The sequence below is a fragment of the Balaenoptera borealis genome (genome assembly GCF_965194805.1).
Source record: "Balaenoptera borealis genome assembly, chromosome: 8".
Classification (NCBI taxonomy): Eukaryota; Metazoa; Chordata; class Mammalia; order Artiodactyla; family Balaenopteridae; genus Balaenoptera; species Balaenoptera borealis.
In genome coordinates, this window is record NC_138865.1 from 119,342,828 (window position 1) to 119,483,488 (window position 140,661).

Here is a 140,661-nt window from a genome sequence, read left to right on the forward strand (position 1 = left end):
AACACGGGAGGCCACCTCTGACCATGGCAATCAGGGTGTCTTGTGGGAAAAATGGGGTCTAGGCTTGGCTTTGTGGGGTGTGAGGCAGAATGAGGGGTCCAGATGCAGTGACGGCACCTGGAAGGGCGGAGAAGAAGGGTGGGCGACAAAATCAGAAGAGGCAGGACTGATGAGCTCCTGCTTCGCGGGCTGACTGTGGAGTCCTTGAATGGCAGCCCAAGCACGTGGCCTTCGTCCCCAGGCCACGGGAGCCATGGAAGGCTTTAGAGCAGCAGAGGGACGTGGTCCAGGCTGTGCGTTAGCAGGCCAAACACTGCCGCCATGAAGAGGAGTTACTGAAGGAGGGCACAGAGACCGGCGAGGGGCTGCTGCAGCCGCCCAGGGAGAGAGAGGGGCGTGGACCAAGGCTGGAGGTGGCAGGACCTGCCAGGTGGGTGGGGCCTCAGCAGGGATGCGCTGTGATGGGGGCGTGGCAGGGTGTGGCCTGGCAGGGCGCAGCAGGGGGTGTGGGCTTGGCAGGGTGTGATGGGGCGTGGTGTGGGCGTGGTTTGTTGGAGGCGAGGCCTGGTGTGGGGCGGGGCGGGGCGGGGCGGGGCGGGGCGGGGCGGGGCGGGGCGGGGCGGGGCGGGGCAGGGCAGAGTTGGCAGTGGGCTCACTGGCTGGGCTCTCCTTTCCCTGGCGGCAGCATCTCAGCTGTCCTCCGTAACCTGCCTGAGAAAGGCAGAGGGGCCCTGGTGGGCGGACAAGAGCCGGGCCCGGGAGCAGCTGGGCTGGGGGTGGAGCCCCTTGACTTACACAGAGGACGGAGCTCTGCAGCCACTTGACCAGGAAAGTGGTCCCAGCAGTGGAGGCGGCAGTTGTAGCTCTTTAGCTGGAGACGGTGAAGAAGATTAAATCAAGGCCTTATTGACGAGTAGTGCTCAGGGTCTGCGAGTGGGTTGACAAGTGTAGGCGGTCCCTCCTGTGCCCCAAGAAAGCACGTCCTTACAGGGAAAGTGGCGAGTAAGGGCTCACGTCAGGGCGGGGGTCGCATGCACTCCAGGAGGCCTGTGCTGTGTGCAGCTCAGGGGAAGTTAGGCCCGGGCTCAAGGAAGGTTCCGGAGGAGGGAACCGTGGATGGTCTCTGAGGATGAGGAGGGGTTTTCCAGGAGGGCGTGTAAGGCGGAGGCAGGATGAACACCCGCTTTGGGGAATGGGCCCACAGATGGGTGGGGCTGTGGGGTTGCAGAAGGGGGACTCACGGGTGATACAGAGTCTCGGGGGTCCCAGGCAGGGCATCAGGGCCTTGAGTCGGGCTCTGGCAGCTGCATGGGCTGTGGAGCAGGAGGGGCGGGAAGCATGACCCCTGGGAGATAGCTCAGGGGCCCTGGCACTGCCCACATCCCGCTGGGCCTGGCTGCGAGCCGCTGGGCCTCGCTCACCCTCTCACCCACCTCCACTGCTGCCCACTGCTCCTCAAGCCTCTCAGGTCTCCAGAATGTTGGCCACCACTGCTTCTGCAGTTGGGGTCTGTGTGGGGTGGTCCCTTCCTGCGCCAAGACTGCGGTCCTTGGACCCACTTCAGGAGAGCTTGGCTGGTGTTGACATTGGCATAAAAGATGACAGAGCTTCTTCCATGAAGAAGGGACTCCTGACACACTGACAGCAGAATCAATCCCAGGGCATGGCACATAGTTGGAATTAATGCTACTTTTTTTTCTTTTTAAAGTGATAGTACCTAATAAAAGGCGATTCGTTTGGGAAGTCACATTCCTTGAATCAAAACCTATGTGTCATGATAACAAGATTCAAGGGCAGCTTGGCCTCCCACCTGGTTTGATCAGGACATCAGGCTTGGAGACAGGCCGGCAGGGAGCGTCAGGGCATCTGATTGGGCCCCCGGAGTCTGGAGTGGGCTGGCTTTCCCGGGATAGTGGGTGGGCTGGACGGAGGCAAGCTCCCATCCCCCCAACCCCCAGGCCCCTGCATTTCTCACCAAGTTTTCACCTTTTAAGAGAAGGGGCTATTTTTAACCAGCCTGTCAACACCCCTGTAATTATTTATTTTTCACATTGAAAACTGACAAAGATGCTACATCTGAGGCAGCATAAAGTCTCCTTAACAGCACAGAAGTGGGGGGCATGGAATTCGTGGGATGCAGGCGGAAGAGGACACATTTTGAAAGGAGACCCTCCAAGGTGGGCTCTGGAAGACGCAGGGAGGCGCTCGGAGAAGGGATTGAGCTCTGTCCTGTTGCTTTGACGTCTGGAGGGATGCACAGGACTGATGTCCCACGAGGGAGGTGATGCCCTCCCAGGGGCTGTTTAGGGTCCAGGGGCAGGCGAGGGGGTGATGGCTGCCCCAGCTCTGGACTCTGGATGGGGGAGACGGCAGGGGTGCACTGAGTCTCCGAGACACGAGACACGTGACACGTTTCTTCAAGAACAGAGGTGAGGAGTCACCCTGGCCCTGAGAGCACGTACCTGGGAGTGTCTTCAAGGCCAAATTCCTTCCCTGATTCCTGCCGGGGGCCCAGAAAGCCCCTGATGCCAGCCCCAGAGGTGCAGCTTGCCCTTGTGTAGATTGCACTCTGGTCAGGGCACCCACTGACCACCTGATGCCTGGAGATCGATCCCCCTGTGGGACGTGCCACTGAGCACTCCAGGTACCCAAAGTGGCCCAGGCTGCCTCGGGATGAGGTCAGCAGCTGTCTCCAGAGATGCTTGGAGAGCCGGCGTTGGCCTTCCTGGAAGTACGGTGCAGAGAATCTGAGCATCATAGGGGATGGCGGGTTGGTGGGGAGGATGGGGGAGGGGTTTGACTGGAGTGCCCTCAAGGTCCTTCCCAGCCGTGGGTTCATGATGGGCCCAGAATTTTGGAAACCCTGAAAAGATGAGAAAAAATGACTAATCGAAGCCTGAACTCAGACTCCCCTCCCCCTTCCCTTCCCTCCCCCACTCCAAGTGTTCTCGCATCTTTCAGCCTGGTCTTCGAACAACTTCAGGATTCAAGGGCACCGAGTGCTGTGCATGCAGCAGGCTGTTCATAGATGCTTGCTGAAAGACTTCCCACTGTTGACAAAAGCTTGGTGAGTTTTCTATTTAGATAAACCTGACCTGTGCCTCCCCTACAAGCCAGTGCATCTGCATCAGGATGATGTACCCAGACCGTGATTGTGACCCGGTGGCTCTGCTCATTCCACGGACGCCTTCAGGGGAAGATGTGACAGAAAATAACCAGCCGGCCAGACAGGGAGCGGGGACTTCTTGCCTCCGACCTCAGCTGGTCCCGTGACCCCAGTGGCTCCATCTGCGTCACCGAACCGACCTAGAGCTCCCACAGCTCACCCTGAAATTCAAGAGCTTCTAGAACAGCCCCACCAAGGACGATGCTGGAGCCTGGAGTACAGGACCGAGCAGGTGCTTATCGGGGCTCTGCCGCTGGCTAGCTGGAGATGACCTTCTTTCCTCCGAATCTAGTACCTCGTTTCTGAGATGAGGCAGTCAGAGTGGTTCTGCGGTTTCTCCAAGACTGCAAGCGCCAAAGGCAAGACCCCCGTCTTCTTCTTTGCCCTGCAGTCCCCACCCAGCAAGCAGTAGGGCCCCGTGCGGGCGTTCTTCTGGGCTGCATCGGCTGCAGTGACCGGGGAACTGTATCCTCGGTGCTTGCACCCACACTGGCTCCTTTTCCACAGAGACGGCTCTGGGGCCAGGCCACTCTCCAGAGCAGCCGTTCTCCATGCCGTAACCCAGCCCGGGGCCTGCATGCCTCCCAAGGTGGGGAAGAGAGAGATGGAAGGGAACCACCTCCACCTGGAACGACTGCTTGCATCTCATTGGCCAGAACTGGCCACATGACCCCACATCCCACATCCCGTCTGGTCTTCCACCTCCCAGACCCCAGAAGGAGAACCATGAAACGGGATCTGCTGAGCATGAAGGACTGTCTCTGCCTCTTACGTTTCTCTTAAATGAGCAAATAAATGAAAGCTTGTCCGAGGCCTGGTGGGTGGCCGTTGGTGGGGTGAGGCCACGGCCAAGAAGGCAGAGTGATTGTTTAAATGTTGCTTAATTCCAGGAGGGCTTTGTCCTTTAAACACATATGAGATGCCTTATTACAGTTCAATTAAATCCTCATTTAGAACAGCATTTTAAAGGCATTTCCGAGTGAGTGAGCGAGCACTGGGCTTTGGGTGTCTGGTTGGCCCTGGCCTCAGAGAGAGATGCTGTCTCATGATCCTGCAGCCCACGGGGTGATGGATTGCTCTGAGAGAGCGCGGCTGACCCTGGGCAGGGGGCAAGGAATGAGGTTGTAATGATGGATGACCCAAGGAGGCTGGTTTAATTTCCCACCATTACTTGCCACTCTGCGGCCGGCGCCTGCGTCATTTCCCAAGCTCTGTCCATTCATCAGGCAAACATGAGGCCAAAGGTGCTCCTCATTTCTTTGTTGGAGGACCTGGTGCTGGGGGGAGGGAAGGGGGGAGGGAGGGTGGGGGGAACGTATGCCCTTCTCAGAGGCAGGATGGGAGTTTAGCAAAACCAGAAGAACCGATTAGAAACCCCTGGTCTGGGCTGGTTAATGTTTCAGGAAGAGTGGGGTTTTGTGTGCTGATTTCCGACTTGGGGTGTGGACCGCTCATGCAGACCCTCCCCGTTGCTGGACACACAGCTCAACGAGGACACTGTCTGGAATTGCCTGCTGGTCGATTGCACCATGGGGCAGAACCTTCCCTCCAGACGGGGCTGTATTCCTCCCTCCTATTGTCATTCCAAAAAGGGGCACCGTTTTGTCTCCCCACCCACCCGAACCCTCCCTGGTGGAGGTGTTGCGTTTGTGTGTGTGTTTTGAAGTGTGGGTAGAGAGCAGCCAGGGAGAGCAGAGGGGTGTCCCGTATGTTAGTGACAAAGCTGTCTCATCACTGGCAGCGGCTGGCGCCTCCTCCCTCCTGCCCTCACCCCTCTGCCCTGGGCCCCTCCTCCGAGCACTTGGTCTATCCGGGCAGGGACATCCCTGGCCTGTAAGGTCATGTGGGGTGCCAGCAAGTTTGGTGCCCCGGATGCTTCCCCCCGGCCTGCCACACTCCCCTTCTCTGAGGTGTCAGCTGCCTGCCTTTAAAAATAGCTCTATTGTTTTCTTCTGATTATAACACAAAGCTATCGTCATTGCAAAAAAAAGTTCAGAAAATTCAGAAAGTTGAAGGAGATTGTCACCACCCCCGCAACTAGCGACCACCCTGCGACTCCATCGTTATTGCAAGAACAGTTCAGAAAATTCAGAAAGTTGAAGAAGAAAACGGTGACCAACCCCCAACCCCCGCTAGTGAGCACCCAGTTTCTGAGCAGAAAGATGTGCATGTGTGCACAAGCCCGGGCTGTGCACTTACTGTGTTATAACCAGCTATTTCCCACTTCTGAGTTCTGTGACATCGTCCACGTCCACAGATGCTGAGCCTTGGGTCACTTTCTTGGTTATACCGAGTCACCGCTAAGAACCCAGTTTCCAGTCGGGCTGGGTGTGACCTTGGGTGCAGCAGGGAACGCTCCCGGAACAGCCCCCGCCTCTGACCACGGCTCCAGGCTTCAGGGAGACGATGCTCACTTGTGCACAGGGTTTGGCCCGGACCTCAGGCCGCCGGCCTCCTCCGCGCCCCGACTCCTGCGAGCCCCCTGCTGAGATCCCCTGCACGAAGTGCAGATCAGTGCACCCCGTTCTGCTGAAGGCTGACGAACTGTTTTGAGGTTTCCTCCCGTAAACATCACAGCAGTGGCTGTCCTTGATGTTGGGTCTTTGCTTGCTTGGCTGATTTAGCTCTAAGATAATTGCCTGCAAGAGGAGCTTCTCCGTCCCTGGGTCCCTCTTTGTACGATTTTGAATGTGTTTAGGAAATAGATCGGAGAGGCTCTGATGTTGCTTTTAGAAACATCACCCGGTGCCCGAGTTTGCACACAGGCCGCGAGGCACAGGGTGGAAGGGGCTGGTCAGAGGGAGCTTGGCCATCGGAAGCCCCCGGCCCTTCCTAAGCTGCAAGGCTGCTTCCAGATTCCCGGAAACCGGAGTCCAGCTTAGCCCATTTTCTAGGCTCAGGCAGAGAGGTTGCTCAGTGGAGGAGCCGAGGGGGCACATAGGGCCGGGGTGGATGGAGCTCTGGAGCTCCGACCTCACTTTCTCCTGCGGCCCCACCCACCTACCTGGCCCCTCCCAGGGCAAGCGCATGGCTGACTCTGAGGGGCTGCGTCTGGAGACTGAATGGCCGATGCGGGGAACGTGGCGGTTATCGCGGGGTCCTTGCTGCTCCCTGGGGATTTTACTTGCTGCGCGTTTAGTCCCAGCCAACTAATTATGATGAAAGAAAACCTCTGGGCTGTAGCCTGGAGAAACGGCACCCGCTTTGGGATTTGCCGGTGCTCCCCACTCATCAGGCTGTCTGTGCCTCTTCATGGTCGTTAACCCATTAGGCCCCGGCCCGGGCACCTCCCTGAGTCATGGGGAACGCTGACCAGTGCCACCAGCTTCCCATCTTGAGCGGAGCCCGTAGCCCACCTGGTGCCTGTGGGCTGCCCCTCCTTCCACTCTGGGTGTGGGTCCTGCCAGCCCTGCGTGACGGCGGCGCCCCAGGGGCAGGCACTTGGCCTTGCTCATCCCTATTCCCTCTCAGGCCTGGACTCTAGCAGAGTTAAGGGGAGACCAGCTACTGACCGTCAGTGTTCAGCTGCCCATCAACCCTGCTGCGCCAGCCCTGGTGTCCCTGGAACCTTCTACCCAGCGGCCGTAAGGGTGGCTGTGACTGCGCTTCCCCGGCTGTCTGTCCTCCGCCCAGCGTGGAGTAGGGTCCTCGCAATCACGTGCTGCGGGGGTCAGTGTACAGATGAGGTCTACACGTGTGATACAGGTGTTCCTTCTGCACGCCACCGGGACCCACCCAGGCTCTCCCTGGGCCGCCACGGAGGACGCGCCTCGGAGCCCTCGGACACCAGGGAAGGCGGGGTCAGCCCACCTCGGCCTCACAAACCCTGTAGCTGGAGCAAGTCCATCTGGTAGCCCTTGGCCAGCCCTTCTCGCACCTCACCCTCTGACACGCCCACCGCGCCAGCCAAGTGCTGCCCAGTCCCCAGGCTGCCCTCACTTGCCCGACGAGCTCTCCCTCTGGCCGGACTCTGGCAGTTAAGTCGTGCCCTGGAATGGCCCAAGCATCACCCTGCTTGTGTTGCCAAGGATCGTGCTGTTGTGCCTGGCATTCGCTTTCATAACTAGATAATAGTCAGGGCTGTTACTTATCATGTGCTCGTTAACGGGCTACGCGCTCTCTGAATCCCAGTCTTGAACCCTGAGGAGAAGCCTGCAGGGAGGTTATCCTTCATTCCATTTTAGAAATGACATCCAGAGGGCGGTCCCCCACCCCCACCCCCACAATCCCGCATCTGGAAGGGAGGCTCGGGATCCCGGTCTGTGCCCAGCTCTCTCTGCTCTCTGAGGGAGAGGCTGGCATGGTGACCTTAAGCCTGGCCTGTGCCCTTCGCAGATCCAGGCTGAGGCACACAGCTGTGGGGCTTCCGGGGTGGCAGGTCAGTATGAAGCCATGGGGAGTGGAGACCAAGGGGCAGGTGTGTCTCCAGCCAAGGGGCTGCACTGCCCAGAGCCAGCTGTGCCCACCACTACTCACTGCAAGGTTAGGGAGGGGAGGCGTGGCCCTAAGACCCGTCTTCAGGCAGTGATCCTGGACCCTGGCCGACCCTTCTTCCCGGACAGGAAGGCTTGGTCCTTAGGGAGACCGTCCTTCCGGCAGGACTCAAGTGGATCTGACCCAGACAGCACAACCCCAGCTGCACTCTGGAACCTTCTCTCCCAGCAGAACTTAAGAACGATGTTCCCAAGTCATCCCCCGTGTTGTGTTGGGGGTTGTACTGCCCGCAGCTCTGTGGGTTCCAGACTCGTTAGCACCGCGTCGTCCCGGGAAGCCCAGCCTCGGAAGCCAGAGCTGGAGACCCGCAGGTGATCTTCAGCCCTGGGCCAGCTGCTTCTCACCCGCTCCGCCCCCAGCACCGTCAGCTGCCAGATGGCCGGGAGCCAGGCTGTCCAAGGACACGGTCACTCCCCTCCAAGGAATAAGGACATTGGTGGGGGGACAGGTGAGAACGTTTCACTGAGTCCCGGGGACCCTGAGGCTGCTTATGGGCCAGGCCAGGTGTAGTGATGGGGAAAGCTGGGGAGAGCAGCAGTGGGGAGCCCCCCGCTGAGGGCAGCGTCCCTCCCTCCTTGTGCAGAACAGTGTCAGGACGTTTTTTTTTGTGGAGAAAATCACAGCATCCTTCCCCCGGCTGGGCTTGCATGGGCAGCGGTCACCACGCACACCAGGCACCATGCGGGCTCTGGACATGCTTCCTCCCCTGTAGCCCCCATGACCACGTGAGACGTCTTTCGTGGATGCGGAAATGGAGGTTCGGAGAGGTGGGAACTTGCCCAAGGGCACGTGGGTCGGCGGCGGGATTCCAGGTGGAGGAAGGGCCACACCACCGCTCAGCGTGCTTGGTAGGCCCAGAGTCAGGGCCACAGGGGCTCTCGATGGGCTAGACAGGACCAAGCACCTGTCATCACTCGACCTGCCGTAGTGCCCCGCTCTGCTCCTCGGGCACCGACGCCCAGCAGACAGGAAACCGAGGCGCTCCTGCAGGACCTCATGGTTGGGGCAGAAAACTCAGAGCGGTCAGGCCACCGTCCTCTCATTGGGGCACGAGCAAAGGCACGGATCAGGAGCCAAGAAGTGTCCGACCGAGGAGCGGCTGAGCACATGTGACATGTGATTTGGGGCTCTATTAGGCTGTGGTTTCCCCATAGCGCCAGGCACGGGGCAGGGGCCGTGTGCTGATGCCCGGACCTGCTTTGTCAGGAAGCACCACTGTGGCTCCTCTGGCTCTGGTTATGCAGCCCCCGATGGCCTGGACTACTCACCGAGCCCTGCCCCATCCCCGGGATGGAGGAGGCTGAGAGGGACGTCGCGAGTCGGGGGTGGAGGGAGGGTCTCTGTCCCCTGGGGCTTCCGGCCCACCTGGAGGCGCCAGGCACACAGGTGAGTCAGCAGCACGTGGTGATCTATAAACCAGTGCCCAGCACTCGGGACACGCTGGGGACAGGTCGTGCACGTCCCTGAGCTGTGACATTCCTGTGATCACATGGCGTCCTGAGGACAAAAGTTGTTCCCGGTCAGAGCTCTGGGACCAGAAGTCTGCTGATGGATCACTTATGCTTTGGTAGTCTTCCAGAAAGGGGAATGACAACGGCTGTCCTTCACTTGTCCAGAACCGAAGAGGGCAGCTGGTCTTCCAGAAAGATAGAAAAAGACAGAGAGAGACAGACAGACACAGAGAGACAGAGAAAGAGAGAGAGAAGGAGAGCGGGAGATAGACACAGAGAGATGGGGAGGGGGGCGAATATTCATCTTACTGGCCAGGGATGGCAGTGAGGGGCCCAGGGTCTCTTGGACACTGGACAGCTGAGCTGGGGCCAGGCCTCCAGGCTCCCACGTCCACCTGGACATACCCTACGACAGGCCAACCACACTGGGGTGGGTCCCTGCTTTCCCAGATCTCACTCTTTAGTGGAGACACATACTAAACAACTACCTTACAAATAGCTTTCACTGAAATGATCATTTAAAAAAAATCTTTTAATTTTTATATAATTGTACAGTTACAGAGAAATTGCACAAACAGTACAAGGTACTCTCGTATACTATTGTGTTTTGTCTCTCCCTCTGTCTCTACACACACACACACACACACACACGCAGACATGACTATACCATTTTCCGAACTATTTGAGAGTAAGTTGGAACCACGTGGCTGGCCCTTTGCCCTCAAGGTCAGCACTGAGCAAGGACAGCTCTCATATAATCACAGTGCAATGATCAAAACCAGGAGATCATAGTCTTCACATGGCACAGTCCATATTCAAGTTTGTCCAGTTGGGCTGTGCATTCTCAGGAGGTCCGCCCAGAAGTGAGGTTGTATCTTTCTCAGTGCATCATCCCAGGAGGCGGATATTGTCTTTTCAAGAAATTAAGAAAAGAAAAAAATATCTCCTTGCTGGTAGCCTCCATATTTACCACACCCAGTGGTCTTCTCTCCCCACTGCAGATGGGAACATCCATCTAGAATCAATTCCTTCATCCCAAAGAACCTTCTTTAACATTTCTTATAGTGCAGGTGATGAATTCTCTCAGTTTGTGTTTATCTGCAAGTATCTTTTTCCGCCTTCATTTTTGGAGGATATTGTCACTGATATGTCCTCAATCCCATACTTTCTGTTCCTCATTGCTTCTGGTAAGAAACCAGACATCATCTATATCTTTATTCCCTTGCAGGCAATGAGTCTGCTTTGAAGAGCTTTTTCTTAATCTTTGGTTTTCAGTGATTTGATTATGATGTGTTTAGGAGTCGTTTTCTTTGTATTTCTTCTACTTGCATTTGGCTGATACTCTTGAATCTGTAAGTTTTCGGTTCTTCACAAAATTTGGGGAATTTTTGATCATTAGTCCTTCAAGTCTTTTGTTTCTGGCCCATTCTCTCTCATAAAGAGATGTATGTTGTATCTCTTGATATTGTCCCCCTGGTTGTGGAGGCTCTGTTCATTTTCTTCAATATTTTTTCTGTCTCTCCTTCCGAGAGGAGATTTTCTACTGCTCTATCTTTCAGTTCGCTGGCCCTTTCTCCTGCCATTTTCAGTCTGTTGTTAACTCCATCCAGCAAGTGTCACAATTTCACATGTTGAGCTCTTTAGTCCTAGAATTTTCTTTTTATTCCCTTTTATAATTTCCATTTGTTTATTGAGATTTCCCCTATTCATTTTTGATGAAATAATTTTCTTCGAGTACTCAAATATATTTATATTAGCTGCTTTAACTCTTTGTCTGCTATTTCTAACATCTGGGTCTTTTCAAAGTCAGTCTCTATGAACTGCTTTTTTCCCCCTGTTTATAGGTCACACTTCCTAATTCACATGTCTAGTCATCTTTGTTGTATGCTTGGCATTGTGGATAGGATAGTGTTGAGAGTCTGGATATTGTTGTCTTTCTAGGGAGGGTGTTGAGTTGTGTTCTGACAAGCAGCTCATTTACTGGCAGATCAGATGATTCTCAGGCTTGGGTTTGAGTTTTATTAGATATGTTTACAGAGATTCTTTCTCTAGGACTAGATTAGTCCTGCTCCTAAGGCATAGCCTTTCTGGGGTGTCAGTTGAATGCCTGGGAATTTCAACAGGGTTTCTCTGTTCCTGCTGGTCATGAAGATTATCTCCCTAAACGTGCAGCCAAGTATTCAAAAGATATCATGGGACCCCGTGTGGATTTTGGAGGCTCCTACTTGTGCAGTTTCTACCTCTCCTGTACTCTGCCCCCAACTGCAGCTACCTCACCAGCCCCAAACTCCAATCCCTGCCTCCCCAGCTCAGAAAAGCCACATTCTCTGCCTGAGCAGTCACCACACATCATCGAAGAAAGGAGAACTCCATGAACAGAGTCTGGGAGGGACCACATGGGGGTCCAGAAAGTGCCCCAGACAGGAAGCCAGCGACTGTGGGACTCACGTTGTACACTCCTCCCCTCTCAGGATTCGAGTCCCGCTGCTGTCCAGGCTGAGAAACTTTGTCCCCATTTTGTCCAATGTTGTAGGTGTCTGCAGCAGTAGGGCTAATCTGGCACCATCATGGCCAGAAGTGGAAGTCCTCCACAGTGAGTTTTAAGTTACAGTTTTGGTCAGTGCTGTGAGGGAGAGAAAGCAGGGTGCTTTGTGAGGCGCAAACAAGTTGGAGGGTCAGGAAGTGTTCCCTAAAGATCTGAAGAGTCCGAGCTGAAATCTGAAGGGGCGTGTGTATGTGCGTGTGTTCTGCACACACGTGTACTTGTACGCACATGCGATGAGCAGAACCACGTTCTCAGTAGGGGAACAGCATCTGTGAAATTTCCTGTGTTGGGAAATTGGTTGATGTGTCCCCGAAGCTGAAAAAAGGTCAGTGTGAGCGGCTCCAGTGCCTCCCAAGTGCCACACCCAGCGTGGGTGGGAGACGGGGTATAGAGCCCCCTCACCTGTCCCCCACCACCTGCCCCCCCAGCCTCGTCCATTTATTCCTCGTCCATTTATTCCAGTGTGCCTATTATCATTTCCTCTGTGCGTGTGACATGGAAGAGGAGGTTGGGGACCCTGGGAAAATGCGCAGGTGGAGGGAAGGAGCCTGGATGGTAAGACGGCAGGCATCCGAGAGCACATGGGAGCCACGGAAGCTGTAGAGCAAGGAGGAGCTGAAGCAGGCGTGTGCTTCTGAAGGCCACTGGCTGAAGTATCCCTGGTGGCCCCACAAAAGACTCAGGTGCATTTGGGTCAGGAAGCTGGTCTCCCACTTTGTGCCCTTCCCCAGGGAGCTCCTGGCGGCTCCCTCCAGGCACTCACCTGAGCTTCATGGCCCCAGGGTGGACGGTGCCATGAGTAATAATTTTTCAGACAAAGAAACCCAAGGCCCTGGGAGGTGAACGGTTCATGGGCACTGTCTCCAGGCCTCAGAGGCACTTCATCATCCGTGACCAAGGTGCCCCAGCTCCACCAGTGCACGCGGCCCCTCCCCTCCCAGCGGGATCCCTGATACTACAGACCCTGGTGCTCGGCAAGGAGTGATGGGTATTCTAGCACCAGTTCTGTGCTGCTCCCTGTGCTGGTGTCGGGGCAGAAGGGCCCAGGTCACAGGCTCCTCAGGGCCTTACAGACCTTCGCGGGTCGGTCTAGACGAGGGAGCCTGCCCTGGCCAGCTGGCCCCTGAGACCTCCTCCCATGGGCTGTCTGGGGTCTGCCCCACCTCTGCTGGACTTGGGAATGAGTGTGGCCACACACACCTGGGGTCAAGGGGTGGAGGAGGCCATGCTCACAGTGGGAGCATTAGACGGTAACTCGTGGGTCCTTCTGGGACTTGCATGGGGCCTCAGGCCCACTTCTGAACCTCCCTCCTTCACACGGCCTGAAAACAGGCTTAGAGGAGGGTCTCTCTGAGGCCAGGGGAGACCTGGCTTAGATGACCCCTGCGCATGGGGCAGTTATGGGGGTTTCTGCTGAGCTGGAAGCTGCCGTTGGCAGTGCCTCAACACCTCCAAGCTGAGAGCTCCCGGGCTCTGGCCGCTGGGAGTGAGGAGGAGGCCGTGTCCTGCCCCGGGCACAGATGGGCACCAAGCCATGGGCACAGGAGAGCCTGTGGCTGCTGACACTCAGTGCGGTCCCAGTGGAAAGCCCGTGAGTGGCTGCTGTGAAAAACATAGGCATTGCCCAGGGCATGAATGATAACAAACCTTCAAAAGAAAGTGTGAAAAAGCAGCTGTGGTCTCCACCTGGCTGGGACAAGCCCCCAGGTGAGCCCAGACACTGACTGTACCAACTGGGGATGAGATCATTATCTAGGGTGAGGTCATGGCATTCAGAGCCCTGGTGGGAAGCATGTTGCCCACTCTGTTCTTGTTGAAAGACTTACATCAGCTTATTACGGGCTCCAGGGCTGTGTGGACAGGAGCCTCCCTTGATCCTGGATCCTGGAAACCAGTGCCCAGGTCAGGGGCTCCTTGAAAGGGTAGAAGGCAGGGCGGGTGGGCCTTGATGGGCACTCAGGATGGAAAAGTCCATGCTATGTTCCATTAGGTGGGGAACAGGCGGGAGGGAGGGAGGGCACCTCGTTCCCTGGTTGCTCTCTTGCGCTCAGGCTCTTGGGAGACAGCAGGTGAGAGGTCCCTGACCTTCAATGCCAGCACCCTGGATAGGCAGGACTGAGGGCATCTTCCCAGGTAGAGCTGGACACGCCCACATGTCCACGTTTCTGCTCAAGACGTCTTCCCGCCCGGGTGATGTTCCCATCCGAGGTGCCGCTCAGATGCCCTGTGCTCTGTCCAGGCCTCCAGGTGCTGGCCTTCCTGGACACAGCTTCTTCGCAATTCTGTGCCCCCATAACCTGGCTGCTATGCCCAGGTCATACATGGACACCATGACCTGTAGTCAGTGTACCCCACGGGTGCCTCCCCCAGGGTTAGGAGCTCCGTGAGGGGCAGCCAACTGGGAAACCCCGAGAACCTGGACCAAGAGGGATGCTTCTTAGTTCAAGATGGGCTCCCTCTCAGGTCCACCCCGCATGTGCTCCTGGCTCCCCAGGGCTTTGGGCCTCTGCTGATGTCGCCACTGCCCAGGTCCCTTGGTCACTCCCCACCTGTCATGTTCCCTGAAAGCTGGTATTTCAAGTGCTCAAGAAATTCACATATCCATGTGCCATGGGTTGTGTTGTGTCCCCCAAAGAGATGTTGAAGTCCTAAGCCCTGTACCAGTGAATGTGGCCTTATTTGGAAACAGGGTCCTGGCAGGAATAATTAAGATGTAAGTTGAAGTAGTCAGGCTGGAGAAGGGTGGGCCCTTCATCCAATGTGTCTGGTGTCCTTTTGTTTGGACACCAATGTGTTTGGTGTCTCTGCAGAGCAGAGACACAGAGACAGACACACAGAACAAAGAACGCCCTTGAAGGCACAGACACAGAGAAGGAAAGGAGCAGAGATTGGAGCCACATGGCTACAAGCCAAGAAACCCAAGGCTCGCCAATGACCAGCAGGAGTTGGAGGGGCCTGGAAGATTCTCCCTCAGAAGGAGCCAGACCTGCCAACCGAGATTTCAGACTTCCAGCCTCCAGACCTGTGAGAGAACGCATTTCTCCTGTCTAAGCCCCCCCGGTTGCGGTCCTTTGTTATGGCGGCCCCAGGAGACCGTTACACGTGTACCCGGAGACCTGGCTGCCACCCCATCCTTGAGGACAGCCTGTGAGAAAGCAGCCACAGTTCCACGGATGTGTTTTATTTTCACCTCTTTGGATGATCAGAGACAAATCTGCTTTCCACCCTCACTCCCTCCCAGCTCCCGCCCTCCTTAGGGAACTGGTGTTCCCTCCTTAGGGAACGCAGTGCTTTTAAGGGAACTGGTTTACGTGATTAGAAGAGGGAGAAGGCCGCTAGATGCCTGGCTTGAGCTGGGAAAGGAGATGAGAGAGAGAAAATGAGGCCGCGGAAGCGGGCAAATCGACCTGGCCTGAGCCTCCGTGCCTGCCGAGGCGGGGCTCCTGGGGGCCTCACAGCAGGGTCCTGGGGTCCTGGCCGGGAGGGGCAGTGTGCACGTGCAGGCGCCTGCCCCACCTACGTTTGTACCCTCCAGCCCAGGAGCACCCGGCATTCCCAGGGCTGCTGTGACGACGGAGACTGCATCTGGGGAGGGATGAATCACAGGATTCAGACCCCAGCTCTGCAGCCTTGAGTCCTGGGGCCTCGGGCGAGCTCCCTGACCCCTGAGACTCATTCCTCATCTGCAAATGGAATAATTAATAATAACAGCAGAAATAATCTGAGTAATCGTAATGTGCATGATGCATGATGGATAACTCTGTGTCCATGTGATGGGGCCACAGGACCCAGAGGCCTGGTTCAACAGTGCCCTGGGCGTGTCTGCGAGGGTGTTTCTGGAAGAGACTAGCATTAGATTTGAGGGACTGAGTGAAGAGGGGGTCCTCCCCAATGTGGGTGACCTCATCCAACCCACTGAAGACCGCTGCCCCACCCAGAACACAAAAGGGAGGAAAGGCAAACTGCTCTCTGCCTGGCTCCTCCAGCTGGGACATCCACCTTCGCCTGCCTTTGGATTTGGATCTGAACTGACACCATGGGTGCCCCTGGTCTCCAGCTGCTGACCACAAATCTTGGGACTTCTCAGCCTCCGTAATCGTGTGAGCCAGTTCCTTATAACAAATCTCTTTATCTATATACATCTCCTGTCAGTCCTGTTTCCCTGACTTAGACAGGAGCTGGGGTGGCACTAAAAGGAGGTGGTGGAGGCCACCTGGGCAGAGGGTGGGGCAGGTGAGCCTGCTCCTGAAGGAGTGGCGGCCGCCCTGACTCTGGCGGGTCCTTTCCATCACTGGTTGCCTAGCAACAAGATGGGCATCACAGACACCCCCAGGGATGTTCTGAAGACTAAACCACAAAGTCCAGGGACCAGCAAACCCACAAGCTAAAGCCGGCCTGTTTGTGGAAATGAAGTTTTACTGGCGAGGACCATGCCCATTTGTTTACCTATCCCAGCTCTCTGCTCCGATGGCAGAGCTGAGTACTTACCACGGAGGGCGTACGTCCTGCACAGCCTCAACATCTACTATCCGGCCTTTTCCAGAACGAGTTTACCGCCCCCCCCCAGTGATGTCATAGCCACGTGAGGGGTCTCCACGGGCTGTGCCCTGTAGGCAGGAGTTGGCTTGCTCTCTGGCCCCGCATGGACGCCGGGTTTCCCAGTTCGAAGGGCCTCCCCCAGGCTCACAAAGGGATTTCCACGGCCAGCGGGGCCCAGGCCCAGCGTTGTCCTCTATTGGTGCCCCTCATGCCTCCTTCCGGAGGCCTTGCCGTCCTGTACCATCGCTGCTCCCTGCGGCTGACACACGGCCCGACAGAGGTGTTAACCGTTAATGAAGGTGTTTGCTGATAATGAAGGTGATTGCTGATCATGAACGTGCCAGCTGACCATTAGGAGCCGGCTACTGAGGGCCGTCGCAAGATAGGAACTTTCTAAATGGGTTGGAAAGGCAGGAAACCCTTCAGAATCCCAGCGCAGGCACAGAGGGGACGGACTCACAGGCAGCGGGCTATGTCCAGGATGCAGGCAGCCGCTCACAGGGGGGCAGAGACCCGAGGCCCTCATGGAACCAACTCGTACACGAGTCACTTGAGAAAGCGGCCCTCGGGGTTCAGAAACGTCCGCTGGGCAGAAAGAGGCCTGTGTCTCCACCAGCAAAGGCGGCGGGGAGGGTGTGTGTGTAGTGAGTCGAGCCTGCAGTGTCTGACCTGGAGAAGCTGGGGCGGGGGTGGGGCAGGCAGGAGCGGACAGCTGGGGCCCCTCTCCTCCACTGGAGGCCGTGTTGCTGGTCCAAGCTCCACGGAGGGTTTGTGGCAAGTCTGGGGGCCTGGGAGCTCCCCACACCTTGCCCCTCCCCCTTCTCAGGTTAACTCCCATCAAAAGAGACCCACCTGTTCTCAGTGGCCAGCGTGCCCAGATGAAGTTGAGAACTCACAGCCAGGGAAGCTTTAAGAACCTCAGGGAGGAGAGGGAAGGTGGATGTGAGGGGGAGGATGGGGGGCTTCCTGGAAGAGGGGGTTGAGCCTGCCTGGGAAGGACAGGCAGGATTTGGGTAAGTGAAGAAGAGAGGGCAAGGCAGGCCAGGCCAAGGGGAGCAGGTGATGGAGAGCTGGGGCCTTCAGGTAGAGAGGGAGGGAGGGCGTGTGTGCCAGGAGCAAGGACCAAATTTCTCGTGGATTTCACCTGGCGCCTCATGGGCTCTGGAGTGAGGAGTGGGGAGCAGGGCCACACCGAGGGAGGGGGCGAGGAGAGAACAGGAGGGGAGATGCTCCCTGGGGCCCCTGCTGCGCAAAGGCCGTTTGCAAAAACCAAAGTCCTGGGAATGAGCCCCCTTAGCTCAGGGCGTTGCCTGACATGTGCCCAGTGAACCCAGGGCAGCCCTCCTTCAGGGGCAACGACCTGCAGAGTCTGGGCGGGCCAGGCTGCCTGGGCCTGCCCGCTGCACTTCCTCTCCCTCCCGCAGGGGCACGTCCAGGGAGCAGGCATCCCGTTTAGAGCCGGGGCCGAGCCTACAGCCCTGGGTGATGCACCCAGCAGACAGTGCGCCCATCCCCCATCAGAGGCCGGGCGTCCCGCAGGGCCCCGTGTGACCACTGTGTTTGTGGACACGCTGCAGGACAGCCTTGTGTGGCGAGCAGGGTTGGGCCGGCCGGGTCTCATGCCCTGTGGACTGGCTGATTCGAATAATCTCTGGGGTCTGGGGCACGGGGGCCGCCCCCAGTGGTCTGGTGCCTGGCCCCGGGGCAATCCGGTGGAGGTATAGTGGTCCCAGATAAGGGGGTGTTGGGAGTGGACGTAGTCCGCTGCCAGGATCTCAAATCGGGGTCAAGACAGCATTTCAAAAACTCCCAAAAGACACCAGGGTGGATCTCTTCCTGCAGACTCTGTGTTCCAGGGACACGGGTTCTCACATGCTGGCCGGGCAGTTACAGATGCGGCCTAAGTCCCTCCCACCCCAGGACACCGTCCTCCTGTCCCTCGTACACGCCATGCTCGCTTCCCCGCCCCCCAAGGGGGGCCCTTCCTCCATCCCCACACCCCCGGCCTCTTCCCTCCCTGTGGGTTTCAGCTCCACTGTCCCTCTGGGAAGGCTGATGGCAGAAGTGCCCATGGCCTCAACCACCCTCTCAGCCCAGGAGCCCTGGCCTGTCTCCTCCGTCGCCCTTCTCAGCATCTGCAGTCGAGCCCTGGAGGCTTCCTGTGGCTGTGTCTCGTCCATCCCCTGCGTGCTGTCCGTTCCAGGAGGATGGGGCTGTGTCTTGCTCTGTTGCTTGGTGCCTGGCATGCGGTTGGTACCTGCAAGTCGCTGATGGAGTGCAAGTGAACCCCGGAGGCCAGAGTCCTTGGAGGAGGGGCTGTCTGGCGGCAGAATCTCCCAGCCCACCTCCAGGACCGGAGGATGCTTCTGTAAGGTAAGACCTCAGGTGTGAGGGGACCAGCTTCTACGGGCCGAGGTCTTCTCCCACTCCCTGGAAAATCGGCTCTCCCGATGGAAATACACCTGATGGTTACTGAAACGCCGTGCATTCAGGACTGTTGGAATTTTGATAAAAATAGTAAATCCCTAAATGTTTTATTTTCCCATGGCTGCACTTGGGCACGAGCATCAGGGTTCTTCTCGAGGTGGAGAATGTCAGGAGCTGATGGATCGAAATGAAAAATGGCACAAGAAGAAGCCCCTGATTGAGAAATGCTCCTGATAAGCATTTCAATGCTTCCCCAAATTGATTTTAGATACCAAGATCCCTGATAAAGTGGAAATTTACAGTCTTGCCGCTAAATTCCTTCTCCACTCTATCATCGACTCAACCGGTGGTGTTTCTTCAGGCTACCTTTAATGGCCCCAGAAATTAAATTAGTGAAAAATGGAGAACTCCCATAATATTAAAAGTCATCCGTGGCTTCAGGAATCTGGGGAATTTCCATCCACAGAGGCAATCCTCTTTGAAAAGGGGTGGAAAATGAGTTTCTGCTGTAAAATGAAAATGCAGATCTGTCCCCCACTTGACTCTTCGGGCCAAACCCAGGGGCTGGGGCTGCGGCTGGGGCCCCTGCCTCCTCCCTCAATCCAGAGGGGCTGGCGTGTTCCTGGCCGTGAAGATAAAATGCTGGATCGGCGAGGGGTGACCCAGTACCCCCAGCAGGCGTGGTGTCACGCACACCTGTCTGGAGTAGAGGAGAGAGGCGTCACCCTCTCTGCAGCCACACTGTGTGCCAGGCACGCAGACACAGTAGGTGCTCACCCAGGGGCACACAGGTATCCCCAGTGTGAGTTGAGGGATCGGGGCTCAGGTGCCCCCAGTTCACAGGCTGGGAGGGATACACCGAGACCCGAGTCTGTGTCTCTGGGATCCCAGGCACCTTCCTCTGTCCAGGGATGAGCCCCTCAGGTCCAGGGCCTCTTCTGACCAGAGGCCAGCGCCATCCTCCGGCAAGGGGGGTGGCCAGTGGTTCCCGGCCTCTTTCCCCACCATTCTCACATCAGCCGCGGAAACCTCAGAAGGCTCCCTGATGCCACCATCAATTCTCCCGACCGTCCGGTCCCACCGTCTCGCTAAGCCATCTGCCGCTTTGTGAAACCATCCCCGCGAACTTTTTCAGGGACCAAGATGACCTGGACCATGGCAGGTCTTATAACCACAGACCCCACACCCCAAATTGCCCTCGAGTGAATAGTCTCAGGAGTGTTGGGTGAAAGCCGATTCCGGTTCCTGGAAGAGTTAGGATGTGCCCTTGAGGTGTGGCTGGTCCAGCCCCAGATAGCCACTGGCACTGTGTCGGAGGTTCAGTCTGAAATCCGTGAGAATGAAGCGTGTGTCCTGTTTTTCCTCCACAGATGGACTTCTATTCATCACATTTGCATGCCTATTCACCCAGCGAGTTGTGATTTCCTACTGGCTCCTGATTGGGATCTTAACTAATTCATCTTTAAAACTGGGCCAAGAGACACCCCCCCGACACACCCACCTCCGCAGGGGCCTGCTTCTTGCCTGATAAACCTGGGTCCACAGTCACTCACACAGGGTGAGGATATACGAGGTGACACAAGGTACAATTTGCCAAACGCAGGGGTCCCCGCTGACAGTGCCCTTGAGAAGGTGAAGCTTTCTTCCTCTGCCTTTGATGAGAGACGAAGCCCCCAGGCCCCCCTCCAAGCAGACACCTGGCAGCTCACACTCTTGGCCCTGGGGAGGGGCTGACATCCACTCTGTTTCCCCACCAGCCTCCCCTTGACCTTGTTGGTGTCAGCAGGGAACCCCAGTTCTGTTGCACACCTGCTGCTGGGCGGGGCCGGGCGGCAGCGAGTCCCAAGGGATCTGCGTGCATGGGAGGGGGCCTGCCCGGAGCAGCGGGGACCCTGTCTGAGTCCAAGGACTAGGAAAGCCGGTTCCTGGCTCCCCCCAGCTTCAAAGCAGGGTTTCCAGCCACAGAAGTGGGGTTTCTGGGGTCACAGCCACCCAGCAATTTCACAGTATCTGAGACTTAAGAAGAGGTTCAGGGAAATTGAACGAGGAACAGGGTATTTCTTGAACTTCCCCCAGATCATTTCTAAATACTGCCTGTTTCTTCCAAGGGTTCCTTCCACCGGGCAGCACTGAGGAGCCACACAGCTGCACACCAAGAGCTTTCTTCATCCACCTCCCCCTACACTCCGTGTTGGAAATCAGCTCCATTCCCCCAAACGGACTGCTTTTGTGCATATCTGTGGGAAAGATGGAGACAGGTACGTTTCTCAGCCGGGCCACGCAGTCCCATTCCTGCCCCATCAGTGGAAGGTGCCGGTGACCTAGTTCCACGATGTGCACACACCACACAGATGCTCCCTCCACCTCAGCCACGTGATCTGGTGATTGGGGGTCCAGGCGATTTCTGGGTAGCAGTGGGAGCCTTGTTCTCCACTGGTCTCCTTCCCGAGTTTCCCTGCTGAGAAGCCGGGGAACCGCCCAGCCCATGATCACCGTCAGCCCCTCATCTGCCTCCCCTCCCCAAGGACGGCTCTGGTGCCCAAACCCAAGACGGAACAGTGTGCGTGTCAGAGTCGGAAGGTTGGCTCCAAGAAGACCTGCATCCAAATTCTGGCTCCTCCGTGATCACTGGCACGCTGCTTAGATTCCCTAAGCCTCAGTTCTCTCATCTGTAAAATGGGAAACCAAATAGCTCCCAGGTCATAAGACCGTTGTCCAGATGAATGGGTTTATTTCATCTTCTAACTGAGGCTCCGGGAGGCTTCTGGGTCCCAGGCACAGTGCGTTGGGGCCTTGCTTCTCTGTGTTTCTCTTGGCTATGCCTTCTCCATGTGTTGGCTCTGTCCTTGGGCTGACTGCCCTCATGGTCACAGCATAGTTGCCAGGAGCCACCCCTTGTCCTTATGTCCCTCTTCTCACCTCAGAAGAGTGAGAGCACATCACTTTCTACAATGGTCAAACATGAGTTCTGAGGTTCACTGTGATGGGGCCAGCTCTGTATCAAGGGGCTGTGCCCACTCACGCCTCTGGGCCCACCCCAGTCCTTCAGTGGGGTCAGCGTGCTGTCTGGTGGGGGAGGGGGAGGAACAGATATTGAGACCCTTGGTGTTTAGCCCTTAGCTTGTTGGCTCTCGACAGCACTCCTGCCATAGCTCTTGATGACATCAGCCTCATAATCCCAGCTACACCCCACTCCCTGCCGCTTGCTGGTCTGCACCCGACGAGGTGAACCCGCGACCTCGGCCCGAGTGGGAAGCGGCAGCCTCAGATCTGACGGAGAGCTGTAGTCTTAGAGTAACAGGCTATTTTTCTCCTTCTTCGCAAATAAAACCACTGATTTCCAAATCGACGAGAACATTCTTGTTCCTTTTTTTCTTGTCCACGGCTGATCAGAGAGAGCCTCACGTCCACGGCTCACCTTTCCCTTTGCTCCAAACTCAGGCTTCCTGGGTCACTGTTACACGTGTAAACAGTGAGAGTAGGACTTCCCTGGTGGCCCAGTGGTTGGGACTCTGCGCTCCCAGTGCAGGGGGCCCGGGTTCGACCCCTGGTCAGGGAACTAGATCCCACATGCATGCTGCAACTAAGAGTTCGTATGCCACGACTAAGCAGCTGGCGAGCCGCAACTAAGACCTGGTGCAACCAAATAAAGATAAATTAAAATAAATAAAATTAAAAAAAAAACAAAACAGTGAGAGTAGAGCCTACATTTCTCCCACTTCTGATTGGCACCAAGATGTGAAATAATTAATAACACTTCGAGTAACGAGACTGGGGGAGCGCAGAGCCTCCTGATTCCTCCCCAGGGTTCTGCTCCCTGCGTCTGACAGCCCCCAGGAACTGCAGGCTTTGTGGGGCAACGTCCATCAGGCACCGGGGCGGGGTTGCTTGGCAGAACTTCGCCAACCCTGCTCTGTTCCTGCAGGAGAGAAACTGATGGGAACTCCACTGGTGACTCCAGTTCCACCGTTTCTTTGTTTTTTAAGACTCACTTTCTCCTACACACCATTCTCCTGGGCTGACTTAGGACCCACACTTTTGTTAAGCTGGGCAAAGTTCTCCCACTGGCTCGGGCTGGGGCAGGAGGTAGGACTCAGAGATGCTGTGACTCACCGTGGGGCAACCCTCCCCACCCCGGCCCAGATGTCCCCTTGCTCCTCTGTCAGCTGATGGAGAGGCTCAGCCACTGGGGGTGCCCGGTGGACCCCGATCACTCAGGGGTCCTGGCCAGTTCTGTGGGGACTGGAGAAGGATGGGGTCATTACCTGGCCCACGGATTGCACAGCGTGGGCTCCTGGCAGGCGATGTCTGTCTTGACGTGGACCCCTCTTCCCGTTGGCCACACCCCTCCCCAAGTGTGAGCCCCCAGCAGGCAGCCAGTTCACCCCGGGTCCTGTGTGGAAAGAATGAGGGGCCGAATGAGCCAACATCTCAGCCGTCTCTTGGCTTCACGCAGAGGCTGGCTGACTCATCGACCAGGGACACCTTCTAGAAAGTATGAGAATTTCCAAAGACGTGGGTTTTGCTAAAAATACCCACCACCCTCAGGCCTCGGCGCCTGAATTCCCCCTCGTGTGTTTCTAAGGCATCGAGGTATGAGTCTCGATTCCGATGCTGCAGTTTCTGGGGTCCCTGTGGACCCCGGGCTGCCAGGGGCTGCAAGCGGCTCTTTGGCTGCTCAGCGGAGGGCGGGGGCACCTCCGCTGCTCCTGTCCACCCCCAGCTCGTGAAGATCTTCAGAGTTCCTGCAGCAAAGGCCGCTCCAGGCCCAGTAGTGGGCTCCCGGGAAGCGCTGAGTGCCTCCCCACTTCATCAGGAAGGGTGTGTTGTGACATTCCCGCTGGCCCACTGACAGCCACGTGAAAACGCTAGTTAGCATGTTAGAGGGGGTTGAGCTTGCCGAAGCCATGAATCCTTGAACTACATCACCCGCCCACGCAGGCCGGCAGGATTCAAGCGATGGTGGCCCTGTGGGAACATCGGACTGGGTGCAGGGGCTCGGGGTCTGTCTACCCCCCTCACACCCCATGGTCAGGGCTTAGGGGGCTTTTCTGAGGACACCCCTGCTGGGCTGGTCTTGCTGGGGTGGGGTGGGGAGATGAAAGTGATGGAGGCGCTCCCAGGCCAGCAGAGGGGGAAAGACCGTCACGCGCTGGCCGGTTGACCGTGTGAATCCCTTGGTGGGGATTTGAAAGCCACCTGGCAAGACGTGAGAGCAGTGGGCTGAGGGTTACCGAAGGTCAGGGCCATCACCACCTGAGAATCTGCGGACTGGAGTCCAGTCCCGCCTCACCGCAGGTGATTTCCCAGCGGTGTGCACGCAGATCCCTGGGGCGTGTTAGACGTGGTCCTGCTGGGTCACGGGCTGCGCACCAAGAAGCAAGGACTGAGGGTGTCAGCTCAGGCCTCAGTGTGCTCACCTGGAAAATGGCAGTGATCATACCTATTGCATCCATGTCTGTGAGGATTCGACGAGAAGGTACGTCCAAGGCCTGGTCTACCTACGACAATGGTAGTATTAAGAGAAGGTCCTGGCTGGGGTCGGGCTGGTGGAGGATAGGGTGGCTGGGGGACTCAGACGAGCCCCTGTCGGAGGAGATGCACATCGCTCTGGGTGCTCCTCTGGCCCAGCACTGACCAGGCACTTGGCGCAGCTTCTCAGATGCTCCGCCCAGCAAGAGGGCGTCATCCCACCTTCGGGCCGAACAGACTGAGGCTCAGGGGCCTTCCTGGGGCCGGGATGGGGGAGGGGGTGTGCCAACTGTGATCCGACGCTGCCATCCTCCCAGCCCCCCAGGGCTTCCCCACCCTGGAAGGGCCTCGGCTCCCGGGAAGGTGGACATTCATTTGGGAACATCAAGTGTCCAGAGTGGTCCATCAGGGTCACGTGAGGTTGGGGGGGCTACATCTGGAAAAGTGGGTTCAAGCCAGAGCGCGAGAGGCCTTGGGAGCCCCCAAGGGACACGACATCAGACTGTCCCGGCATGAGGGGGGGCGCTTCTGAGCAGGAGCCCCTATCAAGTCAGCCCCGTGATCACTTCCATTCACTCACTCATTCATTCATTCACTCATTCATCCAGCACACCTCCTCCCTGTATCCCCAGCAGGAGTTTGGGGTCAGCTGAGAGAAGACTGATGAGGTTCCTTCTCCCGTGTCCCCTGGGAAAGAGAGAGACTGTCACCAAGAAACCCGCGAAATGCAGGTGCCTCGGGGACAAGGCAGGAGGAGTGGTCAGGCACGGCCTCTCCAAGCTGTGCAAAATCTGGCAGGACAGGCTGTGGGCAGAGGGACGGCACGTGCAAAGACCCTAAGGTAGAGGCCAGAAAGGTGGGTTTGAGGACAGAAAAGAAGGGCGGAGTGTTTGGGAGACGCACAGGGCAGGATTCTGGCCGATGGGATGGGCTTCCTGGGAGGGTGCAGAGCAGCCCAGGGCTGGCCTTTGTGAGGAGATGCTGTTCGATGACTTTCCCTGGTTGCTGGGCCGCCTTGCTCGCTCTCAGGCCCGCCCCCAGTCCAGGGCCTGGGACACAGCGGCGGCCAAAGGAATCCCGTGGAGATTAGCAGGTTAGCAACTTTCTCCAGGCTGGGGGGCAGGGCAGGGTGGACACTGGATATGACCGACCCTCCTGTCTGTGCCGGAGCTCAGAAGGCAAGATGGATGCCCCAGCTGCGTCCAGCCTCCGGGTCAGAACCCGGAGAAAGGGCTGGAGCTAGGAGGGCACCGATAGTCCATGTGGCTCAGGTTCTACGGATGCAGCGGCTGGCTGGGGGGTCCTCCTCCCCTCCTGCTGCCAGATTCTGCCGAGCAATCAGTGAGCACGTCTCAGGACCCCAGCGTTTGCCTCTGGCTCCAGCCTCCCCCTGCGGGCTGGCTCCGGGGCCGCACTCGGGCCAGGCGAGGGCGGTGGGCGGGGGGTGGTGCAGCGGCTGGCTGGGGGGTGAGGGACGACACTCCCGAGGACGGAGGGAGACACGCGAGGCCTCTTAGGGCCTGTGGTCGGCCCTGGCTGGCTGTCACTTGGGCCAAGTGTACCATGATGCCCAGGGGAAAGGGCTCCTCCCACAGAGCCTGGGACGGCCAGGAGGGCAGATTTGCAGACCCCTGATCTGCTCCAGCACCACCTCTGTCTGGCATCCCATCGTGTTCTGATTCTTAACTCCAGGGCCGTGCAGCTCAGTGGCTGAGCCTCGTGAGCAGAACGGGTGTCCTCAGCCCCCCCGCCCCTCAGCTGCTGCCTCCCTGACTTCCCACCCACCTGCATCCACCCCACCCCGGGGTCCTTCCAGTCCCCGTTCCCACAGGCATGTGGAGCCCAGAGAGGAGGGTAGCCCAGACCCAGGTGCAGAGTCGGGCAAGGAAGCTTCTGAGACGTAGCCAGACAAATGGGAGGCTCGGGCCCCTCCTCCTCCCTCCTTCGCCCCCAAACAAATGAGCTGCCTGTCAGCGGCCCGGGGGAGATCCGTCTCCCTCCCCGCCAGGCAGGCCGCTGAGCTCTCAACACACGTATCCATCTCCATCTAGGTGCACGGACGCATCTCCACTGCCTCCTAAATTTATAGACGGCTGCGGCACATCCCTCCCGGAGAAAAGCCGTTAGCAACCATAAATACGGGCTCCCGCCTCCGTAACAAATGCCCTGGGTGTGAAATTCAAAGCCAAGGCTGTGGAGTTGCAGGCAGACCTAGAAAGACGGCAGAACATAACACGTCCAAGCCCACCGGGTTTTGCCCGGCTCCCCGAGCCCCATCTGTGGTTACTTAGCAACGATGCTGGACTGACCACCCAGCCCAGACCTCAGAGGCTCTGGTGGAGCCAGGTGAAGGAGGTCGAGGTGGTCCATGGGAGGAGGTGGCCTGCGCCTCAGGTCCTCCGCTCTCTGGCCAGGAGCCTGGGTCTGAGAAAGATAAAGGACCCCCTTGGCCCCCTGCCCAGAGATGGCTGCTGCTCTCCCCATGGCCGGACGCAGCCTTGCGCCGCCAAAGCAGTGCGGGAAGTCAGCCCACGGGGGCTCCGTGGAGGAGGCCCGGCTCTGAGCTCCGTCTGGGAGATGCCCTCTGCCCCTTCCTGCCCCGTTAGGTTGCTCACCGGCCCCGAGTGCCTTGGGGGCTGAGTCACAGATCTGTGAACCCTCTGTTCCCTCCTTGTTCTTTGCAGACCTTCTGGAGGGGCCCGGGCTCTGTGCAGCCCTGGGGGATGCCAGCCCAGATCCCACAGGGAGGCCCTGACACAGAGGAGAAGAGCAGCTGTGCCCAGGCCACCCTGACCTGGGAGCCGGCCAGAGCCCTGGCCAGATTCCCACGCAGCCCGGTGGGCTCCCCCCACCCTGGCCTCGCTGCCCCACGCTGCCCCTGAGCCACTTCCTACGCCCCACTGAGCACTCCATGAGCACTCACCTCTTCCCAGCACACCCACAGCAGTGGGGCGTCCAGAAGTCACCACATCAGCCGCAGACTGGGTTCCGTCCACCTCCGCCTCGCCCGTCCCACTCCAGCCAAGCCCGGTGTCTGCACCTTCTAGCCGTCCTTCTCTCACCGGCCTCAAGACCCCATCTGACGTAAGCGTGGAGGATGTTAGCATCACCTCAGTTCGCTGACGTGATCCTGACTTGGAGGGGTGGGCCCGCCCGAGGTGTGAGCGGGGAGTCAGCGCCAGGACGTGCACGCAGGACCACTCTGCCCCCTTCCTGCCCACCACGCCCAGAGACCCACCGCTCCCGTCCCGGCTGCTGCAGCATCAGTGCTGGCCTTGGACGGGGCTCTTCTCAGGGCCCTCCAGGCAGCACACTGAAACGATCACCAGGACAGTCTGCTGGTAAGGCGAGCAGTACACGGGCCGTCAACCCAGGCTCAGGGTGCCAGGGGACGCCGCCAGCACCGCCGCCTCTCGCTATGGAACTCAGTGGCTCAGGTTCCTGGGGAGTTCCGTCCCTTCGCTGGAGTTGGCTCTTGTCTGTTGGCGTCTAGCGGGTCTCCGTGCACCATCGCGGTGATGGGTGCGCTTCTCAGCTGGAGAGACCGCAGCCCTTCATCACCGGGGTGTAAGGACAAGCTCCTTGCAGACATCTGGCTGCCCCAAGGACATCGGGAGAAAGTTACCATGAGCCTGGACCACTTCCCCAGTCCCAAGGGTGGGCGGTCCTAGGGGATGCCTCCTCCGCCCTCCTCTTGAAGACCCAGGGCCCAAAGCTCTCGGAGGAGCTCTGTCCACGGGCAGGATACGACCGGCCTACGGGCCGGAGTCCTTCTGTCCCAAGACTCTGCTCTCCTCGGAGGAATGAACAGCCGGTGCTGGTGTTTCCAGAGCCCGGGGAGGCTCCACCCCCTCCTGGCTGCATATGGCGGCGTGCCTGCTACCCCCGACTCATCCCGAGACACCCCCACCTGCTTCCTAGATGCCTCCGTGCACCTGCAGCCCGGTGCCGGGAAGAGCTGGTTAACCTCCAGCTTCCCCGCCACGTCCCTACTTTCCACGCAGATGTGTCTCAGACCCCCGACATACGGCCCAGCTCAGGCGCACTCTCCTCTCGAGGGGGGACCGTTCCCCCAGAGGACATGCTGCCTTCACGCGCCAGCCTGGGTTTCAGCGTCAGAAGCATTGGCTGTGCACGCTTCCCTGCAGGCTTGGCGTGCGGCTCTCACATGGCCTTGGAGGCCAGCAAACCAGCCTGCCCCAGGCTCCGGCCCCAGCTGACCTCTTCTGCCCCACCTGCACTGCCCTGCCCTTCAAGCTGGGCTCCAGATGCACCAGAACACTGTTGGGTGAATCACATTTCTAATGAAGTTGTGAGGTGTGTGTGTGTGTGTGTGTGTGTGTGTGTGTGTGTGTGTGTGTGAAAGAACCTGGCTGGTTTGATTTCTCTCTTTTTTTTTTTTGCATTTTCCAATTACCACCTTGGAACTAAAAAAACAAAACAAAACACCAAAAATCTGCTGTAAGCCTATAACAGCAAGACAGACATGAGCTCAGACTTTGCACCAGCTGTGAGTTCTTGGTTGGCATCCTGGCTCTGCTGCCCATCAGCTCTGCAGCCTTGAGCTGGAGCTTGTGCTTCCTGAGCCTCAACCTCCTGATCTGTGAAATGGGGAAGCAGTAATAGTGACTTTAGGGTAGTTGTGACGATTACATGGAATAAAGAGTGGGAGGCGTTTGGCACGGCCCTGGCACAGATTTGTGCTTGGGAAGCGGTAGTTACTCGTGTTATTTTCATGAGGCATCTTGTTAGACAAATAGAGAAAGAAAGAAGAGAGGGAAGGAGGGAGGGAGGGAGGGAAGGAAGGAAGGAGGGAGGGAGGGATGGAGGGAGGAAGGAGGGAGGAGGAAGGTAAAATGTCTCTAACTTAGGGCAGAGCCAACCCGCCCCCCCCCCCCCATCTCAAATCCTAGAATGGGCTTTAATCAGGCTTTGAGCTCTAATCCTCACAAAGAGCCATTTCTAGAGGTCTGCGGCCCTGAAGGTGGGAGCCAAGATCAGACCCCGCGGAAGCATCTATCACTTGCTCCTTGAGCCTTCAGGCGACTCTTTGCATTGCTGCTACCCCAGGAGGCAAAGTTCGAGCTCTGTCCGGGGTCTGGGGAGCTGTGGTAGCTGCCCCAGACCTCACACTTGGTGACCGCCAGGCTGCAAGACGGGGTCAGGGGGGCGAGGGGTCGGGGGAAGATGTTGATTGTCCAATGAGCACCGCTGGGACCCGAGACGCACACATCTCACTTTTCTTAGGGCCCCTGCCCAACTCTTTTGAAGCCAGTTTTCCCTCCTGCCAGACAGCTGGTGGCACTCCCAAACTGGTCATTTTCAAGGAATAAGGAGAGCGATATTTTTCCCAGACAGGCAGGGAAGACCCCATTCAGGGAGGGTGTGGGAGATGCACGGTCTCTGGAGGGACCCATGGCCCTGGGGTCTTGGCAGTAGTGACTTAGCCAACAAAGAAAGAAGCACCGGTCATGATGTGAGCACGATGATGCAGCCACACCCACCAAGTGCTACGTGCAAGCTCTCTATCCAGGGCCTTCGTGCATGACCCTGTCACTGGGGGCGTGTTCAGAGAGGACCAGGACCTCCTACTGCAGCTAACAAGGGAAGAAGCTTCCCAGGAGTCGGGGTTCCTTAACAGCTGAACAACGCGTGCGCCGTGCTCTGAACTACTTCACCAGGATTAAATGCCTCTCCCTCAGCCTTCTGGCCCGTATTCCATCCTGTCTCGTGAGGGTGGAGGCACCCCCAGTGGACAGCGCTGCAGCTTGTCTCCTCGAAATCCCCCCTCCCCTCCCTCCTTAGAAACCGTTTGTTTGTTTGGCACAGCAACATGCTTAGCTGTGGTTATTCCCAACCACACATCCCAGAAGCTAGGGTGGCCCCTGAGACCCGGTTCTGGTGGAGACGCATGTAAACTCAAGCCTGGCAGGTGGGACTCCTGGAAATGCCACCATTTTCTTGACCATAGGAGGCTGATTCAGGTGCTTATACCTTTTGCCCTTCACCCTTCTCCCTTCCTCCAGCATAAAGTGTGAATGATGTCTGGGGTTGCTGCAGCCATTTTGTGACCAAGAGGCTGAGAGTGGGTCCCTGATGTCACTGTGGGGTATGGATGGCAGACCTCTGGATTTATGTTATGTTATGTGGGGGAGAAAAAGAATCTGAATTTGGATAAGTTACCACAGTCAGGCTTCTGTGACATAGGTCAACTCTACCCCACCTGGTCCCCGACCTCACTGAACCTTTACTGAAGGGATCTATGTAAGCAAACTTTCTTGGTCTGTGCATGAAATGAGAGTTAAGACTGAAATGTTCCTCCTGCCAGTTACCTGGGCTGGTTCTTTTTGTAGATGGAAGGATGAGACCGCCAGTTTAGTGATGAAGTTCAGTATGGCCTGCAAGGGAACCGGTCCCCGTCACAGAAACAGCAGACTCGATGTTTGGCCTGGAAATTCAAGAGAAATCGTGATCTGTTCAACTGGGAACTACCTGCAACAGGATCACCTGGGGAGGCTGATGGGATTCCTGGGCCCGGCCAGACTCTCCCGATTAGAACCCCCGGGGGTTGGAGGGTGTTATCTGCATTTAGAACAAGCCCCACACCCTCCCGAGCCGAGTCCTCGCCGCTCTGCAGTGTCAGAGTCCCTGACCTGGTCCCATCTCTTTTCTCATTTGGGAAAAGCAGCTCCGGAGTCCCTCTAAGCCTCCCCTCCATGGGCAGCACAGTATAGGCTGCCTCCCAGCTCAGGGCGTCTCCTGTCTTGAGATTTCTCTGACCATCCAGGGAAGGGGCCGCTTACCTGCCCCTCTTCCCTCTTGAAAGTACACAGCTCAGCCCGGAAAAAACTGACATTAATGACATTAAAGTGCTGCCCCTGCAGTTCCTGGCAACGCGCGGCCATCCATCTTCCCTCCCCCATCAGCCACCGGCCCACAGAGCCGTCCACCACTGCCGGGCCCTTGACCTCGCTCTTCTCCCTGTACCCTTCTCTCTGTGAGTGTGTGCGTGTGTGCAAACGCGTGTCTGTGTGAGACAGCGCACTGGCCCTTCCCCGGGCTCTCCGCACGTGCATGTGCACACGTGAGTGTGTGTGTGTGCACGCATGTGTAAGAGACTGCATTAGGCTTCCCTGGGCCCTCCACACCTAAGCAGGATGCTGAATGTGAAATCGATTCAGGACATACTTTCTTAGGCAGTTAGCAAAGTCATCTGCGTGAACAATCGCTGCATCTCTTCCAGGTGTTTAGCTGGGAGCTGGAAATGTCACCTCCCTCGTCTCATAGGAGCCACTCAACAGCCCCATGAGGCAGGGCCTCGCTGTCCCCAACTTACAGAGGCGGAGAAGAGGCTCAGGCTGGTGATGAGACTTGCCTGCCTCCCAGCTGGTGGGCGGAGGGGCCGGGATTTGAACCCAGGACGTCCTCCCTTTTCTACAGCGGGGGTGCTGGCTGTGGACCAGGGACTCTCCAGCAAGCCCGGCCCGAGGCCCCCATGGTCAGACATGATGCCACCAACCCGCACACACCCCAGGGATCACTTTCATCAGCCCCTTTCACTAAGAAGGAAACAGGCTCAGAGGGCGCTGAGCTGCCCGGGGCACACGGCTGGGCGCTGCAGAGCCCAGGGAGGCCTGGGTTTCTCCGGCTGCATTTTACAGAATAGTTGCCCACTGACAGCCATCCGTGCTGCACCTCCCGCGTGGAGCCTGGACCCACAGCCAGGCTGTGTTTGGGCCACTATGTTACTCGGCTCCCAAGGCCAGTTTCTCTAAGCCAGCAAGAGGAGCAGGGGATGGATGTCAGGACAGGATGAACAGGAGGGCTGGCACCTGGGGACAGCAGTGAGGACTTGGGAAGGTGGCCATCAGGCCCCGCTGCAGAAGTGGGGGTACACCTGCCCCGCCTTCACCCCATCAGCAATCTCAGAGATGTCCCCCACGTCTTTCCTTGGCTCTGACACGGAGGAAGAGGAGGGAGCAGGGAGAAGAGGAAGGCGTGGAGGCCGGCAGGAGCCCACCGCCAGCTCCTCGAGGGACTGGTGTGAATTATCCAGGAGGGGGTTCTGCTCCAAGGGGAGCCTCGGCCCTGAGTGTGTCACCCGGGTGGTGTCAGAGTGGGTGAGATCACACTTCAAGGGCTGCTCCCCAAAACCCAGATGGAGAGCTTCCCTGGGACCGGGCCTTCAAAGCACCTGAAGCATCTTCTTTTCATATGTGGACTGATTTATTAATTGAACAAACACTGAGCACCTGGGCCCGGCACTCGGGGTTGGGGGGGGTCCCTGCCCTTAGGGCGTCACAGCCCCAAGGCTGCAGTCCTGGGGGTGGGCACAGGTGGTTGTGGGGACATTTCTGCTGCGGTGTCATTACCACAGTTCCCCAGGTGTCTCCCTCTCCACTCCACTCACCTCCGAGAGCACTTCCTGGGTCCCTGTGGGTGGTCAGGCCACGTGACAGCTTCTGACCAATGAGCTCTGAGCAGAAGGGGGTGTGGCACTTCCAGGCTGAGCATTTAATCGCCAGGACAGGACCCTCCAGAGCGCTAGTTCCCTCTGCTTCTAGGGGCTGCTTGGCCCACCTGCCTCGTGAGTGGCCAGAGCCTGAGGCTGACCCCATGGCCATGCCCATACCTGGGCCCTAAACCCTCCTTGTATTAAGAGACAGAGATTCTGTCAGGCTGCCCTGGCTGATTCAGGCGCTGAGACCCTAACCTGTGATTCCACACGAGATTGTGGTTCGGGATGTAGGCTTTCCCTCGGAAGTCTCTGAGAATGGGTTTGGGAATCCAAAACCTGTCACCTGTGGTAGAGGGAGAGGGGGTTGAAGGTAGGGTCTGGGGGGGTTCCCCCTACCTTCCCTACTTGCTCCCGGACGTGTGCTGATACGAGGTGACCCGAGATGGAGGGTTCTCAGTGACACCATTGTCCTTCTTAACGCCCCTCCCAGGGCTGCCCCGGACCCCCAGCGCCCGCCCCCACTGGCAGGCTGTGCTCAGCACCCCGTCAGAGGCCAGGTGGGCAGGGGAACCCAGGAGAAGCAAGGCCAGCCCAGCCAGACCAGGCGGCTGTCACACGGCCAGAGGGCCAGCTGGCGTGGGGCCCCCGGGAAGCAGAGAGGGAGGTCGGGCACGCCCTGATTCATGGCCCTGTCTGTCCCAGGCTCCTGGCAGGCCCGCGGGCACATCTGGCCTGGAGGGCAGCATGCACCGTCTCCTCTCATCAACAGAGCTGGCTTCTCTTTCTCCCTGACGGAGGGAGAGGTGAAGGTGTCTGTTCCCCATTAATCTTTGTGAGAAAGCACCACGGGCTGATGTAATTAAGCCCGTGCCTCTGGTTGCCATAGCGTTTCTGCCAGCGCCAGTGCCCATCAGCCGGCAGAAGTGGGTCACACGTTCACCTCCTTCTCGTTTGTGAACTTCTGTAAAATGATGAATCAGATCCATCCCCGTCTGCTGCTGTGAACTCACCCCCTGGCTGCTTCCCGCGCTGCCTTAATGAGCTGCCAGCCTGACGAGGGGGCTCCGCCTGCCCGCGCGTCACCTCTGGGTGCCAATTTGTCTCTGTTCCGGGGCCTGCTTGCAATTTCTGCAGCGGAGGCCCAGGCATCAGCCACATACAGTCCTGAAGGTCCTCCGGTGAGTCTGACGGTCCTGCCTCCCGAGATGTCTGTGGGGCCACCCTGTGATGGACGGACGCTGCGGCGGGGGAGCCTCGTCCAGACTGTAAACGTCTCCACGCTGGATTTTTACCAGCCTGGGCGGGGGGCCTAGAAGGGACTCCTGCTCTGCCCTCATGCCCCACCTGGGATGGCCCGGAGCAAAGTGCCAGCGTTTACAGAGTGCCCACCTGCGCCAGACCCAGAGGATGTAGAAACGAATGGACGGGCTGCTGCTCTGGCCACGAGGAGGGCAGAGTCAAGCTTTTGCAGGTGCAGAGGTCCTAGGAAATGGGAAGGAAAATAAGCACATTGTAGTAGGTCAAGTGGTGGCCCCCAAAAGCTGTGCCCACCCCGAGTCTGCATCTGTGACCTTGCTTGCAAAGAGCATTTGCACATGTAATTAAATGAAGGATCTCCAGATGAGGTCATCCTCGATCAAGTGGGACCAAAACCCAGTGACAAGTGTCGTTAGAAGAGAAGGCGTGGAGACAGAGGAGGCCATGTGAGGACGGAGCCACCAGCCGCGGGACACTGGAGCCACCAGAAGCTGGAAGGTCCTCTCGTGGAGCCTCCGGAGGGAGCGTGGCCCCGCCACACCTTGATCTTGGACTTCCGGCCTCCAGGACAGAGAGAACACACTTCTGTGGTTTAAAACCACCCAGTGTGTGGTAATCGGTTATGGTAGCCCCAGGACACTGATCCACCCCAGACGCACATTTGTGGAGGCCTCCCAGGAGCTGCCCTGCTGCCTGGGGGCATCTCTGATGGGGGAGGAAGGGGCTGCCCAGAGCTGGGGGGCGGGGTCTGGGAGGCACACTGTCAAGCTCCAGCTTTTCACGTGTTTCTAGCATCTCTGACCCCTGGGGCAAAGTACCAGCCTGGGAGCACCGAGATGGACTTAGAACGGGAAGAGTTCCCGGGAGCAGAGGACAGCACGGCCTGCCCGCCGGGCGCCTTGGGGAGCGCGTGGAGCCTGGAACAGGCTCTGCCCTCTCCCAGCTGTGGGGTCCTGGGCGACACTCAGTGACATCACAGGGCGGCCGGGGGCCTGGGCGGGGGCGGCAGCGAGCGAGACCACCCACCCGTGCGGACTCTCCCTTGTACAGCTTATCCTCCAATGTGTGGGAGTTGGGGGGTGAATGAACAGATGAGGAGATGGGAAAGATCACAGTAGGAGCGACTGGGCAGAGAAGCAGGTGGTCGGAGTATATGGGATGGGGGACGGCACGTGGGTGCGTCCAGGGATGCAGTCTCCCAGGAGGTGACGTTAGGCTGAGATCTAATGACAGAAGGAGATGGCCCCTCTGAGATCCAGGGTCTGAGAGCTGGGCAGCGCATTCCAGGGGGAGGAGCTTCCCGCTGGGGAAGGAGCTTTGAAGGACAAAGCCTGCAGTCAGGAGGGCGCCAGGCAGGGCGCAGGTGCACCAGGTGTTCTAAGAAAGGTGCGGGGACTCTGTGCGAGCAGCAGACGCAGCCTTGGTGTCTGGTGACGGATGGCAGGGACCGGAGGAGGTGGTGGGGGACCTCTGGTGGCACTGGCTCGGGTCCAGGAGGTGAAGGTGATTCCAGTGAAGGTGGGATTAGATAGGGGGACCCATATGGATTTGGAAGGTGCTTTGGGAGCTGAGTGGACATCACTTGATGTTGGCTGGAGAGAGGAATGTACGAACAGCACCTCCTGGGATTCTGGTCTGAGCATTGGGAGGAATGTGGTGGCCTAGGGGCTCTGGGGACGGAGACCCTGTTAAGGGCAGGCATCAGCGGGCAGCCGAGGTGTAAGTCTGCGGCGAGGAGGAAAGGCCGGGTTGGACCGGGTACGTGGGGCTGCACTCCTGGAAGGGTCTGGCTCACGGTGTGGGCCCAGCAGACGCCGGCCCGTCTGCTGCCAGACTCTCCCCAGCCAGAGGGGATGGGGAAGGATGGGAGGTGGCAGGCGGCCACCCTCAGGAGGAAGAGCAGGGCCTCCTCCAGGGGAGGCTCCAGAAAGCACAGAGGGCTCTGGCCCGGCCCGTGGCTTGGGGAAGGTGCCGCTGGGTCCCGGCAGGCCCGGCAGGGGAGCCAGAGGCCGTGCCTGCAGCCTCCACTCTGCATCTCCGGGACCGCCTTCTGGGCCCTGGTCGGAGCCGGGGGACCTGATGTGGATGAGCCACACTGCCAGCCCTCCGGGCCCTGGCAGCCCTCCCTCCCCCAGAGACAGGAAATTGCATCAGCCTGGGGCCCGGCCCACACCTGCCGTTGCGACCTGAGGCCCCAGGGCCCTGTCTCCTGCAGGCGTATTTTTGGTGCTGACTGCCTGCCTCCTCGGTAGCAGGAAGGTCGGACTTCCCATGAATGACCTTGGGGAGCCAAGGGGGAGGGGAGGTGATGTGGGCTGGAGAGCCTTCCGGAAACACAAGAGATTTCATTTCCAAAGAAAAACACCCAGCACACCTCATCTCGGAGCTCCCGGGCTGGGCGGGGCTTCTGAGGGACACGGTCCAGGGTGAACTGTCTGCTGTCATCATGCCCTCTGGGCTGGCTCACCCGGGCCCACCTGGTGGGCGACCCCTCTCCTCCCGGGACTTGTGGATTCCTTCCTGATTACCAGACAGGATCCTCCCCTCAGCTGGACTAAAGAGGCTTTCACAGGGGCTCTGGCTGGAGGTGGTGGAGTAAAAGATGCCCACGGCACGTTCCAGCCCATTCATGAGCTTCATCGGATGCCCTGTGGGTGCCCGAGTCTGTGCCAGACTCGGGGGGCCAAGTGCTGGGGGGGCGAGACGGACCCTGAGCACTTTCGTGGGAGGCGAAGGAAGTGTCCCTGTGATAATTTGAGGGTGATTTGGGATGGATCGGGGCAGGGGGAGTAAGTGTGATGTGGGAGGCCATCTTGTTATGGGTTGAATCGTGTCCCCCAACTCCCTAGGTTGACGTCCTCACCCCCAGGACCCCAGAATGTGACCTGATTTGGAAATAGGGTCTTTGCAGATGTACCCACTAGGTTAAGATGAGGTGACGCTGGAACACGATGGGCCCTTAATCCAGCTGAGGAGGCACGGGGCCAGGAGGTGCACAGCAAGAGTGCAGTCAGCGAGGGCTGGTCCATGAGCGCGGTCCGCAGGCAGGACGACTCGGGGCGGGGCACACAGGGAGAGACATGCCCCCACCCGGGACACCAGAGGGCCTGGAGTCCCCCAGGACGGCCCAACAGGCTGTTCCCCGCAGAGACTGGAGGAGGGAGGGAGGAATCACGGAATAGCAGAAGGGAAGTTTCTGTGGCTGCCTGGACCATCCCCCAGCCTTGTGCATCGCTCGGCTTCTGCAAAATATCACCCATTGTCATCGCCTGTTCCACCTGTTCTTGAGGTTAGCGACTTCCGGGGAGGGGACGGATATTCCAAGGGCTGCCTTCTGTCCCCCGCCTGTGCTGGGCATGCGGGCCTTGTGGGAGAGGGGAGGGCACAGCTGGTGGACTGACAGGTGCTGTGGTCCTGCTCCCAAGCTCAAGGCCACTCAACTCTTCCAACACTTTTCCCACCTCTCACAGACCTGAACCCTACAGGTGGGATTGCCGCCAGGCTTCTGAAGCTCTTCCTGAGATGAAAGGATAATTTACCGAAAGATCCAGAAGCTGGGGGGGTGGTGGGTGAGTGTGTGTCTCTTGCCTGTGACATCTTCCTCCGACCCCTTCCCAATTCTGGGCTCTGTTTGCCCACGTGCAGGGCTTCGGCCAAAGCTGGACGCCAGCCCCAGTTGAGCTCAGCTTTACAGACTCAGAAATGCTGTCTGAAGGCCAGTACAGCCCTCAGAGCTCCCAGTGATGAAACGCCGTGCTCCAGGCGTGGCGACCTGCATTCTAAACTTGACATCACCAGTAACCAGCCAAGTGACCACAAGCAAGACACCTCGCTCTCTGGTCCTCCGTTTTCTCATCTGCAAAAGGCTCCCCTTCCTCTAGGAGATGATGGAGTCTAACGCACCAGTGAGAGTGAAAATGCTGTCAGCTGTAATATGCGATGCTGTGTTTAAATATAAAATACACAGTATGGCCATTATTAGCAGAGTCTAGGAAGACACATATACGCACCCACACACACACTGCATTTCGTCCTTACTGTCCTCATCCTTCAGTCCCCTCATTGCCTCAGAGCCAGAGGGGCCCTTGGTAGTGACCCAAACTGCACTTGTCAGGCTGGAGCCTGAGCCCACAGAGCTGGGCAGCCCGTGTGAACAGGTAAACACTATGCATTGTCCCGCAAAGTCCATTTCACTCAGAGATCTACAGGGAAGAAGGTGGAAACATTGCTTTACTACCAAAACAGATACAGATCTATTGTGGAATAGAATTTAGAATATCGTGGCATCTTGAGAAAACGAGATTTCAAAGCACTATTGGTCCAAGTCTGACCACTTTAGGCTATGTCCCTACCTAAAAGCCAGCAGGAGCTTTGGTGGGAAAGCCTGGCAGGCTAAGCCCTCCAGTTTTCAGTGGAGGAAACATTTCCCAGCCTCCCTCACATGATAGATAGTCATGTGACTAAGTATTGACCAGTGGGATAAGCGAATGTGTCCTATGACAGCTCTAAGGACAGTTCCTAAAAGGCAGTTTGGTGAGTACCCTGTGACTCCTTTCTTCTTTGTCCCATCCTCCATCCTGCTGCCTGGAACAGAGATGTGATGGCTTGAGCTCAGGCTGCCATTTTGGGCCATGAAGACAAAGGCTACATCCTAGGGAAGGCAGAGGTGGAGGCTGGAAAGGTCTGGGTCCTGGTAGTTGAGCTGCCAAACCATCCCTAGGCTGCCCAGGTCTAGTCCTAATGGAGGGAGTACCTCTGTAGATGTGATGTTTGGAGGATGAAGGAGTTGGCTTGCCTAGAGTGGGGAAAGCATTCCCAGCAGAGGCAACGGCCTGAGCAAAGGTCTGGCAGTCAGAGCAAGATGTCATGGCTGAGAACGGCTGGAGCGTGGGGAGGAGAGTCTGAGGGCCTGAGGCTGGGAGGTTGTCAGGGGCAGACAGCAGGGACTGGGGGTCTGTGCACCCAGCATCCTGCTGGTCCCACCTACCTCCTCCCTGCAAACCCACCCGTCCTCAGGAAAGGATTCCATACTGGTCGCCTGCACCTGCCTGTGAAGTCAGCAGGAGTCTTGGGATGATCCGCCCCCAGACTGAATGCGAGGCTCTGTCCGCTGGGGAGGAGCTCCAGACACCACCGAGGGGAAGTCTTTGATCTGGGGATGTCTTCCTGCCTGAACCCCATCACTGGCAGGACCAGGGGAGCCCCAGGCACAAGAGTCCTGGCGCAGCCCCTCAGGGACTGACACGAGGTCAGTGCCCCTGACGCCCCTCCCTGCTGATGCAGGGAAGCCCCTATGGCTGAAAATCGGCCTTTGTGACCTGCTTTCGGTGAGCTCGGCTGTGCAGGGACTACTTTCCAGGCACAGAGAGGCTGTCTGGTCCCATGACGCTGCAGCCTTCCAGGCCCTCCCCCTGGCAGGCAGACGTGGGGGTCTCCTCCCAGAGGAAGCCTGGTAGACAGGACCTGTGGGATCCGGGCCTGGAGGTGAGGGTCTGGGTGGACTCACTCTCTCTCTGAGCCCCCGGGGGCCGTGCTGATAAGATGGGGGTGGGAGGTGAGCCCTGGAAGACGGGGCGGGTCCAGGGAGCAGAAAACCCAGCTTCAGTCTCATCTGGTCTGTTACGTGTCTGTTCCATGTCCCCTTGGACTGGGGCTCCTGAGGGAGGGGCTTGCTTCAAACCTGTGCTCATCTCCACAACAGTTAGTCCCAGATGCGTGTCTGCAAGAATTTGTTCAGCGAGCCGTTCAAAGTCAACGCCATCTCCTTTGCTCGGAGCCGGGCTCCAGCCATCCCTGCCTGCCTCCTGCAATCTGGCCTGGCCCGTGAACTCACTCCCTTCACGGGACACCGGCAACAGCACCTCCAATACACCCATCGCTGTATCGCTCGGCTGGCTGCCCCCAGGCCTCGCCATGGCCAGACTGTAAGGTCTGAAGGGTCAAACTCGCTCAAGGTTGTACCCAGCACCAAGCAGATGCCTGGCTCAGACATGCCCCCCAGACAGGCGTGGGGGTGAAGGAAGGCGGGGTGGCCTAGGGAGGAGGGACGGTGCTGGAAATCCCAATCCTTCCCGCTCCCCGCACCGGAGCCGACACTCTGCAGGGCCCCCAGGACTCACCAGGCAGACCCCTGAGTTTTCTCATTCTTTCTCTTCCCCTGGGGGAGAGGGGCCTGGGCTTTTCCCTCCCAGAGGCCTCACTGCCTATAACGTGAGGGGCTGCCCTGTGATCCCAGCCCCCTTTGGCGAGCTCTGCCAGGCCTGGGGGTTGGGGGTGGCCACGGGGGTCACACTGCCCCGTGGCGATTCACGTTACAGCCGCGTTACAACGGGTTTTTTCCACTGCTTCCTCTGCTGCGGCCTCTTCCTCTCTGGCAGTAACTTAATTAGCTCTCTCTGTTTTCCAAACAGGCAAGCGTGACTCAGCACTTTTGCATGCGGTCTAAATTTGTCGCTCACCCCCTAGGTGTCTTTTAGCCCAATCCTGCGAGAAATTAGAGCGTGGGGTTAGAACAGGGATTAGAGGGTGGTTTCCAGCAGCTTCTGGCTTCCTGGTCTGACAAGGTTGGGTCCCTGTCGGACAGCCTTTTCTCCTGGCCGGCTCCCTGCTGGGGTGTGGTCACACGTGCCTGAGCTCCTTCCTGGGATTTTCCTTCCCTCTCTGGGGCGGGGCGGGGTGGGAGGGGCTCAATCCCCCGCAGTTGCTGGAAGTTAAAAAACAAGGTCATCACCCTCTATTGATCCGTCATCGAAGGCTCAGGACCGAAAAGCCCTCGGAGCTTTCCTGGGGCTCTTTGGGGTGTCAAGGGCAGCCTTCTTTCTGCTCTGTCTGCAGCCGGCTGGGGTCGGAGTCCAGGATCACCCTCCCTCCTGGCCCCCCTCCACCTCCTTCTCCTCTGCCCTCAATCTTGCCCCTCATCCCCGCCCCCCAGTTTCTCCCTCTGTGCCCAGCGTGTGCTGGGGTCTGGGGGACGCCGAGGTGGAGGCTGTGGACGTGGTCCCAGCCCTCGAGGACCTTAGCAGGGGGCCAAGGAGTAAACCAGCTGCCTGCTGGTGTGCTGTGACCCGGGGGTAGAGGGGCTCTGGGGCCCGTGGGGAGGAGCTGGGTCCACCACCCCCAGCGCTGACCGCTGGCCAGAGCCGTGAACACCCTGCACCAGGGGCCCTCACGTTGGCTGTCAAGGGTGATGTAGCCCAGGGGCTGTTGGGATGATGGGGGTCCCCAACACCCAGACCCGCTGGGGCCCCTCCTTGCCCACCTCTCTTCCTCTCCCCCATGCACACCCCCTTCCTCTCTACCTAAAAGCACCTGCTCCCCCTCCCAGGTGTGGGAGCAGGTGTGGCTCTGGCAGGGGAAGCCCAGGCTTCCTCTCTCAGGGAGCAGCTAGAGGCAGGTGTCTGAGCCGGGGGCGTTTCTGTGTCTCTGGACAGAGACCCCCTTCCCTCCACCACCCCTGTAGTCCATCTCTCTCTGCAGTGTCCCCCGGACCTGAGTGGGCAGCAGAGAGGCACCGGGTACACTGAGGGGACGTGTATAAGCTTCCTGGGGCTGCTGTAACAAACCGCACCGACTCAGTGCCTTAAGTAACAGAAACGTATATGAGTCCTAAAATCAAGGTGTCATGGTTTCTTGTGGCAGCTCCAGGGGAAAGTCCACTTCCCGGCCTGTCCTTGCTCTGGAGTTGCCCGCGTTCCTCGGCTCTCGGCCCTTCCACCGCTTCGGGGCCGGCAGCGTCTTCCCTCCTCGACCTCGGCCTCCGTCCTCACGCCTTCTCTCCGCTCTGCCCTCCTCCCCCCTCCAGTAGGGACCCTCATGATGGCACTGGGACCACCCACTTCTTCCGGGGTAACCTCCCATCTCAAAACCCTTAACTCGGCCGTGTCTGCAGAGCTCCTTTTGACATGACAGTCACCTATCCACAGGTTCTGGGCATCAGGATGTGGGCCTCTCTGGAAGGCTGTTATTCTGTCTACTATAGAGTCACAGCCTGACTCCTGTCACCCCAGTTCTGCTCAGCCTGAGAATAGCACCCATGGGCCTTGAATAACCCAACTGGCTGAGGCTCCGAGAGGTCCGATCCTCATTAAGGCCCAAGGCCAACCGCCACCGTCGGCTAAGCTGGAGGCACAGTGCTCTTTCATCACTGGCTGCAAAACATCATTACAGAGGTGGAATCAATTACACGTTAACATGTGTGATGCGTCCCTGTTTCTCCCGCCATCATTAAGCAACTGGACAATATGGCCAGATGCTCGGAAGCAGGCTGCTGACGGCGGTGTGAGCACCGCCAGAGCCGAGCTGGAGGGCCCAGCGGGCAGTGAGTGATGCAGAGGGCTCTTTACTGCCCTTGACCGGGGTCCCTGGGCCCCCTCGCCCCATCAGGCCTCTCCTGTTCGCCTCTCCGGCTCTTCCCAGGGATGGCGGCAGGAGCGACAGCCTCCCACCAGGGCCTTCTGCCAGGGCCCCGACTTGTCGCCATCCAGGCCTGGCCTCTGGCCCCTCCCCACCTGGTTCCTCCTTTGCCCCGGCTTGGTTTCCTGGAGAAACGGAGTGGGAGTCCGCTCACTTGTGCTGCTGCTACAGAGGTCCCGGTGTGGGCCCCTCCCCCAGGCCCGGAGGGGAGCCCCGAGTCCTGGCTCTGGCTTGACCTCCTCTCGTCGGAATTTCAGGAGCCACTGAATTTCCATTTTCTGTGGTGGAAATCGGAGTGGTGATCTCAGGCTGCCTGCTTCACAGCCTCGCCCCATGCCCCCTGGACCCATCTCCTTAAGAACCCGGGTGTGGCCTGTTCCCTGCTCAGCGCCCCCGGGGCTGCCCGCTGCCCATGGAGGTCCAGCCCCTTTGCAGGGGGGTCCCCTCGGAGGAGAACCTGGAGCCCGTCAGCGTGCTCGCCTGCGCCTGTGGGGAAGTGGAAGCGCCCAGCTCACGGGGGAGAGGACTGACCGCAGGGGGCACGTAGCCAGGGTCCAGGGACGTCACATGCTGCCTGCCGACAGTGGCCACTGCGGGCCTGGCCCCAGCAAGCTGGCGTGTGTCCTTAGGAAGGCCCTCTTCCTCTCTGGAGGGGCCACCTTTGGCCATTCATCCACCGTGTGGGTGCTGGCTTGGAGCCCGTCACCCTGGCCCCTCCTTTAGGGATGAAGGGTAAAGGGAAGGTGGTCTGCTAAGGCCACTCGTGGGGGCTTGTGCCGCACGTGAAGATGAAATGCACCAGCGACACACACACACATGTGCACACACACACACACACACACGCATGTACATGCATACAGTGGTCACGCTTGGCACTGGGCCAGGGTTGGTGTCTGGTCCTCACCGCCCTGCCAGCCCGGGTGAGCCTCTCCACTGGGGTAATGCAGACACGAGCTCAGAGAGGCTGAGTGACCTCCCAAGATCACCCAGCACTGCACCCCGACCTCTCTGAAGCCAACACAGTGTTTTCCGAGCGTGGCCCCAGATACGATTTGATTTCAATAACTGTGGCAAGGACTGGTCCCCGTCAGCCACACCCCCCCATGTCCTGCTTCCCCAGAATCCGGGAAACTACAGCTCCCAGCCTCCCTTGCACTTGGATTGGGGCCACGGACTGACTCTGGCAAGTGACAACCACATGGCGTGTGCTCTGGAGGCTCAGGGATGAGAAGACCCTAGAGGCTCAGGGATGGAGGGATGGAGATCCTGGATCCCTGTGGCCCCGCATGGAAGGGAGAGGCGGGGAGGAAACCCGGGCCCTTAGTCCACTGCCCTTCCTCGTAAAGTATCAGAAAGATTAATACAGCCCATCGGTCTGTGGGTCGGAGACACGGTTGCTTCACACGAGAGGGGTCTCTGTCTTGGAAATGATAAGTGTCCAGAAGGTGGGTGGCTTTGACCGAGCTTGGAAGGTCAGTGCCAGGCCCCGCTGATTCCCCAAGCCAAGCAAGAATGCTTCCCGATCCCCGAGGCTCGGCTGGCATGGGGCTGTCATCTTCTGCCTTTAAAAGACCCCCGCATTGGCAGGTGCCTTTTGGAAAACCCCGTCTCCCCTGTGCCCTCTGGCCACCTCGGGGACATCTGGGCCGGCTTCCCTCCCAGTTTGGAGCTCAACCATTTCACATCCAGAAAGGGAGGCCAAGCCTCCAGTGCAGCTCACTTCCCTGATTTATAAAGTCAGCGATTCCGCGCAGCTCGCCTGGCCCGTGCTTCATGTTGCCCTTTTATACGCGCTATCCATTTTACGACTTAAGGAAGAGACAGGAAAGCGCGTACTTCTCCCTACGTGGGAAATCGACAAGCCCAGCATCTCAATCAATACAGTCATATTCTGCTGACTTTGAGACTAGGCTGAAATGTCATCTTGGGGTGGGGGAGGGGCGGGGGGGTTCTGGCCGGGAGCCAGAGAGATTTCTCAGCCGTGATGCTGATGTTATCGACAAATGATCTGGCACGGTACACAAACAGATGGTCCCAGCGTAGGGCCGTGCCTCTTGGAGGAGCAGTGCCGGGGAAATTATCCCCACCCAGCCAGGCCCTGCAGGCTGCAGGTTCCCCCTTAATCAACTCAGTGGGCGAGGCTGCTGGAGCCTCAGATTTACACACCATGGGGGCTGGGAAGGAAATGGAGGTCACCTCCCTTCGCACAGAGGGCACGTCTCCCCGACACCCCACCTCTGCTTGCATACCCCCAGTGCCAGGAAGCTCACCCCCGGGCTTCCTGAACCCGCTCCCTGAACCTGCCAGGCCCCTTGCTGGCTCCATCTCTTAAGGCTGAAGCGGTCCAATCCTTCCTCATCCAGATGTGGGGAGGCTCCCGAGACCGGAGGTGGCCAGCCCAGCTCCTGCCCAAGTCACGGGGCTTGTCAGGCCATGGCTCTCCGCTGCTCCCTTTGATTCCATGCCCCTTCCCCCACCCCCCACCTCTCCCTGTCCTAGCTCTGGGCCTTGGTTCCCTTCGCCACACCTGACGTGGACCCTTTCCCCCTATCTGAACTCACCCCGGCCTCCCTGATCCCGCGGTGAAGCCTTGAACTAGGGCCTGCCGTCCGAAGACGCCTCACTCCACCCTCCTGCTTGGACACCTGCCCGACCCCGGGGCTGGGGCCTTGCTCCCTGAAGCCTGCTGAGGGGAGGCTGTGTTTCCCGCCCTGGACCCCGCCATGGGTGGGCCCTCCTGTCTCCACGTCGTCAAACCCTCTCTCCTCCTCTCTGCGAAGACCCTGCCTCTTCCTGCATGGACCATGCTGGGCAGTGCCCCGCCTCGTGGCCCCGTTGGGGTTCTGCGCACGGTCCCATCCCCGTGGCCCCTCGGCTCCGGACTCCGACTCCTGCTCATCCCCCAGCCTGGCCGCCCTGGTGGTGGGCCGCGCCCTTGACAGCCCGGGGCAGCCCCTCCTCCTGAATCCTGGTTCCAAGCCTCCGTCTCAGACCTCAACTCCTCGGACGTGGCCACGCTCTCACTATGAAACACGGCCGCTCCCCTGCTCAGCCCGCTGGGTTTTCCGGACTCTGCCATGGCCATCGGGCTGCCCTTCTCACTCTTCCGCTCCCTGGCCCTGCCCCCCAGCAAGCCGTGTCTTCGTGGACCAGCTGGGAGTACCCGGAGAAATGGCACCGTGGGGCATGGCGCTGTGGATCTCCTCTGAATTCTGACCACAGATTCCAAACGGGCACCCAGCACGGCCGGCGGACCAGGTGTCGCCCTGCCTTTCAAACCAATGTACTTCCGCCTCCTCTCCCCGGAGTCCAACCCCATCCTCGTCCGTCTCCTTCCACTGACGTTGACCTTGACTCAGTTCATTGAGAAACAGGAACAGACAGTAAGGAACTCATGTTATCCCCCCAGAAGCCCCTATCTGCTTACCCCCTGCTGTTCCCGGCCCCCATCTCGGGCCGGTTTTCCTGTGTCCTCCTGTCTCGACATCCTAAGGGTCCTTCCCCTGACTGCCCTGCCCCCCCCCCCTTCCTGCACCACTGGCTTCTCCTGCTCTCTGATGGTGCCGTGAACATGCCCCACTTCAACAGATCTGCCCTGGGCCCACCCCTTCTCAGCAAAGCCCCTTGGAGGGGTTACCAACGTGGGCCTCTGGCTCTGCTCCTTCACCTGCATCTTCTCACCCTCCCTCCGGGCTCCAGCCACCTGCTAGCTTCCTTTGGCTTTACGCTCTCCAGGTCTGTGTCCATCTTGGGGACTTGGATCCAGCTGGGCCGTTGTGCCTCCGAGAGGGTACCAGCCTCCTTATCGCCCATCCCGATTCGTCCGGGCCCCTGGACGGCATCTCCCCGTTGCTCCTTCCCCCTCCACCACCCTGCCTGGCGTTTGTTGCTAACTCTATCCCCCCCACCATGCGGTAGGCCCACGGAGGGGGGTCCTTGCAGTTGCCTTCACCACTGTGTGCCCAGGGCCTGACAGGGCATCAGGCACATAGCAGGTGCTCAGGAAACAGTGAAGGGTGGAGGGTGGACGGTATTTGGATAACTGAGGCCAGAAGCAGATACTCACAGCCCCGATCAACCGACACATCAAAGCAGCCGCAGAATAGCCATTGCCCAGGCCCCGAGCACAAGCCTCTCTGCTCAGACACCTGGGTTGGTGGTTCTTTGTGTTCGCCATGGCTCTGGGCGGGGCTTCCATGCAGCAGGTGCCCGTGGATGGAACCCCTGGATGTCAGAACAGAAGGGCCTTCGATCTTGGAGCTTAGAAAGGGAATGAGGTTGAGAGAGCCACGGCCTTGCCCGGGCCCAGCAAGCCTGCCTGGGCTGGGGAGACACTGACCCACCACTCCAGGTCCTGGGCATGTCCGTCTCTCCCCTCTCATGCTTGTGTGTCAACCAGGAGTCGTGGAGAGATTGTCCCAGGCTCGAGGGCATGTGCCACCTTGACAACTGTGTCCCTGTCTTCTTCCCCAGGGCGGCCAGACTCAGTGTCCCCACCTCCCTGCCCTGCAAGCAGGGAAACTTCTGGACCCCTGAGGGCTTTGCCTGGCACGTTTGTTAACCGATGGTTTTAACACCTGCACCCTCGCTCTGCTCCCACTTTCCCACAGGGGATGCCCCCGTCTTGGGGCAAATAAGAGCTTGGCAGCTGAGCTAAAATGACCTGTGGGTGGGGCTGGCCCCAAGCATGCTGCAGACCCCGAGCCGGCAGCACCCAAGTTGGGGTGGTTGCGTAATAATAAGGGTCTTGCATTCCAACAAGGCCTCTGTCCCCCTGCTTGAGCCATTTGCCTCAAGGCACGTTGGTGAGATCCCTGGCTGGGCCCCATCAGGCTGGTGGGGGTCACGGCGTGGGCTTTTCTGGGGTTAGGGACATAGTCTGGGGTCAGGGTGGGGACGTACGTGAGGGGCTCACAAGAACGGAATGGAAATCTGACTTAATCCATTCCAAGGAGATCTACGGGGCACCAGTGATGTGCCGGCCTCGGTGTGAGGCCTGGGGACCGGGCGGTGAGTGCGTCGGAAGGGCCTTTGTCCTCCAGGAGCGCGTGTGATAAAAATGGGGACCTGGGAGGTGGGTGTCAGCCTGCAGAGCAGAGCTGGCTGAAACTGGTTTGAGGAAAACAATTTACGAATATTGTTCTCGAGACAGCCGGTGGCGTCTAATCAAATAACATTTCCCTAACTCACCGCTAATTTGTTCTTAAGATCAACCTTAGGAATCCTTCCGACTCGGGATCTATTTTCTGATTCTGTACACAGCCCAGGTTTGTCGTTTCATTTGGCTGTTCTGAATAATTCACATCCTCCAAATTGCTCCGGCTCCTACTGCCGGGCGCCGAGGGAGATGCTGCACGGTGGGGCAGGGCGGGGTGGAGTCCCCCCCAACCTCCTCTAGCGGCCCCTGGGGTTCTGGGCGATTTCCAGCTGAGCAGGACCGGAAGGGACGTGACTGGCCTCCGCTTCCCCCGGAGGAACTCGGGGCTTTCTGGGTCCTTCTCTTCCTTTTTGTGTCGTGGCCCAACTTGGAGATTTGAGAAGCAGAAAGATGTGCAGAGACCCCACTCCAAGGGTCACGAAGAATCATCACTGGATGGATGCCCCCAGGTCCCTGAGCACCCCCGCTCAACAGGACGGGCGTGCCCGAGGGGGGTGAAAACTTCTCCTCGTTCCCAGGGACTCAGCACTCAATGTGCATCTCTCTGGAGGTCTGGAAGGATCTGTTCCATTGGAATGGGGAACTGACTCCGGCCAGAATTTGATCTGCATTTGGAAAGCCCGTTCCCGACTGGACCGCCGTTGTCCCCTCCTCAATGTCAGCGTGTACTAGGAGCACACCTGTCATTCATGCATCAGCAAGCGTTCACTGCACACTTACTATGTGCAGGCCCGGGGCTGGGCCCTGGGGATGCACGCAGGTGGGCCTCTCCCACGCTGTCATCTACGGGGGGCTGGACACACAGACACCACAGCCGGTGTCTGATGGACGCACTCCTGTAGGCAAACTGACCTGCAGGCGGAGAAGCACTTGGCCGTGTGAGCATCGGAGCCAACGTGCCAGGCGGAGGGGACAGCCAGCGAGAGGGCGTGAAGCTTCAGCTGCATGCCCTGGAGATGGTCACCTGCAGTCCGACATAGGCAGTGTCCCTTTGAACACGTGGCCTCGTGACTCTGAGACGGGCTGTGGCTCTGGCCATCGCTCTGGGGTCCGGGAGGCTGGTCTCTGAGCACAAGGTGGTCAGCAGGCCAACCTGCCTGCAGGAGGTCCCCTGACTGTTCCCACCTGAGCCTCCCAACCCGGGCCCCAAGGACTGCCGTGATGCTCAAGGGCCCAGCCTGGAGCCCAGCACCCTGGGCTCCGAGGAACAGGCAGCCAGGCCAGCCAGCCCCAGCGCCCACGTCCAGGGCCCTGCCTGGGTGCTACCTGAGGGCTGGCGGCTCAGATGTCCCTTGTGGTGACCTGAGGGTGGGTCCTATGTGGATCCCGCCCCTCCAGGGTCAGGGGTGTGGCCACCGTCACATCGCTGCCAGCGGTGGAGCGGGGATTTGACCAGGTCACACTGACCTCCAGCACCTACTACCTTTTTCACTGTCCATAGAATCTCCCTTGGTGTTAAGTTTCCATGTCCCTTTTGGATTCCTTTGTAAAGATGGCTCCCCCTGAAAGCCCGTGCTGGGGAGGAGAGCGGGAGAAGGTGGGCGCCTAAGAACGGGATGTTTCTTACCCAGAAGATCACCTTTCAGATGACTTTAAGCCTGTATTTATAGAACCACGGAGGGTTGGAAGAATTTTTCTGAATTTTCTGAATTTTTCTGAATTTTTCTGAATTTTTCTGTTATTTTATTGCGCTGCTATGGGTGAAACCAGCTGCTGGTTTTGTATCCGAGAATTGGGGCCTCATGACACCTCTGGAACCGTCTTTGTCTCCTCTGCTGGACCGAGAATGCCTTGAGGGCTGGGTGTCAGCATGAAGCTCGGCGCAGTAACTGAATTGCAGGGCTCACCGCCCAGGGCGGCCTTCACGCCAGCCTTCCCGGAACTGGTGCAGACGGACAGCCTCCTGGGAGGAAGGACCTGAGAAAATTCTCCTTCTGGACATCATGTCTGAAGCTCTGAGATGCACAGGCCAGGCCTGGAGCCGCTGAGCTGCAGGAAAGCTTTAACTGAATGTCTCCTTTCCCGGCCCTTCCTGAGTGAACATCAGCTTCTCTGAATGACCCGATGCAGCCGCTGTTTGTCTTCTTTATTATGGCCTGCCACCGCCAATATAACCGGGACACCGGCGCCCACGTAAGTGAGATAAGCAGCTGGTAGGAGAGCCTGTCCCGCTAATTGAAGGAGATGGAGGCAGGAGCCAGGAGCTGGGCGGAGGGGCAGGGTGGGCGATGTCGTGGGAAGGTGGGCACCCACGCGGTCTCTGGCCCCGTGGACAGCCCGGGGGTCTGTGCTCATGTTGCCGGCCAAGACCATGCTGTTCAGGAGATCCGTGTGCACCACTGATGGGAGAAGCTCCGGGGGCGGCGGGGGGGGGGAGGTGGGCAGGCAGGGGGAGGTCCTCCAGGAATAACCCGAGATTCAATAAGCAGAAATGAAACAATGAAGAACGTGCCCAGCAACATCATTCTCGGCAACCTTATTTTCAAGCCCATAGCGGGAAGGAGAAGATCAATAAGGAAATTGCTGTTTCTTTTCAGAGTCAGCTGCTGGGGCCACCTGTGTTGTCACAGCCCTCTCTCCGGGGCCCGACAGGGGAAACAAGAAACGGCCTGGGGTGGGGGGCAGCCCGTGTCCCTCCCCGCAATCGTGGGGACTCTGGCCAATTAGCAGACAGTGTATGACATCGCACCGATTTCTCCAAACATGGCTCTTCATTTGACACGAGCCGAAGGCCGGGTGTCCGGGGGGATGCCTGTCCCAGGTCTGCCACTGACTAGCCATGCTAACTTGTTGAGGTGTTAACTAGTCTCTGTGGGTTAGGTGCCTTCGAAGGGGAGCAAACGGCTGAGGGATCACCTGATGGAAGACACAGGTTTCACCAGACAGGGGCGGGAGGTGTGAGAGGGCCGAAGGGCTCCTCGCCTCGAGGCTGGGACCCCTGAAGTCTTCCGACGTGACGCCCGGTGCTCCCACCAGCCCAGGCGGAGGGTCACAGAGAAGCGGTCGCCTGCCCGGGGGTCAAGAGATGCTCCCTCCACACCCCTCCCCCGAGGCCCCTGACTGCAGCCCGTGTCCTGTGATGTCACTCTTCAGCTGTGCCCTCCCTCCATCGACGGCACAGGGCTTGGACCAGGTTGGGAGGCCTGGACCAGGGCAGGCGGGATGCAGTCTCCTGTGGAAGCGGGCAGTAGCCCCTCCCCTTTTGCCAAAGTAGAAATTAAACCTTGAAGGGGCAGCCAAGGAGGCTTCCAAGGCCTGCTTGCTGACCTGCAGCTGCCCCGAGTCTGATCAGGTGCTTGGAATTAGCCAGTGTGTGCGTGCGTGTGCCGGTATGTGCACGTGGGTGCAGGTGTGTGTACACGTGGGTGCAGGTGTGCGCACGTGTGTGTACACGTGTGTGCAGGTGTGCGCATGGGTGCGTGTGTGCCCCGGTATGTGCAGGTGTGTGCACGTGTGTGTACACGTGTGTGCAGGTGTGCGCATGGGTGCGTGTGTGTGCGGGTGTGTGCGCATGGGTGCAGGTGTGAGCACGTGGGTGCATGTGTGTGGAGGTGTGTGCATGGGCACGTGGGTGCAGGTGTGTGTACACGTGTGTGCAGGTGTGCGCATGGGTGCGTGTGTGTGCAGGTGTGGGCATGTGGGTGCACGTGGGTGGAGGTGTGTGTGCATGGGTGCACGTGTGTACAGGTGTGGGCACATGGGTGCAGGTGTGAGCACGTGGGTGCACACGTGTGTGCAGGTGTGGGCACGTGGGATGCAGTGGGACCGCGGGCACAGAGAGGAGAGGCCCCGTCCCCCACCCGCCGGCCTCCCCCAGCGACGGAGAAGCAGAGATGGATGCCAGCCCTCCGCCTCCCCCTGCTGCCCCGCTCAGCGCCCACAGCACTGACTCACCAGCACCTGGGGCTGGGCTGCGGGCTGAGCCCGGATCCTTACGGGCACACCTTTCTGGCATCTTCTGCTGCCTGCTGTGTGATGAATAAGCGTCTAGTGACTCACCAGCTGGAGGACAGGCCATGTGTGCCAACGGCCAGCCGAGGGCAGGGTGAGCAGAGCGCAGGGTCCAGAGCAGCCGCAGGTTGACAGCCGAGCTAAGGCGCCACATAGGACAAGGGGTTTCCCTGAAGATCCTCCAGAGGACGGGACCTCAGCTTGCTTTAGCGTCCTGGCCAAGTCCCTGGATTCAGACATTCTGTTTAGAACAACAAAGAACGGCCTCACAGAGACACAGCATCCCAAAACTACTTTAATCTTTGCTGATCTGACGAAATTGGTGAAGGCAAAAAAATCCCACTCAGATTGAATAATTACCCCTGGGGTGAGACTTCACAATCACAGGGATTAGGGGTCCTTGTACACAAACCTTTTAAAGAGCACTTTAAAAAGCAATGGAGTGGGGACTTCCCCGGTGGTCCAGTGGTGAAGAATCCACCTTACAAGGCAGGGGACGCGGGTTCCATCCCTGGTCAGGGAACTAAGATCCCACATGCCGCGGGGAAGCTAAGCCCGAGTGCCACAACTACTGAGTCCTCGCGCCTCAACTAGAGCCTGCGGGCCGCAAACTACAGAGCCCACGCGCTCTGGAACCCGCACGCCACAACTACAGAGCCCGCGTGCCCTGGAGCCTGAACGCCACAACTAGAGAAGAGAAAAACCCACACGCCACAATTAGAGAGAAACCTGAACACCGCAACGAAGAGCCCGACACAGCCGAAAATAAATAAATAAATAATAAATAAATAAATAATAAAAATAAATCTTAAAAAAAAAGCAGTGGAGTAAGTGCCTATGTCTTGGAGGCCATGAATATTCACCTCTAGGCAAAGTTATGGAAATTTATGGAAATGGTAGAATTTCCAGTGACAGCATCAAACAGACTCAGAAAGAGGAGAACCCGGAAATGGAGCCTAAGTACGTGGGACCCTCAGCCTAGGACTCGGGGTGGGGAGCTGGGCCATGTAATAACTCATGTTGGGACAGCTGGGCAGCCTTTTGGCAAAAGGTCAAAGTGGACCCACACGTCACACTACATAAACCCCAAAGGCACTACCAGTCTTAACGTAAGAAGCAAGCCTGCATCTGCACCAGGGAAAAATGAGTCCATTCATTATGACGGCCCTTACTGTGTCTCGAGAGCCAAAAGCATTAGAAGGGTAATTGATAATTCTGACTACATTTTAAAAAACCCACCATGACCAAAATCAAGATTGACAAACCACAGGATATTTGCAACTCCCAGAAACACAAAAGCTGACTTCCCACATATACAAAGAACTCCTAACATTTATATGGGAGAAAATTCTCAGCAGCTGAGTAAGGAAAAATGGGCAAAAGATATGAACTGAGAGTTCCCAGATAAATATTGTCAATGGCTTTGCAACATACAAAAGATGCTTCCCTAACTCTTCATAAGAGAAGTGAAAATTCAAAGTGCTGGGAGATACCACGTCTTACCTCCCAGATTGGAAAACTCCCAAAGATTTTCCAAGCACTCCATGGGGAAATCTGCACTCTCGTACACTGCTAGAAGGAAAGTAAAGTGGTGCAACCCCTGTGGAAGGGAATTCAACAATACTGGGCAGAAGGACAGAAGCGTTTACCCTCAGCCCCTTTATTCCAAAGACACATATCATGTGCAATACGTGATGTGATTTTACACGAGGTTATTCACCGTGGAATGGTTTTTAAGAGCAGACTATTAGAAACAACCCAAATACCCACCATGGGGGTGCTGGTGACACACACCATGTCACATCTACACAATGGGATACACACATCAATGAAAAGGATGAGTTCCACGTCCCTAATGTCACCTTCAGGGAAAATTATGTGAAAACAGCAAGATGCAGAGTAATTTACAAGCAGGGTTTAGGCACAAATTGATGCCTCTCTTTGCTATTGGGTTCAAAGGCCTCTATATCTCATTCTTATAGCCTGTGAAAATAATCTCTAACAATAGATTTACTAAAGCAAAATCCTGCTACAGGAGACCTTTTCAGAAACAATTCACCCAAAGGAAATCAAATGGAGATGGTTCTCACGAGAGCTGCTCCTTAATACCAAAGATCTGGGCCACCAAGAAAGGGACGTCTTACCTGATGGTGAGCAGACCAGCCCCTTCACACCTAGAAGGCTCTGCTCTGCCTGGGCCTGATGACGCAGGGCATCAGATGGATGATCCCGCTTTGAGCTCCTGAGCCCTGGGGACTCAGCCTCACTCTTCGCGGACCAACAGTCCCCGGATCATGCTTCTTTCAGTGAAATGTGTCACGTCTTCCTGGGCCACGCCTACACAGGTGTTGGACAAGGATTGGACCCAAGTCCCCCTGCCTCCCAAATCCCCGCTCCAGCTTCTAGGAGGTGCCTCTGGGGGTTCATTTCCCTGTGAGCCCCGAGGAACTACCTGCTGCCCACAGTCCCAGCCCAGCTGCTACCTTCTCCAGGGACCCTCAACGGCCTGAAGGTTTCCGATGTGTCCCCGTGTTGGCCTGGGCTGTCCTGTGCACGTGGACACTCTTTCATGGGTTGGAAGCTCAGATGTCCTGAGACAGTTTCCATCTGAGGACGGGGAGCCTGGTGCCTCTTCTCCAGGTGGCGTGAGGTCAAAGGGATGCGGGGGAAGCAGGTGTCAACATCGGCTTCTAAGTAGTGACTATGCCCAATCTTTACCACTTATAATCTGCAAATGGGATTACGTTAAGTGTTCCAATTAAAGACAACGTTCTACCCCCTACCCTGGCCCGTTCAGCTACCTGAAATCACCATCGCCTTCTTTTCCCTTCTCACGGGTGGAGCCTGGCACTTCACCAGTCTGAGACCCCGCACTTCCCAAGAACCCAAGAGGTGCCTCCTTCCTGGTCACTTGCGAGAGCTCGGCCACCCTCACCTCACGCCTTCCCTAAACGACAAGGGCATTGCGACTCCCGGAGCTAGAGGTGAATTCCATGGGCAGCTATGTGGGGTCACCCATCACAGGCCTCCTTCAAGAAGAAACCTGCGGAAACTAGAAAAGTTCCAGGCCTACCCAGCTGCACCCAGGACTTGGCATCTCATGCTCTGGCCTCCGGTACCCACCAAAGAACTGCTGAGTTTTGATTCCAGGCCAAACTTTTAATAAAGAAAATTCATCTACAGATGTTCTGCCATCAGCCAATATATTCAGTTATTGGAATCCGGGAGATTTAGTGGCAAGCCGGTTGTTTTATTTTCTCTCTGGATGGAACCATTTTTCTTGCGTATTTAATATCCTGGAGGATTATTTTCCCCGGCAAATACTCAGTCGGAGACAGCAAATCCATTCTGAACCTATCAGGTCGTTATTTTGTCTTCTCGTGACTCAGAGTAGGTATTTGTACATTTGCTGTCTCCTATGCCATTAAGGGGAAATTATGAAGAGTTCGGCCCATAATTGCAGCTGTAATTACTTAACAATCCCTGCCTGATCCTGCCTGGACAGACTCCCATCACGGCTTCACACGGGGAATAAAGTCAGTGGCGTCTTAGACTGTATTACTGAAGTCGGGGCTGTTCTATGAAGAACCAGCTGCTGTCTCTCCCGGGGAGGATTTTGCGCTCCGGGTCCCTCCAAGGTAACTTGCAAACATGAAAGTAGGAAAATGCCTCCCACTTCTAAAAGTGTGAATGCCATGGCTGTGGCAGTGGCCTGTGCGAGTCTTCTTGCTTGGGGAGGACTTGCAGCTAACGAGACTCTGAGTATCAGGCGTTTCCTACCATCCCCACCCCGCTTCCTCCTCACAGTTCAGGGTATCTGGCGAAGAAAACCCAGTAGCAACAAGAAAGCAAGAAAGGATTTTTTGGATTATTTTGTCTTGGGCTTGGTGAATTAAAAAAAACCCCAGATCTTAAAGAATATGCTGGGTATAAGAGAATCACAGATGCTGGGAAGATGGGGCAGTCCGGAGCATGGGTGATGGAGGAAGGATTTAAAGGAACAGGAAAGAAGCAGTGATTCCTCCTTGGAGATGGGGAACGGGAAGCTTCCAGAAGGCGGGAGCTCTGAGCTGGGAGGGGAGGAAGGACGTGGGGAGGGCACAGGTGAAGGGGCCAAGGGGTTCCGGAGTGCCTTGTGCCCGGAGGTTGAGACCTGCTTGGTGAGCCCCACAGCAGCGTGTGGGCAGAGGCGAGAGGCTGAGGGGCGCTGGGGTCAGAGGTGGCCTGGGCCAGGCCCGAGGCGGCAACGTCCCCTCGCAGTGCAGTGTCTAGGCGGCCCCCAGCGTGTGGTAGAGACGTGGCCCCCGGTGTGGGGGGGGTGGGGGGTGGGGAAGGGTCCCAGGAGTGGCCCTTGACTATGCAAGGCCGCCGCCCCTCCCCCAGGCTGCCCTGCTGGCCCACACCCCCAGCACTTTTCCAGGGTCCTCTGGCATCTCCCTCCCTTGGGGTCCAGGGCCCACCCAATTTCTCATGGGCGAGCTGACTGTGATCCAGGGCTCCCAACAGTAGGCAAGCCCTGGCCAGCGGTCATTCCTTTCTGCTTCAGTGTGTTACTCCACCGGAGGGGTTGGAGAGGACAAGCAGGGCCTCCACCCTACTTCGCATCCCATATCTTCCCAGCAATTGGCCGGATTCCAAGGGCGCCCGCTGTGACTAGCAGACACGGTCCCCACGCCCCCGCTGCCTCCTGGCCTGACCGGCTTGCCGTCTCAGTGGCTCCAGCCTCCGAGGGGCCCCGGGGATGGAGTCAGATGTTCTTAGATGTTCTCAGACTGACTCCGAGAGTACCAGCGCCGTGAACGCCAGCTACACCCCCTCTAAGTGCCGCCTACACCCCTGCCTGGGGACCCACCCAGGTTCTTTCCAGGACACGTGATGGAAACTGAAGGAGACCGTTTCGGAAACACATCAGCTCCTCTGCTCTCTGGTTTGGGTGCGGTGCCAGCTGGGCTGAGCTCACGGGGGCTGCTGGCTTCTCCCCAGGCCCACATCACAGCCCTGCTGTCCAGCCTGCCAAGGAGGCCAGCCGCCCCAGAGCAGAGGGAAGGGCAGCAGACGCAGTGGGTGGTCACCGCATGCCACACCCTGCCTTGGCCTCTAGTGCCGAGGCGGGTCCTGGACTGTCTTGTGAAAGGAGAGTGACTTTGACCTGTGCCTTCTCTGGCCATGTGAATCCCCAGGGCACTCCAGAACGGCTCTGTCCTGCAGAGACCTCAGGGCCCACTTAGAGACGGAGGCTGTCTTGGTATCTGCAGGCCTGGCCGTGGTGGTCTGGGCTCCCCCAATGCACGAGGTTCTCTGTCTCCAAGGCTCAGGGACCCAGACCCCAGACAGGGCTGGCCACTCACCTCCTGGATCCCCAGTGCTCCTAGGGAGCCAACTGGCCAGAGAGGGCCTGGGTTTACCTTTGCCCACTTTTCGGCAGGGTCTCTGCGGATGCCCCCTGCCACGTGGGAAGCGGGTGCTTGTCCCAGGCTCCTTCCAGCTGTGACTAGGAGGAGCCTGGCGGGGTGGGGTGGGTGGGACTCCCAGTGGTGTAGTCCCCGGATTCAGATTCACCCAAGGAGTGGGGACCTCCAAGCTGATTCTCGGGCTCCGGCCCTTGCGGGGGATGAGTGCCTAGGGACCCAGTGGGGCTTGTGTCCAGACCGTGCCCTGTCCTCTTCTGGGAGGGGCACTCACTCTGGAATACATCTGCAAGGATCTGGAAGTCTCGGTCATTTTGAAAACCTTCTGAAATGACAAACGAAGCAAAAACATCTCCTAATATTTTTATTGTTCCTCAGATAACCGGATAGTACAAAGTTTCCCTCTTTTTTACTTAAAAAAGGTACTTTCTGCACACTGTTACCCTCAGGAGCATTTCTTTCCCATTGGAAACCGAAGTTTCCCTAGATGAGCCCTTCTCATCTGTGGTTACACTATTTAGATAATTTAACAAGAAGAGGATATTTCCTTTCATGATTATCAACGTGAACTTGATCATCTCTCTATAAGGGCGAACATTGATGTGTTTTTTTAATTTCTCTTTAGAAACAAAAGCCATCCACTTACTAATCCAAACTACGGAACTGCATTTACAACATTCATGGCATCAACTAAACAGACAATTCACCACCTCGAGGAAACAACAGACGGACATTGCACGATGTATCTACGGGGTACGCGGATTCGAACGGTGTGGCACTGGGCCTGTCCAGGCCACACACGCCGGCCACCGCTCTCAGGGACTAACTCGGGTCCACGGGCTACTTGGAGTCTCAGCACAGTTCATCTAAGACACAACACGTGGTCAAGGACGGCAGCGGTGATGAGATGCGAGTTACACTAGTCTACGCGGCCCCCTCGGCCGCCGAGCAAGGCCCGGGGGAGGGGGGGCTTCAATGAGACACGACACTCAGGTCCGTCGAGCTGACCATGATCTATGGACAAGTCCATGCGAGCCTAACAGTGGGTTGCTCTCAGTGAGAATAGGCCAACAGTCAGTGCCTTACTTCTTGAGTATATTGACCAGAAAGGGGACCAGGGCGGGGGAACCGGGGAGCCCTGGGCTGCAGTTCCAGCCGTAAATACGGGGGCTTCTTCCCACACCGGCCGCCCTCCGGCTGGAGCTGGAGAAACACGGGGGCAACGCCACCCCGTGATGCCGGAGTCCACGCTGCTGCTGATTTTTCCAAATTAGCCTTGTTCGTCTCACCAATGTTAACTTGGCAGCTGTTCCACAGGAATTTCCAGGTGGGTGAGGGCTCGGACCCTCGGCTTCCAGGCCGAGGGGATTACAACTCATCAGACCGGATGACGTGGAAGAGGGTGACGTTGTAGAGGATCTGGTGGCCATTGTTCCAGGCATACAGGGCGCGGTCCTTGGGGTTGTAATCCAGCATGGAGATGTGCGAGTACTTGTTCTGGAAGGGGATGTCGATGTACTCGTAGGTAGAGGCGTTGGTTTGGTAGGCGTAGTGGACCTTGGTGCCCCCCGAGTAGCCGTTGGTGACGTAGAGGGTCCCGCAGATGATGAAGGCCTCGCCGGCGCTGCGCTTGGGGTAGCTGGTGTTCCAGGTCTGCAGCACCTGCAGGGAGACGGGGTCCAGCTTGCTGATGACGATGTTGCCGGCGTTCTGGTTGGTGGCATAGACAGCCCACAGCCCGTTCTCGTCCACCATGAGGTCGATGTCCGAGTGGCCACCCCAGGCGTAGTGGTACATGTTGTTATAGCCGGCATAGTCCAGGCTGCGCGTCTTGAGGATCGTCTCTGTCTTTAGGTCGAACCTGATGACAATGTGACTCTGGAACTTGTTGAAGTAGATGGAGCCGTTGTAGACCACCTGCCCCGTGCCGGACCAGGGGTGCGGGAGGCGGTGGGACGTGAAATTGTCCGTGGTCATGAAGGCCAGCATCGATCTGTACTCGCGGACAAAGCGGTTGTTGTGGTAGCCGTCCATGTACCAGACCTGCAGACACAGCGGACCTGTCAGTGGTGCTGAAGCGGGGGGGACCCCTCCCGGGTAGGCATCCCCTCCTGGACTTGGGATTTAGTGATTCGGCACCCAGAGAAGGAGCTGGAAGGACCGGGAGAGAATAGACTAAACAGGGTCATGTCATTCCCCCAAACCCAAGGGGTGCCTTTCACGAGGGGCCAGGGCTATCTCCCCACCAGGGGAGGAAGCGTCCAGCCTGCAGAAAGGACACCACGCACATGGGTGTGGGAACCGACAGCCTGGGGCCTGCAGCCGCGCCGTGGGGCGTGGCTGGCACCCACCCTCTGCTGTTCCCACCAAGTGGGTGGGGCTGCCCCCAGGCTGTGGGTCATCTGGGAAGGCCGGCCCTCCAGCAGCATGTGACACCGCCCTCCAGCAGGACGCTGTGGCAGAGGGCACAGCCGCCTGGGCCCGCAGGAGGACAAGTGCCCACAACACCGGGCAGTCTGCAGGGATGACCATTATCAAGGTCGCCAGGAAGGGCGATGCCCGATACCCCAGGGGGCGCGTGCGTCAGGCCTCTCCTTTCGTCCAGGCCCTCACAGCAGGCCGGACTGAATCACCAGTCCGGCGGGGGGACGTCATTCATTTGGCACTTGGGATGCTCCGAGTGTAATCACTCTGTCACGCCCAGTCCTGGGAAAGTGCCTCTCCCTGAGGAATCCGGGCTTCCAGAAGGCTCTGATTGCTCAAATCAACCAAGATAACAAACCCAGTAGAGGCCCAAGTTTGGGGTCACAAGAAGAAGAGCTTTCCGATCACTGCTTAAATGCCCGTTGACTCGAAAGCTGTCTAGACTTTGCACAAAACACTTTAGTCATTTTCAACCAACATGAGAGCAAATTAGAAAGCAATGCAGTTAGTCAGAGGAAAATCTGCCGGGCTAATGCCGTTCCCAGTGCACCTGTCTGGCAAGAAGGCAGCTGCTTTATCCGTCAAGGGCTCTGCCGGCTGCAGGAGGGATTAAGGATGTGGGAGTTTTCAGACACGGTATCGCGCACGAGTTAAAAATTTTTTAAAAACCCCAAAAACCTGTAACCTTGCTCCTGAGACATCCATTCAGATGTTTAGAGGCAGATGTGCTTTTTGTTTTTAACAACATTTTTTTTAAAGACTGGGTCTCATTTGAGGCTTTTCCTTATCCTTAGCCTCTGTCAGAGCAGCCCTCAACGATGAGGGTCATGCATTAGAACGGGGCAAGTGCAGGGCTGGGCGGGAGGTGTCAGAGGTCCGCAGGGTGATGTGCAGACGCCCTGACATCTCACCTCCTCTTGGCTACCTCCCAGACAGGGAGCTCACTGCTTCTCTCAAGACTTCGCTCAAGTGACAGCCCCCCTCTGCCCCCTCTCCTGACCCCCCATCTCAGCTCTGTCTGCCTCCCCCACGAGTGGGTCTTTGATGGTGGGGACCCGGTTGGGTTGATGCATCCCTGGACCCCCAGGGATCAGCACCTCCTTCCTGTGGGCAGAGCTGGGTGAAGTCAGCATCCAATTTCTAAGGATTTTTAAACTGCCTTTTCCTCCGATAAACTGGCAAGTTGGTCACAGGGGGCAACACTTGGAAAAGGCAATTTAGGGTGGGAGAGAAAATCAGCACAGGTGCTAAATGTGTAACAACCAGCTCTCGGCCTGGAGGGTTTAAGCCACCAGTGAGCCCCTCTGTGCAAAAGAAGAGCGCATCATGGGACCCCCAGGGCCTGCGATGAGGGCCCACCTTGGGCAGTGCCTCCCACCCCCACGAGTTCACTCCGGTCTCACCTCAAATGCCTTGTCCTTCCCCGCCTACTCCACGTTCCAAGGCTCAGATGGAATCCCGTCCCCTCCAGGATGCCGCCCAGAACCGCTGCATCTGAACCGCTGAGGCCTGGAACCAGGGTCCTCAACCTGGCTGGGTCCCCTGGGAGCTTTCACACCCCAGAACAATGACACAGACCTTGGGGGTAGAGCTGGGCATCGGCTGGTTAAGGCTTCCAGGGGATTCTAATGTTCAGGAGGGTCCCCGAGACCACCTCTTCCAAGTCCCCAATTCGGAGAGGCCCAGGGGTGAGGGTCTCGCCCAGGGCCACACGGTCTGTTCACCAGAAAGCAGACTGCATCTCGCACAGGACACACCCACTGCCTGTCTTCGCTGGGCCACTTCCTCCCAGACTCCCAAGGCCGTCCTCTGAAATGCCCAACCGACCCCATAAAGCAGGTTCTGTTCACGGGCACAGACAGAAGGGGACGGCGACCTTCCACTCGCTCATTCCTGGACTTGACCACCATGCCCGCTTCACCCACCACCGCCCGGCAGGATGGCTCGGGTGGCCCAGGTGGCCATGCGCCTCCTGTTCTCCAAGTGATGGGAACTCGTTCCCTGCCCTCCGGGCGCTGGTGACCTCAGGGCCACGCTCCATGCAGGCTGCAGCTCCCTGTGGCCATCGTCCTGCGGGAAGGACCATGGGGCTGCAGGCTGAGGAGGGGGAGAGCTGAGAACACACCGGGGGACAGAAGCCAGGGCAGCCCAAGGGAACAAGGGGCCCTTGGGGTGGCAGGGCTCAGAGCCCCCGCTGCGGGTGCTTCTGTCAGCAGAAGGAAGGCCCCCCGGGCGAGTGGCGAGAGGAGCCCCCTCGGCAGGTCTGAGGCCAGTGTGCAAGCTCCCCCATCCACGAGGGTCCCTTTGCCGGAAAAGATAAAACAAAGCCACCTCCGGATTCTTTCTTTGTAAATGCCACGCCTTGAGTGGATGTGGCCTACCAGCTCACTGGAATCAAAACGCCCAACACCAGCTCCCCTGTAAGAAAACCTGGGTATTCCCACATCTTGACTGCATTTTGGTTCCACACGGTGGAGTTTACGGAGAACGTGGGGTTTTCCTAATTGTCCCTATTATTTTCATGTGCTTTTTAGTGAAGAGGGCCATCTCGGGGCAGGGCAGGGCAGGGCGATGGTGTCGAGTCTGGCCCCGTCTTACGTGATGCAGGGATGTACCCGGGAGGGGCGGAGGTGGGGAGGGAAGCTGCCCAAAGGGCCTGGCTTAGTAACGTGACCATGTCCTCTCCTCCCTTTGGCGGGGCAGGCATCTGTCACATGTCCTCCTGGCAGGACCTGACCTCAAGGAGCCAGCGCGGGTGGGAAAGATGCTCTAAAGGGAGCCCTTAGCTGAACAGGTGAGTGGGGAGGTGGGAGGCTTCACTGGGGAGAGAGGGTTGAAAAGGGGGCGAGGTCAGCAGCCCCAAGACCGTCCCCGACCACACAAAACAGTGTGACCGTGCAGTTCGGATAATATAACCTTGAGGAAGACGGATTCCGTAGGAATAAAATACCTGGATGGCTGTGACACTGTTTAGATGACAGGGAAGGACTTTTAAACACTAAACTGAGCTCACTGCTGTTTGGGAAACGAGACGTGTTCTAGTGGTGAGACCACCCTTCTGAACATGAACTTCCTGGGGGCCAGAGGCTGGCTGGTCCCCTTACCAATGTCTGATGTGAGCGGGCCTGGGACTTCTACAGCGGAAGCACGGCTGTAAGAGGGATGGTGGATGCCAGACCTTAGAAGGGTCCACAGTCAGAGGTACGCGCCTCAGCGTCTTGGTCTCCCAGGGGAGGGACACAGCCTGGGGGGACGAGAGCATGGCTTCCGGAGCTCTGGTGCCATCAGAAGCTTCTGGACCGGGTGGAGGACCACCGGAGCCCAGCACAGTGCCTGCACACAGGCGGTGCTTAATGAATGAGCTAACCTGGTTCTAACAGCTCAGCACAAAGGCAGGGGGACCCGAGAGCCCCTTTGAGGGCTCCCGGACAGGGGTCCCAAGGCAATTCCCCATCCTGGCTGTTGGCCACACCCCTCTTTCCTCGCCGTCTGTGGCCTCCTGCACTGAAGCTGACACTGATTTATTTTTTTTAGAGCGAGTTATTGGTCTCCTGCGTGTGATCAAAATTGGATGGAGAATGGAAAAGATCCAAACAAAACAGCGCCCTTCCAGATCAATGGCAGGACCTGGGGACGTGTCACTTAGCAGGCTGTGAGTTGGTGGCTGTGCTGATCTCACGGCTTGGGGGAGGACTGCCGACTGCCCAAAGCTTTGGAGCAGGCCCCCAGGGTCTCCTGCCAGCGAGCTGGTCTCCTCCCTCCTCCCCACACAGTCAGCTCCCACAAAGGCCCCCCCTTCCGCCTTCCTGCTTGCACTCTGTCCATCACCAGGGCCCCCTTTCCTGGAGGGTGATCAACTCATCAAGCAGAAAAGAGATGTCTAATGTCCAACAGCATCCATCACCACCTCAACGGCTTCGCAAATGAACCCACATCCTCACGGTACGGGGCATTCCAGGAGCCCTGATACGTGACCTCTGGGAAAAGATAATATGACGAGTGCTCACTACAACAAAGGAAATTGACATCAACATGGGGACCCAGAGGCACATCTGCAGTGTCAGATGGGGCGAAATCCTCTAGACCGGGGTTCGTCCTCTGCAGCACCAAGGTCATTGGTTCCAGCTCATGGATCCCAAAAGGCCTGCTGGGTCAGCGGGGTGTGAGTGGTGGGGCAGGCAGAGGGCAGGCAGGAGGTGGGGAGAAGGCAAGGGAGAGGAGGGTGATTCGGGAGACTCAACCTGGAACATCGCGGTTAATAAATGGTTAATAAGACCACCGGCCAGCCTTTCCTGAGACCTTGGGCAAGTCACGTGACCCTCCTGGCCCTGCGTTTTCTCATCAACACAGCAGAGACAACTGTGATCTCCGGTGGGAGGGCAGCCGTGGGACCAAACCAGGCCAGGCACAGGTTCGCTCAGCTGAGGGCTGGGCGCACGTGTCGCTGCGTCCTAGAAACCAGTACTTCCTCTTGTAGTTCAATATATACATCACGTGCTCAGGGTCTGCATCAACATCTTGTTTTCACGTCTGCGTTACTGTTACTGTCACTGACATCTGCGGCAAGAGCACACTCCTAACCAAACTCGGAACCAAAGTGGTGTTTTCCAGGGGGATGCAGGTGAAACTGAAGAGTAGTCAGGGTAACAATTGGCCGATTAAATGGTTCATTGGTAATTAACTGGTAATTCATTGGCCAATTAAATCCTTAGAAAACTTCGAAGGACCAGCTAGCTGTCACCATTCAGAAAATAAAACACAAACAAACTTCACCCCCAAGATACCGGACCGGGTCATTTCCCGGGTTTGCAGCCTGTAGCCGGCCCCCTCCTTCCAGAACTCTCTGCCTGCAGACCAGGGGATGAGGCCTGGGAAGAGGCTGCTGGCCTGCTGGGGGGTGGGTAAGGAAGGGGAGAGACGGGGGTTCCTCCCACTGGAGGTTGTGGGATAAAGACAGACGCCCAGATCGCTGGCAAGCCCGTCACGGTCCCCCAGGCGTCTCCCCCAGAAGGAGAAAGTGTGCCGCTTCCTGATCTAAACAGAAGCGATCACACCGTCTAACGGGTGGGAATGGGGCGGGGGAGCAGCAGAGATCAGAAGTCTCAAGACCCCTCCCCACTGAGGATCCTCCAGACAAGGCTCGGAGGTTCTCAAATGCCTAAGCTCCTTTCTCAGTCTGCCCAGAGGAAGAGTTGAGTTTTTTTTTAAGTGTTTATTTTCTAAACGTCCTGCAGGCAAGGGGCTGGGTAAGAGAGGCCCTGGACTGTTGAGACAGTCCTCTCCGGGTGCCAGCGGTCAGGCTGGTGGACCACCAAGGCACAGGAATGCCCAGAGCTCCTTTCCTCCACTGAGAGCCAGAACCCTGGGCGTTCGGAACCTCCCTTCGCTGAAACGCTCCCAAAGGACGCTGTGGTGACGGACGGATGTTACCCGGGCCCAGTGGGCCAGGCGCCACCCTCCCAGCCAGCCAGTCCTCTGCTGCCCACGTCCCAAAGGGACTCCAACGACAGAACCCAGCCCCCCACCCCATCCCGATCAAGACAGACGTGCCGCTCGGTCGTCTCTCTCTCCTTTTATGAGGTTTTTACCCAGGGGGAAAAGTCTAGAAAAAAAAGAACATGGCTTTTTCCTAAATCAAAAAAGAACATGAGTTTCCATCAGCCATGAAAGGAATGGCAAATGAAACACAAATGAGAAGTCATTAAAACAAGAAGGCCTGACCATGCTGTTCCTGAGCGGAGCAGGGGCAGGGCTGTGAGCATGGGAAGGTTTCAGCCCAGAGGCAGCCCCTCCGCTCCCAGGGGCAGAGCTACGCCCGGGGAGGGGTTCGCAGGCGTCCTCCTGCCCCGTCACCGCCACGGTCATCCTCACATCGGACCTGCCCCGCGGCCTGTGACTCTGGCTTAGTACAGGGACCTCGGCAAGGGACCTGGGCCGCTCCCCAAAGTCCCTGGAACCCCACCCCGGGGGCACCAAGTTTCGCTCGTCCACAGCCCCCCCGGCCCCAGACCCAGAGCCAATGAAGGAAGCACTTACCCTGTTATCACCTTCTGGGGCCAGCGGGTCCGTCATCCAGGACCCAAACCTCGAGCCGGAGGTCTTGATGGTCACGGGGTCACTTATGCCCGTCAGCTTGCCACACGCTGGAAGGGAGGACACAGCGCAGGGGAGTGAGTGCCTGGGCGCAGCCCCAATACCTGCCCCTCCCTCGGCTGCCGCTCAGCTACTCCTGCCCTGCTCTTCCCATGGCACCCCCGGCCCCAAAGGCCAGAGAGGCCACCACGCCCTCCCCCAAGCAGAGAGCAACGGAGGCCAGGGCGGGTGGGGAGAGGGAAGCGCAGCCCCCTGGGCCTCGGGCCGGGGGTGCCGGGGCCGCACCTCCCGATGGGGCGGCCAGCCTAGCCCAGACGCAGTTTTCTCCTCTGGGAAGCGGGGGGCAGCAGCCGCTGGACCTCCTAAGGAGAAAGTGCATCCGCGGTCCAGCGCAAGAGGAAGGGCACTCCTTCCCCCTGGAGGGCCTGTGAGCTTCCCTGCAGGGTGACGGCTCCCTACTGCCCGGAGGAGGTGCCCAGGGGCCGGAGGGCTGGGATTTGAAGTCACTGACGGAGCAGAGAGCACGGGGGTGACGGCGCCCTCCCGTCGCACAGATGGAGGCGGGAGACGGGCTGGGATGCACTCGGGGCCACACCGCCACTCGGGCATTCCCAACAGCCCAGCGCCCTTCCCACTGCCCCTGATAGCCCCGGGCAGCTACCATGCCCAGCAGAAATCCCCCTCCTGCCACCTGGATGCCAAGCTGTGTGCGCAGCCCTGAAGCCTTCCGGAATCAATAAAGTCAGCCAGCCTCAGAAGGGCAAAAGTTTCCTGAGCCTCAGAAGCCGAGTGGCCCCTCGACGTAGGCAGTGGGCCCTGCCCTGCGGGGACGCGTGCCTTCTGGGACGCCCTCCCTTTCTTCCAGGCCAGGCCTGCGTGTAACTCCCCAGCTCTGCCTGCTCTGCTAAACTGCCACTGTATTAGCAGGTGTAGAGGTCACCCGGCAAAGTTCAGAGGAGACCTGCGCGTTTTCAGAAGATTGCCAGTGACTTAACCCAGGGACCGTGGTTTAGCCGGGAGTCATCCCGCCAAGTGAGGTGGGTCTGGCCTTGGGGAGGGGCCCACGGCCACCTCTGCGCTGTCTGGGGTTCCTCCCACTCTCTCCCCAAACTTAAAGTGGGGCAAGCAAATCCATCAGCATCACTGAACAAGACTGGAGAAGTGGACTCCCCGGACCCCCAGCCCAGCGCCTGGTGCCGCTGTCTCTTTGTGTTGTCAGGAGAGCTTGTATCTGGGCAACGCGGAGGCCTTGGACCGGGATTAAGAGCCGACTGCAAGCAGAAGAAAGGCGGTTTTACACCCAAATTCCCATCAAGTCATGCTGCCCCGCTCCTAAGCCCCAGCGGTGCCGCCCCCCAGGCTGCTGCCTCTGGCCCAGATTCGAAAAAGGAACTCAACTATTTTTACTCGCCCATCCCTTCCCAGTGTATATTTTGCCTGTTCCCCTTTCAGGAGGAATTGCATACTTTCCCACTGAAATACTGTCCCCTCAAGGCCCGAGGCCATCACTTCCAGGGCAGGTAGGTGAGTCTGCAGACAGGCGAGGGTCCCTGCAGACAGCAAGTCTGCCCGGCCCTGTCCACACCCCCCATCTGAGGGAGGACAGACAGAGGACAAAGGGACTGGACATTACGTCCAGGTTAGCCAACATCTACAGCAACCAGAAGTAAGAAAAAAGTGGGTCCTTGGAAATCTCGCGAGAGCGTGTGTGCCCACCAGAGCCCCAGACCAAGTTCTCATCCCACGAGGGTTTTGAGAATTTGGGGTGGGGTTCCCTGAGGGTTCCGTCTGGAGGAGGGAGGGCAGGGGAGAAGCAGGACACTAGGCTGGTCTCCCCCCAGCACCCTCTTGGTTTCTGTGACCCTGGGGGGTTCTGGGCTGCCCCCGGGAGACAGCAGACCCTCCAACCTGGGTGGGAAATGCTAACAGGGGCCATCGAACAGCAGAAACAGCCCTCCTCCCTGCTGCCCAGAGACCAGCAAAGTGCCCCGTGTGAATGTCCTGTGCAGGGCCTCCCCACCGCTGAGTCAGGGACAGTGGTCCTGTCTGCCGCCCGGAAGGAGAAGTCCCAAGGCACCGTGGCCCCAAGGGTGTCACGGATCGGGGGCCCCGGGGGGGATGCCTGCTGGTGCTCCATCGCGGGCACACTTCCCAGTGGGATGTCCACTCACGCCAACGCCCTGCCCAGCCTTCAGCGGCCACACCCAGCCTGGGACGACCTCCCCCGAAGGAGACAGACATCCATCCTTTACATTACACTCAGAAAGTGAAGATGGCGGGTGGAGGCCTGGCTCAGCTCGGCCGCCTGCCCAGCTCTTCCCGCCTCCCTACCTTCACTCAGGCCCACCCGCATCAGGAGAGCCAGACCCCCACCCCGCTCCTGCCCTCCTGTCTTCCGTGGCTGGACCCACACAGATGCCTCTGCAGAGCCCACTCCCTTCCGGATGGCACCCACCCTGCCTCCCTGACCCAGGTTGGGCCTGCACACCCCCTGGGCATGGACCCAGGCGTCCGGGTCTCACGGCCCCAGGCAGGACGCCCCTGCCCCCCGCAAGGCTCAGCCTGGGGGAGCTGTCCAAAATGAATGAACGAACGAACAAATGACTCACCTCTCAGGAACCGAGAGGTATAATTATCCATCTCCCAGAAAATCCTCGTCAGCCCACGGCTTTGCCACGTAACCCGCCAGAGGGGACGGGGGTGAAGGTGGGCCGCCTCTGCTGAGGGCGGCTTCCTTATCTGCCAGAAGGATACCCACCCCAGAGGCGGTTGTGGGAATTAAAGCAGTTAACCAGTGGGGAGCTTCTAGAAGGATGCCCGTCACGCATAAGTGCCCAGGGAGGCCAGCAGCCATGGATTCACACTGAGACTGTGGCCAAGTCCAGGCCCGGGGCTGCCCTGGATGGTTCCACTGCGTCCGGCCCACAGAGAAGGGCTGCGGCTGCAGAGAAGGGGAGACCGTCTGCGGGGGGCCTGGGGGGCGGGAGGAGGGCGTCTGCACCAGCCCCAGCCCCGACCTGCCCTGGGCTGAGGTCTCCCCCAGCGCACCCTGGCCCGAGGGGCTGAGCCCACGCTCCCCCAGCCTCTCGGCGGGAGCCTTAAAATCATGGATGAGGAGCCGGCAGAGAAGGGCCCAGCTGGCCCGGGAGGCCTGCTCTTCCAGTTCCTGGCTGTGGGCTCAGCTCTCCACTGGGGATGGAGGCAGCCCGCCCTGCTTGAGTCACGGAGTTATTTTTGGTTCTCCATCCAGACTGGCTCTGCCAAGACCTCGGGAACTGACAGGATCTAAAAAAGCCCCGCGGCAGAGCCGCAAGGCAGAGTCTTGGCACGTTCCGTTCACAAAAAAGTGTCCCTCTCTTGTCATGAGAGTTCGGGCTTCGTGGATGGGGAGGGGAGGGAAGCCGAGCAGGTCCATCTCAGAGGACGCTGGGCTCCAGGCTCAGCACCTTCAGCTGGGAGGGCCCTGAGGGCCCAGGACGGGTCTCAGGAGGGAGGCCGCCTTGCAAAGCTGGGAGCCTGGACAAAGCAGCCTCCGCAGATGAAATCCTCTGGCCCCTGCTATTCCTAGAAGGAGGCCACTTCTGAACAACAGCCCGAATGACCTCTGACAGGAGCCTGAGCAGGCCCAGGGCGACATGCCCGCTAAGGAATCGGGCCAGAGACCCGAGGGTCTCTGGGGGCTGACTGCTCTACAGCAGGCAGACGGGTCCTGGGGCCGCTGGCCTCCAGGCCCATCTGCCTCGGTCCCAGCTTGTATCCCTAAAGACTGGGAAGAGTTGAGCTGGCAAAGCTGGGAGCTCAGACAGACACACGTCCTTGCAGAAGAGCTAACCTGGGAGGGAGCAGCTTCCCTGCAAGCCCAGGCCCAGAGCCCCGAGGGCCGCCCTGGACGCCCATCTCCCCTCCGCACCTGGGCAGGGACGGGGACGCTGAGAGACCTCTTGCGATCCCGAGCACTTCCCGGAAGGAACCTGGGGGGACACCTGCCTGCCTGCTGGGACCACTGAGGTCACTGCCGTGAGTGGCACCTGGACTCGGGTTCCCTCCCACCTCGCCGTCCTAGTCAGTCCCCTGCAGACTGAGACACCCTAAACTTCCCTCTCAATCCCAAGTGCAAATCCGCATGTGCTAACTTATCCACTGTCCTTGGGAGCAGCTCACTCACCAGGCTCCATCCCGGCCTCTGGGGAGGAGGTAAGGGCCCCTCTCTCTGTCTCCTACTGAGGCCTTTAGCACCGGAGAACCAGGACGGTCCAGTTGGGGGAAGCCCTAAAGTCAGCTAGTTCTCCTCATTTTACAGACAGGACTGAGGGCTGACACTAACGGGCACGTGACATGCCCGGCACACGTGCATGAGTACGAGCGACGTTCTGCATTGGATCTTAAGTCTCTGCTTTTGGCTGGTTTAGCTGCTGGGGCATCTGATTCTGCAGGCTCTCCACGGAGTAGCAGTGAAAGCTCGGGGGACGGGGTCGCCGGGCAGCTCTGCCTCTCCCTTGCCCCGGAACCAGAGGAACTGCAGGGGAGCCGTGGGGACCCGCCTCCCTTCCGGATGATGCCCGAGAGATGCTGAGCCCAACCTCCAGTTCTAGAAATCAGACTTTCAGACTCACGCTCTGGCTGGGCCATTAGGAAAAACATACAATCCCATCAAGAGAGGGGTTTAAAAATAATGGAAACAGAAAACCAATGGAACCTGCGGTCCTTGGTTTTTTTTTTTTTTTTCCTGTGTATGGAATTGTCAGCAACATCAATTTGAAGAGAATAGAGACCTAATTAAGAGCACTTTTGGGAAACTGCAGGGAGACCCTCTTCCCCATAATTACACCAGGAAGGTAACCGAGATGCTGTTCACCAGAGCAAGGAACCTACAGTCAGACTTCAGACCCAGGAGACAAGAGGCGGAGGTGGCGGGGGGCTGGGGGTGGGCGGGGGAGGCTGAGGAAGGAACTGCCGACCTCTGAGACACTGCATCTTCAGAAGTCCTACCCGCCCAGGACAGCATCAGTGCTGGCTTCCCCTGTTCTATGCTTACCGGCAACCTCCCAGCAAAGAAACAGGCTGCTAAGACGGTACCTATTTGCAAGGCTAAAATAAAGACTAAAATAAGCAGCCACAGGATATTGGTTGGGTCTTTAAGTTACCGAGCTTGAATGAAAACCTAGGAAGTGGGAGAAGCGGCAGCAGCTAAATCTACGTATTACCTGTTGTCTGTCTACCTACCTACCTACTTATTATCTGTTGTCTACCTACCTACCTACCTATTACCTGTTGTCTGTCTACCCACCTACCTACCTATTACCTGTTGTCTACCTACCTACCTACCTACTGACTTACCTACTTACTTATCGACCTACTATCTGTTGTCTATCCCACTACCTACCTACCTATTTACCTATTATCTGTTGTCTACCTACCTACCTACTTACCTACTTATTATCTGTTGTCTATCTACCTACCTACCTACCTACCTACTTATTATCTGTTGTCTACCTACCTACTTATTATCTGTTGTCTATCTACCTACCTACCTACTTATTATCTGTTGTCTACCTACCTACCTACCTACCTACTTATTATCTGTTGTCTACCTACCTACCTACTTATTATCTATTGTCTACCTACCTACCTACCTACTTATTATCTGTTGTCTACCTACCTACCTATTATCTGTTGTCTACCTACCTACCTACCTACCTACTTATTATCTGTTGTCTACCTACCTACCTTCCTACCTACTTATCTGTTGTCTACCTACCTACCTACCTACCTACTTATTATCTGTTGTCTATCTACCTACCTACCTACCTACTGACTTACCTACTTACCTATCTACCTATTATCTGTTGTCTATCCAACTACCTACCTACTGACTTACCTACCAACCTATTTACCTATTATCTGTTGTCTATCTATCTACCTACCTATCTACGTATTATCTGTCTACCTTCCTACTAACCTACTTATCTATCATCTGTCTGTCTAACTACCTACCAACCTACCTACCTACCTATCATCGGTCTAGCTGTCTCTTTACCTAGCAATCATGTCTAGCTATCGTGAACTACCTACCCACCTGCCTACGTGTCCTATCACCACCTACTCTGTGCCGGGCACAGTGTGCAGCCCGTGATGTGAATGGTGTCTGTGAACTCACACAGTGACCCCAGGGCACAGGGACTCCTACGCCTTCATCTTACAGACGAAGAGGCAGCTGGAACGCAAAGTGGTCAGTGCCTTGGTTGAGCCACAGGGCCATCGAGTGGCACTTACTACTTTAGGACACTGCCTCCCCCAGATGGGGGTTCTCAGTTCAGTGTTCACCCGCATCACCCAACCGAGTGCTGGTGAAAGACGGATCCCTGCCCACCGGCCCGAAGACTCAGCAGGTCCATCTACAGGTCAAGGTCTTTCTGAGCGCAGAAGTGACTGCACTCAGTGGTGGAGAACAGGGCTCCGAGGGCCTCTTTATCCTCTCTCCTTACTCCCAAGTTGGCCATTTCAGCGGTCCAAGGGGAACCATGTGAAAGCCACAAGATCCCAAGCCCTAAAGTGAATTCACCCAGCTTCTAAAAATAGGCTGAGTTCGGACACGAAGGCTGCTCGTCTGGGAAGGGCAAAATCCTCCTGGAAAGACCCTTAGCTTCTCATCAGTTGTAACTTTGCCCTCTGAATTTCTATTTTGCTCCTTCATCCGTTAATTGGAAAATGTGAAGGTTTAATCTTGGTTTACCACTGGTCTACACGGTCTGTCTACCGGGGCATAAAAATGCTGCTGTGGAGAAATAAGTAACAAAGAAACCCCCAGGGGCCGAGAGCCCTCAGGGGGAGCATTGGAGGGTCTGGAGAGAGGTGATGGGAGCTTAGGGTAGAGGGAGCTTTATGGGTAGAAACCCAAAGACAGTGCTCACCAGAAGTATTCATGTAGTCCCATAACCACTGATAAGCCTGATAACCAGTAACATTTCAAACATTCCCGCTGCCTCCTGAATGCTGAAATGGGAAGAGCTGGTAGAGACCGTCCAGCCCAGACCCCCTCCCCGGGATTGTCCCAGGTCACCCAGTCCTGGACACACCAGGACGTGGGTGCCATCAAGCACATCTGAAAAACCGCAGCAGATAATCCTTCACATGATGCAAGTGTACACATCACAAAGGATTCGTCCTAATGCCCCCAACATCGCTCACTGCCCTCTCCCGGACTGGGGAGCTTTACTAGGGCACCTAGAACGGCATTAAAAATAAACTAGATGTGGGAACAAACAAAAAGGTTGGCTGACTCGAGCTCCTTGCCCTTTGAACGTTCTCTCTCTCCCACTTAATAGCAATGGGGATTTTTTTTTAAAGTATTTGTTCCTTTGGGATGTTTTAAGTTTAAAATAAGGCATTTGTAGTGTGTGTGGGGTGGGGGATGAAAAGGGAATCAAGTGAAAACATCAGATAAAACCTAAAGGAAACTTTTCCATAAAGCAGAATTACCCTCAAAGCTACCCTAAGTTACTCTTAAAAGTAAACCATATGAAAATGAACAACCTCTGTGTTAGAGAAAAGTGGGTGGAAGGGCCAGCCAATCTTTCCTAAGAAAACCTGAAAATGGAATTGGGATTTAAAATGTGCTATTTAAAAGTGGACTCCGACGCCAACACGTTAAGATTTGCTAAAGCAGTTAACACGAAAGTTGATAAGGCGAGTGGGTATCAACCACAAATAAGACTCCGAAGGAGCCCAGGGGCCGCCGGCCCCCAGTCCCACCCCTTCCAGGCACCAGGAGGGACTCCCTGGCTTGTTGCGAATGGCAAGTCTTCCACTGTGACGTGATGGATTTTTCTGCATGATTCAGTATCTCAGGGAGCTCCATCAGCCCTCGTTCGCAAGCTGGAGGGAATCTAAGATGTATGTTTCCTGCTCTATGAAAACCTGTGTCTTAAAAAGTCACCCAACCCACACATACACACACACACACACACACATTCTTCAGATGGTAGGTAACACCTAACATCATTTTTCCAGATGTGCAGCTCAATGGGGTCTGTGAGCTGGCCTCTGCACAGGATTGGACAAGGCCCTAGGACAGGTGGTGCCTACTTCCCTCAGCTATCTGTCAAGGTAGCCCTACCCAGGAGCCCTAATCCAGCCATTGCTCGCTGACGCCAGGCGGGCGCTGTCCACTTCAGCACCACTCCCTAAGCCTGAGTGAGCTGAGCGGGGAGGTGGGAGGTGCAGTGCCCCGCCCCACAGGGTGCCGGGCCTACCTAGTTTTTGCATGCATGCACGGAGCCTTTCTTCAAGATTGGACACTCTGCTCTGAAGTTCATCGTAGTCATAGGCGCCAATTTCTTCTTGCAGCTCGTTAAGCACTGACGTCAGATTCTGGACTTCCTCTTTAAACTGCAATACCAATTTGGCATCGGCCTTGTACTCTTCCAACACAGGTATCAAAGGCCTAAGTTCATCCATTTTCGCTTTTATCGCCTGCAAGGTTAAAATAAGCTGGGTTCAGTGCGATGCGTGCAAAAACTTGTAACACCCTGCCTTGGCCTGGCTTCTCCCTAGGTGAGGGAAAATGTCCACACTCCCGCTTTATTTATAGATTGATTTATTCTGGTCCACAGGAGTTAGAAGAGCATATTAAACAGTCTTCAGAACACCAACATATTTGGGAAAGGTCTTTATTGTCAGTTTAGAATGCAACATCTGAAGGTTACATGCTTTAAGTCACATACACAAAGTTTCTTTTTTTTTGGTTTTTTTTTTTCCAAAAAATGCATTGACAAGGGTTCAAACTATTCATGAAATGCATCTACAGTTGCATGCAAAAGAGATCCTGGTTGTATTCAAGGTTCCTTAGGGGTATGGTGCTAAGTAACGGGAAATAATAGTAAAAATGCAGGGTGCAAAAAAGCTCTCTGGCCCTCTGTCATGGTTACATGGGAGTGGACTGCTTCTTCAGTCACTGCAGCATTGAAAAAACTCTTTTAAGTTAGCCCTGCAAGCAAAAAAATGAAAACTGTTGAAGAACTAGCTTACTAGCCTGCCTTAAACAGATAGCCATTAACAGACAAATATTTTCACGGTCACTTAAAAACAAAAAATCACACTTCAAGGCTAGAGTCAGTCCAGACAAACTGCTTTAACAGCTATGTAGATGCCCTCACAGCAATTTCTGCTGAAAGTGTTTAAGGCAATTAAAGTGTGGTCAAAGGCAAGGGCTGCTTTTCTTCCCTCAGAGCCATAGTGCCCCAGATTTGGGAACTGTGACGGAGTGCTTGCAAAGAGGAGCTAGCCCACAGATGCTGAAGACATCCTTAGAGGAATCTGAGTCTACCCCAGAGAAGGGAGTGCTGGCCTTACGAGGAGAGACACAAGCTCTTTGGGGTCGGGCAGGTCAAAATCTCTTTCCGAGATAATTCTTGATGACATGTCTGAAGCAAGGACACGTCCACCTGCACCCACCAAGAGCGATTGGCTCATTTCTCCTCAACAGGACCAACCTGCTATTATTTTATTTATAATATAGATTTATAACTTCATTAGCTTGCCATTTCATCTATATAATGTATTGCTTTTACAAGCGAACTGGTTCTTGCTTCATGCGGGGAGCATACATCAGAGGAAAACATTACCATAGAAAGGGCAGGAAGACCTAGGAGTATCAGCAGTTTCCAGTCCAGTGGGGCTGTGTAATTTGACCCATTCATTTAGATCTGGGCTAGGTTTCTAATTAACATGCATGTGTACCTTAATTAAGGGGCATATAATTTGTCAATTTAATCATTTTGAAGCTGAGTAAACTCTAGGTGTATATATACATATTTGTACATATGTATATATAATTTTAGGTCAAACCAACTCCAGCTTTAATGTCCAGAGTTACATGGAGAAAAGGAACACTTACTGGGAAGTGAGAAAGATGTTGGCATCTCTCTTCCTTCCCTGCAAATCTACAGTGAGCCTTGTCACAGCTAAATTAGGTCAGATGTGAAGAACTGCCCTGAGTGATCCCTGCTCAGAAATGGCTCTAATCAATTAAGCTAATCCTTGGCTAATCTGATTCACCTGCAGCAGCTGTTGAGTCAGGAAGGACCAATCACGTGCCTTCCTAGCTAATCTGCAACTTGGCTGGAGAAGCTGGGACCTGGGGCCCTGGCCTCAGAAGCTAATAGGTGTGAAAACCGCACCTCAACTCTGCCCCTTTCAAGGTGAGTTTCGTCAAACCAGGGTGAGGGCAGGTGGCCTCTCTGTTTCCAAGGAGTGCTGCCCTTTGCAAGAAAAAGAGCTTCCTTGCTGGGCTCCTCCCTGGCCTCAAATTGCTATTCTGGAGGGAGAGTGGGAGCAAGAAGGGGAACCATGCAGTCTCGGAGAGGGAGGAGGGAGGAGAAGGAGGAGGAGAAGGAGGAGGGAGGAGAAGGAGAAGGAGAGGAGGAGGGGGAGGGGGAAGAGAGGAGGAGGGGGAGGAGGAGGAGAGGAGGAGGGGGACAGGGAGGAGGGGGAGAGGAAGGAGAGGAGGAGGGGGAGGGGAGGAGAGGGGGAGGGGAGGGGAGGACAGGCGGAGGGGGAGGGGAGGAGAGAAGGAGGGGGAGGGGGAGGAGGAGGGGGAGGGGAGGGAGAGGGGAGGAGGAGGACAGGGAGGACGGGGAGAGGAAGGAGAGGAGGAGGGGAGGGAAGGAGAGGAGGAGGGGTGGGGGAGGGGAGGAGGAGGAGGGGAGGAGGAGGAGGAGGGAGGAGAGGAGGAGGACAGGGAGGAGGGGGAGAGGAAGGAGAGGAGGAGGGGGGAGGAGAGGAGGAGGGGGAGGGGAGGAGAGGGGGAGGGGGAGGGGAGGACAGGCAGAGGGAGAGGGGAGGAGAGGAGGGGGAGGGGGAGGAGGAGGGAGAGGGGAGGAGAGGAGGGGGAGGGGGAGGAGGAGGGAAGGGGAGGGGGAGGAGGAGGGAAGGGGAGGGGGAGGAGGAGGGGGAGGGGGAGGAGAGGAGGAGGACAGGGAGGACGGGGAGAGGAAGGAGAGGAGGAGGGGGTGGGGGAGGGGAGGAGGAGGAGGGGGAGGAGAGGAGGAGGGGGAGAGGAGGAGGGGGAGGGGGAGGAGAGGAGGAGGAGAGGGGGAGGATGAGGAGCAGCACACATACCTTGAACTGCCTGGCCAGGTGTTGCTTATGACTCTCCTCCACCTGTTTGAACTTGGACTCCAGTCCTTTCATCTGGTTCTCCATCTTCTCCACGTACTGCAAGTCCCTCTGAGTCCGCCTGTCCAGGACCTCTATGGATTGAGACATGTTTTGCACCTGTCAAAAAGGCAACAGATTCAAGGACGGAGCTGCGGCAGGTGCCCGAAGACCTCATCTGCCTCCTAACGAACGACAGTGACCTTTTCCACGTGGCCAGCCCCCTGGGAGCCAGAAGCGGCTCGTGCGTGACTTACTAGTTAATCACCAGTAGCAGGGATTGTTATGACCAAGAACCCCCCAAACAGAGCAAATTGGTTCGGTCAACATTTCTTCTGCCATCTTCCAGGACGTGTTCTTACAACCAGGGGTGCAGGGACTTCTGGTTCCCTGTTGGTCATAGCTCCAGGCATATGGCTTTGGGTGATTTTTTTCTTCTTTTTTTTGGGGGTGGGGTGGGCAGGTGATTGTTTCTAGTCTCTTTATTCTGCAGGATGAAATCGGTCAGGCAGGCATAAACACCAACAAAGATGAACAGCATAGCTGGGCTTCCCCCACCTCCAGGCACAGATCTCTTTCCCCCTAAATCTCACTGGGTGTCTCGCTGAGAGGGCTGATTGCATAAGTGCGGTGCTCGGGAAGCAGGGGACTGGGCTCCCGGGTTCTGCATCTTGCACGTCATCCGTCACATCCCACAGTATCATAGGTAGATGACTGTTCTGCAAACATGTACATTCAGAACAGAGATTCAGGAATCAGTCACCCAGCAAATGAAGAATCTCTGTTCCACATCTTTACAGGCAGATCTGAATTGAGTCTAGCCTCAAGATGAAACTTTAATATGCAACAGGGTTCCAGAGAGCTTCAAAGAAAAACAGTTTTAGTGCAGCCACCTGCCAGTGCATTTTATTTTCAGGAAACTGGCTTGCGCTTCTGTGCCAAGGCATTTGGGGTGGCAGGGAGGTGGAAAGAGGCTCAGGGTGGCTGAAGTGCTATTTGGGTCATTTTCTCAGAATCGAATCCAATTACCAGTGGGAAGATACCTCCATAACCGCAAATCTTCATTTCTGGTTTTTCGGCTGAATTTGCAAATACCCTCCCTTTTTGGAACTAAATCATTTGGGTATGAGGCTTAGCTTTGCCTGGTCAGTAAAAGAAGAGATGATAGTGTGGTTTGCACTTCTTAAGGTATGTCCTTCACCCCCCGCAAATAAAATAAATGAGAAAGAGCAACCAAATGGGGGAAAAACTGATACCGCTCAACTCAGCGCTTAAAAATGCCTGGGATTCTATGGCTTGTTATCTGAAAGTAATGCACACATATTCAGTTTAAAAATTCAAGTTTGTAAAATACAGTTATGTGGGTGACTCTGACTCGCTCTGATACTTTCTGTTTCGATGTTTTAGGGGAAACTGAAATATATTTGCTCTGTTACCTTAGGTCTTCCTGTCCCCCTCAACAGTTTGTTCTGTCACTTTGAATAACTGAGGACTTCTTTTGTGAAAAGCTGTACTTCCCTTTATCCTTCCAGGCCCAGCCCAAACGCCACCTCCTCCAGGGAGGCTTCCCTGATGAGCCAAGCCAGAAGTGGCCGCACACCACTTGGAAACACCATCACCTTGTTGGCACCATGCCTGCGTGGCAGTGACCCACACCCCTGTCTCAACTGCCTTGCTGGACAACGGGGGGAGGTGGACGGGCCTCGTTCACACCTGTGACCCAGCACCTAATGCACAGCCGTAGGGCGGGAGGAAGGAACAAAAATGATAGCTCCAGTCAAGACCCCTCCTCCTCCTCCTAGGGGGATTCTTGATGCGACAGCAAAACCCACAAGGTTGCCGGCTTAAACCTGCTGAGCAGAAGCCGCGGGACCCTCGCTGGCTTCAGCCTGGTTCTTCTGCTGGGGCCACACACAGCCCTCTGGGCTGTTCATCTGCCAGAGAAGGATGCTTTTAACAAATTTAAAAGTTTTTAAATTAAATTTTAAATTTAGAAAACATATTTCAAAGATGCTAAGTCACTCAGTCGCTTTAATACACCCCTCCTATGGTCCTTCCCAGGCCGGATGAGCACCTCCCTCTCCGGCTGATCAGAAAGCAGATAATCAAGCCCCAGGCGGCCATCACACTCCTGCATCCTCTCTGATCTCCTGGTCTAGAGGCCCCGCCTCTGAGCGCGTCCATTCTCTTACCTGTGGGATGTGTCCCTGAGAAGCCAACTGAGGAGTTCAAGGTCACACAGCTACCAAAGGCACAGTCCCCACCCCCCCACCCCGCCCAAGGTGGCTGCAGGTGCCGAGGGGGGAGGGGCGGCAGCAACCTGCGCAGGCAGCAAACACAGCTGGCCTGGAGGCGACCACTGATCGCTAATACTTATGGGACGTTTTCTACGTTCCAGGCGCTGTGCTGAGGCCACATGGATCTCATTTGAGCCTTACAAAACTCTGGGAGGTGGGCGCTATTTCAAGTCTCATTGTACACAGAAGGAGACCAAAGGCTCAGAGAAGTTAAGTGCCTTGGCTACTGTCACACAGCAGACACCCACCATGCAAGGCCCGGACTGACTCCAGAGCCCACACTTTGAAACTCTGGGCCATGAGCTTCTTCAAAGAGAACAGAGCCTGAGGCCCCTGCCGCCTTTTGCCCTGGGTCCTTGGCCCTAAGGCGGGGTGAGGGGGCTGGTTTTCACGAGACACTGGTGCTAGGCTCCGCTCAAGACTGCAGGCCAGTTCAAAGCAGCACCTCTGGGCTCGGGACCGAAGGCTCCACCTTTGGAAGCTCCTCAGGTGGGTTTTAACAGGACGCCAGGCTGGAGAAACAGGCACAGCTGGGACCACAGGCCCACGGACAGAACAGATGCTCAGACGGTGCCCACCGAGAAGGAACGAGGAGGAGGAGGCTGGGGAAGGAGTGAGGGACGCACGGCCCTGCCCTTCTCGTGCAGCAGGCAGGCCCTCTGTACAACAGACGGCTTCTGCCTTGAGAACACAGTGCCACGAGGGTGTAAAGGCGGGCTTTAAATTTTTAAGCAGTAACGCTGTGGCGTACGCAGGCAGGAAGGAGGCCTCCAAGGCCTGTGTTCCCAGGGGCTCGCAGAGCTTTCTGGAACTGAACATGGCCTCCCAAGGGCTTGAGGGGCCACCCCCCAGCCGCCCGAGGCCCCTCCCAGCTCCACCTCCCTCTTCTACAATAATGAATAATTAAAGGCCCAATTAGGCTTCGGTCTAGTCTGGTGTCAGTGAATGTTTGTGGAACCTGTTACATGCATTTTTCTTTAATTCTTTTAAAGTGATTTACTGGGGTGGCCAAAGATGGCAGCACAAAAACGCACAGGTCCTCGGGGGACCCAGGCGGCAGCTCCTCCAAGCCCTCCTCCCGCCCAGGCCCCTTCCACACAGCGGGGCCGCGACAGCCTCAGGGACCCCCCACCCTCCACACTGACTTCAAGAAAGGGACCTGCTTTGCCAGAACCTGTGTGAGGGTCTGTGCATGAGGCGGGCTTGAACCGAGCTAGGCGGACTCCGCCGGCTTCCGGGCCTCCTCCGGGCCTCCCCCCGGGGTGGAGGCTCTCCTCCCAGCACAGGCCCCCCCAGCGCTCCTCAGCTGATGGAGAAGTCACGGCTTTACTGAGGGTGTGTGTTGTGTGTGGTGTGTGTACGTGTGAGGTGTGTGGTGACTGTGCATCTGTATATGTGTGTGTGGTCTCTGTGTGTATCTGTGTGTCCAGTTACATGTGGTGTATGTACATGTGTTGTGTGATGTGTGTGTAAGCGTGAGGTGTGTGTGGTGACTGTGCATCTGTATTTGTGTGTGTGGTCTCTGTGTGTATCTGTGTGTCCAGTTACATGTGGTGTATGTACATGTGTTGTGTGTGGTGTGTGTAAGCGTGAGGTGTGTGTGGTGACTGTGCATATGTATTTGTGTGTGTGGTCTCTGTGTGTATCTGTGTGTTCAGTTCCATGTGCTGTGTGTGATGTGTGTGTGTCTGTGCGTACGTGAGCACGTGTGTGTGGTGTGGGAGGTGTGGCCCCTCTCCTGCAGGGCGTGAAGGGGCCTGATGTAAAACGCACCCTCTCCCTGGGGAGGGTGGTGAGTGGAGCCGTAGGGCCGCCGTTTCTCCTTCTCCCCTCAGCAACTCCCAGGACAACCGGCGCTCAGGTTACCTGAGACCCCAGGGCTCCTGGGCGGAATGTTCCAGGAAGCGGGTTGCCAAGATCCATGGGGAGCGCCAGCCTCCGTGGGGGGCAGAGGTCGCCGGGCCCGGTGGGAGGCCGGCCCCGGGTTTGAGAGCCAACCCGGCTCCCCTGCTCACTGGCTGTTTGCCTTGGGAGAGTCAGCCCACCTGCCTGGACCCAGATTTCCACTTCTTAAAACGTGGTGAAAATCTCACCACCTTCACCTGGCTCTTGTGACGATCAAGTGAAATAACGGATTCAAACCGCAAGTGCTGTGCCCAGGTGGGTTACAAAGGTGACGATTTAATCTGCTTTTGCACCGGGAAGGCAGCCACGGGCGTGAACGCCTGGTCTGGCTGTCTCTGGGTCCAACCACTCAGAAGCGGGACAAAGATCCCACCCAGCGGCCCTGCTTCCGGGCTCCAAGGGAGCTCTCCCAGGTTCTGCTCGGCGACAACTCTGAGCCCTCTGGACCACAGGCTGTGGGCGTGACCCGGAGATGGCGGTGTGGGAGAGAAGCCCCAAATGCTCCCTCGCTAAAGCCCACGTGGCTCCCAGTGGAGCTTTTCGCCTCCTCCTGGGCAGCCCTGGGGGAGTCCCCATTCCTCCCTCCCTCCCTCCCTCCATCCATTTCATTCATTCACCAATATTCCCAGTGGGCCATGCCAGGGAAGAGTGAGGCCTTGGAGCTGGGACGGACCTTGCTGCCAGCGTGGGCACACAGATGCACACACACGTGCACACACCCTGCGTAGACTCACCTTCTCCAGTAGCTGCCTCAGCTGTTTCGTGCGGGCATCCCGTGAACACATGGTCTGCTGGGGGGCAACCACAGTGCAGATACACCTGCCCTCACTGTCCTGGGCAGAGCTGTACACCTGCCAGCTCTCCTCAGGGTTGGTGGGCAGCACCTGGAGGGGAGCAGGTGGGGCGAGGGAGAGGGAGGGAGAGAAAGTGAGACCAGAAAGCAGCGCACCGGGGATGACCGTCCACGTCCAGCCCCCGGGAAAGGGCAGAAAGAAGTGGTCCAAAGACATGTGCCGACCGTGGGGAGGTACAAACAGGGAGGAACACAGACAGTCTCCCATCAGGATCCCCAGGGCTGGAAGGGAGTCAAACAGGCACGACTCTTTAAAAAATTGTTTTAATTCAAGGGATTTTTAAATTTAGGGGATGTTTGGAGTTTTGGCATCTGACCCAACTGATAGGTTAGGTGGAAGGGAGGGGTGACCGGAGACGGCATGCTGGTTGAGGAACAAGGCAGGAAAGCAAGTGGCTGGCTGACTCACAACGGCACGGAACTGAGAAATAAGACCTCCTCCCGTAAGGTGAGCAGGGCAGGCTGGTGCAGCCTCTCTGCTGCTCCCTGGTACTGGAGAAGCAGCCCCAGTGGTACTAGCCGGGATCCAGCAGCCTCTTAGCCCAGAGCTGCAATGACCCCGAGCCCCAGCAGTGTTCCCGCTGGCAGTCTGGTGGAGGCTGCCCGCGAAGATGCTGGGCTTCAATTCCGCACAGGCTGCCACCCACTAGCCATTGGGCAGATGTCACCAAGTTGCTGGTGACATGTTGGGCAGGGGTCACACCCAACCTCACTCCTGAGGTGTGCCCAAGGACCGTCACGAAACCAGAGCTGCACATGGCCGCTGACATGGTGACATGGCTGGTGTCACCTTACAACACAGCTCAGGTGGTCCCGCCCATGTCCATGGGGCAGACAGACACCACTGTCCGAAAACACCCCGAGTACAGACCCTGCAGCCTGCCCGGTGGCCTCAGGTGGTCACCTCCCTGCTATTTTTAGCGTTGGTATGGGGAGAAGTTGGGTGGAGGGAATCCACACTAGATACATTTCATTTCATTCATTTCCAACCCCAGGAGCTCAGGACCCAGAGGCAGGAACAAAGTCATCAGGAAGAAAATGCTGCATGCAATTCTCGGAAGAGCAGGTGAGGTGAGCGGATGACGGTCTTAGAAGGGGTCACCAGGAGACCTCCTCCCCGAGCACTGCGCCCTTGACAGCCCAAAGGGAGCGTGAGAGGAAGCCGCGTGTCCTTCACCTCTCCTTTTGGCTTAGAGGAGGCGAGCCTGAGGCGCGCCCCTTCCTCCGCCGGCGGCCGTTCCCCGGTGGTTCCGGCTCAGCCTCGGCTCCCGCCACCACCTAAGTCAGTCCAGTCCAGAGGCGTCCCTGGCCGCTCACCCCCTCCCCCAAGGCATCGAGAAGCTTTTGGGTAGGCAGGGTGGGAGGAGGGCGCGGAAGGCGAGGGGCGAGCCCCGCAGCTGAGGCTCCCCGGGCCCCGCCCGGCCCCTCTGCACCCTCCGCCGGCGGGGACCTTGTGGATCTCCGCATGGGGTTGGGGAGAGAAAGACGCCTTGGGACTTTGAGGGCAAGAGCTCCGGAGCCCGCCCGCCCTGGCCCCCTCCGGCCGGTCCAGTCCGGCTTTTGCAAAGTGGGGCGGGCTCAGTTCCGAGCCCCGGCTGGACCCAGCCAGACTGGGGTCCACCGCGTCTCCACCCCTTACTTGCTGAGTGACCTTGGACAAGTCCCCAAGACCCCTGCTTCAGCTTCCTAACCTTATCAACAAGGGACTTATTAGTTGAATGAGGACTCCAAGCCTCTGAGTCCCTGGGCAGGCTCCCCGGCCCCGCGAGGGGACCGGGCAGAGGCAGCAAGCGCCACACAGAGGGGACCGCGGTCGGAGGAGTGGCCGAGGCTGGGGTGTGGGGAGCAGGGTCGCCACCGCAGCGCGCAGGAGCCGCCTCGGCCCCCGCGCGTGCCCTTGCCCCTGCGCCCTGCTCCCCCGCGCGGCGCCCTCCCGCCCGGGGCCGGGGACCGGGAGGGAGCGGGGAAGGAGGCCCCGCCAGGGCGGGCGGCGGGCGCACTTACGCCGGTGCTGCGGTCGAGCGTCCCGCCGCTGGCCGCCGAGAGCTTGGTGGTGTTGAGGCCCACCAGCGAGGGCAGCGTCTGGGACATCCAGTTGGTGATCATGGCCATGGTGCTGAGCACAACCCCGATCTTGAGCAGCGGCACCGACATCGCGCCTGGAATGCCTCCTGCGCCCGCGCCGCGCCGGCGCCGGCTCCGCGCCCCGGGCAGCCTTCAGGCGGCGGGCACCGCGGCGGGCAGGGGCGCCTGGCCGTGTCCCCGCGCCCCCTCGGCCCGCCGCCGCCCGCCCGCCGCCGCCGCCGCCGCCGCCCCGCGAGCCCCGGCCATGGCCGCGCCGCCCCGGGCGCCCGGGAGAGTGGCCGCCCCGCCGCTGCCCACTGTCCTCTGCCACCCGCCCGCCGCCGGGAAGAGCCGCCGGCTCGGGCTCTGAGCGCCGCGCGGACTGCGCGCGGGGGCCGCGGCCGGGAGGCGGGGACACGTCCGGGCGGCGGCCGACGCAATCTGCCCAGGAAATGGGTGGATTTTTCCTCTCCACTCCGGCTCCCCGCCGCCCCCTGGCTGCTGGCAGCGAGGCCTGCAGAGCCCCGTAACCAAGGAGTAGGGAGGGGGTGGCCCCGGAGGAAAGACAGACCACCCCCTCCCAAGTCTTCAAAATCCGCCCGCGCAGACGGCGGCATCCCTAGCGCATGGGCTGGCCGCTGCCCTTCCACCCTCAAGGCCGCCGGCCAGCGAGGCCCGGGCACCCCTCTGAGACCCAACCCCACCCATGCCCAAGGCCTCCGCCTCGCTGCAGGGGACCTGCTTGGCGGTGGCTCCAGGCTTCCTCCAGCCCGGCAGCCCCCTGAAACCCAGCCAGGAGGGCGAACTCTTGGCGGGCTCCGAAAGCAGCCCCTGTTGGGGGGTCTCCAGCCCCGGCGCTGGGGGAGGGGGCTAGGGGAAAGGCCCTTCTTGGAGCCCGGGACAGCCAGAAGCCCTAAGGCCTTTGCTGGCAGCCGTGGACCCGCCCAGTGTGGGCTCCTGGGTCCGGGTGTGAGGGGTGCGCACGCAGCAGGGGTGCAGAAGCTGGGTGTGGGTTTGGGGCTCAGGCCTCCGCGCAGGGTTGCTAAAGCGGCCCCATCCGTGGTGAGTGTGGTGCAGGTGGAGCCCTGGTCAGGGGCCTGGGGTCTGTGGCTGGGGGGCAGGGGGTGGGGGGTGTCCTCACTGGCTCTCCGGGGTGAGGGGTCCTGATGCCCGGGCAGAGGGGCAGGGCAGGCTGGCACAAGTCCCCAGCCCTCGGCAGCATCGGTGTCAGGACACATGTAAGTCTCCTCGGAAGCGCAGGCCTGACTGGGTCAAACATCTTTATAGGGCTTTAGAATTTGCTGGAGGCTTCTACCGGGAGATGAAAGGCACTTCCTCCAGGCCTCCCATTAAGCTTTTCTCTGCTCGGTCCCCCTATGTAGCGGGGACTCAGTTACAGCCAGGATGGTCCTGGCCTGAGCATTGGTGTGAGACCCATGAGCTGAAGGGGCTCCTTCGGTTTGTTTTCCTGGTTAATGCACGGATCTGTGGCAGCCTCTGGGTTGGAAGCAGCAAATTTCAACAGTTGGGGAAGGGCGCCATCTCCCAGCTCCAGCGAGAACTGCAGGCTCTGCTCAGCAACTGCGCTGCTCTGAGTCCCGCCAGCTGGGTCTGCGGGGGCAGCAGTCCCCCACTCTCCGCCTTTCTCCTTCAATGAATGTTTAACACCGATTTAGGGCCACGGGCTGTGCCGACCCAAATCACTCACACCCGCTTCCCACTGCAGAAGGACATGGACCACTTATTTTGTTGGAACAACTTCAAATCCAACCCAATCCAATCTCCAAAACCTCACGCCGTCCATCGCGGAAGCTGCAGGTATTTACTTATCGCCTACTATGTGCAAGATGTGGGGTGCAGTGTGCTGCAGACCCCAGATCAAAACCACGACACGAGGTACAGCCTGCTGTAAACCCCAGGACAGAAGCAACAGCAACGCGATAGATCAGACTCCGGGCATGGTGCGTGAACGAAAACTTCCCTGCAACCAACCGAGCACATGCATCGCCAAGAGAGGCATCTCAGAGTGGTCACTCCGTGTACAGACTCTGGGGCCAGACAGCCTGGGTTTGAGCCCTGGTTCTGCCCCTTACTGGTTGTGAGACCCTGGCCAAGGTAATTAGCCCTTCTGTGCCTCAGTTTCCCCATCTGTAAAATGGGTTTAATAATAGCAGGATGTGTAAGGATTCAGTGAGTCAGTGCAGGAGCAGACACGGCAGCCAGTAGGGGTGCCCATCCTCGCCATCCCCGCTTTGCAGAAGACCAGAGGTGCTCACAGGGGACGCTCAGCTGAGTGACTGGTGCGAGAGCCTGTGATGGAGCTGGGATTCAATGCCCCTGGACACCTCTGCCACCTCTCCAAAGAGCTGCTTTTGGCTAAAGACCACCCACAAGAGATGCTGTTGATACAGACAGACAAATGCGGAGGAGGTATTGCTGGACCTGAAAACAGCTCCCAACACCCAGAGCTATGTTCTAGGAAGGTGAGCTCCAATTGAGCAGATACAGAGAATTAAAAAAAACCTCTCCTGATCTTGAAGAACTTCTGATCTGATTTCATGGCAGTAACGTCCCGCGGGATTTACAATGGGTACTCTAAATTAGAAGAGTGCCAACCTGGCTGGCTTGTTCAGGGGAGGAAATGAAATCCAGGTCATTTACACCGATGAAGCCAAGTCCTGCTCCAAAGACCTGCTCTAGACTAGACCACCCAAGGGTTGAGGAATGCCTTCAGCTCCCCTGGCCCGGGACTCTCCCAGACTCTCCAGGGGACAGGCAATTAGGGCCAGCCTGGAGATCTGAAACCCCCTTATCATATTTCTCCTGAGCTTGCAGTCCTGATAGGGAGCCTTAAAAGGGTTTATGGCATCCCCTGAGGCATGGCTGAGAAGCAGTCTTTTAAAAAGATTTGGGTTACTCACGCTGGGCTTGCCAAATGTGGGCTGCACCTTGGAATTCCTACAGCCCCCTGGGAACTCAGCTGACCCCAGGAGGTCAAAGCATTGAGAGGGATGGGAGGAAAAGCTGACTCACACCCCCCCACCCATGCCTTTAAATCCTAGTCGTCATCTCATTACCTGTTAGTTCTCTATAGAGAATTGAATAGATGCACTGTTTTCGCCCCTCCCACCCACCAGCTGACTGCCCGAGGCCCACCCTGGCCTCCTCTCACACCCTCTGCTCCCGCTCTAGAAAGTTCCATGCTCCTTTCATAAATGTTGCCTCAGACTGTCACATCCAGACAATGGGAGGGGAGGCCACAGCCCCACCTTGTCTTAGTTGCCCCAACAGAAATGTTGGGTCCAGTTCGGGAGAGGCACTTTGAAGAACTGGAACAGGAGAGTTCAGTGGGCACCTGGCCCTCTGGGCTGAACACATGGCTCCTGGGGCCCCACAAACATTACCATTTCCTATTTTCCGGGTAAGGGGACTCATCATAACTAGTGGAGGACGGTCTGGTTTCTATTGAGTAAGTAATCGATCCTGACATGAATTAGAAGGTGGTGTCATTATAGAAACATCTGAGAGTCAGCTCTGGGGTCCAGCTGGGTTAGGGTTAGGAAACACCCCAGAATGTAACACTTGCTCAGAGCAGAGGACTTGGTGCTGCCGGATTTTAGAGGCTTCCACACGTGGCCACTCCCCGGAGCACACACTCCGCTCTCAACACATCACCAGCATCTCAGACCAGCGAGGAGCCTCTGCCTGCGGACCCCAGACGTGGCCTCAGAAACCTCAGCCCCTCTACCAACGGTTGGTGTTGACTCTGGAGCAATCCCTCGAGTTGCTTACGGGGTGACTCAACCAATGCCCTCTCCCCAGGGGCCACGCATCACTGATTCCACCTGTGCAGAGTCACCATGACCAGATTTGGGGGCTGGACTGCCTGGGTGGGGCACAGGCACCCACCCATCGGACAGCAGAAGTGTTTACAAGCCTGAGAACTCTTCTTTGAGTCCTGCTATGCTGTCAGATTTACAAGCAGCATACTGGGGTGATGAGTCAAGTTATTGATAATATTTATGAATACACCTCTGTTCTTTCTTTGACCCTCAGACCCCCAAAGCATCACCTGAAGCAAGTAGGAGTGACTTTCCTTCTAGAGCCACCTGTGAGAGCCATGTGCACCCTGGGGACATCATTGCTGGGAGGTTTAAGCTCCCGGAGGGTGTCCTGCGTGCTCACTACACTGTTGCACGGAACCAAATTGCCCTAGATGAGCGTCTCCAGGTGAGGGCTTCTGAGGAGACAAAGCCTGGGGCTCCGGCATCTTCCATCCCTTCTCTCCCCTGGACTCTTCAATCCAGACTCTTCCTAGTCACTCACTCTCTTACTGACCATCCGATTTTAAATGTCATCGGACCGTACATCACAAACACCCAGGCCAAGTCCCCACTGCCCAGACTAGAGCGAGGAGATGGGGAAGCCCGTGTCTTCTAAACACCGCTCGAGAGTGAGGAAGCCGCTCTTGCCCATTGTCACCTACGTGTTCGTCATGGGACTTAACCTGGGTGCAGAAGAAGGGGAGACCCTTTCAGCAAGGAGGAGCCATCTTCTCTGCGGCTGCCCCATAATTATAAATTACGCCAAATGTCACAAACAGCGTAACCAGGACCGCAGGCGTGTGGGGCGATTTGGAGATTTAGATGTTACATCAGCTAAGAAGGTCTGTGTCCTTTTTCTTAATTCCTGGATCTCAGTCGTCAAGCAGATGCTGGGAGATTTGAGGGGTGCGGGGCTCCCTGCATGAACCTTTAGGCCGGAGAGAACTGAGGCGGGGGACCCAGTGCACCCTCGAAGGCGCCCTCCACCTCCTGGGGTGAAGGGGCTTGTCCGGCTCACCCAGCCTCAGTGGCAGGAAGCAGACCACCCCCAAGGGGTCTGACACCCACCCCACTCCCCAGGTTCTTCCCCTTCGAAAAGCCAAGCTCCAAGTTCAGAGCAGGCTGAGCAATGGGCCACACGGTTAGAGACACGGCTCTCAAACCCTCTTCCAAAGGCCATATGAGCTGCCGTGACGGCACCAGGTGGTGTTGAGCCGTTTCTCTACTTATTCTTCTCTCTCCATCTTAACAAGAACATGAACTCAGGTGCCAGACAGACCGTGGAGCTGCATCTGGGGTCTGTCACCTACCTGCGGGGCCACTGGGCAGGTTACTGACCACCCGCGCCCCCCTCTGCCCCTTGAGCCTCGGTTTCCTCATTTCGAGATCGAGGACAATAACACAGGGTCGCTGGGGCGGCTTCTACCCGACCCAGATTAAGCTCCTGGTGTGTGTGTGGGGGGATGTTTGACACTTGATGACACTCCAAAAATATTAACCCTCGTGATTGGTTTTCTCCCTAGTGCTTTAAGCTCCTGGCCAGTTTCTGATAGGTAATAATCTGAAAAAATGAAGAGATGCGGATTTTCCTGTTCCATTCTCTCCCCCCTTACCTGAGCCATGGGAATGACCTCAAGGCTGCTGCTTCCGGGGAAGGGGGGAGAGCATCTACGGGGCACCTCTCAGAGCCGAAAAGCAGCTCCTGTCCCCAGCAGCACCGGTCACAGCTGGCGTGTGTCTAATTCAGTTTAGCCAGTAATTAGCTTTGTATTACTTTACATGGGATGTTAAATACTGACTACAGGGCCTGATAACTTTAGTAATAAATACAACCCAGGGCAGAAAATTACCTTTCTTTTTAGTGCGGAAAGCTAAAGTCAGTGGGACGGGGAGCAAATTGCTTCCAGAGACGAAGCAGCTGCCTGACGCTGAGGATTTACAGCTCCTGCCCCCCTGGTGTTACAGAGCCTTCTCACTGAAAACGGGAGCCGCTCTCTCGTGCCAGCTGTTTGTGTGTCTGGAGATGGTCTCTGGCCAGCCCCCGAGGCAGCGGCCAACCTCAGTGCAAAGATGGGATCAATCCCATGTATGCTGAACTAACCGGTTTAGGAAAAGACCCCAATGGTCCCGAACCCCCCAACTCCCTGGACCACTAACACCCCAGCATCCAGGGCACATGTGGGCCTAAAATCTGGGGGACACGAGGGGCTGGGGCACATGAACAGGACGTCAGTGGGATCATTGGGCCGAAGTTTTGATTCAAGCAGGTGACAAAATTCATGCTTCCGTCTGAATGGACGGTTTTATTCTTGTTCAATTTGTTCAGGGCAATGGGTTGGGCTCTTCCACTCTGGCTGAATCTGAGGAGGAGAGAACAGATTTGAAGTGATGGGATTCTGAGGGGCTAACACCACGCCAGCCCCTCTGTGACACTTGCCTGTCCAGACACAGCACCCATCACCCACCCCCACCTGCCCGCCGCCGAGTCCACTCACATCTCTTCTCAGGTGCTGAGACCTGCACACAGCTAACCAAGCTCCAGAAGAGCCCACAGCAGTCGCCCCGTAAAGCCTGAGGGCACACGACAGCCCCGGTAACAGCTGGCGCTCGAGGATGCCCTGTGCTCATTCACAGCTGGAAACCTCCCCCCCTACCCCAAGGGGTCGGGGTCGTCATGTTGTTAAGAAAGACCACTTCTGGCTTGGGGACTAATGAGAAGAGATCCACTTGACTCCAGAGATAAAGCAAATCCCTCAACACTCCTTTGTCAAACTCCAGATACAAGAGCCAAGGTTCTGGGCCCTTCTCCATGCTGCGGTGTCTGTGTGCAGCCCCCCTTCTGCCTACCTGTTCCTTCCCATCTTCCTGCCCCGGCTCACCCAGGTGCAACCTTGGACCCCACGCAAATGGCACCCCTTCTCCAAAGCGTTCTCAGCTCCCTCCGCTCTGATCCCAGAGCCCTCATGCCTCTTAAACAAATAGATATGGCAGAGCCTCAGGTCTCCCCACTAAGCACCACGGCCCGGATGACAGACAGCTGTACTCAGCAACGCTAGCCCAGGTTTGACCGAGTCAAGCCCGACCAGCTGGCATCCGAGAGCTGCATGTGGCAGGAAAGGAGGACAGAACCAGAGTGCGGGTTTGTAGGGGGGAGCCATCTTCGAGCGTCAGCTAGCTTCATTCTCCTTGTTTTAAAATGGTAGACGTTCAGGCTGAAGCTCAGAGCCTTTCTCAAGGCAACCAGACAGTGGCTGGTGGGACGGGGAAGGGGAAGGGCAGCCGGGTCCAAGGTCATTGTCACAGAGCTGCCCACCCCTTTCATGCCATCACACACGGGGGATGACGTGCTTCTCTCAGGGGAAGGCGAGCTGGGCTGGGGTGGGCGGGGCTCAGGCAGCCCCAGCGCTGCCCCCCCCCCCCCAAGATGAGAGGTCAACACCTCTCCTGCATTCTGCTGGGAAGCTCCGAGGACACTTCTCAAGGAGCTTGAAACACCAGCCTTTTATTGAAAATCACAGAACAAGACCCAGTCAAGCATCTTTCCATCTGAGGACAGAGTTCATCTAGGCCCACAAACCTGGCGCGTAGTAGGCCATCCATCACTAGCTGGCATTTGACTGAGTGGCTCATTGTAAGCACGCTGTCGGGAGAACAGATGGCCCGGCCATGTGCTCTACACTCCCCCCCTGCCCCCGCCCGTCTGCCTGAATCCTTCGAGCAGCGCCTGTGAAGTGCAGGTAAAACCCATACGTTTCTGACTTGTTCCCATTTGGACGGGTCCTAATCCATAAACATGGTGGCCCTGGAACCTTGTGTCCACGTCCCTTGGAAGGGCCCTAAGACTGAGGGTGCCGCTGTGGGAGCAATTTACCTAAAGTGGAAGAGGGAGAGGGTGGAGGGGAGACAGACACAACTCAGTCACCACTGCTCTGCTCTCCTTTTCCTGAAGCCCAGAGGTATTTTACTCATGACCCATGTAGACTGCATTTCTCCTGACACCATGCAATGTGGCTTCCTAGGATCGAATTACTTCAGGATCAAGAAAGCAAGGTTCTTAGGTAGGGGTGTCCCCAAGGAGCTCTCAGATTATTCAGAGCAGCCCAGCCCTGTACCCACCCCCACCCCCAATCCCAGTCCCTGCCTTAGAGGTCACTGATAAAGGTGCGAGGCACCTGGCCTGACCCCGACGAAGCCCACCTGGGCAGGACCAGGGTAGCCCGGATCCCTGGAGCTGGTGGCTGAGCCACTCTCTGACCCCTTCACAGATCTGAGCTGGTGGGAGAGATTTTCGCCAGGCGAGCCTTTGCTCCAAAATCCCACCACAATTAGGGATACTGGGCTCCCAGTGGAAGATTCTGAAAGCACAGCCTCAGAGGCAGGCGCGGGGAGGGCAGGGCCTGCCTCCCGGCTGTGGTGAGGAAGACATTCCCCTGAGAGATGCCACAGCTCAGCTGCAGAAAGAGGAGACTTCCAAAGAAAACAACATCGTTTGCCTTCCTGGCCCCTGGAGGGCCTGGGCTCGGGGAGCTGACCAGGGTCCTGAAGGGGATGGTGCGGGCAGCCGCGTGGGCAGGGGCTGGCCACATTCAGACGGCTGGCGCCGCCAGCGTGGCCAGGCGAGGGCTCTCACCACGGAGACAAAGCTTCCAATCGAAGCTGAACCAAAAGTTTCTTCCAAGAACAGGGGACCTTTAAAAAGACTGAGAAGTGAACCTCTGGAGGAGGGCGGGGAACGAGGGCTCAGGGAGCCTGGAGGTGAGGAGGCCAGGAGGGCTTGGAGGGCCCAAGGGCAGCCACTTCCAGGGCCACCCAGACCAGCCAGCTCTTTCCCGAGATGTCTAAATAAGGCGCACGCTGCCTGGCTCTATGTCTGTGGGGTGCGCGCTTGTGGAAGAGTGTGTGTGAGTGTGTGTGAGTGTGTGTGCACGTGCATCCATACGGCGTCCATTCACAGAGCACGAGTCTGCCCCTTGGGCAGGCCTTTCCTGCAACCAAGAAAACGTCACTCCCAGAGACCAAGCAGAACCTCTCCAGGGGGCCTGGCTGGTTGTCTGTATGGCACCAGCAGGGTCGCTGAGGTTAAGCGGGACAACAAACCCTTCTGATGCTGTGGCTGAGGCTGCACTTCCCGGCAGAGCCAGGGAGCCGGCAAGGGCTTCAAGGCAAAACGAGGGAAGCTTATTCCAGAGCCTTCTCTCCTGTGATCTACCTCTCACCCTCTCGTCTCTCCTTTGTTTCCTCTTGTATTCTGAGAGGGAGGGAGGCACGGAGGGAGAGAGGGAAGGAGGGTCGGGGCAGCTGGCTCTTGGGGCCAAGGTGCTGGCAGCCCACCCACTTGCTGGACTTGCAGCCTCTCCCAGCTCAGACCGTGGCACAGTGGCACCATCCAAAGGGCATTTTAATGTCACTCTGAGCAGCCTGGCTCCCGAAGCTGGCAGGCTCTTCCCAGCACCCTGGTGCCAAAGCAACACCTCCAGTCCGGCGCTCCCAGACAGCCCTTCTCCTCCCAGACGTGCCAGCTCCGAAATGCATTTTTAAAATGGAGAATACCAGCCGGAGACAGGCTCTCTAACGGTACATTGTTCAGGGATGGCGAGCCCACTTAAAATGCCCAGCGGTCCCCACACACACTTGCCACTCACACTTCATGCCGCGCATGTGGCCACAACCGCCCCCCAACCCTCCACATGGAGCCCACAACGCACCCCAGCCCCAGACACGCCGCCTGCCCTCCCCGGTCTGGTCTCCACGGCACCATTCCCACCGCCAGCCCAGGGAGCCCCAAAGGCAGCATTATAGCCAATGCAGGATGCTCCAGAAGAGGGATGCAGGGGGTGGGAGTTAGGTCAGATCCACCTCTGAAAATGCCAGGGGCTTGGACATCCTGCTCTGTCTTCCTCCCAGGTGACAGGAGCAGACAAATGACCCCCCCCTCCACTGCTGCCCTTTGAACTTCTCAGCAGGGAGTGGTCAGCCAGGGAGTCCAGGAGGGAGGGACAGGGCTGAGGGTCCTGGGGGGCACGGCAGCACTCTCGGGTCAGCCTTCACCCCTTCCTCCACCCCAGGTGCGCCTGGCACTCCGGCCGTCTCCCCAGCCCCTTGGCTGGGCGCCCGGGCAGGGGTGCCGGGCCGCGCGGTAGCTGCTCCCCGACTTTGCCGGGCTCCCCGGGGCCGGCCGGGCGCCTCGCAGGCAGGGAGGAAAATGGCGTTGGATGCACGTACTTGAGTGAGTTCAGTGCCCATCAGGATGAGGAAGAGGAGGCTGAGGAGCTTCCGGGCCGGTTGCATGTCTCGCGAACACCTCCAACGTCCTGGCGTGCGGGGAGCCCTGGGTGCTCGGCGGCCGGCGGCTGCGTGGACGCGGACGCGCTCCCGGCTCTGCTGGCTCCGCGGCGGCGCCCGGCAGTGTCCCCGCGCCTTCAGCACCCGGGGCAGGCGGCGCGCGGGGTCTGCTGCGCGGAGCCTCTGCTCTGCATCTCGAGCGGCTCCGCGGTCGCCCGGCTGGGCGGCGGGCGGCGGGCTGCGGGCGGGCGGGGCGGGCCGCCCCTAGGCCCCTCCTCGGCCCCTCCTCCTAGCGGCCCCGCGCCCGCAAAGCTGGGGCGCGCAGCTGGGCGGCCCGGGTGCCAAAAGTTTGCCGGGGAAGGGGAGGGGCGGGGGGGGGCGCAGAGGGCCCCGCGCGCCACGCTCACGCGCGGGAGCGGGGAGGGCGGCGGCGGCGGCGGGGAAGCAGACCGGGACAGGATGTGACATCAAAAAGGCGGGGGAAATTTAATCGGAGAGAAAACTCCACCCTGGCTGGCCTCGGCGGCGGCGCTCCAGGGCCCTGGCAGCCGGGATCGGGACGCAGGCGGACGGCGTTGGAGACCCGGGCCCCCCTGGACTCAACGAGTGGACGCGGAGTGGGGATGCGGGATGGCGGCTGCGGGAGGTGACCTTAGAGGCCACCCTTTAATGAGATAAACTGAGGCTGAGACCCAGGAAGGATGATTGGCGGTGGGCGGGGGGGTTAAGGGGGGTGTTCGGAGCTAGAAAGTGGGCCATCTGGCACTGACAGGTCTCCGTCCTCTCCTTCTGCGGTGGCCAGCAAGAGGGCGAAGAGGGAACAGACATTGCGTGCTGGGGCTTCTGTCCCCACGTGGGGCGTGTGGGTGAAGGTCTGTCCTTGTTTTCACGGTTCGCATGCATACATGGAGGTGGGCACGCACAGGCCCGTGGGTCTGCCCTGGGTTGTGTGCACATGGGTTCAGATGGAAGCCAGACACAACTCTGCGTACCCAAGATGCCTTCGCTGAACCAGGAGCCTAGGAGAGTGCGGTGGGCTTCCAGACCACCGAGCCCCGCCCGTTGTCATACCCCCAGGCCTGGAGATCAACCTCCAGCTGGTGAGGAGATGTGCTTTCTTCCTTCCCCCCTCTCTGCGTCACCCCCAGGCTCTCCTTTCACATGTACTCCCAGCCCAGATCCAAGTCTTAGACCCCAGGGAGCTTATCTTGGGGGCCACATTTTCCATTTAAATCCGGGAGGAGAAGTCCCTAAGCACCTCTGTTTTCTGAGAAGCTAAGATGGCAATAGGTATTTAGAAACACCTCTCTTATCTCTTTTCCAGTGTTTAGCGTTTACTCTTTGGAAAATAAACTCTATAAAGGAAATATCTAGCAATAAGAGGCTCCAGACCTGATAATTACAGAATGCAGAGCAGCAGGGGGTGATGTGGCCCAGCCCTCTTACACCGTAGATGGGGAAGCGGGAGCCTGGGGGCATAACTCACATGGGGTCACCAGAGCAGGCAATCCCAGAGCAAGGATGGGATGCCAACTCCTGCCCTGTCAGCGTCCACCCTGGCCTTGAGGGGGCTCTGCCTTGAAGGAATTCTGTCCTCTGAGCCAGGGGACAGAGCTACAACCAGGGAAGCCTGGTTGGACTTTCTGGTCCAGGGCTGGACTTTCTGGTAAGGAGTGAGCTTCCCAGCCCTGGAGGTGTTTAAGCAGAGAGAGTTCCTGTGGGATGCCCCCAGGCTGAGTGCACCCTGAGGGTCTGAGATGAGATGGGAGGAAAGGCGAGGTACAGCTGCGGGGGGCTCTTTTCTCTTTGCCCTTCCTCTGTCTGATTTACCCGCGTGTTCTCCTTCTCCTCAGTGAGAGAAAGCTGTTTGTCAGCCCCATGGCCTCTGGGCTCCTGGTGACCCATGAGAGACGCTGCATTTGGAGCTGGAAGGGCTGGTGCCTGGTCCTGGCCCTTCCTGGGAGTGGCTCTCTGAGCCTCATTTCCACTCCTGTAGAATGGGGTTGAATGTTGCGGTGCTGCATGTCTCACAGGCTGTTGACAAGATCAAGGGCAGGAATGGGTAAAAGTGTTTTATAAGCCTGAAAGAACGATGAGGAAGGAGCTGACTGAGCCTTGCAGCACCCCAGACTCCACCCAGCCTCTCCCTCAGCAGCTGCCAGGGGCGCAGAAAGGGACAGAGGCTCGGGAGGGTGGGCGGCATGGTCACGGAGCTGGGATGTGACCCAGTCTTGGGGTTTTGTTTTATGGATGGGGGAGGAAGGCTGTGTTGATTTCCTCAGGTGGGCTGAGAGCTAAGATGTAAGGGTAGCAGGAATTGCTTTTTGTTTTAAAAATCATACAACTACAGCAAGTCCCCTACATATGAACGAGTTCCGTTCCCAGAGTGCGTTTGTAAGTCTAATTTGTTTATAAGTCCAACAAAGTTAGCCTAGGTACCCAACTAACACAATCGGCTAGATAGTACTGTACTATAATAGGTTTATAATACTTTTCACACAAATACATAACAAACAAACACAAAAAAATACAGAAAACTTTTTAAAATTATTTATTTATTTATGGCTGTGTTGGGTCTTCGTTTCTGTTCGAATGCTTTCTCTAGTTGTGGCAAGCGGGGACCACTCTTCATCGCGGTGCGCGGGCCTCTCACTATCGCGGCCTCTCTTGTTGCGGAGCACAGGCTCCAGACGCACAGGCTCAGTAATTGTGGCTCACGGGCCTAGTTGCTCCGCGGCATGTGGGATCTTCCCAGACCAGGGCTGGAACCCGTGTCCCCTGCATTGGCAGGCAGATTCTCAACCACTGCGCCACCAGGGAAGCCCCAAGAAAACATTTTTAATCTTACAGTACAGTCCCTTGAAAAGTAAAGCAGTACAGTACAACAGCTGGCATATGGGGGCTGGCATCCAGTGAACAGGCAAGAAGAGTTACTGACCGGAGGAGGGAGAGGAGGTGGGAGATGGTAGAGCTGAAGGGTCGTCAGCAATAGGAGACGGAGGGCAAGCTGCAATTTCACTCACGCCTGACGCTGATGGAACGCACGTTCACGTCTTTGAAAGTTTGCAACTTGAAGGTTCATACGCAGGGGACTGACTGTATGTGAACCTGTAATTCCATGTCTGGGCAGATACCCAAAGGAGTTGACAGCGGATTCTAACAGAGATATTTGCACACCCATGCTCATAGCAGCGTTACCCACAACAGCAAAGAAATGGAAGCCTGTGTCTGTTGATAGATGAATGAATAAACAAAATGTAGTATGTTCATAGAATGGAATATTATTCAGCCTTAAAAAGGAAGAAGATTCTGACACAGCCTTCAAGGATAAACCTCGAGGACATTACGCTGTGTAAAATGAGCCAGTCCCAAAAGGACAAGTGTTGTATCGGTCCACGTACATGAGGTATCTAGAATAGGCAAATTTCAGTTCGACAGAACTGATAGTCGATTAGAAGTTACCAGGGACCGAGGGAGGGGAGGATGGTTAGGGAGTCACCTGATGGTACAGAATTTCTGTTTGGGGTGACAAAAAAGTTTGGAAATAGCAGTGACATTTGCACAAGATGGGAAATGTCATTAATGCCACTGAATTATACTTAAAATTTTACTAAGTATATTTATATATTTTACTATAGTTAATTTTTACAACAATTAAAATAATAACGTGATGTACCCAAACCATTGAATTGTACACTTTAAGTGGGTGAATTGTCTGGTCCGTGAATTATATCTTAAGAAAGTTGTTTTAAACAGTTACACAGACTCATTATTTTACTGCTTTAAAAATTAACATACAAAGAAGAATGTAGCAACAGCAGCAAAAGCCCACTGCCCAGAATAAGTGGTACTGTGGCTGGGTGGTCGTGATAAGACACTTTTTCCGTGCGTAGGTGCAGAGGAAATACCAGGAAGAAGTGTCAGATCATGTCCCCTAAAAGCAAACCTGACCCCTGGCGTGCAGGGGTCACCCTCCCATGCCCGCCCCTTCTGCGGCTCACAGGCTGGAGGCAGAGGACAGATGGGCAGGCGCTGATGGGAAGGCCTATCACCCCCACAAGCAAGGAAATCCTAGCTTGCCCTTGAACTTGACAGAGGATGGGAAAACGAAGTCAAACTGAAGACGGTGCTAACTGAAATCTCGTTTATCCTCACGGCACAAGCTACAATCTCCTGGAAGAACCCTGTAATACGGAGGAATAAAAGTCTGCATGGACCCTTCCCCATCTGGAGGTGGACGCGCCTCTGCCCTGGGCTTCCATCCTGCCCACATTGGCCACATCTGCTTTGAGAGACAGGACCATGTTCCCTTCCTCTTCCTCTGGCCTCCCCTCTCCCTTCTCTGCATTTTCAGGGCTTGTATTATTTTACATTATCGGGGTTTATCATATTCATATCCACTCCTGCCACCCAAGTCCCCTCGGTTTCTGGTCCTTGTTCTGGGCCCCAGTGCCCACCCCCGTGCCCCCAGCAGCCCTTCCTGAGTTCTTTGCTCCCGTTCACCGCTTTGGGGTTGGCTGAAGTCGGTGTGCAGGGTGGCCACGGCCCCCGATGTGGCCTCACCTCTCTGCTGACCAGTTGAGGTTCCTGTCTTTCTCCTCGTGCTCCGGTTTTCCCACCCGGGAGACTAGGAAACCCCCAGAGCAGTGGTTCCAGGTAGAAGTGGGCTTGGGGCTTGGTTTAAGCATCAGTGGACTCTTGTCCCTTCACGCCAGCCTTGAGCCCCTTCAGCTGGTACAGCAGGTCCCGGTCACCCCAGCCCCTCTACTGCTGTCCTGAGGAACTCAGGCCAGAGCTCGGAAGGAGCTGAGTTCCTGCTGAAACTCTTCAGGACGCCACCAAATCTCTGTGCTTCGTTCTCCTTTAAGACGGGCCGCCTTCCTCTGCCAGCCTCATTAGAATGTGACAGAGAAGTTGCCAAGGCAACGGCACTAACTCTCCCCTCTCCTCCCTGCAAATTTCCTGGCAAGTGGGCCCCAACCCACGTGAGTTGAGTTGTCCGGCCTCCGGTGCTCAGAGCCGGTGGGCTACGCGCTGCCCCTTCCTCCAGGTGCTGTGCCCAGCCCCCATCCCCTGGGGCCTCCACCCTCCCTTCTCAGCCTCCCTGGGTGCCCACTGTCCTTGCTGAACTGAATGACAGGGGTTGATTGAGACCCACTATGTGACAGGCCTGGCCAGACAGAAGCCATCTCCGGGCTGCGGGCACCGGCCTGGCGACGGCCGTGGGCTCAGACCCAGGACCCCAGCTGCCTCCCCTCATCGGCGTGTGGGCTGGTGCAGCCGGGCGGCAGGCTTCTAACCTTGGGAAGTCGTCTGGGGAGGAAAGGTGGCCGGTTCTGGATGCAACGCCCTGTCACGGTGCAAGTGGCGAGCAGGGCAGCAGAGACCACAGCGCTGACGCCTTTCTCATCCCCACTGTGTGCCCGGCCTGTGCTGAGGGCTTGTAGGTCTTCTCTCACGGACCCCCCAGGCCTTGTGGGAGGTGATGTCCACTCTGCAAGTATTCATCCAGGAGCCAGTGGCACTGAGACCCCACTCCCTTGCTTGCAGCCCCCCTAAGCCTCCCCCGCAGCCTCCCCTCCTCTCTGTCCGGCTGGGCCCCCAGGAACCATCCTTGGAGCCACTCTCGGGCCTCAGCCCCCTGGCCTTCCCCAGCCTCTCTGCCCCCAGATGACTCCTATGATGTCTCCGGCTCCAACAGTCCCCGTGAACTAATGGCTCCCCCCCAAGGGCGCCCTGTGCTCCCAGGAGTCCGGCCTCGGCCCCCTCCCCAGCTCCGACTCCCTGGCTGCTCTTACACACGTGGTCCCCTCCCCACACGCGCCGCACTGAGCACATCGGGGCTCCCACCAGGAGGTCCGCAGTCCCAGGCGCTATGTCTGCTCTGCCCCGGCGGACTGTCTGCCCCGTTCGCACGGCCCTTCCCCGACACGTGTCTGCTCCTCCCCGTGGGACCATTCCCACGAAAGGTGGCCGTTTTCTCCCCTCTTATTAAGGACACCTCTTTCCCTTTCTTCCCTACACCATCGCCACACCTCTCTGCTCCCCTTTCCAGAAGCAAGGTCTGCGCTCACTGTGGCCACAGGCTCTCCGCCTGGTCTCTCCTGAGCCCACTGCTTAGAACTGCTGTGGTCCAGCTCAAATTGCCAAACCCAGCTGTCAAAAATGAGTCTTGATCTCACTTGAAAAAATCAGCAGCACCCCAGCGGGTTAATGTCCCCTCCTCCCTGGAGCCCTTCCTTCCTCTGGACCCGGCAGGCCACTCCCCGTGGCCTTCACCAGGCCCTCTGTGGTCCTCACCATCTTCCCGCCTCCTGAAGGTCTCTGCCAGGTGCTTCCTCCAGGCCCCGACACCAACCACATCTCTATGCTGTCGCCCATTTGCATCTGGTGCAGACTCTTCCCTGAACCCCACACTGGTAGCCGAATTCCAGCCCAACAGCTCCCTGGCTGGTACACAGCTCTGTGTACCCCACCCAAGCCAGTCCAGCTCCCACCACATTCTTCCCTGTTCTGGTGAACAGCGATCCCACCCTTCCTATTGCCCAGGAGTTATGCCGGCCTCTCTCTGGAGGCTCTAGGGAGGGTCCTTCCTGCCTTTCCATCGCTGGTGACTGTCAGTGCTCCTTGGCTGGTGGCTACATCACTCCAATCTTCGAGGCCGGCATCTTCAAACTCTCTGCTGCATCTTCACCTCGCTTCTCCTCTGTGGGTGTAAATCTCCTCTGGCACCCTCTTATAAGGACACTTGAGATTGCCTTGAGAGCCGCCTGGATAATCCAGAATGATTTCCTCACGTCGAGATCCTTAACTTGACCCCAGTTGCAAAGGCACCTTTTCCGTAAGAGGTGACGTTGCCAGGGACCAGGGATCAGGATACGGACATCTTCTGGAGAATCATTTTCCAACCTAGATCAGGGACAGAAAACAAACAAGCAAGCAAGTAAAAAGGCTGGGTAAATATTGCTTGTGGAAGGTGTGTGAGGATAAGGATGAGGGTACTGGGCCGGGATGGCTCTGGGGAGAAGGTGGCCAGGCAAACCCTCTGAGGAGACCACGAGCGGGGCAGGCAGCATCCCTCTGGAGGCTGGGGAAGGGGGAGACTTGGTGACTTTGGGGGAGGGGGACAGAGATGGCCAGCGTGGCTGGTGTGGGCAGAGGGGCGGGGACTGGAGATGGGAGGTTGGAGCTGGACCTCAGCAGCCACAGAGAGGCTTTTAGATTCTGTTCTCGGGACCTCCCTGGTGGTCCAGTAGCTAAGACTCTGTGCCCCCGATGCGGGGGGCCTGGGTTCGATCCCTGGTCAGGGAACTAGATCTCGTGTGCATGCCGCAGCTAAAGATCCCGCATGCGGCAACTAAGACCCGTGCAGCCAAATAAATAAATATTAAAAAAAAAAAAGATTCTGTTCTAATGACAAAGCCGCCATGGGGTTTGGAGAAGGGAGGTGACAGGGTGTGACTCGCACTTTGAGAACTCTGATTCTCTGTGAAGAAGGGAGATGGGGGTGGTTAGAGTGGGACCACCCGAGGCTGTCGCCCTGGGGCAGCTGAAAGGGTCCCAAGAGGGATGACTGGACTTGGCTGGGAGTGAGCCGCCTGTGGAGACGTTTAGGAGCGCTGATGCAGTGTTTTGTCCTGAGACGGGATGGGACTTGCTGAGGGCTGGGTGTGGGGAGTCAAGAATGGTCTAGAAGCTGGCTTGGGGCTCTGGGTGAGGAAACAGGCTTCCCCTGCAGGGGGAGACGCAGAGAGAAGTGGGTGGGGGGAGTCAGGAGGTCTGGGTGGGGCGTGGTCGTGGGTGAGTAGCCTGGGAGGAGATGCCGTGTCCAGGGGCCGAGGGGGAGGCCGTCTGCCGTCCGGGGCATGACCACAGGTGGCGATGGGCTCCTGGGAGCGGGCAGCCCCCAGGGGTCCGATGGGCTCTGCGAGCTGGGTTGCAGAGGAGACAGGGCTGCAGGGACAGGTGGAATGACCCAGTGTGAGCGTGGGCGGGAGGCCCCTGAGCCTGAGGCCAGGGCTCGCCAACCTTTGCTGCTGTGGGGTTGGGTCCACTCAGTGCCCCCTACTTCTCACCTGAGGGCCCAGCCCAGCTCCCCAGCCCGCGCCTGGCTGGTTCCCGTGGAGGCGTTCCCATCCTGTAGCCCACCCAGCCCCTGGCTTTCTTCCTGGTCGGGGGAGAGGGAGGGACGGTGCAATTGTTAAACCCGCTGTGCTTCACGGCGCTGGGAACCGCGTGCGTGTGAAGTCTATTCTCACTGCGTCTATATTTAAGCCTCGCTGCTTCCACTTTTTCAGAGTGAGGAAATGGAGCCCCCATACGCAGCAGAGCTGCAGGGCTGCGGCGTCCAGCGGTGATCTTCTCGCTCCACCACATTGCCCTGCTGGGATGAGGGTCAGTGCCACCCTGCACCCCATCCCAGGGCTGGAGACCTCCTTCCAAATTCCACGCTTGCAGCCAAGAGCCATCAGGGGACACAAACAGGCCAGAGAGCTGCCACTTGCTAAACAATGAGCCTGAGCCAGGCCCAGGCTAGAAACCGTTGTCTGTCTCCTGCTGTTGCCTCATTTTACATGTGGGGAGACTGAGGCAGCGACAGGGGAGTCACTGCCTGAAACCCAGGCCCCTCAGGATCCAGAGCCAGGCTTTCCCCTTCCCGGCTGCCCCTCCTCCACGCGAGGCCCCACTCAGCCCCGCGTCCGCGTCTGCAGAGACACACTCACGAGTCTGCAGCTTCACCTGATTGTCTGGTTCCCCCGGGTGCAATTTGAGAACAAAGACAACAAGGAAAGCAAAGGCCATGAAATGCCCTAGCGAAGGTCGTGGTTGAGAAAAAAGGCAAGAAGATAAAATAAGGCACATCAACTTCCATGGGTTCTCCCGCTAGTGTTTTGTCAGCAATGACAAAAAAAAATTGGAGACAGTCTGAAATTCTGTAGCCAATCTGCTATTTAGGGAAGATCCCCCGGAGGGCTTTCTGGGCCATCCCGATGCATGGAGATGAAGCGGGTAACCACTTCTGGGTTACTTCTGAAAGTCTTTGTTTTGGTTAAGAAACGCGGGGCTGCCGCAGGTCCTGGTGGGAACTAAGACCCAACAGGGGGCACTTTCGGGGCTTGTGAGGTGATGGCCCCAGCAGAGGGTTAATCAGAGGCTTCCACAGAGCTTCTGTCTCATAAGTAATGAACCCACGGCGCCAGCATCGTGCTTCCTTTTGGGGTTTGCTCAGAGGGCACAGATTCGGGAGAAGTGCAGGAGGGGCTGGCACAACCTGGGCCCCAGAGGTGAAGGTCTCTGGTCCTTGTTCCTATGGAGACAGTACAAGCAATTATTTCAACACCAAAGAGAGACTGGGTTACTTCTTTTCAGATCTGTATGCTTTTACTTCTTTGTTTTCCTTCTGCGATGGCTAGACTCTTCAGGAGCCAGGAGAGCAGGAATCCCTGCCTGTTCCCAATCTTACGGGGAAAACCTTCGCCACCATTAAGTATGATGTTAGCTTAGATTTCACATCCCTACCCTGAATAGCTCTATTCTGAGGTCCCTGAGAGTTTTATCAAATTTTGTCAAATGTTTTTTTTCTGTATCTAATTTTGTCAAATTTTGTCAAATGCTTTTTTTCTGTATCTATTACAGAAAAAAATTTTGTCAAATGCTTTTCTTCTGTACCTATTACCATGATCATGTGGATTTTCCTCTTTATTCTGTTAATACGGTAAATTATGTTGATTGATTTTCTAATGTTAAACCATCCTTGTATTCTGAGATAAACCCTACTTAATGGTAATGCGTTATCCTTTTTAAATGTTGCTAGATATCCTGAGTTGCTAGTATTTTGTTAAGGACTTTCTTGTCTACAATCATAAGAAATATTGGTCCATAGTTGTTCTTCTCTTTTTTCTTTTTTTGCAATGCCTTTGTCTGTTTTTATATTAGAATTATGCTGGCCTCATAAAACAAGTTGAGAACTTTTCCCTGCTCTTCTGTTATCTGAAAGGGTTTGTGTAAATTATATGTTGTATCTTTTTGAATGTTTGATATAATTCACCAGTGAAACCATCTAGGCCTGGAATTTTCTTGGAGGGAAGGTTTGTTCATTTTTATTTTTAAAAAACTCATTTTAAAGAATAGCTATAGAAATATTCAGCTTTTCTCCTTCATCTAGTGTGAATTTGGGTAATTTTTTGAGGAAGTTGTCCTTTTAACCAAAGTTGTCAGATTTTTTAGCATAAGTTTACTCATGATATTCTTTTATTAATTTTTAATGTTAGTGAATTTATCAGTATTAAGTTATTCATACTATCTTCTTATTATCTTGTTAAGATCTGAAATAGCAACCATTCTTTTATTCCTGATATTGATGATTTGTGTTTTTTCTCATTTTGGGGGGTTAGGCTTGCTAAGGTTTTGCCAGTCGTTTGAGCTTTTTGACAAATCAGCTTTTGGCTTTGTTTATTGCTTCTATTTTTTTGTTGGTTTCTTATTTCTTTGATGTCTTTCCTTATCTTTAGCTTTTCTCCCTTCTATTTACTCTGGGTTGATTTTGCTCTACTTTTAGTTTTGAGGTAGAACTTTAAGTTATTGATTGTAGAACTTTATTCGTCTCTGATACAAGCCATTTAAAGCTATACATTTCCCTCAAAGCATTGCTTTAACTGCATCCCATAAATTGTCATAAGTTGTCCTTTCATTACCATTCAGTTTGAAGTATTTTCTACTTTTCATTGTGATTTCTTCCCTGAGCATGGATTATTTGGATGTTGTTGATGTCCATATGTTTGAGAGTTTCCTACATATCTTACTGTCCTTGATTTCTAAGTCAATACCACTGTGGTCAGGAAACATGCTGTGTCTGACATCAATTCTTTTAAATTTGTTTTATTTGCTGTGTGGCTCAGAATATGGTCTGTCTTGGTGAGCAGACCATGTGCACTTAGAAAAAACATGCATTTTCCTTTGTTGGGTGTAGTGTTTGATACATATTGACTATGTCATGGTGATAGATAGTGTTGTTCAGGTCCTCCAAGTTTTTATTGATTGTTTTGGTCTCCAGCTCTTCTGTCAATTGTCAGGAGAGGGGCATTAAAATATTTTACTACAATCTTGTATCTCTTCCTTCAGTTCTGTTGATGTTTGTTCCATGTATTTTGAGGCTCTGTTATTAGGTTCACACACATTCATGATTGTTTTGTCTTCCTGATGAATTGGCCTTTTTATCTTTACGAAATGTCCATCTCTGCCTTTGACAACATTCTTTGCCTTGGTGTCTATTTTATCTGATATTAATAAAGCTACTGCAACTTCTTACTTGTATTCTTTGCATGGTATATATGTTTTCATCCATTTACTTTCAACCTGTTTTTGTCTTACTAAAGTGCTTCTCTTGTAGATGGTATAGAGTTGAGTCTTGCTTTTCAAAAAACTCCATTCTGATACTTCTATTAGGAGTACTTATTCTGTTAATATTCAGGTGTATTATTTTATATTTGTTTTCTGGTTTTTCCTCTGTATTTTGTTGTTTGTTATTGTTGTTCCTTTCCTACTTTCTTACTTCATTTTGGATTATTTGACTGTTTTAAAAATAATTCCATTATAATTTACCTTGGGACTTCTGAGTTGTATATCTTTGCATTGTTATGTTAGTGATTATTTAGCCATTACAATATACACTCCCTAACTTTTCACAGTCTGTGTGGGTTAATATTGTGCCACTTTACAACTCCATAGATCCAGTCACACCTTCATCCTTCATGCTATCATCGTCAAATGTATTACTTCACATGCATTACAGACCCCAAAGACAGTGTCTACGTGTTCCTTTAACCAGTCACATGTAGTTTAAAGAAATTAAGGGGAAAGTGGTCACTTTCTATTGACCTAGATACTTGCCATTTCTGATACCCTTCACTCATTCCTGAAGGTCCACGTTTCCACCTGGCATCGTTACATTCTGCCCGAGGAAGACCCTAGCATTCCATGTAGTGTAGCATCTGGAGAAGGGTGCTCTTTGCTGTCTTGTAACAAAACATGTCTTTATTCTTCACTGTTGAAGTTACTCTAATTGGATGTAAACATCTCGGTTGAGAGGGTTTTCTTTAAGGATGCCCTCTAAGATGCCATTCATTTTCTTAGTGGTTTTTCTTTCTCTTCTTCACGTTGGGTGATTTCTATCAATATATTCAAGTTCACTGGTTCTCTCATCCATCATCTCCAATCTGCTAATTAAGCCCATCTGGAAAATTTTTAAATTTATGATGTTTTATTTTTCCATTCTAAAATTTCCATTTGGATATTTTTACATTTTCTATTTCTCTGCTTGATTTTCTGTCTCTCCATTCATTGTGAGGGTATTTTCCTTCCCTCACTGACATAGTTTAAAATGGCTGCCCTTGTCCACTGATTTCACATTTGGTCCATCTCTGGATCTTTTCCTTGTAAACATACCACATTTTCCTGACTCTTCAATCGTTGAATACCCTTGGAAAGTATTATTGCTTTGTTCTGAGACTTTGGATTCTGTTGTATGGCTCCAAAAGATTGGTATTTTTAAGGCAGTTTACTTGGTTAGACCCAAACTGTGAACTCTGTCACACCTGTGGATGACTGAGCCTAAATCCCAATTCACCTGCTCTTCGTCTGCTCCATGGGCGTGTGCTTCAGGGTCCAGCCAGAGTCCCAGACTGAGCCTCTGTATAGAATATGGGCTCCCCTTCTTGGCTCTCTCCTTTTCTGGGTCCCCCTCACTCTTGCCTGGGCTCCTTCCTGAGGTTCGTTCCCACCAGAAGGACAGCAGGTTTTCCCATAGGAGTGCCAGCTGCCTGGCACTGCCCCTGTGACCAGGGCTGCCCTGCGGACACAGCTGCGGAAACCTAAGACTCTCCACGCACACTCACTGCCTCCCCGTTCTTATCCCCATCCTATATCTGCCTGCTTACGTCCACTCCCCAGAGCCTTCCGCTAGCCTCACGGACCTGGAGGTTTGTCTCTTCCCCACTCTGTCTGGTCCACAGCGCTGCTTTCCTCCTCACTGTCCTGACATCTGGTCCCCTGGGTGGCCTGAGGACCCTGAGCACTCTGGACTCAGTGCAACAGGTCCAGTGTTATAGCAGGAGTGGGGGAGAGGTGTCGTGGGGCCAGGCCTGTCTAAAGCTTGTGACACAAGATCAGAGGGCACACAGCAGGCGGAGCAGGGGTCAGGGGGCAGGCAGAGCAGGAGTGTCAGGCAGTCACCTAGCCTAACGTATCTGATGAGTCTTTCCAGCTCTGGAATGCTGCTGTGATTCAGAACGAGAGAGCCTGGCTCTTTGCGTGTCCACTGTGAGTCGAGGCGTCCACCAGCTGTGGAGGGTCAACCTCCACGTCCGGCCCCTGACCCTGACCCTCCTGTCTTGGAATGAATGGAAGGCAGCCCCATGAAGACTTTTTTTTCCAGCTGGTGTGTTATGGACAAGATGTGGAAGAGACATTTTTGGAAGGAGCTGACATTACTCCTGGAAATGGGAATGGAGTTTGCACAAAATCCCCCCAGGAATCCTCCCAAGCCTGAGGTGAGCTGAGTTGAGTTGAGATGGAGATGGAGGTGGGGGTGGGGGAGGGGATGGAGGTAGGCGTGGGGTGGGGGAGAGGAGGAGGTGGGGGTGGGGTGAAGGAAGAGGAGGGGGTGGGTGGGGGGGGAGGTGGAGATGAGGGAAGTGGGGGGAGGTGGGGTGCAGGAGAGGGAAGTGGGGGGGAGATGGGTGTGGGGGAGGGGTCGGGGTGGGGGAAGGGTGGAGGTGGGGGTGGGGTAGGGGAGAGGAGGGGGAGGGGTGGGGGAGGTGGAGATGAGGGAAGTGGGGGGAGGTGGGGTGCAGGAGAGGGAAGTGGGGGGGAGGTGGGTGTGGGGGAGGGGAAGGGGTGGGGGAGGGGATGGAGGTGGGGGTGGGGTGGCCAAATCTCTGTTCTGCAAACAGTGCTGCCAGACTGGCTTTCAGATGAGCATCTCCCCAGCATCCAGTTTCCAAGGCCGTATTCAGGGAGCGATGGTGCATTTGTGTAACACACTGTTTTGTCACAGACGAAAAGTATTGATTGAACAGCTCAATTCTCTTAGCAGGTGCAGGGCCATCCATCCGCATTAGCTGCGACATGGGGGATTTATTCTTTAAACAGACGGCCATCTGTATGGGGCCCCTCACCACCGGCCAGGGAGCTGCTGTGGGAGACGTGGGCATCTTGAGGTCAGCGGGCTTTTCTCCCCATCATTTCCCGTGGCACTTCCTCCTCAGGCAGCCTCCTGCTCTCCAAAGAGCAGAAGAAAATAAGCCCATTAATTACCCATGCAGGCAAATTTGGGAGTGTGAAGAGAGATGAAACAAAAACATTCCATACCTAGTCAAGTTCCTGTTGAAATTGATTTTCAGAGCTCACTCAACACGGGGTCCAGAGCTGTGGAAATGCCGTTATTCAGAAGCGGGGAGAAGTAAGGATGCAAAGCACAGCTCAGGCTGGTTTATTGGCCACTTGCATCTCTCAGGGTGGCTCTCTGTTTGGGATCTGGGGACCGAGAATCCAGAGAGCAAGACAGGGTGACCTCCCATGGGGCCCAGAGGCGCTCCTGTCCTCCTGCCCAGGGACCGCTGTGCCTTTAATGGAGCTTTCAGGTCACTTGGGGGCCTGGAGTGTGGGACAGGCAGGCTTTGAGGGGAGTTGGCTTCAAGGGTCGTTCTGAGCCAGAGCAAGAACCACCTGGCCGGGGAGCCCGAAGACCCCTTCAAGTCCAGGGCTGCTCAGCCCTCACGGCACGGTGGCAGAAGCTCAGTTCCCTTCTCTCTTCCCTGACCCTTGAGAGCATCCTCTGCTGGCCCGGGGCAGGAGGGGAAGCAGCTCTGTGGGGTGGGGTGCACCCCTTTCTCACGCTCTGGCTTGTCCCTTCAGCCTGCCCAGAACACAAGTGGGTGGGTCTCACTTGAGACACAACAGGGATGGTCCCTCGCTCCACCCGCTTCACCCAGGATCCAGACCACCATTATCCCCAGGATGCTGGTGATGAGATCCCAGCCCAGCAGCTATGGGAAAGCCTGAGGATTCAGAATCCCATAAGCGGCCCCGTGTTTATACAGCGCAGGACATCCAGCTTGTTGTGATGGTCCTGGATGGCAGCTGACAGATGCTGAATGGCGCATGTATCCTTGGCTCTCAGTGCGGCAGGGCAGGCAGCAGCCAACAAAACACAGCCCCAGTCTCTCCCTCCCACTCGCCCACCTGCACCACAGCCTGGGCCCTGGGCAGCCTCCGTGCCCGCTGGCTTCTGCTTCTGACACCCCCCGCCCCAAAATGATGACTGGATCTCTCCCACCAGCACGTTCTCCAACAATGAGAAACCAAAGCTGTTCAGTCTCTGGGTGCTGCAGACCCCACTCCATGTCTTTGCCTTCTTTTACCCCAAACCAACTCCGAAGAGCGTCTGACTCCCTGGCCCAGCTCCCTCCCCGCTTCCCCCACCCTGTGCCCAAACCGCCCCAGCACTCCGTCCAGCGGCCCCACCCCTGGCCAGCCCTTTGGTCAGTTCCCATTGGCATCTCACTCCATTTGGCAACATTTAGAACTGCAGACGGCAACTTCTGGAAGCACTCTCTTCTGCGGCTCCCGGGACCCTCCTGACGGGGTTCTCCCCACCTGTTCTCTTTCTTTCTCCCCCATCCTGTCCTCTGCTCGAGCATCTCCCTCTGTGGCCTCTACTGTCTCCAGGCCACTGACGCCACCACTGTGGTCACCACTCCCGGGCTTGTCTCCCGGGACGCCCCACCCAGCTCCACCTCCTGACCCGGCCCCTCTCAGGGGGCCCTGCTCTGTGTCCCAGCTGTTCAGGCTCAAACCGTGGCCTTGTTCTCGATGCTTCTTTTCCTACATCCAACCCAGGAGCAGATGCGGTGGCTCTACCGTCACAATGTATCAGGATCCACGGCTTGGTGGTACCACGGCCCACATGGCCAGGACGGCTCCACGGGTGGGCATGGGGCCTGTGCAACCCCCCAGGGCCCTGCGCTCGTCTTACTGCTCTGTTGCTGGAGTTTTGAGGTTCTGCGTGATTTCTGAGGGGCCCTCCCTGCCTTTTCACTTGCACTGGGCCCCCCAAGCTGTGTAGGTGGTCCCACGTGCCCAGAGAGAAGCGACCTCCTCCTTCGTGAATCATTTAGAGCCTCTTGCTGTCTAGCCCTTTATCATCCAGTCCCCATGAAGTGGTCAAAGTGGTCATTAAAAGCCCATGTCATACTGGGCCCCGTCTGCCCAGCCCGTCCCCTGCTTTTCCCGTCACTGAGGGAAAACGCCAAATTCCCGCAGTGGTTGACACGGCCCTCCTTTCCCCCAGGCCCTCCCCCTCCCTCTTCCCCTCAGAGGTGCTTAACTGCCCCCCGCCAGGCTTTGCCCTGCTGCGTCCTCTGCCCCCAGAATGCCCTTCCCCTGGCATTGCCCTCCCCCCACACCTGTGCTCCAATCAAATGTCACCTCATCATGAAGCTTACTTAAAAGTTACGCCTGTCTCCCCAGCTGATGCACCAGGACATCAGTCACAATCTGGTGTGCTTGCTGGGCTGGAAAACCGTCCCAAATCTGCCCATGTCCTAATCCCTGGAACCCGAGAATGCCACCTCTTATAGCAAAAGGGACTTTGCAGATGTGGGAACGATCTTGAGGTGGCAGATTGTCCCGAAGTGAGCACAATCACCCCCCTAAGAGGAGTCGGGTTGATGTAACAAAGTGACCGAGGTTGGAGGGATGCACTTTGAGAGTGGACGAAGGGGTCACTAGACTCCGAAAAGGCAGGAAATGACTCTCCCTGGAGCTTCCATAAAGGCCCAGCCCTGCCCACACCTGGGCTTTAGTCCAGTGAGATGGAGTGCAGACTTCTGACCCTCAGGACCGTAAGAGAATAAACTTGTGTGGTTACAAGCCACCGATGCAGTGGTAATTGTTACAGCAGCAACAGGAAACTCTGGCAGACTGCGTGTTTTACTTGCCTATTGATGTATCATCTTTTCTCCCCAACAGAGCGAGCTTAATAAAGACAGGAGCTTGGGTCTGTCTTGTTCCTGGTTATGTGCCTGGTGACTAGAAGCCCTGGCTCATGCTAAGTACTCAGTAAAATCTTTTTGTCCTTCAAAGAAAAGTGAAATGGGAATGTCCCTTAAACACATGAAGAGATGTTGAACCGCACACATCATCCGAGAAATGCCAATTACAGTGAAAAGAAGACACCCTTTCTCAGTCACCAGACTGAAAAAATCTGAATGTGTGACAGCCTCCTCTCCTGGTGGGACCGTGGGTGAGCTGGCATTCTGCATGATTTGTTGGTAGGAATGTGTTTGGGGTTGCATTGTGTCCCCCAAAGATAGGCTGCAGTCCTGACTCCTGATCCCCGTGGACATGACCCTAATTGGGAACAGGGTCTTCACAGATGTAGTCGAGTTAAGATGAGGTCCTTAGGGTGGCCGCAATCCAATATGACTGTTGTCCTTATAAGAAGAGGAGGGAGACCCTGGGAAGAAGTTGCCATTTGGTGATGGAAGCAGAGATTGGAGTCACGTGCCTACAAGCCAAGGAACGCCAAGGGTTGCTGGCAACACCAGAATCTGGAAGAGGTAAGGCAAGATTCTCCCCTACACATTTCAGAGGGAGCAGGGCCCTGCCGACACCTTGATTTTGTACTTCTAGCCTCCGGAACTGGAAGAGAAGCTACTTCTGTTGTCTTAAGCTGCCCAGTTTGTGGTACTTTCTTATGGCCACCCCAGGAAACTAATATAGAATGCAAAATAACAGAATCCCTGTGGAGCGAAATCTGGCAAGATGTAGTAAAAGTCCACTAGCAAGAATATAAAATGCTGTGGGTACCAGACTACCAGTTAGGGACAGGGGAATAAAATACAGAACGTGCTCAGTTGTTCTAGGCAGCTGTAAAAATAAATCAAGGCCTCCCTACATCCTGACCTGGCAGGACCCCTGGGACATGTCGGAAGCAAAAAGGACAGATGTAGAAAAAAAGTGTGTGGAGACCACCTTTAACCTAAGAAAAGGGCTGTGAATACAGATAATATATGCAAATACACACACTTATTGTAACTTATATTGTAAAATGTGGAAGGGTGAATTTTAAAACCTGGTGAAATAGTTGTCTCTGGTGGGAGGAAACAGGGAGGGGGCAGTGGAGGGGAGCTGGTCTTCTCTGCAAGTGCCCTCTTGTGAGTTAGTTCAGGAAACTTTAGAACACTGTATGTACCTAGTGAACTGTACCTTGTATGTCCTTCTGAAGAAGAGAGGGAAAGCGATCAAATGCTTTTTGGCATCTGTGTTGTCAGTGAGAATATTGACATTGTTATTCTGAAAATATTAGGTATGTGTGTTGGAAGAGCACACACAGTGGGATAAGCAATTAGGATGAAGATGATGAATGCAAGAGAAAAGAAACACAAATATCCAGGGACTTCCCTGGTGGCACAGTGGTTAAGAATCTGCCTGCCAATGCAGGGGACATGGGTTCAATCCCTGGTCCGGGAAGATCCCACATGCCGCGGAGTGACTAAGCCCATGCGCCACAACTACTGAAGCCTGTGCTCTAGAGCCCGCGTGTCGCAACTACTGAGCCTGCGAGCCACAACTACTGAACCTGTGCACCTGGAGCCCGTGCTCTGCAACAAGAGAAGCCACCGCAATAAGAAGCCCGCGCACCACAAGGAAGAGAAGCCCCCGCTCGCCGCAACTAGAGAAAGCCCTCGTGCAGCAATGAAGACCCAATGCGACCAAAAAAAAAAAAAAGAAACACAAATATCCAATGAAATAAATTACATAAAAGCCAGTAATCCTATATTTGAATTGGAAATATCACTATGACATTGTGATGTATTTTCCCGTGTGTGTGTGTGTGTGTGTGTGTGTGTGTGTGATGTGTGTGTGTGTGTGAGAAAAGGCCTAGAAACAATGACCATCCCTTGCACCCAGATTATGATCCATATGTACCATTTTCCCACTAATAGGACCCAGGGTTCTTTGGAGAAAGGACTGGTCCAGTTTGGGGTCAAGAACCATACAAGTTGACCCTGGAGTATCTTATGAAGCCAAAAGCAAGGGATGCATCAAGACATCTGGGTTTCTGTTCAAAGGGCCTTGAGTCACACAGAGAAAAGGAAAAACTTTAACTGCAACTGTCCTTTCTTTATAAATCCTCTGTGTGTAGCACGTTTCTCCACCCACCCTTCACGGATGTGCCACCTTGACGCTGGGGCCGGATACTGAGAAGGGAACAGAGCCGGTGCCTTTAGGGAAGTTTCCTGGGAGAGAGATGCTGGCCCAGTGGAGAGACGAGATTCAGTGTAATTTTCCTATGAGCTGGGAAGGACCAGCTCAGCCTAGGAGAGGCTTCCAGGGGAAAGAAGTGGCACCCACGAGCATCAGGGGATACAGATGGTGAATAAGCTATTTCAACTCAGTGATATACGGGCCAGGAGAAAGGGACCCATGTATTTCTGGAGCTGCACAGTGCAGGCAGACTTTTTGAAGGAATTAGTTACGAATAATTAATGTCGACTTTTCCAGTTTTACGCGATGAAAATATTTCCTGGTTTGTCCTCCTTTTACAATCGTTTTTGTTGGTATAGGCCACAGGCTTTTAAAGGTTTGCATATTCATAGTTCCCTTTTGCATGTATTTTTTATTACACTTAAGGTGAAATGCTGCACCACAAATGGAAGGAAAGAGCTTCCAATGCTTTTCATCTTTAAAGAAAAGATGTTAGCTGGCACTGCACACACACGCCTTTCCTGCTCACTAGTGAGCGTGCATAGCCCCTGCGTGCTTCCTACACAAAGCAGGTACCAAGTAAAATTTGAGTGAATAGGCATGTAACCTGAAAAATACCTTCAGAAATTCTGGAGTCTTGCATACCTGGGTGAACGGTCAGCCTTATTTTGAGTGAATTTTAGTGGAAATCCAATCAAAGGAGAGAGTAGGTGAGCTGGGTGGAAGATGTGATCTCATCTTTCTAAATGAAAGGTCAGCCTGGGGTCCAGGTACCTTCAGAACTGGCTCCCTGGGGGTAGGACCTTAAGCCAAAAGCATGCAGGGCTGACCCTGGAACTCGATGACAGTTCTCTGTCTCGGGGGCTCCCAGGACCCCCCTGTGAGCCGTGCACTTGGCTTCTGTCCCAGACCCATCACTTCCGAGTGCTGTCATCTGCCTGCCTGCTGTCAGTTCTCCTGGAAGAAGCACATCTGGGCAAATCCAGCTCTGGGCAATTAAGAGCCAAGCCTGAATGTGAGTGTCCCCCCTGGATGGTGAAGGCTCTGTGACCGGGGGAGGCTGGAAGCCCTGGTCAAAGTGATTCTGACTGGGCTGTGAGCATGTGCTTCTGGAAGCTGCAGTCTGGTCCGGCCATGGCCAGTGGCTTCCGCACGTCGCCCAGTGACCCAGGGTGAGTTGGGGGTGGGGGCATCCAGAGCCCATCGGGGACCCCAAGACACGCACCCCACAGTGTGTCCTGGGTTCCCCGCCCTTCTCCTCTGGCTGCCACCTGGGGAGGCGGAGTGGGAGCCCACACTCAAGGACCTTCCGGAATCTTCCGACCTTAGCTCTGGGTTGTGAGTCTCAGGGGAGCTGTTATCTTCTCCGTGGGAACCCGAGCTGGCAGGTGGGACGTCCCTGGACTGTGGCCTTTCAGTGGCACTGGTGGCTCCCATCTGCGTGTACTCACCGTGTGTCCCCGCTTCTGCCCGGGGATCCCAGGAGAGGGTGAGAATGTGGGCCTCTGGAGACCTTTCCCGAGAAAGCTACAAACACTGCGATTTGACCACAGTCCCCTGTGATCTGTCCACAGAGAAGGGCAGGAGGGCGGAGACGGCTGGATCGCACCCCAGAACTCACCTCGTAAGGCTGAGAGGACTATGCGTCTCTCGTTCTGATAGTAAAACCCTAGAATAAAAACAGTTATATGTATATATATGCACATATAAGTCATTCATTAAGACCTGACTTAATTCTAACCACCAGGCATTGCAGGGATGGAGGTGGGCCAGGCCCACGGCCCCAGCTCATGTGCAGGTTGTTTCCTCTCCTTGTCTGTTTCCTGGAGGCCACATTCATGGGACCACAGAGCTGTTTCTGGGAGAGCCCGGGTCGGATCTTCTTGGACTCACCCTTGAGAGCACAGTGAAGACTGTGTCACCTGCAGAGGCTGCAGGAGAAGGAGGACCAAGGAGCCAGAGACATTCAGAGGGACGCAGTGTCCACAGATCAGATGGAGGGCGCATGGGAATCCTCAACCCCGGGTCCCCGTTGGAGACCGGTTTTGTGCAAACTGAAAACTGATTCGTGAGAGATGGATAAAGATGCTTTAAAAGCAAAGCGTTTCTAAAAGGACACAGCTTGTAGATGCTCCCTCTAAGTCGGTGATGGGACAATCTGGGCGTAAAAATAACAACTATAGTGGATGGAAACACATCAAGTGTGTTGAAAAATCACGAGCTCAGCACTAAGCTAAGGAAATCCATCCTGGGGGCCAGGAGGACACAGGGCGCCATCTCGTCCTTCTGGAGATGGGCGGATACCGGGGACAGTCAAGTGCCTCTCTTCCCCTCCCTGTGGACGCCACTCCGTGGGAAGCTCTTCCTTGTGGGGGTCCCCCAGCCCAGAAGCTCAGGGTTGGGGGTGAGGTCAGCCCCTGTATAAACCCCTGTGAAGCAGCAGACGGACCGAGGCCCCACTGGTCAGTGCAGCTGGGACCCTCAGGAGGATTTGTAGGAGTAGATGAGGCCGGCACCATCTCACCCCCTAGGAAGGAGCATGGAGGCTTCATGTGTGCCACACCCGCATGCAGTGTGGTAGGAAGTGCCCACTCCCCAAGGAGCAGGGCTTTGAATACAGTGAGCACGGCCGTGTGTTGATAACTGCTGCCCCCGGGTCATCGGTACATGGAGGTTCATCAAACTATTTTTATTGGACATGTATGAAAACTCTGTTTAAAATGAATAAATACAAGTCTTGAATGAATGACTTTATCAGTTTCTCATACTTTTTCATCTGCTGGCCTGAGAGCCTGGCTCACCTCCCACCGTCCCCTGTGCCCTGGAAGGGATCCAACACCTGGTCCCAAGATGCGCACCTGGAGGCCAGCCCCCACTGACTGCTTCCCCCGTCCCAGGCAAGCAGAGAACACGGGCCCTCCACTCTCCAGCAGCTCTGAGCCAGGCGGCTGAGTTCAGGCCCCAACCGCTGACTGTACCTTGACCTTGAGCCACGATGCCACCTGAGGGTCACCTGTTCATCACTCAGAGCTGCTCAGTGAGTTAAGGCTTAGGAAGCACCTGGAACAGTGCCTGGCACAGAGTTGGCACTCACGAGGATTAACCACTGAGACCCTACAGAGACCACACGAGAGTGTGTCTGTACGTGTGTGTGTATGCATATGTGTGTTTGTGTGTGTATGTGTGTACCTGCGTATGTGTTGCGGATCTGTGTGTGTATGTATGTGCGCGTGCATGTATGTGTGTGCATGTGTGTGTATGTATGTGTGTATGTGTATGTATGTGTGTGTGCACATGTACGTGTGTGTGCCTGTGTGTATGCGTGTGTACCTGTATGTGTGTATATGTGTGTGCATGCATGCGTGTTTGTATGTGTATGTATGTGTGCGCGCACGTGTGCGTACGTGTGTGCACACGTGTGTATATGTGTGTATGTATGTGTATGTGTGCATGTGTGTGCATGTGTATATTACGTGTGTATGTGTGTATGTGTGTGAGAGTATGTATGTGTGTATATGTGTATGTGCATGTGTGTGAGTGTATGTATGTGTGTGTGCGCGTGTATATGTGTGTGCGTGTGTGTATTTGCGTGTGTATGTGTGCATGTGTGTGTGTGCATACGTGTGAGTGTGTGTGAGTGTATATATATGTGTGTGTGTGCACGCGCATATGCGTGTGTGTAGCTCTGGTTGCCATCCTCCCCTGTCCCCTCTCCCTCCCAGACCTACTGGCCTCAGGCAGGCAGCATCTGCCGGGTGTGGTCTGGGGTGGGATGGAACCTTTGAGGTTTATGCTAGCAGGTCTGGGGTCCACGTTTAAGTTAGAATCTCAGAATCCTGAGAGCTGGCCAGGCTCCCAGGGTCACAAGACCCCTCCTCTACCCCCTGGCTAGAATCCCCTCTGCAGCGTCCTGCCCCTCAGTGGGCCTTCCCAAGAAGGGGGCGCAGCATTGCACGGCCCCAGGGTCCTTACGAGGACAGATGGAGGGACATGACGCAGAGGCTGAAGGGTGTTATTGTTGGAGGCTTCGGCCAACTGTCAGGGCTGCCAAAGACTGCCCAGCTCCGAAGGGCGTGGGAGCCCCAGCACTGAGGGTGTGAAAAGACCAGACACGCCATGGGGATGCAGCCAGATGATTCAGAGTACTTTGTGTGCACATGCGTGTGCATGCATGTATACAGGCACGTGTGTGGGCATGAGTGTGTGCCTAGTTCGTGGTGCATGACACAACTGTGCATGTGTATAAGCACATGTGTGTGCATGCATGTATACAGGCACGTGTGCATGCATGCACGCATGTGGGCATGAGTGTGTGCCTAGTTCGTGGTGCATGACACAACTGTGCATGTGTATAAGCACATGTGTGTGCATGCATGTATACAGGCACGCGTGTGGGCATGAGTGTGTGCCTAGTTCGTGGTGCATGACACAATTGTGCATGTGTATAAGCACATGTGTCACATGCCATGTGTGTGCCAGTGTGCGTATGTGTGCATGAATGTGTGTGTGCATCTCCTGGGGAGAAAGGAGGGTGCAGGACACCCCCAGCCATAGTTCCTTGCTTCCTGGTAGTGCTGGTTCCCACGCTGGACCAGCTGGAGATTCTCTGGTCCTTGTCACCGCATCCTTTCCCTGTGGTCAGTGGGACAGGCTCCCAGGTGATGCATAAAGTGTGGGATGGATACACCAAGCTCTTAGCCACAGAGCCACCCTGGGGCTGTGGGGTGCAACCCTCTCTGGAGACAGGTAACATCTCACCTTCTCTCACGACAGTATCTCGCCCTCCACCTACCCAGCCCCGAGCAGGGCGAGGCAGGCCAGCAGTGCTGAGTAATTCCAGACCCTGCAGTGTGACCAGGCAAAAAGAGGCCGGGTGATTTGCAAATCAGGGTAGACTAATTCATTTATTGATCAAAGAGCTGCCTTTTACTTTCCCTCCTGTCAAAGAGCCTTCCCTTCCCTTGTCCTAAAAAGTCAGACCGGGGTCCCTGGGGAAAAGTGAATTACACTCTTCCAACTGCCCCCCTGCCCACCTGGGGCTGGCTCCCCCTGGCCTCTGGCCCTGTGGTTCTAGCCTGGCTTTGCCATGGCCTGGCTCCGGCCGCCCAAAGCTCCAGAGGTGGATTTGCTTCCCTTCTCAGCTTCCTCTGCACCCCTGCTTCCCAGGGCTCCCAAGGGTCCTCCCTGGACCCCTTTCATCAACTGAGCCTCCCCAGGAGGAACCATCTGCCACTCTGGTTAGTCTCGCACACATGCTGCCACTCATTCATTCATTCATCGTTCATTCATCCATCATTCATTCATTCACTCACAGATGTGATCATTTGACAAGATAAGATTGAGGGTGTCCTTGGTGAGAAGTGAGGCGTCCCCACCGGACCAGAGTGGGACCTGGCTTAGGGCACTCGGGCCACTTACCAGCCACAGAACATGGAACATAGAACTTAGCCCCTCTGCCCCCAATTTCCTCATCCTCAAATGGGGATCATTGCAAAATAGAAAGTTATTATTTTCCCATTTTCGGGAATAAAATAGTCAATGCAATAATGTGTAAAATGCTCACATAGGCATTTGGGTAACTATTATCCAATAAAAGCAGTAAACAACAAGTGTCGGCCAGCACCTGGAGAAAGTAGAACCTTGGTGCGCTGTGTAGATGTCATGTTGCAGATCTGCTGTGGAGAACAGCACGAGGCTTCCTCAAAAAATGAGAATTAAAACTGCCTCACAGTCCTGTAATCCCACTTCAGAGTGTGCACCCAAAAAACTGCAGCAGGGTCTTGAGCAAATATTTGCAGACCCATGTCCACAGCAGCGTTATTCACAGCAGCTAAAAGGCGGAAGCAACTCAAGTGTCCATCAAGGAATGAGCGGGTAAACAAGATGTGGTCCATCCGTACACTGGAATATTATTCAGCCATAAAAGGGAAGGAAATCCCGACACAGATCACAACATGGATGAGCCCTGAGGCCATTATGCTGAGTGAAATAAGTTAGTCTCAAAATAACAAAGATTGTAGGATCCACTTATATGAAGCACCCAGAAGAGGCAAATCCACAGAGACAGGAAGTAGGTGGTGGGGTCCAGGGGCTGGGGGAGGGGATGGGGAGTTAGTGCTTAATGGGGACAGAGTGTCAGTTTGGGAAGATGAGAAAGTCCTGGAGACGGATGTGGTGATGGTTACACAACAATGTGAATGTGCTTGATGCCCCTGAGCTCTGCACTTAAAAATGGTTACAGTGGTGGATTTTACATTAGGTGCCTTTTACGACAATCAAGTATTGAGAGCGTGATGGAGGGTGGATCTCAGTGAGAGGTTGTCTGTTCTTGCCTGTGAATGAGATCTTGGATCATTCTTGCCAGAAGTGGTGACCGGACTTGTGTTCAGAGAAGTCTCCCACAAGCCACGGAGCGGGACTCTGAAAGACCATGAGATGAGGGGGTGAGGTGGGAACGCTGAGTCAGGCGTTTATCTGGTGACCCTGGAAAGTTTCCTCCCACCCTGGGCTTCGGTTTCCTTGTCTGCAGATGGGGTAACCAGGGTACTGGTGAGTCCATACGTGTAAGCACCGGACCCATCGTTGCTCTTGGCATCGGCGAGGAGGAGGAAGGGGTCACCTCTGTGGGGCAGCCCAGGGAAGGCCACCAAGAGAAGTAGGATGTGTACACATGCATGAGGGAGGCCTGGCCACCATGGGAGATGCACCTTGTGTGTCTGCCAAAACCACTTGGAGAAATAAATGCCTGTTTATCGTCACCTTCATTTCACACAAATAAAGATGCTAATGTGTTAATAACCCAGTTCCCAAGTAGCCTATCCTTTTTTACAAGGATTTTGTTCTTTTCTGGCCAGGTTTCACACCGAAATGGCCTGTGCTGCCCTCTTCTTCCTTGTTAATTCACTCAGCAAACCCGGCCTGCCTGCCATGTGCCTGGCCCCGCCCAGGTGGCCTGAGGGCTGGAGCACCTTTAAGCCCATGGGGTGGGTGGGGCTGCTCCAGGCAGGGTGATCTGGCGTCCCCCTCGCTCCCCCTCGCTTGGTTCCTCTGGCCCCCGAGAGGCCTCTTCCCACCTGTGTGGGTTTGCGCTTGCAGTCAGGGTGGGAGATCCTGCTCACCGAATCGTGACAGCCCTTCTGCGCCCACAGTTTCCAAAGCGCTATCACCTACCAGGTGTCCGTTCCTGGCAGGAGGGCTTTGGAGAAGGGAATCAGGGACATGGCCCTGTGTCTTCTCGAAGCTTCTGGCAGAAGAGTTTAAGGTGATGAGAGTTGGGCCTGGTTCTCTGCACAGGGGGGCAAATTGGCTCCAGTGACCCAAGTAAGAGTGATGGGCGCAGGTCTTTGGAGCAAAAGCACAGCAAGTGGGGAGAGGCGGGGACCACGAGGGGCCCAGGGGGCTGGGAGCACCGCCTGCCTGCACCCCTGGGGTCTGGGCTGGGTCAGCGTCCTGTCTCTGGCGGGTCCTGGGGGGAGCTGGGGTGGGGGGTGAAGGTGGTCTCCTACAGGGGGTTGGAGACAGCATCTACATCCATGTCCATGCACCCACGCCCACCTACAAGCATGAGCACACATGCGCGCACACACAGACACACACGCACGCTCGCCCGCACAGGCCTGGCAGGCGGGGGCGGTCAAGGTGCGGCCGGGGGTTTGCTGATTCAAGGTCAGGAGCAGCGGAGCCAAAACTGGAGACCGAGGAGCCTCAAGGTCCAGGCTCTGCCACTGCCTCCACCCAGGTGTCGGGCTGTGAAGCAGGAACCCAGGCCTGGGGCGGGGATGGGGAGAAAGGGTTCCTGGACCTCCACCCTCTCAGAACCATCCAGGGCAGCCCTCTTGGGGCCAAAGTGAGTGTCATTTTGTGGACGCACATCCTTTGAGGTCCCAGCGTGGGTTTGAGGGGGAAACAGTTCTTAGGGGCTGCAGGGCCCACAGCCCCCTGTCATTGGATGTTTAGGCCACTTCCAGCTTTTTCGTTGCAACGTGAATGCCGTGAGGTGCAGCTGTGGGCTGGGTGGTGGGCACGTGTCCGCCATGACCTGCTCGGCTGGCGGCAGGCCCTCGGGGCAGCCAGGGCTCCTCGGGGGTCTGGCTCTGCACCCCCCGCTGAGGACGGTGTCTGCAGGAGAAGAAGGGCAGCCAGGCAGGGAAGCCTCCTATCCCCTCCCGAGACAGTCCCCAAAGGGAATGGCCGAGAAGAGGGGATCAGGAGGGCCTGTGGTGCCTGCATTGCCCGCAGGCCTGGCCTCAGACCTGACCTCCCACCCTCCCTCCGCCCCTGTACCCCCACCCCTCCACGTGGCCCCCTGCCCCCGAGATCTGCGGAGGCCACCAAGGCATCCGGCCTGCATATTCACGAGGACAGAGGCGCAGATTCGAGGTTCGTTCTGGTTGTCATATTTCGTACTCATTTGCAGCGTGAAGTCGGCTGCTGGCCGCCGAGCGCTGTGTGGCAGCATCTCAGGTCCAGGCGCTCGGGGCGTCTTGCAAACACAGCGAGAAGATTCTGAGCCAAGCAAGGGCACGGGCACTGGGGGCGGGCACAGCAGAGGTCAGCACGGGGGCCGACCCCCAGAGCCAGCCCCGGGTTCTTGGGCGGCAGGTTAGGGGTCCTTCCCTCGCTTAACACTTGTCAGAACTCACCCACCCCGTCCCACTCTCCCTGCCTGTATTTAGTGACTGTCATAAAGGATGCGCCTTCCACCCCACATCCAGCCTTGGGCTCAGCCCTGGGAACAGAGGTGACCGTCTCCTGGGAGAGTGGGTCAGGGGTCAGGAGGGGGGATCATCAGGGTGGCACACGGTCACATTCCCTGGGTGCTGGCATGCAGGGGTGCAAGGCAGAGGGAGGGGGAGGGCCACCACCAGGGTTTGGGGACGTGGGTACTGAGAGATGGGGTGTGGGGTGGTCCCCGCGGAGAGATCAGGTTCCACCAGTAAAGGCCGCGGTGGGGAATTACAGAGCAACCTGGGCTCCTGGGCCGACATATGGGACTTCCTGTGGGAACCTTCTGGAGACACTGTTTGTGCCCAAGTGTGATTTAATGGCACTGCTCTGGGGGTGGGGCGCAGAGAGTGTTGTACTTGGAAAAGACCTTGTCGTACCTTTCCAAGCACAGCCCATCCCACTTTTGTGTCCCATTTGGGCCAAGCAGCCCCCGTGACCTTCTCCCAGAGAAACACTGTGGGAAGCGTCTCCTTCCGCTGCCCCAGGAGCTGCGACCCAGAAGACGGAAGATGGAAGTTCCAGCCAAAGGTCACGTTCCAACGGTGTCTTGTTTGCTCAACTCCTGTCAAGGCCAGTGAGTGGCTGGCGGATACACCCCAGTTCCCTCTGAGTCCGCAGGAGGATTTGGCAAGCGCGTGAAGGACACACCAGGACAGCTGGGCTGTGGTGGTCACATCGTCACGACAGTGTGACACTTGCTGACCACTGACCCAGAGCCCCGTGCTCCGCCCAGCCCCACGTGTAGGGGTTTAAGGGCCGTGGAATAGCAGCAGCTTCCGTGGTCACGGGGCTGTCCTTGTGGCCCCTGTGGATCAGGGACCGGCCCCGTATTCCATGCAAGGAAGTCACGATGTGCAGTCCACACTTGCAGGAGTGGGAGTTACCCTTCACCTCCTTGAGGGCGGGGTCGCTGCACACGTGACCTGGGACTCCTCTGCAGGACAGCTGCGCCTCTTCCACTCCATTTAGTGACTGGCTCCACCATTTCCTAAATCAGTATGAACGCACGCACATGTATTTTAAACTTTGAGATATAACTGGATGTTACTTTATTTTGTTGTTCAAATAGTTCCATCTTTGGCCACTGGGAGGTCTTTCGGGTTGGTGGCTTTGCCCCTTTGACAGGCCGCCATTGTGTATTTGTGTGTGTCTGTGTGTGTGTGAGAACACTGCATTACTTCCTGGCACTACAAGATGCTCCAGTCTTGGCTTGCCCAGTCTAGAATCAGCCACTTCTTCAAGGAGCCCCAGAGCCTTTAGTTAGAGAAGAGCTTGGTGTTAGAAACCAAGATCTGGGATCTGGGTGTGCTTGTTGCCCTTGGGGTGTTGGTGCTTCCAGGCCCTTTCAGCTGTGAGAACAAAGAGATAGGTGTCTGTACACTAACCCATGTATGCTCACATGTCTATAAACATTTTTAGACATGGTCATCTGTGCTCTGAAGGCACTCGGGAAAATAGCAGGAGTGAACACAGTAAAATGAGAACCCTGGCAGCCGGGTAGAGAATGGACAAGGAGAGTGGGGTTGGATCCAGGGAGACCAGTGAGAGGATTGTGACCTTCACCTGGGGGAGAAAGGAGGTGACCTGAACTTAGCATTTACAGTGGGGGAGACAGGAAGTGGGTGGGGCTCACGGGTGTCTGGGAACCAGAGAGGACAAGGTCTGGGAGTGGTGGGGGGAGGCATGGAATGCGGAACTGGGCGGGAAGATCCTGGAGAGATCTGGGGGCCTGAAGCGAGCTGGCACCACTCTCCAAGCTGAGGGTGACAGAAGGATGAGGGCTGTGTGTCGGGGCTGGGTGACGAGTTCAGCTGGATTCACTCTGGTCCAAGATACCAGGTGAGCAGAACATCCCTGGGGTGACCCGCAGAAGGCTGGAGGCAAATGAGTCTGCAAGTAACTGAGAGATTTCTGTATCCCCCAGCACAGAACCATCAAGAACCGTCCCACCCCTCGAAAACTCTCTTACGCTGCCTTTTTGTAGTCAACCCTGACCACCTCTAATCTCTTCTCATCCCTGTAAGTTTGCCTTTTGCAGAATTTTGCATCACATTAATTATGTAAATAATTTTCCATAAGAGAACACCCACGGACGACAGTGATCTCTGTGTTCCTGCAGCTCCCAGTGCACGGTTGGGTACAGACCGGGCACCTGGATCACAGCAGGCACGACACCCAGCAGGGACGTGACCCCCGAGGTGGTGCTTCTCAGCGTGTGACCCAGGGGCCTCCAGCATCAGCATCTCCAGGGTACCTGTTGACTACAGGTTCCCAGGCCCGACCAGCCCCTCCGAACGAGAAGCTCTGGGCCAGGAATCTCGAGGCCAACACTCACCAGCTGAGTTTACATTCTTTCTAGGTTTGAGGACCACACTGAGCAGAGGCAGCTCGTCTCTGCTGAGGCTCGCGGGACAGGCCCCGGGGCACAGACGCGATGTCGGGACGGAGACCTCAGGACTGATGCCCTGCCATCACCTCCAGTCCTGCAGCGCCCCTTCCCACGGAATCTGGGCGAGCGTCCCAGACTCTCCAGCCTCCTCCTGCTTCCTGCCTTTGCTCCCGCAACTGGGAAGCTCTCCTTCTGGTCCATGCAGAGGCCACCCCAACATTCTGAGGCTCTGGGGTGCCGCTCCTCTCCTGGGAACACTTGTCCCACTTCATCCTTAGAGTCGGCCCCCTTGCTGCCGGAGCCACCACCATAGCCCCACCATGAGAACCTTTCCTGGACCCTCGGCCGGGGCAGTGGGCATGAAGATGGGACGTGGCATCAATTTGTCAGACATTCTGGGAACAAGTGCTCTTCACGGTTCTATATAATGGCAAACGCAGTGGCAGGGAAGGTGTCCTGGCAAACCCCGTCTCCCTGCTTGCATGGAGCATGTAGATCACTATTTCCATTTCAAGGCGGCAGCTGTCAGTCTGCCTGTTATTAAGTGCGGGGCGTGGACAGCAGATCCCAGGCCCCGACCATGGCCAGCAAGGGCAGGGGGGTTCCCTTTCCCTCAGGGACAACGGGCCCCAATTAGCCAGGGCAGCCAGGAAGCTGCTGCAAACGGGAGGGCGAGGGAGGGCCAGGCCCCCTGCTCTGCCCCGGGGGGATCCACCATTCCAGGCGGGCCTGCAGGTTTCAAGCTGCTTATCATCGTCCTGATCATGAAAGTCATACATTTAGAAAGCACAGGGGCAGTGGACAGACGAAAACGAGGGCTGGTCATATCCCCTGGCAGAGACCATGGTGGGAGCTGTTGTGGACCAAGGCCGGCCATCATCCCCTGATCCTCCCCCAAATTGTGCAAGTTTTCCCTTAACTTTCTAATCCCGGTACCCCTGAGGAGACTCCGAGCTGGAGGGGACGCGACCTGTCCTCGACCTGCCCGGGGGGACCCGTACTGAAGACTGTGATCACAGCCTGAGTGCGGGAGCTGCCTTCGCCCCGTCATCCAGGCCACCTCCCCCTGCTTCCCTGCGTGGCTGTCCTCGGAGCTCTGTCCTGGGCTTGTTCTACTGTGTGTGTGTGTGTGCACACGCACATGCGCACATGTGTGTGAGAGAGCTGAGATCCCGTTGCTTATGTGAAAGGTGTATCTTTTGTTCAACACATAACATCCTAACATTTGTGTGTCCTCCCCAAACGTGCTGAGCAGCTCCTCCTGGAACAGCTGGCAAGGGGGTTGGCAGCTTCTTCCTGCCAAGATGCCAGTACTCACGTGATCCCGTTTCCTCTAAGACCCCTTGGCCTTCCTCCTGCACCGGTACAGGTGCTCACAGTGGGTCTGCAGTGGAAAGATGAGGCCGGCCATTTCCTAGGAATCCTCTTGGGCCTTGTATGCCAAGGAACAAGCTTTGGGAAATGCTTCGTGCAGGGGCTCACAGCCAGGGCCCCTGGAGTGAGAGAAATCCAGGTGATGCTTTGGGTACAGAAACTTCACCTTCTCAGCTGGCAGAGAGGGGTCTCTGAGGGTCTCCGGGAGGAACACGTGATCATCCTCAGATCAGTGGTCCAGGAGGTAGGTTCAACCATCTCGAGGAAGCAAGAACGCTCCAGTGCCAGGCTTGCCAGGCGGAGAAAGAATGGGCACTGGCTGTGCCCTGCAAGGGTCCAGCCACAGCCTGGCTTCGCCCTGGGGGAGCAGGGTTGGCAAGAGGAAGAAGAGGCACGTGCTGAGGCCTCCTTTTCCCTGGGCAGCCCTCTGATGGCCTCAGCCCTGGCCAGGGCAGGGAGGTCCCACACCTAGGAAAGAAGGAACCTTCAGGCCACGAGACCCTTGGGGCTTGGCTTTCAGAACCACTGGGGAGACCAACGCCTGGAGGTGATGGGGAGTGGATGGGAGGTCAGAGGGTCTGCAGTTCTGTCTCCCCTGCCCCTCGGTTCCCTCAAACCTGAAAACGGGCAAGGTGGTTTCCAAGATGCTTTTGGCTGGGAGGCTGACACCACTTGAAAAGGGTGTTTCCAGGGACCAGGGCACTGAGACCCTTGCCTCCAACTCTCTGCTGCCACCAATCTTTGGAGTGAGTGGGGGCAGTTCATGATACAGAGGCTGAGTAGCACCAGTCAGAGACCTGGGACGTGGACTAGGGAGCCCAGGAGAGGCGTTGGAGGTCACCATCCAGGGAAGGGAGAAGGTGGGGGATCAGGCCTGGGCCCCTGGTGCTGAGCAGACCGTCCCTGAGCGGGGTCCCAAGACCAGGGCCACAGTCGGGGCACAGCTAAGGCCTGACTTCCTGCTGCTGTTGGTTTCACGCGTCTTCTGTGCACGGAGGCCCTGCCGCCTCCACACCATCTCCAGGTCTTTCGCTGGGATGAGGTGAGGATGAAGGGTGTGGAAGGGCTTTCATCTGCCATAAAGCACCCTACAAATGCGAGCTAACACTATTATTATTGCTGTAATTATTGTCATTCCAAGTGCACAAAGATGACGGATGGCCTGTCGGTGGGCATGGGGGATCCAATCTGCCAAGAAACCGTCATATTTCAGCACGAAAATGCTTTGAAATCCGAGGAGGAAAGAGCCTATAACCAAAGGCATTCAATGATCGTTGTATTTGAGTCCACACACATAAGACCTGACTTCGTACAGAAAAAAGTCACCCATGAAAAACTAAGTCGGGCTTTTCCCCCATCCCTTGCTGCCTTCACCAACTCTGGGGCTTAAGAGATAAAAGTTCAGAATCCAATCAGGAAGAGACTTTCTGGAAGCTTTGGCCCAGTAGACAGCCAGCAACACCCCCTTTTCCCTCCCAATAGGATGGAGCTTAGATAAGTGTGAATTATTATTCAACGCTCTTCCCAGCCCAGCTCCCACGGCTGCTCGTCGGCGTCCCCACCAAGGCTGGCTGGAAGGTCAGACCCCCTGGCCCTGCAGCTTCTGGTGCCTTGAGCCCAGGTCAGAGGGTCTGCAGGGGCTCGAGAGGGAGTCCACGGTTCCTGCAGGCGTGGCAAGACCAGGCTGCGGGGCTGAGCCCCGGGACCCTGCACACTGAGTCCACACAGCTGAGAACGCCTGTGACCGTCTGCTCTCCCCGCTGTGTGCACTGCTGGCATGTGTGAGTGAATGAACCGAGGTGCCTTGTAGGAAGCTGGCTGTGGGTCCTCAGATGGCATTTGGGGCCGTAAGAAACCCCTCTGGCCCAGGAACTAGTCATCAGTGTCTCCTAACTTCAGGGAATTGGGCGAGCAGAGCACGTTGCTGGAAGCAGGCAATGCTCTCATCACCCAGCACTCTCATCGTCCACTACAGCCTCCAAAGCCCCTCAGCCCCTCAGGCCATGGGCGTCGCTCCATGCCCTGGAGCTGGGTTCCATCCTTCTTCCCTGTGGCCAGCTGCACAGCCAAGCTTCGACACCCCCAGGCCTCCAAGGAAGGCGGGAAGCTCTTTACAGCAACATGCCAGGTGACCAATGGACTGGGGCACAGTGCCTGGCCAGGGCAGGACATAAGGGCCACCCCAGACACCCACCAGGAAGCCCAGTGAGCTCCTGCAACCCCCAGTGAAGTCATTCATCTCAGGGCGGCTGGCAAACGGGGCTCCTGGACCCCAGGACGGGGAGCCGAGCTTTGCTCAGACCACTCTGGACGGCAGACACGGCCGCAGGGCTTGGCGTGCAGGATGCTGGCTTCCCCTGGGGTTTCAGTGCTGCCAAGACGTTTCTGGGTCTTATTTGAGGAGCCAGCCTCAGAACTCAGGTGTGCGCAACATCCTCTCGTGACATATCCCAGGAAAGGGGTTTCCGTGGAGGTCTCACAGTTCCCAAAGTTGTGGGCGGGATCTGCGTGGCCTCGTGGAGAAAACATGAAGCAACACGAACCCCAAACCAACCAGACCAGGTGAGGGACGGACCTGAACAGGTTCAGGGGTGCTCGGCTGGCAACCACTGTTTCCATCAGCATCCACCCCTGCAGCTGGGAAACCCCAGGCCGTCAGGACAGGAGAGACTTCCACCCCAGCCCCAGGAGGCTTCTCCCCCCAGGCTGCCACCACAAAGGACCAAGCTGGGTGGCCAAAAGCAAGAGGAATTCATTCTCTCCCAATTCTAGACGCCAGAAGTCCAAAATCAAGGTGTCAGCAGGACCTCGCTCCCTCCGGAGGCTCTAGGGGAGGAACCTGCCAGCCTCTTCCAGCTCCTGGAGGCTCCAGGTGTCCCTGGGCTTGTGGCAGAATGAATCATTGCAGTCAGTCTCTGCCTCCGTCTTTACGTAGCTTCTCTTCTGTCAGGGTCAAATGTCCCGCCGCCTCCCTCTTATCAGGTTCCTGGTGATAACATTGGGCCACCTGGATAACCCAGGAATATCTCCCCATCTCAACATCCTTAATCACATCTGCAAAGACCCTGTTTCCATATAACTTAACATTTACAGGTTCTAGGGATCGGGACCTGTTATCTTTGGGGGCCACGGGCGGGCTGAGCAGACCCGGGCAGGAGCCCCACAAAAGTAGAAGCCCAAGGCTAAAAACTTCATAGAGTCCCAGGGTAACATTCTCTGCAGCCATTTTTCAGTTTAATTGGTTTGAAATGGATTTGGTTGGGAGGGACATCCCAGGAAATAAACTGGTTTAATAACACCTCCCCTCCGTGTAGTGCATCCCAGCTTTAGAACTGGGGCACGTCCACATACATCCATTATCTCTTTAGCTCTCCATGGCCCCAGGAGGGGGCAAGTGACAATGATGTCTAGGTCACCACCACAACCTACCCGTGGAGGGGCCACCCCTCCAAGCGCTGGGCTGGGTTTGCAGCTAACAAGCCAACCCACAGGTGTCCACCTTCAGCCCAGACCACAGGTGGCTCGGGACCCAAAGATACAGCTCCCTCTAGACAGGTCCTTTTGCGCATCCTTCTTACTGGGGCAGAGGGAGCCGACCAATGGCACCTGGCACCCTAACCCACAGGCCGGCCAGGGGTGTGACAGGCCCGCATGTCTGGGCGGGCAGGTGGGCACCGCTGGTCAGAGATGCAGGGCTCCTGCCCCAGCCCCAGTAGGTAGGTGCCACCCACTCATACTCTGATGTGCCAGACCTCCTGGATCTACTTAGGGGACACTTATTCCCCTACTACCCTCATGCAACAGAGAGATGCCATGGGATTTCGACTGGGGATGGGGGGGGCTGGTGGGGATTTGCCACCGAGAGCCCGTAGTTTCACCACTAAGGGGCAGAAAGTGCCTCTCCAGGCGAAGGCTATTTGGAAGGGGGTTAGAAGCCCCTCACTCCTTCCTCTGCCCCCAAGAGGGTAGGCTGGCCCCAGATGCGGGAGCCTGGGCAGAAAGCCCCTCTGCCCTTGTCCACCCCACCCTGACGATGACGTCAGGCCTGGACCCAGGAGTAAGTTTCCATGGCTCAGGGAGAGGCTGCAGGTGGGTCCGGAAATGCTGTCTGGGTGACTCACTTAACAGGAATAAAAGGCAGGTGGGACCCTCCGGCCAATCTCTTTGGTGACCTTAAAGGCTGGTTTGATGACAATTGAAAGGATTGAAGGGCCTGGCCCAGAGCAGGGTCGGCCCCAGCTAGACAGAGTCTAAGCCCTGGGACAGAGTGGGGCTCTGTCGAGGCTGGTGGTGGTGGCCGTACCTGCCATTGGCCAGGTCTTGTCTTGGAAAGTGCAGGGATGCTGAGAGATGGAAAAACACGTGTTGTTGTTTCCAAGGAATTTATCATCCAAATAACACAGTGTCACGAGCACCCAGTTGGGAGCGAGACACTTGGTTTGGATTCAGACTCTGTCCCTTCTACGCACGATGTCCAGAGTCTTAGCCTCACCGGACACCCGTTTGCTTGTGTTTACTTAACTGCTCGGAGGAGGTAGCAGCGGACCCTGCTGTTAGCTTATCCTTATCGTCATTCTCGGTTGTCTGTGGGCTCCAGGATCAACCCCCTCCCGTAAACCCAGCTGCACGACGTCAGCCATGGGGCCCAGCAGAGCCCCCAACACCAGGGCAGGCGTTGGGGGAGAGGCCCGACCAGAGCTGAACTTCAGCACAGAGGACCTCCACTGGGTGGGGTTTCTGCAAATACACGCAAAGAGGATTTGGGCTGTCAGCAGAACTCGCTTCTCTCCTTCCCCTAGAGATTTTTTTAGAGAAGCACTTAAGGTTTCAATTCCCTTTCTCTTCACGGAGGTCAGGCAGCGCTTCCTGAAACCTATTGCCTGCTTTTAACCATGGGGCGTTTGGGCTGCTGAGCCTCGGAGGCCCCAGGGCCTCGGGCAGGGATGCAGCTCCGCTCCCGCGGGCACAGCGCTGCCCAGTCCGAGGTCCGTGTGGGTTTTGTAACTCGCCGTGCACCCTGTCTGCCCACCCCCACGCCCGAGCTCCACCAGCCTCCCAGCATCTGGAATCCAACCCTGGCCCTGGGAGGCCGAGGAGGAGGGGTTCCCACACCGGCAGGGTGGCCAGGGCATCCTCAGGACACCTGCGGGAAGATTCAGGGCCTCACTCGGCCGGCGTCTGTGACGCCTTTCCTCTGTAGGGTCCCTGAGCTGGTGTGATCTTGCCCATCGGTGATCTAAGGGTCGAGTCCATTTCGGCAGCTTCCCTGAGCTTAATTTTCCTGCTGCGTGGGAGTCCGATCCAGGTTCAATGAGACGCCCCACCTGGGACATCTAGCTGGATAGAGAGCCCGAGGTGAAAACCCAGTAAACAGCAGCCAGTAATAGCTGTCTTACGTACTGTTTCAGAGGTTGTGATTTATTATTATTGTTGTTGTTGTTATTACTGGTCCATCCTATCATACAAGGAGCCACTTGCTGGCACCTGGAGAGTGGGCTGAGACTCCCCCGAGGCTAAGATGAACTGGGAGAAGAGGCTCTATGGCCAGGCCTGGGGCGGAAGCTGGATTTAGCAAATAAAAATACAGAATATGCCTGTTACACGTAAATTTCAGATGAACGACCAATAATGTATGAGGCATGCTTATGCTTAGATTTCTGTTTATCTGAATTCTAATTTTTTTCAGGATAATGGTGACAACCATTCAGAGAAAGCAGCTATCAGTCGAGTTTCTTGAGTGTTTCGTGTGCTGCGAGGGCACCTACCCCACCTATTTTTTCTTTTAAACATCTTTATTGACCTATATTCACATACTGCACGATTCATCCATTTCAAGTGTACAATTCAACAGTTTTTAGTATATTTTCAGGTAAACACAATCATCACTACAATCATTTTTTAGGACTTTTTATTAGCGTACAAAGGAACCCTATTCCCACTGGCTATCACGCCCTTGCCCCAGCTCCTCCGTCCTAGGCAGCCGTTACTTTGCTTTATGTCCCTACGGATTTCCCTCTTCTGGGCATTTCTTATGAATGGAATCGTGTAATACGTGGTCTTCTATAACTGGCTTCTTCACTTCCTGTGCTTTCCAGGTTCATCCACGTTGTAGGGTGTGCCAGGGCCTCACGCCTTCTCATGCTAATAAAACCCCTTCGTGTGGATGGGCCACATCTGTTTATCCAGCCATCAGTGGTGATGGCAAGGGCTGTCTCCTCAACTGAACTTGGGTCAGGCTCCTCTGAACCCTCTTCCTGACCTCAGCCTGCTGCCTGCCCTTGGCATGCTAACCCCAGGTTTAGCAAAGAATTCTGCTAAAAACCAATGTATCGAGAATCCACCCCCCAACACTGGTACCTGATCCCGTCCCTCGTCCCCCATGCTCGATGCCAAAGTCCTTGGCCAGCCTTTCGCAGGAACCCTGTTGGGCCAGGATAGCAGAATCCCCCACTTGGTACCAAGTTCCTCCGAGTGACCTCCATCCACTGACACCCTCCCCCCTATACGCCCTCCGTCCTTGAGTGTCCATCCCCGGACGTCTTGCTTTGTTTGGAACTGAGCTCATTTCTACACTGGAGTCTCTCTTGCCTACTACAGTGGCTTGAATAAAGTCTGTCTTGCTATTTTTAACATGTGCCTGGTGCACATTTTTTCTTTAACAACAGACATCTGGGCTGTTTCCACCTTTAGGCTATGTTTCCACCTGCCGTTCTGAACATTCATGTATAGGATTCTGTGTGGACATGTTTCCATCTTTCTTAAATAGGAGCATAGGAGTGGAATTTCTGGGTCTTACGGCTGAAATTCAGATTTAACAGAGCATCCTATATTTTATCTGGCAACCCCAGGTCCCACCCATGCACAGGTCTTACGGTAGGTGGGGGGATGACCTCTTCCGCTGTGCCCTCGTAGGCTTAAGTTTCCAGGGCTGGAAAGAGGCACATGCCAGGGATGGTAAGTCATGGCTCTTGGTCTCTGGCTGCCAGCCTGCGTGCAGGCCCTCAACTTCAGGCAAGGTGGCCAGCATGAGGATGAGACCTCCGCCCACTCCTGGTGTCCCAGGGACCCCAGAGGACCCAGGCAAACCCCGCAAATAGGAAAGGAAACGTGCTTTCAAACATCCACCCTGGGTCCCCACACCCGAGGGCGGCTGGGCGAGCGTATGAACAGAAACAGAGACCAAGTTTCCCAGACGCCCTCGTGGTGGGTGGGACGTCTGCCCAGGCGGCCACAGCACAGCATCCCAGATGGGCTTCAGCACCAGAAGCGGATTCTCTCCCTGTTCAGAGGCTGGACGCCTCCAGCAACGTGTGGGCAGGGCTGGTTTCTCCCGGCCTCCCTCCCTCGGGGGGCTTGCAGACAGCTCCTCCCTCCTTGCTGTGTCCTCACACGGCCTCCGTCTGTCTCTGCACGTTTCTGGTCTCTCTCTTTGTGTCCAAATCTCTTCTTATAAGGACACCAGTCAGATGCGTTTAGGGCCTGCTCTAAAAACCTCATTTTAACTTAACCACCTCTTGAAAGACTTTATCTCCAAATCCGGTTACATACTGAGATCCTGGGGTTAGGACTTCAGTACAGGAATTTGGGGGACACAAGTCATCCTGTAGCATGAACCAAACCTGAAAGCGGTGCTGGGTGTCTATCTGGGAGTGGGCCATCTTTCTGAGAAGGGAGAGGATTCTTCTGGTAGAGACCCATTTAGGCACAGGAGGAAGATGAGGAGAGAGATGGAGGGAGGGAGACAGACAGGAAGGTGGTGGCAAGGATATCTCTGGGCATGGCCCACAACCAGGCCCCGGGCTTCCCAGGGAGGAAGAAGCGGCCAGCCTGCTCCCCAGCTGCGGCCCTGGCTCCGGGGGCCCTGGTGAACCTGCTCTGCGGCTCTAAATCAAGATGTAACAAGGGCAGCCCACCCCCTCTTCTCTAATTAAGGCTGTAGGGAAACAGAACATTCCCCCCTGTAATTCAGCCCCAGCCCCCTTCTTTGTCATCTTAATTAAGGTTAGGGGTACCTCGGTTTAGGCAGTTGCCATCATTAGCACAAAATCAAGTGCCATTTTAGGATATAGTCCCCTTGAAAGTGAAGAATGGCAGGGCTGAGAAATAAATACTTGAAAAGGGCAGAGAAGCTATGAAATTGCCTGCCTCAGCCTCATTAGCATACATCTAGGCTTTGTTGTCTGCAGCCCTCGCTCTGCAGAATCCCGCGGCAGAGCTGGTGCCAGGCTGAGGCCCCATACAAGGGAGGTCAGTGCCCGGGGGGCAGGCTGGCCGGCGACAGCCCCTGGGGAGAAGAGGGGAATGGCCACCAGGCAGAGAAGCTGCTGTGAGCAGGCTCATGGACCCTCAAACACTGGTGTCCTTGTTTTTAATTGTTATTTCTTTTTAGTGAGGAGGTCATAGGCCCTTCTTGGGTCCCCTGAAAGTGGTGGCCCTCACATGCACACCAGCATTCTCATGAATAGATGGTAGGTGACAAATGCACTGCACATGGCATTTCAGGGGACTCTGGGCCCAGGGGAAAGGCCCCTTGCCTGGTGAGTCTACAGGAAACACTAATAATAAAATAGGTCCCTTTTGGGAAACTAAAAGTAACTTGGAGAAACCCGATGAGCCCCACCTCAGCCAGGTGGTCAAGGTCAACGTCAAGGGTGATGAGTTGTGTTGACAGCAGGTGCCCCAGATAGGACAAGATGAAGGGGAACCTCACTTCTGTGGTTTTTCTCCCCAGAACCACCACCCCAGTCTAAACTGGAGACAGAGGAATCTGGACCAGTAGCTGGAGTAACATTTTCCCAAAGCCACTGACATGAGAAAAGATCAGACAAATCCCAACTGAGGGACATCCAACAAGATCCCCAACCAGCCCTCTTGAAAACTTGTCAAGGTTATTACCAAAAACAAGGAAAGTCTGAGAAACCAAGCCAGCCCAGAGGAGCCCACGGAGACGTGGGGACTAAATGTCCTGTGGGTCTCAGGGGGGATGGCGGGTCCTGGGACAGTGGAGGACATTAGGGAAACACTAGTGAAACCTTTTTAAATTGAAGTATAGCTGATGTACAATATAAGTTACAGGTGTACAGTATAGTGATTCACAATTTTTCAAGGTTATACTCCATTAGTAGTTATTATACAATATTGGCTATATTCCCTGTACTGTACAATATATCCTTGGAGTCGATTTTATACATAAGTTTGTACCACTTAATCTGCTTCCCTTATATTGCCCCTCCTCTTTCCCTCTCCCCACTGGTAACCACTAATTTTTTCTCTATATCTGTGAGTCTATTTCTTTTTTGTTATATTCACTAGTTTTATTTTTTAGATTCCATGCATAAGTGATATCATACAGTATTTGTTTTTCTCTGTCTGACTTATTTCACCAAACATAATACCCTCCAAGTGCATTCATGTTGTTGCAAATGGCAAAATTTCATTCTTTTTTTAATGACTGACCAGTATTCCATATGTATACCTTCTTTATCCATTCATCTGTTGATGGACATTTAGGTTGCTTCCATATCTTGGTACTTGTAAATAATGCTGCTGTGAACATTGGGGTGCATGTGTCTTTTTGAACAATGCACTATCAGAAAGAGAAATTAAGGAAACAATAACATTTACCATCACATCAAAAAGAATAAAACACCTAGGAATAAACCTACCTAAGGAGGTAATAAACCTGTATTAGGAAAACTATAAGACACTGACGAAAAAAATTGAAGATGACACAAACAGATGGAAAGATATACCCAGGTCTTGGATTGGAAAAATTAATATTGTTAAAATGACCATACTACTCAAGGCAATCTACAGATTCAGTGCAATCCCTATCAAAATACCAATGGCATTTCCCACAGAACTAGAACAAATAATGTTAGAATTTGTATGGAAACACAAAAGACCCTGAACAGCCAAAACAATCTTGAGAAAGAAGAACAGAGCTGGAGGAATCATGTTTCCTGACTTCAGAATATACTCCAAAGCTACAGTAATCAAAACAGTATGGTACTGGCATAAAAACAGACACATAGATCAATGGAACAGAATAGAGAGCCCAGAAATAAACCCACACACTTATGATCAATTAATCTATGACAAAGGAGGCAAGAATATACAAAGGAGAAAAGACAGTCTCTTCAATAGATGGTGCTGGGAAAACTAGACAGCTACATGTAAAAGAATGAAATTAGGACATTCTCTAACACCATACACAAAAATAAACTCAAAATGGATTAAAGATCTAAATGTAAGATCGGAGAGTATAAAACTCCTAGAGGAAAACAAAGGCAGAACACTTTTTGACATAAATCACAGCAATATTTTTTTTGATCCACCTCCTAAAGTAATGTAAATAAAAGCAAAAATAAGCAAATGGGACCTAATTAAACTTAAAAAAAAAAAACTTAAAAGCTTTTGCACAGCAAAGGAAACCAGGAACAGAGGAAAAGACAACCTACTGGATGGGAAAAAATATTTGCAAGTGATATGACCCCATAAGGGGTTAATATCCAAAATATATAAACAGCTCATTCAACTCAACATCAAAAAAATAAACAATCCAATTAAAAACTGGGCAGAAGACCTGAATAGATATTTTTCCAAAGAGGACGTGCAGATGGCCAACAGGCACATGAAAAGACGCTCAACATGGTTAATCATCAGGGAAATGCAAATCAAAACTGCAATGAGATATCACCTCACACCTGTCAGAATGGCCATCACCAAAAAGAACACAAACAACAAATGCTGGCGAGGATGTGGAAAAAAGGGAACACTTGTGCACTCTTGGTGGGAATGTAAATTGTTGCAGCCACTGTGGAAAACAGCATGAAATTTCCTCAAAAAATTAAAAATAGAGCTACCCTATGATCCAGAAATTCCACTCCTGGGTATAAGTCACTCATCATCTTCCTCCAGAGTTGAAGGAGCCTGAGAAATGTTCCCAAAGCCACTGACATGAGTTCTACAATTGGGATCTAAAAGCATCATTTATCATCCCCAACTTTTCCTATTTTTTAAAGACACGCTTCACTTTCTGACAGTGATTTGCTCCTTGTCACATCCTGGGTGTTTCATCAACTGCAAGTACAGGACCCACTAACCGGCCAGGTGTGCGCTGGTGTACACTCCGTGCAGCTGTAGGCACTCCGCCCACGGCTCATCTGATTCTCACAGTGACGTCCAGAGGCAGGTACTGTTGTTCCCCTTTAATACCCTATGAAACTGAGGCCTGGGCTGAGGGACTTGCCCCAGGGGGAGCCGTGGGAGCCTCAACCCGTGCGTGGTTTTGCCCCGGGGCCGAGACCTGTAGACGGAAAGGCCACCAGGGGCGGGTGGGAGAAGCCAGGTTCTCAGCTTCTGGAGGAGTCGGAGGGAACGAAGACACAAGACCACACATCAAACATGCAGATTCCTAGGCCACCCAGCCCTTCTGAACTGGAGTCTGGGACCCAGGAATCTGCCTGTTTAGGGAGCTCCCGAGGGATCCTCACACCGGCCAACACCAGGCTGTGGGCACCAGCCGAGTGGATTCCACCCCAGTTGGCTGCTGGGGACGCTTCCATCCAGCTTCGGTGCCTTAGGTGGACATCGCTCTCCCATTTCCCTCCACCCGCCCGCCCCGCGTGCTCCTCCTGCTACAGGACCATTGCTGCCTGCACAGGGTAGGCAGGACTTTGGGGGATGACAAGTTGGATGCACGTGCGCCCTGGAGAGATCCCAGAGTCCCCTGCCTGGAGAGACCACCACCAGCAGCCCTGCCAGGGAGAAACTGCCCTGCCCCTTGTCCCTCCGGGAAAGCTTGCCGTGCCCCCATCTCTCAGTTGTCCACATCTGCCAGACTTCAGACGCACCAGGTACAAGCAGGGGAACTTGGGGACCCCAGCTAGGACCACCCCTAACGCCGCCGCCCAGAAGCACCACTTGCCTCGGAGCTCTCGCAGACACGGGGCCCCTTCCCTCCACTGTTCCCTTCAGGCCTCTCAGTAACCCTGTGCTCACACAGCCTCCCCGCCAACCATACAGATGGAGAAAGCGCGGCTAAGAGGGGACGGGACCTGCCTGCAAAATGGCCGCAGTTGGAAGGTGGGCATCCCAATCAGAGCCTGGTCGTGGGGATGTTGATGGCTCTCTTTGCTGAAACCTCTCCGGCCACGTTGAGCAGACACAGAAGTGAGGGGACCTGCGTCTGGTCAAGAAGAGAGTTGTGTCTTTTGTTGCCAGAGAGGAGGGACCCTAGGGGAGGGACCACAGTCGAGGCTGCCCAGAGAGACAGGATATGCCCACGTTCCATGGCTGCCGTGACAAATGAACACAAGCTGGGGGCTCAACGTGACAGAAATCTCCCCTCTCGCAGTCTGGAGGCTGGAAATCCCGTCAAAGTGTCAGCAGGGCTGGTTCTTTCCAGAGGCTCCAGGGGAGGGTCTGCCCCGTTCCTCTTCCAGCTTCTGGCTGTGGACGCATCACTCCAATGCCTGGCTCCGTCATCACACGGCCGTCCTCCCTCTGCGAGTCTGTTGTCATCCCAGGGCCTCCTTCTGTGTCCCATCTTCCTACAAGGATGCTGGTCATGTTGCATCAGGGCCCACCCTGCTGCAAAGGGACCTTGTTTTAACTAATTACATCTCTAAAGACCCAATGTCAAATAAGGCCATATTCTGAGGTACTGGGGGTTAGGACATCAACATGTGAATTTGGGGGGGTGGTACAATTCCCTACAACGCTGGAGGGATCGTGTTTGAGTCTCCTCCCTGCTGAAATACGTCCCCGCAATTTGTCAAAGATAATTCATCTTTCCTTTTCCTTCCATCTTGGCAACCAGCAAGGGCTGATTTTAATTTCCTTTGTTAACGCCTCAGTTCTGTGGTTCTGGCTCAGCTTCGGGCCGGGGGAGGGAAGCAGGGCCGTGGTGGACCCTCCTCTGCTCCCCAGTCAGGCATCCTGACTCCTCAGCCTCCCAGAACTCACCTCATTTCCATCCCACGGAAGCCTGTCCTTGTCACATAAACCTTCCCGACATGACATGGCCAGTCAAGACCGTGAAGCCCAGTCTCCATGCTCAGTGGAGGATATCTTCAGCTAAGAGAGAACAAAAATCTTTGTGACAAGGAATTTTTAAGATCCCAAAGAAAAATAATAATTGCATACTGCACTGTTATTAAGTCTATTTTTGGAGAACTTTTCTGGGGCTGTTCCTCCTCCTTTAAATACCGGTTATAAAAAGTGATGCGTATTTGCACCCGCAAAGCTCAAACACCAGCAAGATCCCGGGTTTGATTTATCTACTCAGGGCAAGTGGACCTTCAACGTCAGCTTCGCTTGCCGTTACCTGCAACTCAGCAGAGAAAGACCATTAAGTCCCGGAACTGGAGGGTGGAGTTCAATCCACACTGAGGGCAACAGCTGCTTTCACTGCTCTGAGCACTGAAGACAGGTTGGGGGCATCGCAGGGACCGGACCCCAGCAGTGAGGGGCTGCATCCTGGGTTTGGGCGGCCTGGAGGGCGGGTCACCCTGGCTGGTGCAGACCACAGCCAAGAGGAGGTCCAGGGCACGACCAGAGAGATGCATGTCACTTACCATTTCTCTGTCAGCCTGAGGAAGGGCCAGGCTGTCTGCCGGCATCTGTGTGGTCGTGGTTTGCTTGTGGATGACCCTTGGTGGTCCACCTGCATCAGTGTTCCCCACCCCGGACTGACGCTGGAATTCCCTGGAGCTGGGAGTCACCTAAAGGTGTGGCCTGGCACTGGGGTCTCTTAAAGCCCCGGGTTGAAAGCCTGGGTGGGGTTGGGGGGGGCGACATCCTCCACTCTCTGGATGGTCCCTCTGGATGCCCCACTGGTATCTCAGAACCACCAGGTCCAGAATATTTCTCCTGAGTGCTGCCCTCCTCAGACTCCTGTAATCCGGGGAATGGCTCCCCCAGGACAGAAATCAGGGGCTCACCTCTCCCTCCGTCTCCCTCCAGCCCCAACCCCACAGGGCAGGGTCAGCTTCTCCACGCTGAAAGCTTCCGTCTCCTCCAAGCACCCCGCGGGCTGGTCCCGCTGCAGCTCTGACATCCGCCCCCTCCCCGTCCCCTGGACACTTTTCAGGACCCAACTTAGAAGCCACCTCCTGGGGGAAGCCCCCCGACCCTCTAAGGCTGAGTCCCGCTCCGGCCCACCCTGGAGTGCTGTTCTGGCTCCCGAGGGTCAAGGGCCGGGAGCAGGTGTCTCCCAGCATCTGACATGGGGTGGGACCTCCAGAAGTATTTACTGAACAGACAGGTAATGGGCGAGATCTGGTAAAACTTTGATCCCAGAAATCCAGGGGCTGCCCTGGGGTCTTGGGGTCTCAGGTGGGGTGAACAGGCATGAAGACTCAGGCAGGAGGGATATTCTGTCCTCCGCTCCCCGCTGATGACAGCCTTGGGCTGAGTCCCTCCCGCTGGCTGGGTCCGAGTCCTCGGGCAGCCCAGCTGTCTCTTTGCTAAACTTAGGCCACTTTCCTATGCTGCCTGCCCACCCCCCGCCAACACCCCCTTTCCGGAACTTTTCACGGGGCCAATGATTTCTCCAAATCTTTCACTGTTGGTTCCCCAGGCCGCGTACAAATCCACAAACAAACATGAGTTTGCAATGGCTTCTTGCTGTTTGCCTTGCAGTTAATTACTTTATCTGTCATCTCAAAGCAGAGCTGGGACCGACTGCAGGGAAGGGGGATTGGAATTGTCCACAAAAGGCCCAGACAAAGGGAGGGCTGGAGATCCAGCCTGACAGTGAAAGGGGACCTCGAAACAGGACAGCGCAGGGCAGGGCGGGCGGGCTGGGAGCGCAGCTTCCCTGCTGCTGTGTGTCCTGCCCAGGCTGTCTGGGGCCTGAGGGATACGCAGCCCCTCTGCCAGCCTCCCGAGACCCCGGGGGATGCCACAGAGCCCTGAAAGTCTTTTCTGCCAGCAGTGTCCAAACTCTGCATCAGAACCTCACAGAGTTCGTGAAAGAGAAAAACACACACCTTCCCTCACAGCCAGGGTCCCCCAATGAAAATACAAATAAAGATGCAGGATGCCCAGTTAAATTTGAATTCCAGATAAACAACAAATATTTTTTTTAGTGTGTGTCCTATAACATCTAAGATATACTTACACTAAAAAAATGAAGTTTATTTATCTGATGAAAAAAAATCTAATTTAATTAGGAGTCCTGTATTTTATCTGGCAACCCTTCCCTCAGGTCTCCAGCGTGTTCCCTAGGGCAGCCCTGAGGCCACCTCCACAGAGCTCTCGG

At 56.1% G+C, this 140,661-nt stretch overlaps 1 protein-coding gene and 3 long non-coding RNA genes across 6 annotated transcripts; 1 reads left to right on the forward strand and 3 right to left on the reverse strand.

Moving 5' to 3' along the window:
- Positions 1 to 2,020: 2,020 nt before the first annotated feature.
- On the reverse strand, positions 2,021 to 6,217 carry LOC309633896. The gene is made up of 4 exons (XR_014247749.1): positions 5,366 to 6,217; positions 2,953 to 3,050; positions 2,463 to 2,863; positions 2,021 to 2,353 (listed from the first exon to the last, which is right to left on the reverse strand). It is a non-coding gene; the product is annotated as an uncharacterized lncRNA (long non-coding RNA).
- Positions 6,218 to 57,085: 50,868 nt separating this feature from the next.
- OLFM1 (olfactomedin 1) lies at positions 57,086 to 93,776 on the reverse strand. 3 transcript variants are annotated; one of them, XM_082403186.1, is made up of 6 exons: positions 93,575 to 93,776; positions 81,346 to 81,495; positions 76,374 to 76,529; positions 73,508 to 73,727; positions 65,199 to 65,305; positions 57,086 to 58,781 (listed from the first exon to the last, which is right to left on the reverse strand). In XM_082403186.1, exons 1-6 carry the CDS (start codon positions 93,638 to 93,640, stop codon positions 58,107 to 58,109), a joined length of 1,374 nt encoding a protein of 457 aa, XP_082259312.1. In that variant the 5' UTR covers positions 93,641 to 93,776; the 3' UTR covers positions 57,086 to 58,106. The 3 variants fall into 3 exon arrangements, with proteins under 3 accessions (XP_082259312.1, XP_082259311.1, XP_082259313.1); XM_082403185.1 differs by lacking the exon at positions 93,575 to 93,776 and adding an exon at positions 83,469 to 83,751; XM_082403187.1 differs by lacking the exons at positions 57,086 to 58,781; positions 65,199 to 65,305; positions 73,508 to 73,727; positions 93,575 to 93,776 and adding exons at positions 73,909 to 74,241; positions 83,469 to 83,742.
- Positions 67,654 to 73,501, reverse strand: LOC309633894. Its single transcript, XR_014247747.1, has 3 exons — positions 70,669 to 73,501; positions 70,543 to 70,568; positions 67,654 to 70,482 (listed from the first exon to the last, which is right to left on the reverse strand). It is a non-coding gene; the product is annotated as an uncharacterized lncRNA (long non-coding RNA).
- Positions 93,777 to 94,146: 370 nt separating the features above from the next.
- LOC309633897 lies at positions 94,147 to 112,427 on the forward strand. Its single transcript, XR_014247750.1, has 3 exons — positions 94,147 to 94,280; positions 107,067 to 107,181; positions 109,532 to 112,427. It is a non-coding gene; the product is annotated as an uncharacterized lncRNA (long non-coding RNA).
- The last annotated feature ends 28,234 nt before the right edge of the window (positions 112,428 to 140,661 follow it).

Coding starts and splice junctions, on each gene's coding strand:
- OLFM1 (XM_082403185.1), bottom strand. CDS start 83,618: ATGTCGGTGCCGCTGCTCAAGATCGGGGTTGTGCTCAGCACCATGGCC. Junction 65,306..73,507: donor TGCATGCATGCAAAAACTAG/GTAGGCCCGGCA, acceptor CCTCCCTTCCAG/CGTGTGGCAAGCTGACGGGC. Junction 58,782..65,198: donor CCCCAGAAGGTGATAACAGG/GTAAGTGCTTCC, acceptor CTGTGTCTGCAG/GTCTGGTACATGGACGGCTA.